The sequence below is a fragment of the Heterocephalus glaber genome, unplaced genomic scaffold (genome assembly GCF_053883595.1).
Source record: "Heterocephalus glaber isolate CG9 unplaced genomic scaffold, H.glaber_assembly_v1.0 deba00000937, whole genome shotgun sequence".
NCBI lineage: Eukaryota > Metazoa > Chordata > Mammalia > Rodentia > Bathyergidae > Heterocephalus > Heterocephalus glaber.
Window position 1 is genome coordinate 11,404,278 of NW_028258173.1, and position 144,179 is coordinate 11,548,456.

A 144,179-nucleotide genomic window follows, 5' to 3' on the forward strand; every position below is an offset into this window, starting at 1 on the left:
GAGAGAAAGAGGCCACGCTGACTTTAGAGGGAAGGCAAGGCTTTGTGATTTAGAAGACTACGGTGTAGGTGTGAAGGTTCTAGAACTCTTCAGGTGAACCTTACCTTAAGAAACACAGGAAAGACATTCATAATAACAGCATCCAGGCCTGTCATGGATGAGACTAATAGAATATTTTAAGCTGGGTAGAATTTGGAGACTCAGCATCTACACAGGAGTGGTCTAGAGAATCCTCTATACACATATCTCAGCCTTCAACTCGAAAATGAAAAAATAGGAATATTCGCAGTAAGGATTTAAGTTCCTAGTGTGATTGTAATGTCCCCTCAAATGATCTAAATTGATGTATCTGATCTGGCTGGAGTCTCCTGAGATGCCATGAGCAGAGATTCTTTGTTTTTGTTTTTGTTTTTGTTTTTATTCCCCAAGTATTTCCAGGCTTGCTTTACCTGCAGCCTGGTTTGATTTCAGATCATTAGTCCTAGGGAAAGTCCCTTTAAAGCAGTGAATACCTATAATTCTTCTGTAGAGAAGGAAGAAGATAAAGGACAGCCCACAGCAGGCCTGATCAATCCTTTAATGAAGGTCTCCCAGCCACCACCGGTACCTAGAGGGATTTATAGACCCGAAGCAATTCCTTTGTGTTTGTTTTACAGTAAAAGTGGCATTTTCTCAACTCCCCAGAAAAATAGGTTGCTTCCATAGTGACTGAGCCCATCAAATTTCATGTGCAAGTTGCAGTTAAACTGTACATCATTTTTTTCTTGCCAGCCTTGTTTTCTAGGCAATTGCTTCTGACATGTTGCTCACAGGGTCAGTTTGAGAACACATTCATTTTCACTCATGCAGAAGTCTGGAGATGCGTAATCCAGGGGTGCAGTTTCCCCTGTCTTTCCATTTCCCCCTATAGGAATTGTCCTTGATGTACCCTCTCACACCAGAGGTCAAATCTCAGGTCCAAATGAGGAGAACATGAACAGACAGTAATAGATTTGTGTCAGCTAAGTCAGCCCTGATCGAAGAGCTTTTTAAAAAAACCCTGTGCAGAGGTTCCTGCTGACACTATGTGGGTCGAAACAATGCCACTTCGCCTCACTTCACCCCCACTCACAGGGGAAATGGGGAGCACAGGTGAAATTTTTATTTTTTAAATTTGAGCACACTGCCGTCTGAGGAATTTGTTAAAAAGAACTGGACATTTGATGAAAAGGGAATTTGCAATACACATCTCATTGTCTTGTTGTGGGGACAAAGTGTATCTTGGCCAAACACCTAATAGCGCTTAGTGACTTGATGTTGCAGGGAAACAGTTTTCCCTTCACTCTGGGCTTATTCACTTCCCCATAGCCCTGTTCACAGCCCACAGCACACTGTGGAGCAAAGCCGTCATGCCACAATCTATATGCCATGTAATTCACTCCAGTGAATAATTTCATAATCACGGAGAAAATAGATGGCATAAGAGAAAAAATATTCTACTACATCCCATCCTCAATGGATCTTTTAAAACTAGAAATGTCCCTAGGCACACAGCCTTTGTGTAATGCTTACAGAAGCAACTAATTGTTATTTCAGATATAGCTCTTCTACAAGCTGTTAAAACCATAAAAATGGTTAACAATGCTGCCTGTGTTCTAAATATATGAGGCAGAGTTCTTCTTCTCAGCTAATAGGATTTACACTGCAGAGAATAAACGTATATGCACACACTTTTTGGATTAAGATCTTTATTATTAAGTAACTCATTGGGGGTTTCAAGGTATGTTATAAATTTATACCAGAAATTTAAAGATAAATACTCCACATGAATGCTAATTTTACACTCCGTTCCATATACAGGGATCTGCTTGTGGAGGCATGTAGCTCTATAGAATGCATTTAATTGGCTATCAATGCCTACATTCTTATGTGGTCAGGCCAGGTAACAGGGATAGACACCGGCCAGGAGGCAAAGCACAGTGAAATGAAACTAATGTGAGTTGAATAGACTAAAAAGCGGGATAAAACCCTTTTTAATTGTTGTGCTGGTGATTGTACGTTACACTGGAGACTGTAACTCTCATTTTCTCAACTGATTGCTGCTACAAAATCTAAATCTATAAAGTATGTGTGATTTAAAAATGGAATTTACATTACTGAAGCAAGACAGAAACAAAGTGCATTACTAGTATTCTAAAATTAAGGTTCTGGACAATTTTGCAACCCATGGCCTGAACAAACTTCTTATTCATAAAACAATAAAAAGGAGAGATTTGCACATGTTCCTTTAAAAATTAGCAGTACAGCTCTTCGGTAAAAGATAAAACGAAAAGAAAGAAAGTTGAAGGGAGGGAGGGAGGGAGAAGATAAAGAAGAAAATAAAAGAAAAGCAATTTACATACTTATGTGTACTTTACTTGGTAATCTTGGATTAGATCATTTTGTTCAGTTTATTTGTTTGGTTCAGTTGAGAAAGACAGAGGCGTGGGGAGAGGCTGGCTTTTACAAAAAAAGCAGAATTGTGTGTATGTGTATTTTAAATAAAATAAGCAAACAAAAACTGCAACATAAACTTATTGCCAGCTCAGTGACAGCAGAAAAGCACACAAAAAATTCCAAATCTAGCTAATAACTGCTATTTATAAAGCTTAAAGTAACTCTTCACTCATATGTGATTGGGTTTGTGCTTAAACATGGTCAAACATCTTGTAAGCTGGAAATAGAAAATAAAAATTTATCTCATGTCCTAAAATTAAGCACACCCATAGCATTCAAATTACTCATTTAATCACCTTAATTGTATCATATTTCACAAAACAATCCAATTGATCCAAGTTCAACAAGTTTCTTAAAATCTACAATTTGAGTCATTTATGTCTATATAAAGGGACGAAGAAAGGAGGCATAAATAACTGCTTCTGAGCATAAATAATTCCCTCCTTCTTCCCCAACCATTCTCAGGTAGAGTGCTCTAACCCTTATATAGCACACAGCATTGCAACCTTTTAGGACACAGGTAAACAATATTTCTTCTTCAGTGGGCTGAAGATGTTTCCAGTTGCTATCCATCCCCTCAACCCACGTGTATGATTCTGTCTTTGTACCATGTCCTTCAGAAAAGTGGGAGGTTGACACAGGAATTCAGAAAGGTCATGATCTTATTTCTGTTCCCCATTTGTTGGAGTCAAGGAAGATATTTAAGAGAAAAATATTGTAGTAAATAATGATGTTAATTTTTCTTCTGCCATGATTTAGCAAAAAGAAATGCTTCTAGCACTGACTAATCATTAATCATTACCAGAACAAATGGCAGTGGAAGAATTCTCTGAATTGGTGGGATTATCAATTTCACAACCACTATGCTTGTTAATAACAAGAAACTTTAAGAGGCAATATAGTGACTCACAACCTATTGGTGTCACAGCTTCATGTCTCAATGTTACAGTGATAAATGTATACTTTGCATGTCTTGATTAGATGCTTTTTATAAGAAATTACTATCTATTTTCAATTTTTATAGACTTTAAAACTTGTAATTTATCCTAGCTTACCAGTCTTCCTATTTTTTTTTAATTTCAGCATCTTGCCTTTACCTCTTACTACTGAATATCACATTTCTAATTGAAGACACCAGGATATAAGCGAATAAAAGATGAAGTTTAATCAACCAGACTTCTTAATAGCATTCCTAACACAAAATTTTCTAGCAAAAATTTTTAATAATAAAAAACTATGGAAAATGTAGATTATCCTTTACCAAGTTTATCCTATTCTACTTACTGCCATCATCATACAACATAGGCATATTACTTTTAAAAGGCATCGTTTCAACTACTTGCCTTAAGATGATTGGCTGGAAGGTAACTAGATCAAGTGCTAGCCCTCCTCGATCTGGGATTACATCTGGGATTCCATAGAAATTCTACGTAAAGTCAGGAAAGCTTTCTGATAAGGTGGATCCTTATACTCATCAGTGACAGAAGTGGCATTCTCCTCAGGGTTTTCACAGCTACTGACAATGGCAACTGCACTAAATGATCCATTGGTGTCTGATGTGCAGGATCCTCGGACTGGGGATGCTTTCTCCATATTGTGGAGCTGCTGGTCTTTCCAGTCCAATTGTTTGGCACTGCAAAAGGGGGCATACACTTCCACACTTCCCTCAAACTGTAAGCAGTTCACTTTGTAATACTTTCTCTTTACTTCCAAGATATCATTAAATCTGTGGCCCCAGAGGATCTCCCGGGGGACATAAGAACTTCTAGACTGGTGAGATGTCCCAGTAGAATCACCAGTATAGATAAATGTCACCAAAATCTCAAAATTATCTTTGGCCACTGCTTTTCGGTCAAGGGCATACAGAGGACTCTCACAGTCAATTTCATGAATGATAGTGACTGGTGTCACCAAAATGATCTGGTCATTGACTAATTTGAGGTCTTTAAATGCCATCGTCATTCGCCCTTCGCTGTCTTCTGTGTAGCGAAGAAGCTGAGCTCTAACTGTTCCTTCTACCACATGGTTTGGTCGGAAGTCACCAATGCGCCACATGAGACATAGCTTCCCGTCTCTCATGCCTATGAGTGCAAAGTAGCTAAAACGAATGGTCTGGGCTCTCTTCCGTGCAGTTGCCATTTTAGCCAAGGCTGCTCCAATGATGAAGGTGTTTATGATGCAACTGAGGATGGACTGAAGGATCACCATGAGCACTGCCATGGAGCACTCTTCAGTGACACAACGGTAGCCATATCCAATGGTGGTCTGGGTCTCAAGGGAGAATAGAAATGCTGCTGTGAAAGAATGCACGTTGTCCACACATGGTGTGATGTCTGGATCATTTAACAGGTCTCCGTGATGAAAGGCTATGAGCCAAAAGATGGAGCCAAAAATCAACCAGGAGAGAATATAAGATAAAGAAAATATCACAAACATATGGCGCCATTTGGTGTCCACAAGAGTGGTGAAAATGTCAACCACGTAGCTCCCCCATTCTCCAAAAATGTGCTTGAAGTATACATTACAGCTACCATCTTTGTGGAGCAGACGTCTTCTTGCTCTTCTCTTCTCACCTATCATGTTTTCTGGCGGATACCCTGGGTATTTGGCGTCCACATTCGCACTCCGATAACTGCTGCCGTAGTAGCTCATTCTTGCTTATGCTCTTAGGGCATTCAGGTGAGTTTTGTAGTAGTAATAGTGCTAGGTGTGGTATTATTTGTTAATTTGAGTTTTCAGTTAAAACCTAAAAATTAGAAGAAAGAATATGTAACACACGTTAGCTTTCAGTTTCTATCTTTGTAGCAGTTTACTAAATTTAGAGCAGTTTTATGCCATGTAAAGTAGCGAAGACTTCATTTGAACCATAGAGACATTCAGTATTGATTCCTCATTTGTTTAGAATTCAACTCAGTCATTACAGGAACAAAATATGCAATTAAGGAAAATAACATTTTTGATATGCACAAGGCTTGACTAAAAACTATGATTATCGCAAATGCTGTCTCCCTACCTTTTTTTTGACTGGACATAGAAAACATTTGCTTTATTTTTATAGATGCTTTTTCTATGAGAGCGTTTAGAAAGCAAAGTAACCCACAGTATACAAAGGCAAAATATAGTTCAGGTATTTGTCTAACAGCCCTATAAGCTTTCAGATTACCAACATCAAATGATTTTCCTTTAAAAAGGATGCAAAAAAGAGTCTCTACCTTTGTTCATAGTGGAACTTACACAGTGGTTCCTAAAATAAATAATCCCTTACCTGTGGCACCTGTTGCTTCTTCTGTCTTCTGCACAGGTTTTCTTCCTTGCGTATTTCCCAGGACAGAACAAAACTGGCAAGGGGCATCTACTTCTGATTAAACTCCTTTTTCCCTAACTCTACCTTAGTTGTGATTGGAAATAGAAAGTGTTCCTTAACCCCAGAGGAGTTAAAACCACTCCGAGGTAAGCTTTCAGTAAGGTGTAAAGTTGCTTCTGCCTTTGTCTAATAACATTCATCCTTTTTTTTTTTGGACACTGGCATCTCTTCTCTTTCTTTCTAAATAGAAGCCGAAAATTTGCCAAAGTTGCTAATCTCGTTTCCCTCTTAAAGGAAGCATACTACAATACAATCGGGTCCTTTTCTCCAGTTACTCAGTGCTTCTCTGATGTGTTCACAGTCACTGCTATGCAAAATGATTTTTCTCCCTCCAAATTCAGTCTTTAAAAGACCAAAATAGCACACATATATTGTTTGTTTGTTTTTACCAGTTTCAGAATCCAGTTACAGACCAGTGCACTGCCCAGCTTAAGTCTAGAAGTACACATTAAAATTCAAGGTCAAAATTGCCTTTTCTTTTCTTTTCTTTTTCTTTGGTACCAGGGATTGAACTCAGGACCTTGCACTTGCAAGGCAGGTGGCAAAACCACTGAGCTAAATCCCCAGCCCTAAAATTGCCTCTTCTTACTTTTTGTAAAAAAAAGAGAGAAGTAACAACAGCCCTTATAATGATTTGCTGTTTTAGAATATATGTTCTAGATAATCTACCTTTGCGAGAAGGGAGACAGAAAATGAAGGAAGAGACATTATACAAGAGGATCTTGCCTCAGAGAAAATGCAGCATGAATGAATACTGCTCCTGTCCTTGAGATCCCTTGAACCAACTGGGGAAACCAATCCCTGCTGGAAAACGGCAGAAAGAGTAAATGTCCCAGTGAAAAAGAATCATTTTTGTCTATCTCCAGGGATCAGGCCCACTTTACAATAAACTCTTTGTTTAACATATCATTTACAAAGCTAGACTCTGCCCACAGCCAGAAATCCTGCACAGCATGCATGGGCTTCTGTCTGCCCACCTGCCTGCCTGCTGGCTACTTCACCCACCCATCCACCCGATCTAGTCTGAGCAGTTACATCTTTCCTTCACCAGCAGTTCAACTGTGTTTTCAGGGAGACAGTTGTATAGTTTCAGGATATGACCCAGGCCTGCCAAATGCTTACTGGAAATTGCAATGTAAAATATTTTCACAAATTTTGTCCATGACACCCTCTATTCATTGGTCATTGGAAGTTCACTTTAAAAATCAAGGCAAACACCGCTATGGGATTCTCAGTCTGTCTTCTAACTGATCACAGAGGCATGAGAAGGGGGACTTATAATTAATGCACCATATGATTTCTAATGAAAGAACAGATTTAGTGATAGAATAATTTTCTTGTTAAATGCTTCCAACTCAATTCTTTTTACGGAACTGCACATATTGTGTCAGGCTGAGAGTTAGAAAATACAGTTCGTAAATCAGGAGCCACTGTGTGATTCTGATATTTTCTGCTGCCAAAAGAAAAAAGTTTTTATTTGAAATGGCATTCAGTTGGCAACATTGTGAATTCCAGTGGTGGCACCAACTACTATAAACAAGGCATTTTTAAAGAACCTTCTAAAATGTGCCAATCAAGGAATGAATTTTCAATTAAACAAGTTACAAGCAAGCAAAGTTGAGTTTGTAGAAAATTTGTTGCTGAACAATGTAACTGTTTCAGAGATTAAAAGTTAAGAATTATGAGAATTCTACTCAAACTCACATCTTCTGACCACATCTTCTGATGTGGTCCATTAGTATGGTAATTCATTTCAGTTTATCCAGGAATAACCATTCAGACTCTGCTGGGTTCACACAATTTATTGATCTATTCTCTGATTCTCCAACCATGTAAATAATGCATTTTTAGAGATAAATGTCTTTGAGCAAATGTCAGATCATAACCAAACTCATCATATTCTGTTTTACGTGTTTCTTGCTCTACACAATAAGTGAAGAAATTTATGGTGATCCTTTTGACAAAATGGCTAGATAAAAACAGCATTTATGAATGTCAATTTTAACATTTTTTCAACTGATAAACTCAATATTTCACATTTGTATTTTTTAGGATGAAAACTCAGCCTTTAAATTGTCCTAATGCCTTAATCATCTTGCATCCATCAAGTCCATTACAAAACATTCACAATCTTCCTACTTTTCTATTTACTTGGTTGCATGTTGCTCTCTAGAAATTGTCAGTGGTTATTATTTCTATTGAATTTAAAACTACTGTTTTTAAATTGAGAATGGAAAGACCATACATAATTACAAAATTGTGGAATACAAAGTCCAAAGGTAAATGCTGAATCAGATAAAGTCTATTTTACTAGGTAATTAATGGCAAAATTCGGGAAAAAATTATGATTCTTTGCATGGATTCTTTTTATAGACTGCAGTAAAGGACAAGGTCTAATCACAGGCTAATGCCCAGAATGTCATCAAGTTTTGTGTAAAATACAGACTTTTATAAAAGCCCTAAGAGGCACTGTCCGTGACTTACTTTATCCCTTGGGTAGAGTTGAAAGAGAAAAAGTCAGTAGGATCAGCCAATCCAATCCTTATCAGCACTTTTTTATATCCTCCCTCCTCTACTAAACTCCCACCTAAAAAGATGGTTCTTGGGCCGGGATTTAGCTCAGTGGTTCCACCGCCTGCCTCATAAATGGAAGGACCTGAGTTTGATCCCTGGTACCAAAAAAAAAAGATGCTTCTTAATCTACTTTGACTAGTAGAATATGCTTTTAGGCCTCAACTTTCTAGGTCTTTGTACAGGTTCAAGAAAACCCCACTAAGTCAGCACATTTTAAATTTGGCATAAACATTCAACAAAACAAATGAGCAACCCACATACTTGTCACTGTTTCTTGATGCACAAAATTGTCTCTGTCAGTCTTATACATTTTTAAGCATTTTCTCTGCCATTTTTCTCATTTTTTAAAATTTTTAATTTTTATTAGTAAATGTTTGCAGTACATAATGATTATATTCCTTGTCCCGGATTGCTACATGTACATAACACATCTCAATTCTATTTTTCCTCTTTCCATCCACCCACCCTTTAAATTTTTTTTGGACCAGCATTTGATCATTTACTTATTTACTTTGTATGTCCTTGTAAAGTTAATTATCATACATACAGATTAAATTAATGGCCAGCCTATGAGGCCAAAAAAATATAAAACACATAAGACAATTATATTAAATCAAGATCCATTTTTAGATACACTGTCCCTAATGGATTACAGTAACTTTTTCCTCTCTCTCTTGTGACTATTTTTTGGTTTTTATTTTGCACTGTATTTATGTATAGCGTTTCTCATGTAAGAGAAACCATAAAATATTTAAGCTTGTGAGTCTACTTTATTTCACTTAACATTACAGTGTCAAGGTGCAACCGTTTTCCTACGAATAACTGAAGATTATCCTTCTTTATGGCAGAGTAGTACTCCATTGTGTATAAATATTATATTTTCTTTATCCATTCATCTGTTGATGGGTAAATAGGTTGCTACCAAGATGTAGCTATTCTGAATTATGCTGCTATAAACATGGGTATGCATACATCACTGTGCTGTGATGTCTTTAACTCTTTTGGGAAGATACCTAGAAGGAGAATAACTGGGTCAGATGGAATTTTACTTTTTGTTTTTGAGGAATCTCAATACTGATTTGCGTAGTTGTTAAACCAGTTTATGCCTCACCAACAAGGAAAAAGTGTTCCTTTCTCCCAGCAGCCCTTCCCACAATTGTTTCTGTTTTATGGATTCCATTTGTTTCCTATGTTGGGATTCCATCATGTTCCTCAGTCCTCTCTAGATTAATTAGTCACGTCTTGCACTATAGGCACAATCTCTGCTGTTATAGGAGAAATTATTTCTGATTTCATTTTTTCCAGATCCTCTTTTGTTGCCAGTTCAGGGAGTCCAGGTGGTTGAGTATCAGAGTGTTCCATCTCACTTCCCTTTGGTGCTGCTGTAGGTGATCTGGAAGCCTGGTTTTGAGACTTGTTTACATGTCTTCTCATTTTGACTGCGGGGCGGGGGGGTTGCTGTTGGCACCTGGGTGGCTCACCTCCTCTGGGCTGGGAGCAGTGGAATGGTGGCCTGGAAGCCCCTACCTCTGGCCTGTTCTGTTGTTTAGCTCACAGTTTGTAGAGGTTTCAGTCCATAATTGGCTGACTCCAGGGCAGGGATGGCAAACAGGCATTACAGAGGAGAAAAAACATGTTGTGCACGAAGTAGAGAAAGCAACAAGAGGCCTTTCCCACAATTGTTATAGATTGATTTCTTGGTGATAGCCATTCTTTCTGGAATGAGATGAAATCTCCCTGCTGTATTAATTTGCATTTCTCCAATGGCCAGTGATGTTAAACATTTTTTTTCATGTATTTTTGACTGTTTGTACTTTTTCATCTGAGAAGTGTCTATTTATTTCAGATGCCTATGTTTAGATTAGGTCTTTAAATTTGAGGAGTCTAATTTTTTTGAGGGCTTTATATATTCTAGATATTAGTCTTTTACCTGAGGTGTAACTGGCAAAAAAATGTTCCCATTCTATAGGTTATCTCTTCACTCTATTGGTGGTTCCCTTTGCTGTACAGAAACTTTAATTTGATGTGATCCCATGTGTTGATTCTTGGTATTATTTCTTGTGCTACTGGGATTCTGTTTGAGAAAGGCTTTGCCTACGCTAGTGTCCTCAAGAGTTTTACCTATTTTGTCTTCTAGCAAATTAAATGTTTCTGTTTTAATATATAGATAATTGATCTGTTTTGATTTTAGTTTAGTGCATGTGAGACATACAGGTCTAGGTTCAATCTTTGGCATGTAGATAGCCAGTTTTCTCAGCACCATGTGTTAAAGATGCTGTTTTTCCTGCAGCAAAACTATTTGGATCCTTTGTCAAAGATAAGGTAGCTGAGTGTGCCTGGAGTTGTTTTTGTATCCTCTATTCTATTCCATTGATCCACCAATCTTTTTTATTGATGATATAGTGCTGTTTCTATCACTGTAGATTTGTGTTATAGCTTTAAGCCTGGGATTTTGATTCCTTCTGCCTGGCCCTTATTGCTCAGAATTGCTTTTGCTCTTCTAGGTCTCTCTTAGTTCCATATGAATTTTAGGATTGCTTTCTCTCACTCTATGAAGAATATTGTTGGTATTTTGATTGGGATTGTATTGTTAAATCTGTGTAACAGTTTTGGAAGTATGGCCATTTTGACTATATTCATTCTGCCTATCCAGGAACAGGGGATAACTTTTGTTTCCCTAATTTTTCTCTCAATGACTTTGTTATTGGTATATAGGAAGATCATTGATTTTTGATTGTTGACTTTGTATCCTGCTACACTACTGAATTTGGTTATTAATTCTAGGAATCTTTTGCTGGGTTTGGGAGGTCTTCTGTGTAGATCATGTCATCTGAAAATAATGATAATTTAATTCTTCCTTTCCTATCTATATCCCTTTTAATTCTTTCTCCTGTGTAACTACTCTGTCTAATGTTTCGAGAAGTATATTTAAAGCGAGTAGTGATACCAGACATCCTTGTTTTGTTTCTGATTTTATAGGGAAAGCTTTTAGCTTTTCTCCATTTAGTATGATGTTGGACATTGGTTTGTCATAGGTGGCTTTTCTCAGATTGAGATAAAAGCCTTCTTCTATACCTGTTTTCTTCAAGGTTTTTATTATGAATGGATGTTGAGTTTTGTCAAACGCCTTTTCTGTGTCTATTGAGTTGATCATATGATTATTGTTCTTGCTTCTGTTTATTTATTGGTTTGCATATGTTGAACCATCCCTGCATCTCTGGTATGAATCCTACTCAATCATTTATGTATAACCTTTTTGATGATTTCCTACATTCTATTTTCCAGTATCTTACTGAACATTTTCTCATCTATGTTCATTAAAGAGATTGGCCTTTCTCTAACAGCTTTTAAGATTTTGTCTGTGTGATGGACTTCTGATACTTTGAGTATAAAGTGAGGTAGAGAAGTTCTCTTTTGGTTATGGCTATTTGGAGTTCTGTATACCTCACTTATCTATCTGTTTATTTCTTTCCCATTATTTCGGAAGTTTTCTGTGATTATTTCTGCAAAAAGGTTTTGTTTTATTCCACTTATGTTCGCTTCTGAATCTTCAGTTATTCTTAGATTAGTCTTTTCTGTTGTCTAGCAGCTGTTGGATCCATGTTTCATGTGTTCTTGTTTTTAAAATGTCTTGGGTTGTTGGTCTTTGAAGACATCGGTTCTTCTATGAAGATATAGTTCTGACATTCTTTCCTTGCACTGGTCTCTTCTGCTGTCCATACTTTCAGTATAATTTTAATCTGATTTCTGACTGAAACCTTTCAATTGACTCCAATTCTTTCATAAATTGGCCGTTAATATTTTGTGTCATTTTGTTTAGCTTATCTATCTTTTTATTAGTGTCTTCTGGAAGCTCGTGCATCTTTTTGGTTATTATTTCCCTTATCTATGTAGTTACTATCTTATCTGATCCCACTGAGTGCCTCCTTCATCTGTTTTCTAACCTCCTCTGTTACCCTTCTGAGTAATTCAGGTGTGAGACTTATGCTATTCTGACCCTCGCTCTCCCCTGGATTGGCTTTGGGAGTGTTGGGAGTTTTGGGGAGGAATTTATTTGCCTTGTACTTTTATGTTTCTATTGTTTTGTTTTGTGTTCGTGTTTGTGGATACTTATAGTGTAAAGACTTTGTTACTAGTATAGAGACCTGTAGTTGTTTTACAGTGATCTAGTTTGGGAGTGGCTAACTATAACCCTTTCCCACAGCCCCAAGATCTGACCACCTTGGTTAATTTGGGAGAGAGAGGAGGATGCAATTTAATTACTCCGACAGCCAAATTTTATAGGAATTTACGCTAGTATTGCCAATGTCGTAAATGTAATCTGAGTATTGGTTTACAGAGAAATAGTGACATTTGTGTGGCCCAGATATTATCACATGTGTCAGCTACAGTAGTATTGTCCAAAACAAATTAGCTATTAACATACAATAAGAACTGATTATGTATCATCCTTAATCCTAACAAGAAATCCACAATTATGGTGTAAACCTTAAGACAACCCAACTATTGACTGACAGCTAATATGAACTAAATTCAACAGCTGTATCTTCACTAATAGTAGAAAAGAATTTAGTAATTTTAGAGTTAACTATCAAAATATTAACAAAGCTTTATAGTTATACTATTAAAGATATAGGGTTTGGAAGCAGGGGAATACAAGAAGAAAATTTTGAAACATTAAACTCTATCATATGAGAAGGAAAAGAAAAATTATACAAAGGACTTATTGAGGAATAGAAGGATCTTTATAGAATTAGGTAAAGGTAAGGAAAAAAACTGACTAGAATTAGAATATAAAAGAAGAAAGAATGAGGGAGAAAGACATTATATAGAGAGTTAAAATAAGGGAAAAAATTAAAGAGAGAAAAGAAAAAAATGAAGACAGGAAAAAAAAAAGAAGCGAGAAAAATAGATAAGAAACAAGGAAGAAGGGCCAAATAAAATTCTTCATGTCCCAGTAAACTGATGAAGAAGAAAGAAGGAAAGGAAAGAAGAGAAAGAAAAAAAAAAACTAAACTAAACTAAAACTATGCACACAGTCACAAAAACTAACAAAACAAAAACAAATTCTCTGTGATTTCAAATGTGCAGTTTTCTCCTGGAATCTACAATCTCGGAGCAGTGCCCAAGTCAAAATGTGCCCCAGCTCATGTCTGTGGCTGAGAACTCAGACCGCAGAGCCATGCCTGATGTGGTCAGGACCAGGCAGTAGGATTAGCATGAGGGCGCCAATGCTGCAACTTTCAAATCTAGAGCAATCTGGCAGTGGGGGCGGTTCCTGTGTCTTTTAGCTTAAAGTCCTCAGTGGGTCTCTTGCCAACATGACCTGACCTGCCTGTGTCCCAAGGCTATAACACACCCAGTCACGATGGGAATGAGATACTGGGAGCCCCGAATTCAAGTGGTCCCGCAGCTACTCTGAGTCCCAGGTTCAAACAATCAACCCCTCCAAGAATAGCATCCCACCAAGCACTCCCTCTCTGGGGGATGAGGAGGGTGCTTGGACTGGAGTCACTCACCAGCTGTTGCAGCCTACAGACTTGCTGCTCCGTTCCATAGCTCTGTTTCTCCCTGAAGCCCTCTGGAGTCCCCTGCTTTCATTTTGTCTCTACAGATTAGGTGTCCCTTTATCACAAGCCAGGAGCCAGGAGTCGGGGAGAAGATGCAGCGAGTTCCTTCCTTTTTCCCCCTTGTGTTCTGTCTCTTTCATTTCTCTGTAGGTTTTGATTTTCCTATGAGATCCTTCCTGATTCCTAGGGATCTACTCCCCTCTTTGTTTTTCTTCCCCAAGTTGTTATTTTCCAGTGTGTGGATTCCAAATCTCAGAGACACTGAGTTGTTGTTGCCTACCACTCCACCATTTTCCCGGAAATTCCCTCCTCATCTTTCCAAAGTTAGCTATTTACTAGGTAAATCTGCTCTTCCAGATAGTTCTTCAGAGGTAAGCAGCTTTTCATTAGCATGCTGAGTTTACAACACAATTGTTTAGACTGTATAAACTTGTGTCCCATTGATAATAAATTTGCATCTTGTTTCCAGCATTTACTTAACATGAATATGTTACTGTTAATCATCTATCTTGTATAAGTTGAGATTCCCACAAAAATGGTCCAAACTGTTTATGGTGATATTAATGTGTATGGCCTTTGAGATTAACAAGGACTATCTTCAGCACATAAAGAATCTAAGATAGTTAACACGTGAGTCATCAGTACTCAAGTTACTTTCTTGGCAACTATTAGATAAGGTTTGGTGGTAATGTGAGAGCTGATGGGCAGAAAATAGAAAAGATGGCCTCATTCTTCACATAGGTCACTGCTTTTGAAGACAGACTTGGGTGGAGCTCTGTGGAAGAAGTGGGTATAAGGAAGGGGTGTAGAGAACAGGGACAGTTAGAGAAGAGGCAATCAGGTGGCCCAGGGGCTGGGCTGTCTCTCCTTGATGAGGAGAAAAGAGAGATACTGCGTGAGGTCAAAACTAAAATGTGAGGGTATTTTTCTACTTTTTTCAAAACCTGTTCTACAACTTCTTGCATTGGAATTATGCGGGAGCCTCTTCTTGCCTGGAATTTTCATAAATATGCAGATGCCCTCGAAGCTCTCTGTTCACTGACAAACTTCTGTCTCAGCCAGAACCTGCTGGATATCAAACCTACTTTTCCAACCCACCCCCCACACCAACTCCCCAGGTTCAAACAGTTTCTCCTTTGTTAACAACTCTATCACATTCTCACATTTCCTTCTCAGCTGCTGTATTCCCTAGGGAAGGTCTTGGGAAGTCCTCCAGCTTTCCTTCCCTTTCTGTTCTGGTCTGTTCCCCCTCCCAGCCCTGCATTTTGACCCTCATCCAATGTCTCAGTGAGAATGGATCTTACCTCTTTCCTGATATAAGTTTAGAATTTCTTCTCCTGAATCAGCAGAGTTTTGAACCAGTATGTGATGAAAAGGGTGTTATATAAGTTATAAATAAATGCATAGCCCCAGACGTGGAACTGGGAGTAGAAACCCACCTTTAGAGTACTGCTAATGACATTAACCAGAGCTCTTGTTTCTAGCCCAGTTTTTTCTTCAATGACATGTATGTCCTAATTATAAGTTCTACCTCTCATGAAATGCTGCTCTGTTTATTAGCAAATAGAAGTTTGGAGATGGGGATTTCATTTTCCCAGGGCTTTGGAGGTCAAAAGTGTATCAAAATCAATTTTATCATTATGCATCATATAAGGTATTAAAATATCACACTATGTCACATAAATAGGTACAATTATTAAGTGTCAATTAAAGATAGAAACAAATTGTAGCAACATAATCCAAATTATAATTTGTGTTATTTCATGTAATGGAGCTTAAAAATAAAATTATGCTAATAAGAAATAGTCAAAAAGAAAATGGCCTCTTTCTTTCTTTCTTTCTTTTTCTTTCTTTCTTCCAATTTGAAGAGAAGCTCTGAATTAGAGAATAGACTCCAGCTCCAGACCTTTTCTCAATTACCTGAGCATCTTGTATATGCCATATTTCTCAGAGCCTCAAACTACTCATGCATGGTATAGGGACACAATACCTGCATCGCTGAGTGACTATGAGGTTTGAATGGCACAAGTACATGGTAGTTGTTCAATAATTATTGCATGAATATGAATCTTGTGTGGACTCAGTTTCCCCCTCTTTAAAATATCTGGGCATTTGTTTTAACCATTTCAAAAATCTTTCCATTGGTATGACATTATGGCACATAGAATATAGCTCCAAATAAATACTTCTATTTAAATCCAGGGATAATGTCTACCAGTAAGCCATTAGGACCACTTTTCTGTCCTCTTCCCATTCTCCAAAACTCCAGAGACTAGGTGATTTTCTTTTCTTTTTAATAACTGCCCAATAGGCATATTTCTCATTCCTCATTCTAAACACACACACACACACACAATTTAGTTTAAGATTCATATTGTTATTTATTTGGAGAACCAACCTAAAGGAAACAAGACTAACAACTTTGGCAAACAGGTGAAAAAAATCCACAAGGTGATTATCATGTTTAATCTTTGTCTTAAATTGTATGTACATATTTGACTAAGCTGCTTCTCTTGTTCTTATCTTGAAAACCAGCCTAACCCTCCCTGTTTTGACTGAATGTTGGCCTGAGCAGCCTCACTATACCTTGAGATGGACCTGGATTAACAGAGAAGTTAGATATGGTAGGATACTATGGTATGTCCTTTAAACAACATAATTCAAGATCCATCCATTACTAAGAAAAATATTTCAGATATAGAAGGTTAAATGTCACATGATTTTCTCTAGTATGAGAGACTCAAAATATAAATGCTTCAAAGAACTAAATAAAAGAGAGATGGCAAGAGACAAGGAGGTAGACTCTTTGGAGATGCAAAGAAGATCTAGGGAAAGAGGAAAATTGAGGGAGCAGGAGGAAAAAAAAAGATCAAAATCTCACATGTATATATACCAATCTTCCAAGATGAATTTAATAACTGTGTATTACAAGCATACCAATAAAATTTTTTTAAAGATACAATCTTTCTTTGTGTATAAAGAAAAAATTTCCCCAATGACCTCTAAACTGTCTATTGGATAATTTATTCCTAATTATTTTCATTTTGAGCCTGTGTGGTACTGAGGGTTGAACCCAGGGTCTTACCTATGCTAGGCAAGTACTCTACCACTGAGCTATATCCCCAGTTCTTTTTATTTATACTTTCCTCCTGAATTTTAAATCCTCCTCTATTTAAGGTCCTGAATGTGCCACCACGCCTGGCTCCCCCTCCATTTATTTATTTATTTATTTATTTATTTATTTATTTATTTATTTTTAACAACAGAATTCTCACCACATATCCACGCATTTCCAGGCCTTAGAATACAGACTCCCACCTTTGGTTGTGGAGTATGCATGTTAGAGTGGACATCAACAAACATGAAAACAAAAAATAATCTTTGAGAGTCATGACTACCACGGAGAAAGCCAAATGAAGTGCCAGTGTGGAGAAGGGAGGGGAGCAAGGAGAAAGGTTTCATGAGGCCATCAGAAAAGGTTTGGCCCAGGAGCCAACATTCAAGTGGAGCAAGCTCTTCATGCCTAGCCTCAGGGAAGAATGCTCCAGCTCAGACCTGGATCTCTAACCTATTTTGTTTGTTTAAGGCATAGTCACTGTCTAGTTGTTAAGGCTCTAACTGTTTATCAGTGTAATTTGGCTGCTGTCTCTTGTTCTCAGCTAATTTTAAGACCTCCTTCTCATAAGAATCTAGCATTACAGGAATTTCTCTGAGTTTTAGCACTGACTTCAGGTTGTACTAATCCATCAGCTGGTTTCACCTGGTTTACATAACAGCCTGCCTTCTACCCCATCTCTTGCCACTTTGATGTTGACTGATTGTTCTCAACTTGATATATTAACCTCCTGCCACTAAGGCATGCAGTCCAAGCTCCACAGCACAATCTAACAGGAGAGTTGATACAGGGCAGGAATGTGGAGAAAAAAGACTTGAATTTTGGTAACTGTTTTACCATAACTTAGTTGCATAATATCATCATCTTACAAATATCTTTAAGCCTCAATATATTTCTTCAGAACATGGGAAAAATAGTTGGTTTATTCACCAAAAAGTTTTTGCAAGGAATAAAAGATATTGCTTGAAACAGAAAAGTAGCTAGCACCTTGGAAACTCCCTGTTTTATAGTCCTCCTTTAATCTTTAACCAGAATAACTATCTCTTCTCTGATAGTTTATCATAATTGGTCCTTATCTAGTCCCAGAGATAGATATCACAACTGTTGGGAAAAATAAAATGGAAATGACTATTAAATAAAAGAGAAAGAAAAACTTTACTAGCAAGAGGAATAGGCATCTACCAAGGCTCTGTGACTCAAAGATGCAATAAGGCACGTTTTCAAAGAACTGAATGTGTGCAGGGTTGGGGGAAGGGAGAGTTGAGGCTAGGGATCAAGAGCATAAAAGACCTTATAGATAGCATTAAAGGTTTGAGTCTTTAAACTCCCAAGAACAGTACAAGCTATTGAACCACCTTCAGTGAGGCCATTGCTCAATAACTTTTGTGTAGGTCACTTTGGCTATCTGATAGAGAGGAGGTAAACTAGAGGGAGGTAAACTAGGAAGTGATTTCAATAATCAAATGGGTGAATAGGTGGTTAGAATTAGGATAGTGCCATCAGGTGTAGCAGATGCTATCTCTTACTATTGTATTTCTTTTCCCAGCAAGAGGAGCCTATACATATATATACACACATATATATGTGTATATATATATGTGTGTGTATATATGTATATACGTATATACACACATATATATACACACATATATATATATGTGTATATATATATGACTTAGGGGTGACTAATTAGAATTCCTCAATCAAGACTGGCTAGATCTTAAGGAAATGACACAAAGGTGTTAAATACTATTATTTCAGGATCTATAAGGAGTCAGGAGGAGTGTGTTGTTAGGTGATGCATACACCTAAGTGTTCAAGGAGATACAGGTCATAATTTCTTAGCAGACAGTCCTAAAGAATATATTTTCATTTTGCCTTGTGTTTCTTTTTACTCCAGAGTCAGGTTCTCTTTGTCCGTAATTCCTTCAGTGTTATAAGCCCTGTGATATGTTTTCAATATTTTCTTCTGTCATTGTGTTAACCAATGACATTATGCTTGCTTGAATAACAAAAATCAGTCAAAATCCAGTTTAATATATACATTTTAAATCTCTTCTATATGTAAGAGTATGGTCTCATTGATCTAATTTACTCCTATATCTTAAGTCATTTTCTTGTCCCTCACACACAAAACCTGACACCCCCAACTTAAAGGAGGAGAGTTTTATTCGGAGTCATAGTTTTAGAAGGTTTAGCCCATGGTTGGCAGACTCCAAACAGGAAACAGCATGGCGGAAGGACCTGTGGAAGAGGAAACGTGCTCACATCATGGCAGCCAGGAAGCAGAGAGAGAAGGGAGTGGCCTGAGCAGGAGATAACACTTCCAGGTCACACCCCAGTGACCTGCCTCTTTGGACTAGTGCCCATCCTAACGGGACATTTAGCCATAGCACCCCCATGGTGGAGAAACCCTTCAAAAGCACAGCCTTTGTGTGCATGAGTTCTTTGGGGGACATCTAGATATAAAGCATACCATACTATTATGCATTCTATCAGCGGGTCCCAATACATTGGGTCGTCATCAAAATAGGTACTTAACTGGCCCTTCCGGCTGTCAAAATTATCACATTTTCAATGGACCATGTCTTCAGTGCACCACATCAAAAGCTTCCTATCAAGTCTTCAATTTTTGCCCTTGTTTCACTTTATTCTATTTTTTAAAAATAAAAGCATTAAAACTCTCCAGTGTCAGGGCTAGGGGTATAGTTCAACTGTAGAGTGCTTGCCTAGCACACATAAGGTCATAGGTTGGATTCTAGCTCTGCAAAACAAACAAACCAAAAACCCTCCAGTGTCTTCCCATTAAAACTAAGTAATTGGTATTGCATACTCTGACTTCTGCCCTTCGGTTGAAAGTACCTCCTCCTACTCTCCTTGCTGTTCCATCTGAGAGAGCTCTGCACTGCATCTTCCTTTCACTAACACCAGGCTTGGAAAACTACAGCCTGAGGGCAAAAGCAGAGTCACTGATTGTTTCTGCAAATAAAGTTTTATTGGAACACAGTCAGGCCACTGCTTTTATAGTATTTGTAGCTACATAGTTCACTGGAGGAGTGCAGGAAATGCTACACCAAAATAGGCCACTTTGACATGCTATTTTGAACTGAGGGAACTTGGGGGACAGTGGGTACAGATGCCTTCTCTAGGTTCCCCTTATCTACCTATGGAGAGATCTTCCAAAAACTGTTAACTCAATTTGCCATTAACTCCTCCAGAGTTTCCTCAAGAGCAGCACATTAACTGGTATCAGAGGAAAAGAAATTGTAGGTCCAGACCATACCCAACAAACTTTGTCACAAATGGTCACCTATTCTTCTATGGGCTCATTCATTATTCCCCCAATCATTTACTTTCCCTTAAGATGCTCCCCATGCCTCTATGAACAGGGTGTATAAATATTTAAATCTCATTAGTTTTTAGTATTCATTCTTTCTTGTGATACCTGGTGGGCATAATGCATATATCCATATTTACATATAATTTTTCTTGATATCATCTATCATCTGTTTATTTTATGGACTTACTTATTGAACCCTCAACGGGTAAAGAGAAAGTCTTCCCTCTGCTACATCACACAAATCTACAGAGTTGAACAGTTCTAACAGAGACCACATGGTCCACATAGCCTAAAACATTTACCATCTTAAATATTATCTTACCTTCTTTGGTTCATTACAGAACAGTCAGCCAAAACCTGCCTTAATACACAAGATTGATGACTGATTGAAGGATTCATTGATTGCCTCATGGACTAGGTTGTAAACTCCATGAGAAAAGGGCCATAATTTTAATTTATCACTACACCCAAGGAGCGATTGCAATATGTGGCATTTAGGTGTTTACTAATTTTACTCTAAAGAAATGAACGAATAAATAGTTGAACACTACAAAGACAATATGTATTCTCAAGGAAATTTCAGTCCTAGTAAAAGAATCAGTACTCCATTAAGTCTGACAGTTCTTCAAATACCAGACATCAATTCCTTCTCTCCTGTCTTATAGTTGCCAGGTTATAGGCAGATTTTTTAAAAATCATCGATTTTTATTTATAAGCTTTCTTTCTTTCCTTAAATTCTTTTACTGGTACATTTTAGGTATACAATACATTTACATTTATCATTGGGTGCTTGTACCTGCACATGATATATCTCCATTCTTCTTTTTTTTCCCCATTACTTGTGTGCCCTTCACCCCCTCCATCCTTCCCTATTTACATAGATTTCATTTCTATTTTTTTCTTTTCTCATAATTTTTCCTTTCCCTTCTTTCCTTTCCCCTTCCCCTCCCACCACCCCTACACCTTTGGACCTTTTCTTCCTATTTCAAATTATCAATTATTCATTTTAATCATTTTAATTCTTATTTACACTTTCAGTTTCTCACACCAGAGAAACTATTCGGTATTTACACATGTGTGTCCTATTTATTTCACTTAACAGTATGGCCTCAATATGCATCCATTTAGCTATAAAGGTCTCTAGTTTCTCGTTCTTTATGGCTGAGTAGTACTCCATTTTATTAAAAAACCACATCTTCTTTATCCAGTTTCCAGTTGATGGGCACTTGGGCTGTTTCCAAGCTTTAGCTATTACAAACTGTGCCGTTATAAACATGGGTGCACATATATTGCTGTGGTATGATTCTTTTAATTCTTTGGGGAAAATACTCAGCAGGGTGGTAGCTGGGTGGAATGGGACCTCTAGTCCTAGTTCTTTGAGGTATTTCCATCCTGATTTCCACAGTGGATGCACCAGTCTGCACTCCCACCAACAATGGAGAAGGGTTCCTTTCTCCCCACACCCCCACCAGCATTTGTTATTGGTTGATTTATTGATAGCAGCCATTCTTTCTGTGATGTAAGCTTTCTTAGGAGTAACAACTTCATCCAACTAGGCTGCACAATTCTCTGGATAATCTCTAGTTGTAAAAACTTTGTGCCCAGAATTAAAAAGTGCATAATTAAAATTTTAAAATCTATAACTGAATTATTACCAAAGTGGCTCCTCTAGTTCTAATGCATATTATTAAATTGTCTTCTTAAAGATATTTCCAAACACATCTATCTATATATTTAATTTGAAGTATTTCTAAAGCTCAGTTAGCTGTGTGTGATAATATTCTGTGAATTTGGCATACATTTTTAATCCAGCAATTCCACATGTAAAAATTCATTCTAAAGAAACTACCATGAGTGAGCACAAAGGTTTGGCTTGATTACATTGGAGGTCTACTTGTAGTGGCAAAATTTGGCTATAAGCTAACCACCTAATACATGTGCAATTCATTTATAGTTAGTGCTACAATTTTATAAGTACTCTGTGACCATCAAAAGTGATGGAGTGGAATAATTATGGAAAGAAAGTTTAAAACCGATTGTTTAACGCAAATAAAAACAGAATTACAAAACAGCTTGAACATAATATGATTTTTAAAATTTAAACATTTAAACAGGGGCAAAGACACAGTGAAAGACAATAAAATATTAGCTGTGACCTTCTTGGTTTGGCATGATTAATTTTTTTCTTCTTTTCCCTCTATTTACATATTTATATTTCTAGAATTTCATAATAGGTACACATGTGTTTTGCAAAAAAAAAAAAGAAAACAGGTATTTTTAGTTTCTACTTTGAAGTGTACCAATTCTCGGGCTCTGTGAAGAGAAAACAAACCAATAGCAATCTAAAAGCATTTATTAGACCTTTTAAAAGGCAGCTATAAATAGCCTAAAGAGGCAGACAGTCTTACAGACATTAAAGTCAGACATTGATGCTGTAATTTTTGTTGGAACAATTCAGAGAAACAAATACAGTGACATTTAATTTGTCTTAAGTAAAACCAGATCTCATTTAAAACAAGGAGTTGGGGGGGAACAAAAGAGTCGAATCAGACTTGGCCACTGGAGACCAATTGGAGAAATCATGAAAGCAGCTGGTAACACGTCAGGGCTGCATAACTCCGCATTAGAACCACCAGGCATCAGAGAGGAGGCCCAGATTCAGTGTCCCCTTACCCCTTGCCCATTCCAGACCACACTGAGTTGCTAATACCTTTGATTTGGGGATTGGTGCAGCAAGGTCTGGTTTAGGAACCTTTCTTTTGTATTAATATGTTTCATATTAACTTTGGATAGGAAATTTTAAGAATTATGCTGTTATGGATCAGTATATATTTAAAGTATGTGTCGACAGATTTTAAACTCAAAGAAATGGCCCTTTAAATGTATGAATTCAGAGGAAGGCAATCATGGATTTAGGAGGTAAATTTGCTTAAATAGCTGACCCTAACCAATTCTTTGTGTGTGCTTGTGAGTGTGTATGTGTGTGTATGCATGGTGTGTGTGTGTGTGTGTGTGTGTGTGTGTGTGTGTGTGTATGGTACGGGGCATTGAACCCAGGCTCATCACACTGTATTACATCTCCAGGCCATTTTTATATTTTTCTTTGAGACAGGATCTCATTAAATCACCAAGTTGCCAGGCTGGGTTTGACCTTGCACTCCTCCTGCCTCAGCCTCCCAGGGTGCTAGGATTTTAGTGCCCCCATGCCTGGCTGCAGTTCTTAATAAATACATATTCACGAACTCTACCGTCCCAGATAAAGGCCCCATAAGCCATATAGCATGGCAGTGTTCTCAAAAATGTAGTCTTCTAACAACTTGCTTTCAAATCCCGGTGGGCTGACTGACCCTTGCAGAACCTTGGGACCCTGTCTCAGTCCTTCTAATTTGATAGCACCAGTGGATTCTCAAGCAAACTCCAGACTGAGATCTACTGATTTAAAATCGTTAAGAATTGAAAGTAGATTCTGGCAGACATGAGTTTGAGTTCATGTGCTTGCTCAATCAGTAATAGGACTGTGCATTTTTGCTCAAGTTAACCAACCCCTCTGGAGCTTAATGTTTGCTCTGCTGGAAGTGCAGATCACTGGACTGCAGATCACTTGTAGGAATAAAACAAAGCAATGATCCCAAACCTCCTCTCCCAGGATGTAGTATTTGGTAAGTACTTAATCATAATATGGCTTGTCCCTATGATCACATTCACAATGGAACCAAGTAATGACAGAATATGGAATCACCATATTCAGATCAATGCCATCCTTCAAATACAGATCCATATGAAGACAGAGTTAACTGCCGTGGTTGTTTTTCCTATCATGAATTGTAAGCTGGCTATTCCCCAGCCATTTTTAAGAATTTACTTTAACATCTCATTGCCTCGACCTTCATAACCTCCAGGAAGACATGAGAGCTGCCCTGAAGTGCTACATGTATCACTGAGAAGGCATCATGGGGGTCTCATCAGCCACTTCTCTACTTACAGCAGTGACAACCACATTCTTTGCAATGGTTCTAAATGTCATGTCAACTATGAGTGACCTGTAATAGTCCCCACGTAGTCTTGTTTGAGAGCAGCTTTATTTGATTCTGACTGTTCATTCTAAAAACACATGTAATTTATGGAAAGCATATGTGCCATGACCTTTAACCTTCTCGAAGTTTGGTATTTATGGTATTCCAACAGAAATCCAAATCCTATCTCTGCTGCTATTTTCCTATTTGTGAGAACTGCTTGAAAACTGTCCTTTTTGGCAGTTTCTAGAGAGTCTATTTATTAGTCTACTCTATCTGCCGGGAATCATTGAACTCACAGATGTGATTTGCTCGTAGACTAGGAACTCCCTGGATAGTGTCTACAACTTCTTTGACCTTTAAATGATTGTGTTTCTGTTTTAAGCTGTCAAAATGAAAACTTGAGGCATCTTTATTAGGGAGGAAAATAAAGCAAATGTTATTGGTTGTTGGCTCAATTCCCTTTCCCCCTGTGAATACAGATAAAATTGAGAAGGCCTTAAAGTAAAAGACAAAAGATCCTCTTAGGAAAATCCAGATGGATGGCTTCTTAAAACAGTACATTAAACTGCTGTTGCCTATCACACAAGATTAGCTTTTTATCAGTGGGTCCCTTCTTGAGGCCCCTTAGTGGGAAAGCATTGCCACTTGCTATAGATACTAGAAGATTTCAGTAGTTGATAGGTGAGAGTGTATTTGATAGACTCTTGGATTTCCATGCATCTAATTTTCTATTCTTTCTCCTCCACTTAGACTTTTGTTTCCAGTATGGTGGTGCAGAAAAAAAATAAATCATTCATTCCTGATTTGGATGATTTGAATTTCATTATCCATGAATGTTTTTACAAACACTGGTAACCCAAGTCAGTGAAAACTTCCTTATAAAGGGAAATGATATGTCCCAGCATTTGTCAGAGTGAAATATTCATTTGATGATCAAGGGGGATGGGTCTGGGGAGATGGGAGCACTTTTTCCTTAACCTCCCAATGAAATGTTTACACCATATTTGTAAGGGTCTCTGTATTATTTAGTCAAATATACCAGTGCCTATAAAGGATCATAGAAAGCACTTTTGTGTATTCCTTAATTCGATCAATATTTAACTATATCTGAGGGACCATGTCTAAGAACTATGGCGGCTATTACTGCCTTTAAGAAGCTCAATCTTGCCAAGTCCACCACAGATAGTCTCCCAAGACAGCCCCTTGGGAAGGGTGACTTCTCTGGTAGAATAGTTATCAAGGAGAAGATGATGCTACTGAATCCAAAGGAAAGATGGTTGGGTTAAAAAAAACTTTGCCAGAATCTAAATAGCAGTACTTCCTAGCACTTTACTTTTGTGGATAATTCTTATTTTCTAGGCTAATGAAAGAAGTTGGGGTCATAGATAAGGCATAAAAAGAAAGTAGTGATAAATCGAGTTCCAGTTAACTTAGAATAAATCATAGCCTCTTGAAAGAGCACCTCATTTATATACATTGCAGCTTATTCAAAATGATTTTCTATTTCTTGAATTCAAGCTATCAGATGAGAAAAATGTAATCAAGGGAAACATTCTGGGTAGTTGAGCAAAAGGTAGTTTAGGAGTTTGAACTTTAATTCCTGGAGCTAATTTATCCAGCAGCCGAGATAAATGTTTTCCTTGGTAATAAAATTACCTTTTGCTTCAATGTAATCAAAATGCCATCTCGGGTGATAGATATCTTTTATGAAAAATTCATTCAATTGATGAGTTTTGGGAGTACTGTAGAATGTTAAAATATCAATGGCAAGATTATGCTATGAATGAAAATTCTTTTTTACCCTTCCTAGAGCTTAGGACCAGAGAAAAAAACATTGGCTCTTTAGCTGAGAAGTATAAACTTTATTGGCATTTGAATTCCCAAATCTCATATAACTTGCTTATACAAAGGACAAACTAGATGCCCTCATTGAACAAAGTTAACAATCAATCATCAAAGACAGATTGTCAACAAGTTGTGAGTGTTCCCATGCCAGCTCCCATATCCACAAACTTTTAAGAGAGTAGACATAATAGGCTAAGGAAATATCTGTCCTGTTAGTCATTCACATTTGGCTAAATGCTACTAAAATCTCATAAAAACCACTGGAGTCCAAGGCCTATCCCATCACCCCTCAGCCCCTCAAAGCTTCTCCTAGGTTCTTGAGTTCTGGAGCCCAGGGTGAGCTCAGCATTGCAGCCCCATCGGCATGGTATGCCGGGCACCACCTTTTTCCCTGAACAGGGCTCTTTGTGACCTCTGTTCTCATTTGAATCAAAGAATGCTCTTGTATGGAAATGACACACTGGGAACCACAACCCTGGTGACATTTCGGCATTTTACCCTCACCCTTTGCTCCAAGGATATTTTACTCTGAGTTCGTAAGAACATCACTATCTCAAAATCTCAACTCTAAGTATCACTGGCCAGGGAATCAGCACCTATAGGGAAGTAACTGGTGTGGCACCACAGCCTTGAAGGGCAACCCATAAGCAACTGGTGAAGCAATCAAGATTTCTCTGGGTGCTTTCAGCTTTTGCCTTTCATGACAATGACCCCCCAAAACTGCCGGATCTCTTCTTTGAGGGGCTTAGTGTCAAATATTGTTAGCATACTAACAGCAATCCTAAAAACCAAGTTGTATTGTGTCTTTTATGGTCTAGAAATTAATAAGCTAAATTTTGGAGAAATTAAGGAGTTTACTACATGCCAGAGAGTTGTCTAAAGAGCTAGGATTGCAATCCAAGTCACTACAACTAAGTTATAAGTGGTACATGAGGGTTAATGCCATACCCATAGATGTGCATTTTTTTATGTGTGTATAAAGCTAGAGCCAGGTTTCTACATTGAAGGTTATATGCTATTCCTCCTTGCAGACACTAGGCTATAGGGAGGTATTTTAGCCTCAGAGGTGATGCTAAAGCTTTCCTAAGATATGTCTGCCCCACTCTACTTCAAATTTTTTCCCCTTAAATTATTTATTGGTACACTTTAGGTATACAATATGTTTACATTTCTCATTGGGAACTTGTACTTTTACATGATGTATCTTGGTTCTTATTTTTTCCCATTCCCTGCCCTCTCTTCACCACCACCACCACCCTTCCCTATTTGCAAAGACCTTTGTTTCCATTTTTCCCATTTCTCATCATTTTTCCTTTCCCTTCTTTCCTTTCCCCTACCCCTCCCACTTCCCCTACCCCTTTGGACCTTTTCTTCCTATTTCACATTATCAATTATTCATTTTAATCATTGGTCCATTTTAGGTATACAATACAATGACATTCATCATTGGAAATTTGCACCACCACATAATCTCTCTTGGTTCTTTTTTTTTCCCCCTTCCCCTGCCCTCCCTTCAACCCCTCCATCCCTCCCTATTTACAAAAACTTTGTTTACATTTTTCCATTTTCTGATATTAATTCCATTCCCTTCTTTCCTTTTCCCTACCCCTCCAACTTCCCCTTCCCCTTTGCTCCTTTTCTTCCCATTTCACACTATCCATTATACCTTTTAGTCCTTATTTTCACTTTCAGTTTCTCACACTAGAGAAATTATTCAGTATTTACACATGTGTGTCCTATTTCTTTCACTTAAGAGTATTGCCTCAATGTGCATCCATTTAGCTATAAATGTCTCTAAATTCTCATTCTTTATGGCTGAAAAGTACTCCATCTTATAAAAAAAACACACACACATTTTCTTTATCTAGTCTCCAGTTGATGGGCATCTGGGCCACTTCCATGTTTTAACTATTACAAATTGCGCTGCTATGAACATGGGGGCACATATATCACTGTGGTATGATTCTCCTAATTCTTTGGGGAAGATACCCAGCAGGGGAATAGCTGGGTCAAATGAGACTTCCAGTCCTAGTTCTTTGAGGTATCTCCATACTGATTTCCACAGTGGTTTCACCAGTCTACACTCCCACCAGCAGTGAAGGAGGGTTCCTCTCTCCCCACAACCCCACCAGCATTTGTTATTGGTTGATTTCATGATAGCAATGATAGCAGCCATTCTTTCTGGAGTGAGGTGAAATCTCAGCATTGTTTTCATTTGCATCTCTCAAATGACCAGTGATGTTGAACATTTTTTCATATATTTATTTGCTATTTCTACTTCTTTGTCTGAGAAAGGTACGTTCATTTCAGATGCCCATTTTTGGATTGGGTCTTTAAATGTGGGAGGTCTGATCTTTTTATTTTTAAGTTCTTTATAGGTTTGAGATAGTAGGCCTTTTTCTGAGGAAGAGCAGGTGACGATTTTTTCCCACATTGTGAGTTGTCTCTTCACACTGCTGGTGGTTTCTCTTGCTGTGCAGAAACCTTTTAATAAGAAGAGATCCCACTGGTTGATTGCTTGTGCTACTTCACAGGCAACTGAGGTTTTGTTCATAAACCCTTTTCCTACACCGATGTCTTCAAGAGTTCTACCTAACCTCTGTTTCAGCCGGTTCAGCATTTCCATTTTAACTTTTAGATCTTTAATTCATTTCAATTTTAGTTTAGTGCATGGCAAGAGATACATGTCTAGTTTCAATCTTTGGCAAGTTGAAACCCAATTTTTCCAGCACCATTTATTAAAGAGGCTATCTTTCCTCCAGTGAGGGTGTTTGTCTACTTCAAATTTCAACTCTTGATGTATATACGTCACTGTACAGAAGCACAAGAAGATGACCAGCAAATCCCAACCAGACAAAACCATTATGAATCCAAAGTAGTAGCAAAGAAGAGACCAAATGAAGCCCAGACCTGGGAGGCATGCTTTCTATGAGAGCTGATTGTGTGATGCCTTTTCAGGAGAAGAATATTTTCAGTTGTGAGATTACACAGACAGTAGACAAACTAGAGGAAAGGCTTCTAGTCTCTAGATGCCCTTTGGGATTAAGCCAAAACGTTCTAACATGAAGATAAACAAATCCATGTCACAGAGCATCCTGAGGAAAGCAGCAAGGATAAAGCTTCCTCCTGCATAGATCCAAAGTACACAGAAGCATCTTGGCGTGAATTCCTTCTGCAGTCAGAAGCTTTAATGTTAGGCAAGAATTAACTCTAATCATAGAAAAGAGGGTGTGTGGTGTGTGTGCATACAGGTGCAGGTGTGTAGGTCTTGTTCATGGTTAGTTAGGTGAAGACATTCAAATCTCTCCTCCAGGCAAGCTCTAGGTTGTTTGTGAATAGTTCAAGGTTATTTTTGCTGAGGAACAAAGAAAAGCAGCTTGCTCTTCCCAAGGACAGTTTTAAACTTTGACCAGAACTTGCCTTCAATTATTCTAACATTGATTATCGGTTCTGGGAAGGATGAGGATGGAGAATAAAGAACCTCACAAAAGGGCATTATGTCAGGGTCAGCTCAGCATCAATAAAATAAAAAGAAAATTCACACCAAAACTGTGAGCACAGAGGTCTGTTTAGTGGATAAAACCACAGATGAAAGAATACCCAAGTTGTTGCTGTTCAAACTGTGTAAGATTTGTGTCATATAGGAGAAATAAGTTCAAGAGATAGATTGCACAACATAGTTACTTTAGCTAACTGTTATAGTCTTGAAAATTGCTAAGAAAATAGATTTTAAGTGTTCTCACTATAAAGATATTAATGGTATATGAGGTAATGCCATTCTATAATGCATCCACATTGCAAAATAATTCATTACACATGATTCATATGTGTATTTTTACTTGTCAATTAAAAAGAAATAAATAAAACCTAAGATTTGTTTGCAACCTAAAGAGGCACATTTCCATCTTCAATTCCAAAGGAGTTCTACAAAGGTAAAGCATCTATTCCCACTGGTATCACTGGAGCCCAGAATTTTTCAGGTAGAAATAGTGTATTTTCTTTGGCAAGGTGTGTCTTCTAGCACTGAGTGGAAGACACCCAGCATTCTAGGTCTCCTAGCCTTGAAGATCATTGATGTTGCTGAACAAAAAGCTGGTTGTGAAAGACAGTTCTCATGGTACCTTGCTGGTAGGTCAAGGGACCAGAGAATATCTTCTGAGACCTGAGAATATTTATTTAGAAAGAATATAGTCTTTCCATTTTCTGATATCCTCTTCAATCTCCTTTTTCTGAGTACTGTAATTTTCCATGTAAAGAATTTTTACATGAACCAACATAGTGAAAATGGCCACACTCCCAAAATTGTTATACAGATTTAATGTAATTCCAATCAAAATACCAATAACATACCTCAAAGAGTTAGAGAAAATATTCCTAAAATTTATTAGAACCAGAAGAGACTTAAAATAGCAGAAACAATTTTGGGAAACCAAGGCAAAGCAGCAGGCATCACAACCTCTGATTTGAAATTATGCTACAAAGCTACTGTGATAAAAACAGCATGGTGCTGGCAAAAATAAACAAACAAACAAACAACAGCAAAAGAACAGACCCAAGGATCAATGGAATAGACTAGAAGATGCAGAAACAACTCCCAACACACTCAGCCACTTTATCTTGACAAAAGGGCCAAATACGCTCTCTGGAAGAAAGATAACCTCTTTAATAAATGGTGCTGGGAAAACTGGATTTCCACATGCCAAAAACTAAAACTAGACCCATATTTCTCACCATGCACTAAAATAAAATCAAAATGGATCAAAGATCTAAATATTAAAACGGAAACCCTAAATCCGCTTGAAGACATAAGTGTAGGCAAAGATCTTATGAACAAAACTGCAGTTGCACAGGAAATATTACAAAGAATCAATAACTGGAATCTCATCTGATTGTTTGCAGAGGAAAAGAAACCACCAACAGAGTGAAAAGACAACCCAAAGAATGGGAAATAATTTTTGCCAGCTGTTACTCAGATGAAAGACTAATCTTTAGAATATATAAAGAACTCAAAAAATCAGACCCCCCAAATTTAAAGGCAAAATTCAAAAATGGGCATCTGAAATGAACAGATACTTCTAAAAGGAAGAAGTAAAAATGCAAATAAATATATGAAAAGGTGCTGAACATCACTGGTCATTTGAGAGATGCAAATGTGAACAATGCTGAGATTCCATCTCACTCTACAAAGAATGACTATAAGAAATCAGCCAATTACAAATGCTGGAGGGACTGTGGGGTAAAAGAACCCCTTCTCTACTGTTGGTGGGAGTGCAGACTGCTGCAACCACTGAGGAAATCAGTGTGGAGATTCCTCAAAGAACTAGAGGTTCCATTCAACCCAGCTATCCCCCTTCTTGGTATCTTCCTGAAAGAATTAAAAGTATCATACCAGAGTGATATAAGTACACCCATGTTTATAGCAGCACAGTTGGAAACAGCCCAAATGCCCATCAAGTGATGAGTGGATAAAGAAAATGTAGTTTTTATACAATAGAGCACTACTCAGCCATAAAGAAGGATACACTTCTAAGGTAAATGGATGCATCTTGAGACCATACTCTTAAATGAAATAAATTGGACACACATGTATAAATATTGCATTGTTTCTCTGGTGTGAGAAACTGAAAGTGTAAATAAGGACCAAAATGTATAATCAATATTGTGCAATAGGAAGAGGATTTTCAAATGGAAAGGGGAATTAGGAAGGGGGAGGGCAAAAGGAAGGAAGGGAAAAGAAAAAATGAGTAAAGAAGGAAAAAATGTAAACATAGCTTTTGTAAATGAGGAAAGGAAGAGGGGTTGAAAGGAAGGCAGGAGAATGGGGAAAAAAAGAATCAAGATATATCATGTGCAGGTACAAGTTCCCTCAGATGAGCATGATCATTATGTATATCTAAAATGTACCAATAAACTCAATTTGAAAACAGCAAAAAAAAAAAAAAAGAAAGAAGATAGTCATGCCTGCCTAAGTATCAAATCTGTGGCATGTAGATTAATAGGTCACATGACAGTCACACTAACAAATTGTAAAGCCAAAAATTAAGGATGGCCCACTGGAGTGATATATTTGCCAGACCTGGGGAAGATCCAACTATGATTGTAAAAGGCCCATAATGCCAAGGAGCAGTTGGAGGCTAATATGTAGAGAAAAGAGTAGCAGAGATTTGTATACTCAACAGAAAAGGGATAAGAGGAATAGAAGGAAGAGATCATACAGAGTTGGCAATTACAGAGATGTGAGTACTGGTAATATGGAGATAATCAGGCAGGCATACATTAGCACATCAAAGAAATTTGGCAAAAATGACCAAGCCCCTGGGATGAATGCAGCTGGGGTTAAGGATCCCCAGAATATGAGTGTATGATGGCCAGCCACAATCCCTAGCCAGAGAAGAAGCCATTTTTAAGTTCCATGCTCTTAATATCTAGGAGTTTGTTTAACTCTCCCACTAAGCCTGAGGACCAAATATCAATATTATCCGCATTTTAAAAACAAAGAATTGTTCTCTAACTAGATCGATGGACTGCTTCAAGGTTACTCAGGTAATAAATATTGGGAGAAAGAGACCCTGAAAAGAATTTTTCAATCACTAAAGTTTTAAACCTTCATGAGTGAAAAATCTGTTGAAAGTAAAGACAGAATGAAGATGAGTCTTGGGATGTGAGCTCAGGAAAAAAAAAGTGGGGAGAAATCTAGTCCCTGGGACTGAGATTAACTGCAATAAATGCTGGTCAGGCCCTGAGTTGTTCATTAAAGCCACTTACTGAGGAGTTCTAAGCACTGACCTATATCAGAACCCAGGGAAGGAACTGTATGTGAGATCAAATGTCCTCAGTTCTAAGGTTTTGAGAAGTTACAAGCCGAGAAATTTGAGGAACTGATTCCACTAAAAGCTGATCCCATGTTTAGCCCAGAAGCCTAGCAAAGACAAACAATGAGACAGGAACAGTGGCAAATGAGGTGAAGAAAACATCTTTCCCAGAAAATCAAGGCAAAGACTCAACAAAAATAGGTTTTCATCCCCACAGAATTCCCAGTGAAAGTAATAAAAGTTTGTTTAATTGGAGATATTTCATATCTTCAGGGTAAGGCTGGATTCTGGGTATTTTATTTTTTGAAAGAATTCATTGTAATGTTGAAAAAACAAGGTAAGGAATAACAGAAAGTAGAATGTAAAAAGAAACTAAAAGAGATATACTTGTGCATTCAAAACTTTTATTGAGGGCCAGCTGTGTTCCCTATATTGTGTGATCTACATGACCCGAGATAATTAGGACATGACTCAGCTCCCGGTCCCTTATACTTTTTCATGTAGATGTACAACACTATATTTTCATTCAATAGATAGGGCCCTACTCTATCATGCCACAGGGGGTGGGCTAGGATTTGCTTAGAGAATTTGAGGGAATACTGAAAAATATTTTTACCATTAGTATCTCTAAAACTGGAAACAATCTATTGAAGACTAGCTTTATTTACCCAGAATGGGAAAATCAGTTTTAGGAATTTATGAATGTGTTTCCTGAACTTGTTAGGGGATTAAACCAGGTAACTCTGAAATTTCCTTTCAACATTAAGATGTTAAAAGATTTTATTTTATGCCATTTATCATTATCTAACTTGTAGATAGCATTTACTCCAATGTTATGTGACTGACAATGATAAAAATCTGTCTGAAAGAATTCGAAATAAACAGTATCAGAAAGATTTCATCTTCTCTTTAAAGACAAAATACTAGAATCTTTTAATTTTAAAAAAAATGATCAGTAGTATTTGTCATGCCATTGGGACAGATTCTTCCCCGTCGTGTTTCAGTGCTACATGTACCTTTGCTCATTCCACTCTCTTTATTTTGGTTGACTAGTTTTCCATAATCATTTTATAATCCCAAGTATAGGTCAAACTTAAAAACAAACAAGGAAAAACATCTCAGACTGGATATACATTTTTTGAGTGTCCATTAAGGAAAAGTCAGGATAAAGACACTGGGGAGCTTGCAAGGGCAGCGGATGGTTCTGCCTCAGTGACTCTTGGGTTCCACAGTGTCTCCACCCAGTGTGATTTTGGAGGTGCGCCTCTTAAAGGCTACTTGAATTCATGTTCCAATGGTCCACATCTTCTAACCACCTTAGCATGTTCTTATCACAACTTCCCACCCCAGATATGTTATTTATTTTTACTCAAACCAAATAATGCTTTTTGCTTAATCAGTTAGAGTTGATTCTTGAAGTCAGACTGATTTCTGTGTGAATCTCATCTCTGCCATTTACCGACGTGAGCTCAGACTTAGTTATTTTGCTCCTTTGTTCCCTATCCCTTCAAAAAGGGTCAGTATGAGAGTTAAATCAGGTAGCATCATAAAATAACCAATGTCCCTTCCATGTGCATAGTTTTTGCCTGGACCTTAACTACTCATGCAGTAATTTCTACTTTGACTGGTATAAGCAACCATGGTGACAGTACAGATGAGGCCACTGGGCAAAGCCACTCAAAAGCACATTTTGATGTAGCTGTACTTAAAAGATCAAAATGTGAACTGTTTTGTCTTTATTCTACCATGTAAGCATAGTAGAATGTCCCTGGCCCCAGATCTTCCTGACCCTCATTACCCTCATGTCAGCCCATCCCAACATTCTACCTCCGACCTCAGCCACCTCACTGATCCGCAGAGGTTGAGTTCATCTGGAGGGTGGGAGCAAGGTTGTGATGCCGATGTCTAAAAGCTAATAGTTAAGAGCATTCTTGGTCAGAAAACCATGTCAACAACAGATCAGGGATGATATAAGTCACCAGAACTATAACTTTGATATTGCAACTTTATTCTACTTTCCTCATTAAAAATTGCAATTGGCTTGCATTTTCCTAAACCTGAGCACAAAACATGTATTCCTTAGAATTTAGCAATTAGGGATGTCACTCTGGGTTTAGCTATTAAGCCACTTTCACTTCCTCTATCAGAATTTCCTCCTCTCTAAAACAGGGCTAATAAACAGTGTCTCTACTTAGCTTATACTCCCCATGTGCCAGGTACCATATTAAAAGACATTAAATAATCTCTATGAGATTGGTACTAGCCAAAGCTGTTGTAAAGGAGACGGAGAAGCTACTTAACTTGGGAAGGTCACCTTGCTGAAAATCAGGCAATTTGGGCTCTACCTGCTGCATTGTAAATTTTTGAGAACTTTGGGAATATTAGCCCTCTTGTCCTCTGATTTTTCAGAACTATTCTGAGGCTTTAAAAAGGAAAAGGCTACTATTTTTCATAAAATAACATTTATGGTTAAATCCTTGGTCATGCTTCTATTATAATCTTAGAATTTCCATGTAAACAGGCTGCAGTCTTTCGTTCCATCTGTATCATTTCTTCTAGTGAAGTGGAAACCAGCAGGCATGGGGTATGGCAGGTGTTATTTACTCCATAGTAACAGTCAAGATTACAAATTGGAAAGAAAAGAATGAGTAAAAAGAAAACATTAAAAATTAGAAAGCCCAGTGATTTTATACCTAATGAGACATCTATGGTCAAGGAGCTTGTGACTTATTAAAGTTACCTTTCAACTGCTGTTTTTATAGGCTGTTTTAATAGTGTTTCTCTCTGTACTTTTATTTGTGAGGATGTAATTAATTCCAAATTGATAGCAGCATATTTCCTTATACAGTTTCAAATTCTTAGTGCCTTTTTGTTGTCACATCTCCACAGTGGAAAAGTGACAAAGACATTCAACGAGGTGGTTTTATAAATGACTGTTGCCACAGGAAATTAAAGATTCACCTCTTCCACACTGTCCCACATCAACAAGTGATGTTCAGCTGCCTAACGCATCATCCTCTTAGTGTCTTTCTCTGAATGTTACCTCCCTTAATGGATCTATAAATGCCACTCTCATTCTTAATTTGTTTGGTTCAGCACTCCTCAGAGATGAACTGAGAGAAAGAAAGACCTCTCCTAGCCAAAGACCAAACCACAGTAAATAAAGCATTTGGGCCAGGGATTTAGTTCAGTGGTTTCGCCGCCTGCTGCGCAAGCGCAAGGACCCAAATTCAATCCCCAGTACCAATAAAGAAAGAAAGAAAGGAAGGAAGGAAGGAAGGAAGGAAGGAAGGAAGGAAGGAAGGAAGAAAAAGAAAGAAAGGAAGAAAGAAAGAAAGAAAGAAAGAAAGAAAGAAAGAAAGAAAGAAAGAAAGAAAGAAAGAAAGAGCGAGCAAGCATGACTACTGAGCCAGTGGGGGCATCACGAAGGTGCCTATCAGCAGCACGCACACACAGAGATTGAGATGGAGAGAGCAGAGGAACAGTGAGAGGTTTGGATCACATTGTAATCCACTACACAGTCTTACCTTCCTTACAGCTAAGGACGTTCAAATCCAAACCTAGTGTCCTCTTCATCCTGTAGGAGCACGGAAATGTAGGCATCTCAGGGTTCTTTTCTCGTTGCCCGTTCAGAGCACTCTCTGAAGCTGTCAGCACCTACCACCATGGAGATGAGAAATCCCGCAGCAGAATCTCCCTCTTTCCCTTTCCGGACACATTCACCACAGACAAAAGCCAGTGAATAATCTGCTGCACTCCAGTGAATGGACACTTTCTTTTCCTGGTTCCCATGCCTACTCATAGTGGATAATCTTGCCAGTGGTGGCTGAAAGAACACTAGAATCAAGGAGAAATACTTTCTCCATCCCTGTTTGCATGTCTGTCATTTGGTCACACCTCTATGATCTTCTTCAATGGTGATAACCTCCCCACATCACACAGTGGCCCCCACTTGCCCCTAAATTGGATTAACCGAGGAGGCTGGACCTTCTCTTACTAATGCTTCCAGGGTTTGTACAAGTTCATCCAAGTATGAGCTTCTTAAAGGTCCACGCTCCACTATTTGTCACAGTGAAGATTTTTTCTGTGCAAACACACACCCTGACTATGTAATCCTACACCTGAGATTAAATAACTTTTTTCCCAACATCATTTCATTTAGACTCCAAGAACATGTGTGATAACCTCAGTAGTGATCTTCAGGACAAAGTTAAGCTCTTCTCTGAGGACCTGGATTTGTTCAGGTTGTTGTTTTGCCTTCTCTGTTTATCAAGAGGAAATAAATTTCCTCAATGAGCATTTTTCATTCATTAGGAAGTCTTATAATGCAGAATGAACTAGTCATGAAAGTATTGACATTTTTAGGAAGCTGGGTGAATATTGGTGCTTTGTACTGGGATAATGGAATTGTAAAAAGTTTAGAAGTGGCTAATTCAATAGTTGATTTTTATTGTGATAAATTTGATACACTCTCTAATAACCAAATGAAGATGTCAAGCAGGTAACATATTACCCTGAAATTCAGGGGAGAGATCAAGAATGCAGGTATGAGACTGGAAGCTATCGTTACATACATGGTGTTAATAACATGAGCATGGATGAGTCCGCACAAGAAGCCATAGTAGTTAGAAAAGAGAGGGGTTCCAGCAACTACAGCCTGAGGAAACCCAATCTGAGTTTGAATAGATGAGGAGGATCCAACATAGGAGACAAAGATGGAGAATTGCTTGAAGTAAAAAGAAAACCATGAGATGTGACATAAAATGAAGAAAGTGTTACAAGAAAAAAAGGATTGGTTGTTGGTGTAATAGACCAATGATAGCTCAGGGTGAAAACTAAAAAGAATTGAAAACTGATTTGACAATATTATGTCACTGGTGATCTTGAAGAAAAATGCCAAAATACAATTTTGATGACAAATGCCTGGCTAGACTAAGAAAAACTGATAGAAAAATGTGATGTATGAGAAAGGATATAGGAATCCAGGGGAAGGTTTGGGTTTTGTTTCGTTTTTTGTCTGTTTGTTTTAATGTGAAAGATGTTACAACTTTGTCACATAATATGTTGCCACTTTTTTTGTTGTTGTTACTGGGCATTGAACTCGGGGTCTTGCACTTGCGAGGCAGGTTAGTGGCACCACTGAGCTAAATCCCTGGCCATATTGTCACATTTTTAAAATTAAGTAAATGTCTTACAATTGTGCCTGTGTGTCATTTCTATTAAAAATAATTACCTTTGGGGCCAGGGATTTAACTCAGTGGTTTCACCGCCTCCTGTGCAAGCTCAAGGACCCAAGTTCGATCCCTGGTACCCCCCCAAAAAAAAGTTACTTTTGGGAAATATGAGGAAGATATCATTTTTAATATCATGGTTCCTTCATAAAAGAACCATGAGGAGGGTATTCAATGCTATTATTGAAGCAGTTCCTGGATTCTCTTTGTGCCTGTGATACTACTGACCACTGATTTCAAATAATTGTGTAAAAAATGAATAATTCCATCATTTTTTCTGCTTTTCTCTTTTTTCCTATAATGTACAAAAGATTTTGCCTAATTTCTTCATAAATAAACTATTGTTTGCTTTTATAATGTATAAAACAACATAAACTATAGAAAATACAAAGCCCATAACTTTTCAATAAGCATTAATTAAAATAATCCTACTATGAATCCAAATCTTAAGCATAAACTATTCCTAAATTACTTATTCACCTAGAATACTGCCTGATATATATGGTTGATACTTGATATACATTTCTTGAGAAAAATGAACTGTGAATAATATAGCACTAAAAAGGTCTTCAATTATAATTATTTACCTTCAAGAAAATACTGCTTTTAGGACTAGATTATAGGTCTAAGTCCTTTGCAAATCACAAAATAAAATGGAACATTATATATATATTATGTATGTGTGTATATTGAGTCTACTTAATAAATAATAGATAGATGCTGTCATATTTACATGCAGATACATATATATATATATATGTTTTTCTTTCTTTTTTTTTTTTGAGAAGGGGTCTCACTGAGTTTTCCTGGCCAACTCTGAACAAAAATGCGATTCTCTTGCTTCAGACTCCCCTTCCTGATTGTTAGAATTATAGGCATGCACCACCACACTTTTAGATAGCTTTTGTAGCAGTATTGAAGAGGTACCTAAGTTGCCCTCAACAGAATAATTTTAAAGGTATGGTATATTTCAGGCCTGAGTTTCTCAATTATTATGTTTTGGGACAGATATTTCTCTATCATTTGAAACTATTTTGTGCTGAAAAGATGTTTACCAGTATCCCTAAACCCTTCCCAATGAATGCCAATATAACCCAAATCCCTGTTTTGATACCCCACCACATGTGATGAGACATATCCAAAGTCTTCTGAGAAGCAAAATCACCCCAAGTTAAGAAACACCATCATAGACTCAAAAAACCAGGTCAGTGAGTTTAATTCTTGGCAAGTGTAACGTATAATAGAATATGGATTTACAAATGAATAAATGTCATTTCTTTCATAAAGTGCAATAAAGTATATTCTTTAAAGAGTGTACATGTGTAAAGTATGTACCAAAAAACATTTATAATATTGACTTTACTAGGATTCTGTGGCACAGCTTATGAATCTGTATGTTATTAAGTAGAATCTGGATCTTAAAGAAAACAAGTAAGAACAAAGCGCACTTCCATAGAGGGAGTACTGCAAACACTAGCTTTTGTGTGACTCATTTTAAAATTGTTATGTGACAACTTTTGGTCATATTGTCTTTAAAATGAGAGGAGAAATCATGGTAAGGAGTTCGGCTATTATACCACTATATCGATTAGATACTTTATTTAATCACTCCTTACCTCAATCCTCTATTCTGTGGAAGGGATATAATAAAATACCTATTTCATACAGTTTAGTGAGAAGTAAATCTGTTAATACTTGTGAAGCATAACTCCAGACATACTCAGCTACCTCATCTTTGACAAAGGAGCCAACCATCCTCATTGGAAGAAAGATAGCCTATTTAATAAATGGAGTTGGAAAAACTGGATTTCAACATGCCAAAGATTAAAACTAGATCCATATCTATCACTATGCACTAAACTAAGATTGAAGTGGATTAAAGATCTAAATATTAAAACAGAAACACTAAACTTGCTGGAAGATAAGTTAGGTAGAACTCTTGAAGACATTCGCATAGGAAAAGACTTTATGAGCAAAACCTCAGTAGCACAGGAACTAGCACAAAGAATCAACAACTGGAATCTCATCTTATTAAAAAGCTTCTGCGCTGCAAGAGAAACCACCAACGGAGCTAAGAGACAACCTACAATGTGTGAAAAAAATTTTAGCAGCTGTACCTCAGACAAAGGACTACTATCTAGAATATATAAAGAACTGAAAAAAATCAGGCCACCCAAATTCAAAGACCCAATTCAAAAATGGGCATCCGAAATGAACAGGCATTTCTCAGACAAAGAAGTAAAAGGAGCAAATAAACATGAAAAAATATCCAACGTCACTGGTCATTCGAGAGATGCAGATGAAAACAACACTGAAATTCTACCTCACCCCAGAAAGAATGGCTGCTATCAAGAAATCATCCAATAACAAATGCTGGCAGGGTTGTGGGGAAAAAGGAACCCTGCTCCATTGTTGGTGGGAGTGCAGACTGGTGCAACCACTGTGGAAATCAGTATGGAGATACCTCAAAGAATTAGGATTAGAAGTCCCATTTTACCCAGCTATTCCTGTGCTGGGTACATTCCCAAAAGAATTAAAAGAATCATACCACAGTGATATATGCTCACCCATGTTTATAGTGGCAGTTTGTAATAGCTAAAACTCGGAAACAGCCCAATTGCCCATCAACTGGAGACTGGATAAAGAAGATGTGTTTTTTTTTTTTTTTTTTTGTAAAATGGAGTACTACTCAGCCATAAAGAATGAGAAACTAGAGATATTTAAGCTAAGTGGATGCACATTGAGGCCATATTCTTAAGTGAAATAAATAGGACACACACGTGTAAATACTGAATAGTTTCTCTGGTGTGAAAAACTGAAAGTGTAAATAAGGATCAAAATGTATAATTGATATTGTGTAATAGGAGGAAAAGGTCTAAAGGAGTAGGGGAAGTAGGAGGAGTAGGGGAAAGAATGAAGGGAAAAGAAAAATATGAGAAATGGAAAAAAATGGAAACAAAATCTTTGTAAATAAGGAAGGGTGGAGGGGGTGAAGGGAGGGCAGGGGAATGGGGAAAAAATAAGAACAAAGATACGTCATGTAAAAGTACAAGGTCACAATGATGAATGTAACTGTATTTTATACCTAAAATGTACCAATAAACTTAATGGGAAAAAATATTTTTAAACCATATAAAAGAGTAGTAGGTAAAATTAATGCCATCTAAGTATTTCTATTCTCATTGAGAAAATACAGAAAGAAATGGAGGCTGGTGAACGGGAGTGAAGTTTTCCAGGCAGTGAAAAGAAGTATGAAAATAAAATGGCAATTATTGAAGGGATTTGGAGGTGGAAGGAAGGACAGGTGTTAGGTAAGATCAAAGGCATAAATGAAACATCTTGGAGAAAAACTATACAAACCATTTTTGGATAATCAAATAGGCTAATTCAGTAGTTATCTTTAAATAGAGAAAAAAGAACTATCTGACTTCTATGCAGTACCATGTAGATACTAGGTAGTGGACAGAAGTTTTAATTTTGATCTAAATTTCCATAGCCCCCCAAATTGTTAAGTTGTAAAACAAAAATGAAACACTGTAAGCCTGGCATGGTGGTGCAAGCCTGTAATCCCATACTCTGGAGGCAGGAAGATAACAAGTTCAAGACCAGCCTGAGCTGCATAGGGAAATCCTTGCTCAGAAAAAAACACAAATAACCCCCCCCCAAAAAAAAACAATTCAGTTGTTCTGTTTTACCCTCATTCCCTGCTAAACTTATGCCTTCAGCTGGACCTACAGTAGCCTACTCCACAAGTGCCATTCCTTCTTGATACCTGAGGACTTCCTGTTATGCTATCTGCCTGGCTAACATAGGATATGGAGGAAATGTCTGAAGTCCTCACCAGTAAACAGTGTGTTCCCCCTGAAAGTCTCTCACACTACTCAGAATTTTAAAGTTACTTGAAACTTCCTGAGGTTGTCTCCTTTCTCTAGTGAAACTGTGCTCAAGTGAGGTTATCCTAATAGATACCAAAGTCTGAAATCAGTATTGAGTTGGCTAACATCTAGTTTCTCTAAAAGTAGATTTAATAGTGAAATATCATTACAATTTCTGTTTATATTTTTTCCTGCATTTGAACAAAACATTTCTTTCTCAGTGGTTTTTCTATCTGCTCCTCATTGTACACATTAGCAGGTGAACACTTCTGGGAATTGCCAAGATGACTGAGTGGAGTAATATCGTGAGAAGATTCAACTCATAACAGGCACCAGCAGCAGGGCATAAATACAGGAAGAATACCTTTCCAGGGTCCCTTTATAATGTCCTCTCAGAGTGGCTCAGACTCTGTTTGCTCATTTTCATTGGCTAGGACCTCCCTGATCCCCATGTGTGTGGTTCCTGTCTTATGATGACTTCACATAACCAAAGAGGAAGTCCTTCCTAAACTCAGATAAAAAATGTGTCTCCCTGTGGCTTTCCTAAGACTTTCCTGTTCTGGTACTGTCCCCAGAAGCTCTGCAAAACAAGTCTTGTACTACTTCCAGCTGTCAGCTCTTCAGATAAATAAAGATAAGAATCTTTATTTAAAGGTAAGAATCTTCTTACCCTCTAAGGCAGTCTTCACTATTTTCTGTAAAAAATCTCCAGTCTTCTGGAATTCCTAGTGTCCATCATTGAATCTGCCACGTGGATGGTGGAAAGGGTTAGGGGCAAATGTTATAATCCCACTTCAGCAGGACAACAAGTAAGAGGAGCAGTGCTGAACAGAATGTCCATGTATTTATGAGGGTGGTGTGCTGACACATTTTAACAATAGGCTCTCTTAGAATGACAATGGGACTGATTTGTAGAGTTTCCAATTTCTGCAGGATAAATATTCTAATCACGACTATTTCAAGTTACTGAACTGAGGATTCAGGATGCAGTGTTGGTCAGATGTGTATATGATTGGCTCTTGTGAGCTATACCACACTGCACTATAAATCATGTATCAGAATTTGCTCAAAGTATTGGCTTTTTCCAGATGCAATATATTCTAATTTATTATTATCAATGTGCTGCTTGAACCATCTAAAATCAGTCAAGACTTCACTCAAAATTCTACTTCAAAGCTACTATGAGTGGGGGAAGTACACAAAGGCACACTGAAAGCCCCTGCCTTCTAATTTTTGGGTCAGAAAAACATGCCCATTGGTGTCAGTGATAAAAGTAAAACTGGGCAAAGTCAATATACCAGTGAACATTCTCATTTAATCATATATTCCTCAGAGCAGTTTTTGATACCATGAGCAATCAATAATGGAAGCTTTTTTATTAATGGCAGGGAAAAGAAATCAGACTTAGCAAGAACTGTATTTAATAGCAAGAAGCTGTCATGTTAGGAGGGACACTGAAAAATGATTTATCTTAGAGCCTGAAAATGTTTTCTTATAATTTAGTAAACACTTAAGTCCCTCTGAATTAAGGAAACTACAAATATTTAACTTAAAAATCTACTAATGACTAAGCTTCTTTTCCTGTTTAGCCTTTCCCACTCTTGGGTAGGCTCCTAACTTCTTCAAAGCCATGGATATGTTTGCTTTTGTTCTCCAGTGAATCCATTCTCCAGTAGTTATTTGTTGAATCACATTTCCTCAAGGGTGCAATTTACATACTTTCTCCAGAAAACTGGTGGAGACAAATTGAGTTATTACAGCATAGGAGTTAGCAGGGAAAGTTTAAAAACAATATTCCCTTGGCTCATCCGAGAATCGAGATGAAGAGAAGTATGAGAGATAGCTAGAGTGGTGAGCAGTCCCTGGTAAATCACCATGAACACTTTACATTATTCTAAGGGAGCATAAAAGGCTTTGTCCAGGAAACTAACCACCATCTGATTGGCATGAGTGTAAAGTATTTCAGATCACATTGAAGTGTCTGATTCTGGTGGTGAGAATGAATTGGCCAGACAAGAGATAGGGAGGCCAGCAAGTAGTGTATTTATTTCATGACCGTGGGGAAGAAAGAAAAGGGAGGACATTTGAGAGATACTTGGGAATCAGGATCCACAATAATAAGAAATCTATAAGGAAGGAAACCTGGAAGGGAAAGGAGGGAGAAGATCTGAGTGGAAGATGGGAAAGAGTCAAGGACAATTCCAAGGAAAGAATGGTCCAGATCTAATAAACTCTCCAGACTGAGTGTCAAGAAGTTTGTGAAATTGTTTTCCTGTTACGTAGAAATGGATGATGAGTAGAGGACACAGTAGAATAGAGATTTAAAGAGAATGGAAAGTATTTGAAATAGTCATGGTAGAGGATGTTGACAAACATGTCCTATGAGGGCCTGCTCTTAGTAACGTTTCCTCAAGAATCTAACGGAATAAATGTGCTTTGAAAAATTGTTACAGGTGAGACTTTCTGCATCAGGATCTGCTCCTCTCATTTCTACTGAAACCCACCAGGCACAATAAACACTTTAGATTTTAAAAATTTAATAAGGTAACTCATTCCATTCTTGGTTTCCAGTTTGACCACTAAATGGCCTTTGGGACAAAAAACAGTGAAATTCCCACAAAATATTTGTTCCAAAAAAACGTTGGTAGGGACCTCCCGGTATAAATCCTTGACATCAGCAAGTAGACAGGAGCACACAAACAGCGTGATCAACGGTGTCCTTTGTGGGGAACTGCATAATTTAGTCAAGGAACAAACTCTCAGTGTGAGATCCTGTCTCATTACATGGCTAACTCTGTATTTGCGAACACATTAATAAAAATGCACATAAAATGACCAGAAAGTTTTCCTTTGTTTGATTCAGAAATTAAATTTGTGTACGTCATGTCTGCAAACTGAACATTTCACCATGTCAGAGGATTTAATTACAATGGAGTTCAAAAGCGAACAAAAAACATTTAATATGATAGAACATAGTACCTGTTCATTTGGCAGAGTCATGTACATTTTTATCTTATGGAATATTTTAAGTCCAGATTTATCTATATTCCAAAAAGTTTATATCTGAAAACCTTGACCAAGTTTCTGCCTATAACCTGCTCAATTAGTAGAAGCTATCAAAAACACAGAAGACAAAATATTCCTAATTGTCTGATATAAAATCATGCTAGTTCTGGAGGTTTGATTTCAGGACAGAGAGAAGTTACCACCCCCTGAATTAGAAGACAGTACATCAATTTTCTACATCACTTAAAACATATATCTTCTTTTTAGTAGTGCTTATATGATACCTAATAAAACCTGGAAATTATCATTTCCAGTAATCTCCAAATCTTACTTCTGAATGTTGTGTTGCCCCATCAAATGTACAAAATCTTGTCCATTTGGAAATAAAATGAAGCCCCTATTTAAGCACTCATTTAAGTATTTAAGTATATCAGAACTTTGAACTTTGGTAAGTTTATTTTACAGGAATTATCTGTTTTAATTCTTAAGTCATTCTATAAGTAGGTACTCAAGACTTTGTATTAATTTTTAGCTAAGCCAAATAAGACTTAAATATGTTAATATGCTATTTCAAAGTCACATGATGAATAACCATTATTGGTGGGATTTGAATTGATACATCATAAGAGATCATACAATTCTCAGTTAATAAACAGAAATTCTGAAAGAAATAGAGCCAAGTTGAACTAGGGTCAGGTGAATGTCATATTACTTCTTTTTTTTTTGGTACTGGGGATCGAACTCAGGTCCTTGCACTTAGGAGGCAGGCGGCAGAACCACTGAGCTAAATCCCGGCCCTCATATTACTTTTGAGGAGTCCTAGAGAAAAAAAACTCAACCACCCAAACTAGAGCATGCAGGAGAGTCACAGCATTGCCACCTTTGTGGATATGATCTAAAAAGAGGACAGAGTAAGATAAAAGGCAAAATATCAGATTGGAGCTAGCTCACAGGAAATCTGAACCAAGTTTCAACCAGTTCCAACCATTTTACCAGTTTTCCAAAATTCTTGTCACACTTGCTACTCAGTGGCTCTAAAGGATTTTTTTTTGTTTGGACAGGGCCAATTAGCCATATAATTGTTTCTGTGTAAGGCTGTGCAAATGAAAACAGGCAGGGCTTATTTATTCACAGCTTGGGGTAGCAATGGAAGTAGAGACCACTACTTTCATATGGCAGAGACTCAAAGGCAGGAAGTGTAGTGGGACAGCTTTGCAGTGGGAAAAAAGGAGCTCCTCAGGAATTCTCTGACCGGAAGCTGTCCTGGAAAGCTGGAGTTGGGTTAACTAGAAGCAGGGTATCCTACGTGGTTGTTTGGGGGAGCATGATTTCTCTCTGGTTGGTTCTGAGTTGGATCCAGGCAGTAAGATTTTGGGAAGCTAGTAGTCATTGACCACATTCTGACCATTTGGGGCACTTCCATTGTGGTTACACTTCCCAGGCTGTTTGCTGCAGAGGTTCTGGGTCAAAGTTGTACTGTTGTATACGATCTGGCCATTGTCTATTTCTCTATTCAGCCTCTTGAGTTAAACAGCAAAATACAATGCTGAATGAAGTATAGGACAGTAACTTCACACAAATATACTTCTTGAATCTGTAGTCTTCATACCAATAAGTACAAATTCAGTTATTTGTGAATAAAACTTAGAGCTAAAAAATTAAATTAAATTATTCAGAGAGTTCCATGTTAAGATGAGTCAAAAATATATATATATATTTTAATTTTTATTTTTCAGGGACCCTTAGTTTTTTTTAGAAATCTGAAGTTCTATTCATCAATATATTAAAGCTTGACTGATTTAATTATAATGGGATTATTCTGATCTTCAGTAACTTGTTGCCAGAAGTACTGGATGATGCTGGTTTTCTGTGGACAGAATCTATAGCCCTAAAATAAGAACCTATAGAACAGGCTGGGGATGCAGGAAGAAGAAGGAGGAGGAGGAGGAGGAGGAGGAAGAGGAGGAGGAAGAGGAGGAGGAAGAGGAGAAGGAGAGGAGGAGGAGAAACAGGAAGAGGAAGAAGAAGAAGAAGAAGAAGAAGAAGAAGAAGAAGAAGAAGAAGAAGAAGAACAACAACAACAACAACAACAACAACAACAACAACAACAATGGCTCCAGCCATGTTCCAGGAATGGAAGCCATATCAAGTCAGATGGACCATGTCTTCAAAATGTGGCTTGCTTACATTATGTGTGCTTTCAAGTGTGACTCTGTTACTGTCCAAAATTGTTTTAAACCTGTGAGAGCTAATAGTACAATAAATGGCATCCTTTCTAAATCTACTCACTCAAATTTGTTTTGACCCCCAAAAGTTAGGTAAATATATTTTATCATCCATCCACCTTTTCTAATGAATAAATAGGTGCAATAGATGGTAGTGTTACAATCTAGATGTGTTCCTGTATAAACAATATTTTCTTTTACTAGTTATTAGCTCCTCCACTTCTGTGAAATTTCTGACAATTTTTCAAATTTACAGATGCGACACTGACTAATCAATAGTCTTATCAGCATATTGATGCTTTCTCTCATATAAAGATTCCATTGATAGTCTCCCCTTTCCAACCTCCCCCAAGATTAACTGATTGAAAATATTACTACTGCTGCCATGAGAATAAGGACCAAAAGATAGCTTTGGCCAAAGTAGTGAGTCAGTTATTCCATGCAGATGTTCCTTGATGGTTACTTTTATTTTCATTTTGATTTTTTCCAAAGCCTTAAGTAAATGCAAATGTTAGTATTGTTATTTCTCTTTAGGGTGGAAAGTCTGGAAAATATAGAGGAAGCTTAGGAACACAAGTCTGTCTGGGGAATAAAAGAAGTTATGGATGAAAATCTGAGTCATGAGCTTTTACGTCAAAACCCAAATCCCAATTTTCTCTTGTTTATAAGATAACTTTTTTCATAATACTTCATGTCTCCCACCTTTCCCCATCCATGGTTAACTGTTCTTTTTACTTCTCCTTTTATTTGATCTTTCCCTTCCTCTTTGTGGAATGTGTCCTACGTTGTTTATTGTCAATACAAATATAGCTTACTGACACCTAACCAAATCCCACTAGTTATGACAAGTTATAGAACTGTCTGTGATACCTCTTCAAAAGAATGTATGATTCAAATACTATGTAGAAAAGTAAGTGCTTTTTCTAGTATTATCTTAATATATGACAACAGCAGAAATAAACTAAAAGCACAATAAAATAATTCATTAGAAAATGTTGTGGCTTGTGTCTAGATGTGTCCCCAAAGGTTCATGCAGTCTTTGTCAAAGGTAGCTACATCTGGAATGTGTGATGCTAGGATTAAGAGTGTGTGATTACTAAACCACTATTACGTGAGTGATTGGTTTGGCAATGCCAGTGATAGTCTGAATAAGGTGAATGGGGCAGAAAGACACTGTTAAGGGCCTTTGCTACTTTTCCCACCGTGTGGGTGTCATGAACTATTTCTCCTCTGCAATGCCTCTCCGCCATGTGCCACTCCACCTGGGAGCCAGCTGATTATGGACTGAAACCTCTACAAACTGTGAGCTGAATAAACCCCTTCCCCTTTAACTTTAAGTGTCAAATATTTTGTCTCAACAACGAGAGATAAGTAACTAAGACAGAAAATGAAAACAAAGTTATCCTTCATTTCTCTGCTTTTTCCACTTTTTTCTGAGGAAACCATGGAGTTTCTCATTTCTTTGCCATCAGCATCTATTATGGGTAGAATTGGATCCCCCAAAAGATATTAAGTCCTAATTCCTAGGATGCAGGAATATGACATTAATTGGAAGTAGTGAATGCAGATGGAATCAAGTAGAGATGAAGTCATTAGAATAGCCCCCAATCCAACAAATATTATTAGAAGAGGGAAATCTAGACATAGACACACAGAAAAGAATGGAGGCCATGAGAAAAATGGAGGTAGAGTTTGGATTGTTTCTGTCACAAGTCAAAAATTAAAATAAGATAAAATAAAATAAAAATGTCCAGTGCCACCAGAAACTAAAAGAGAGGTAAGGAAACTGTCTCCCTTAGAGGTTTCAAAGGGAGCATGGCCCTCTGCCAACACCTTGATCCATATTTTCAGTGTTCTGAACTGTCAGAAAATAAATTTCTGTTGTTTTAAGTCACCCAGGTCGCAGTATTTTGGTAAGGCAGCCTTAGGAAACTAATTTAACCTCCATAGCTGGATTTCAAAGGTTATTTTACATCTTTTAGATTTTCTTCCCTCTCTTCCTTTCTGAGGAATTTTTCTTTACTACTTTTCAATTTTTGCAAGTTGATGGATGTGATAGTTAATTTTTGTTTCAGCTGGATGGGGCTAACAGATGCTTGACTAGTAAAATATTTCTGGGAGTATATGTGAGGGTGATTGTAGAGGATATCAGCATTTGAATCAGTAGATTGAGTAAAGAAGATCATCCTCATCAATCTGAGTGGGCATCATAAAATGGGCTGAAGGTCCAGGTAGTGCCAAAAAAATGAAGCAAGAGGGCTAGGGGCTTAGCTCAGTGGCACCGCACCGCCTTGCAAGTGCAAGATCCTGAGTTTGATCCCCTGGACCAAAAAAAAAAAAAAAAAGAGCAAGGTAAAATAACTGTATTCCAACTCCTCTGGCCTTCAAACATCAGAGCTCCAGGCTCTCAGATCTTCAGACACAGTCTGAAAGTTATAACTTTGGCTTCCCTGGTTCTCAAGCCTTTGGAAACAGATTGAACTATGCCACTGGCTTTCCTGGTTCTCTAGCTAAAGATGGCACATTATGGGACTTCCATAAGTCTATCAGCCAATTCCTAATAAATATCTCCTAGCTATCTGTCTATCTGTCTATAAATCCATCACTTTGGTTTTGTTTCTCTGGAAATTTTAATGAATGCAATAAACTAGTATTTCAATGATTTCCAACTGTAAAACCAACTGCCTGATGACATAATCCATACACTCCGTCTGTTTTCTAGAAATCCCCTTATACCCCTGAAGCTTACTCACTTAGGTTGCCACATATCCCTTATTGAAAAGTCACAGAAAATTTAAAGTGTTGCTCATTGAAATCCCATAGTTTCTAAGATCCCTAGGTGCATACTTCCTAGAAGATATGTCTGAAAATATAGTCTATTTCAGAATATACAGGATAAAGACAGCAGGTACAGTTGAAAGATGTTATTTTGATCCTAAATGGAAACTTAAGACTCAAAAAATGATAAAATAAAAAGAAAAATTCACGGCTTGCTATGGCTCATCTCAATATGCTTTCAAACAGGTATTTTATTTATAATGCAGAACAAATTTCAGACATGTGGGTGTTGTGTAATATTTGTTTCCTTGGCCTATGAAATGGAGGTCAGCTTATGCAGTGGAAGTAATCAACCCTCCCACCTACCCAAAATTATCACTCTCACCCAGACTGCCTTAGTACGTCACATATTAACATGCATTCCTATAGACTGATGTAGCCAAAACTCTCAACCTAAATGTAAATAAAGCATAGCAGCCTGAAGACATTTAATAAATCTTTGCCTGGGCAATAGCATGATACTGAAGGCTTACCGAAAATTAGATCTTGCAACCAGTAGAATAGGTAAAATAAAAACATCAGAAAAATTTTGTGTGTGTTTGTGTCTGTGTGTGTATGCACACATGTATTGGAGGACAGGGTGAATGTTAAAAAGAATGAGGAATCAAAATAAATACTTCATATGTTTAACTTACTTGTAGCACATCCTACTGAGGAACAAATGTATATTTTACTCCTAAGGCTAATATTTATTCTCCTCTTTAACCTACCCTCAAATGAGTGTTCCTCTGCCTAAAATGTTCAAGGGGAGTAATTGGGTTTTAGCAAAGTTATGATTTATAACATATAATCCTAGCTCACAACAGGTTAGTAAGATATTTAAAAGACAAGATTAAAACAGGATCATTGAGTGGTTTTTATTTCATTTTTAATATTTCCCTTAACAGATCTTTCTGAAACAAATCACATCCTCTGGTGTCTTGTTGGTACTTGAGATAGTTTTTTTAAGTTATATCAAAAAATGTTGAAGTGCTTTTCAGTTTTGTTTTGGTTGAGTTCTACTGTATTTGAATATTATTATAGGTTTTTTTCTCTTGCATTGTTCTTCTTTGAATGGTTTTAATTTCTTATGTGTGTGTGTGTTTAATAATAAAGTTATTTTTAAATTTAAAAAAATGTTTCCCTTAACAGTCAGTGGGTGGGACAGGGCACAGATGATAGTGTAACGAACAGGAATAGAAGGAAGGCACACTCCATGTTGACTTCCTTCAGCTAGAAAGAAATCATGTAAAATACGAATTTGGCTATAACTTTGAAGGACAAGCTTAGATGGCAAAGATGAGGACTCACATTATCCAAGTGAGAGAAAAGAGCAAGGATTTTTGTAAAATGAGAAAGGTAGAGTCATGGAAGAGAAATAATGGCAAAGAAGGTCGAAATATTCAGTTAAACCCAAACAGGAAAAACTTTTTACTTGGCTGCCTAAGGACTTTGCATTTTTAAAATAGTCACTCATTCCCTAAAGAATATTTCTGAGAATGTGAAATATTATATTTCCAATAATTGAGCTAAAAACAAAACAAGACACGGACATTTTGCAGATGCTCTAACGCATGTAGGAAAAATATGCAATATTTAATATATCTATAGTCACCTGGGTAGATAAATCATAGAACACTGAAGAAAAACAATGCAGCTGGTAATTCAAAAGAAAGGCTATGGGCTTTAAATGGCTAGCATATGAACACACTAAATGTACCCAGTAAACTGGCAACATATCTGTAAGTGAGGCTGTGTGCCTGAATAAAGTCCATAATTAAGGCCAGTAAAGAAAAGAAATGAGAAAGAGGCAACACTTAAGGTTTAAGTGTTTTCATTGTCACTTTCATTGACAGTTACCCAAATAATGTATGCAATTTTATACAGCCAATGTGTAGCAAGGATGTTCTGTTTTCTGCTCTGAAAGTTTCTGAGATGGTGAACAATGTTTTCAGTTAGAGTTTTCCCCTTCTCACAGAGCTTTGAAACCTGTAGAATTTTCTTTAAAGGAGAAAAGGAAAAAACCCAGAACAATTACCCCATACAACTATAAAAATCACTGTCATTGACTTTTCTCCTACTACCCTATGGACAGAAGCAGAAACAGCAGGTTCTGCCCAGGTCTTATTTTACCAGCACAAATATTTTGGCAGGAAGATAAGTAAGTGATTAAATCTGAAGTAGAGTCTAAAAAATAAATGCTTCAGCAAATGACTGAACAGCATTCTTCAGGTGCAGTAAGACAGCTGAGGCTGGGCAGAAGTGGATTCTACCAGTTCCTTTGTCAAGCTCTCCTCCCTTAAAGTGTTCCTGCTGAATTTAGGGCTGGCTCTAGGGTGAGAGAAATAGCTATTTCAACCATGATCAAGTGTCAGAGCTATCACCTTCTGCCTCTTTCTTGAGTGTAGCACAAGTAGAGATTCTAAACAAAGTTAGTGAGAGCTGTGTGGTCACTGTAAATATTGGAGTAACTAGCTTTTAATCTTTTTATCTACATATAGATTTGATAAACACATTGGAAAATGTTACAAGTGATTTTGACCCTAGTTTATGGCTAAATATTTTCCCTCCTTCCTGGAGAGTTAAGCTCATTTAACAGTGTGCCCTGGGGCTGTACACCGGGACAACTAAGGAACCTTGTAGTTTTGGGTAGTTTTACATTTCTGGAACTTAGTATGCTGTTTTTCTCACTGTCTTCCCTAAGTCAGGAATCTCACTTTGGGAAACTATTAATACATAATTTTTAAATGAGGGGAGGTGGGGATTGGGTGTTGCTTCTCTTCCAATCTCAGGAATCAGAGCACCCTCAGAGTCAAACAAAAGCATGCACACTACTGTTCTCTTTGCTAGTAGTTACAACTAGTATATAAATTATACAAGGTATGTACTTTTAATATACATACTCTTAATGCAGTCTAAAAACAAAAACTTAGGTGGCTAATTGATGTACCTTAAGCCCTTCAATTCCTATTATAGAAAATTTCCCAAAATAGAGCTTCGTAAGTGAGAATAGGGTGACCCTGGCACACAGTTGGTATTTAACAGCTGCTCTCTGCCTGAAAGCCTTTGCAGGTACAGGAAGAAGACAAAAAAGTCAGAGGAGGAATTGGTTTGATTTGCTTGTTTATACCTCCATACTCCACCTAGCAACATGACCAAAGCAGCCGGTTACAGAATGAGAAAAGAGGAAAAAGAAAGAAAGAGAGAGAGGGAGGGAGAGACAGAGAGATAGAGAGAGAAAAATTTTATATGCTTTGGTAGAAAAAAGACTGAAAAAATTCCATTGAGTTTTTATGTGGAGTTTATGGATGTGTTAAACCAGGTCTTTTTAAATGACTGAGACATATTTAGGTGTATAAATTTGAAGTGATGGGACTAAAATTGAGCATTTGCCAAAACTATTTTAAAACAATGACCAGAATCACATAAATAAATAGTAAATAAGATAATGGTGGTGTAGAAATAGGTTATATACCACATCCACTCTTCTTTTTTTCTCCAAAACTTCCTAGATAGAAAAAAGAAATCACTTGCCTTCATTTGCCCCTCTCCTCCAATGGCAGCTGCTAATTACGTCACATATTGCTGGTGTGCCCTTAAATTACCCACAGGTTAGGACTAGCCATCTCTCCCAGACTCAGAAATAGTGCTACATCCAAGAAAAGTGACCATTTTGCTTTGCTTCCTCTAGGGGTCAAATGGAAAGAATGATTTTGAATTAAACCTTGCAGTAAATTTCCATCCCAAGAGGATGTTACCATTTCTGAAGTGGCTGCTACATGTTGCTTTATATTCATCATCCCAATCCTAAGAGCTCTGTATAGTGGCCATCACTCACCTCTCTTGCCAAAAAAAGCAGAAGTTATACAGCGGTAAAGTGCCTTACTCTACACCACTGGCTTTGAAATGCAAACGAACAACAGAATTGCCTGGAGGAGTTGTTTACATAGATGTACTGAACTCCATCCACAGAATTGCTGATCCACTAGGTGGGAGATTAAGAGTGCATTTCTCTCAAGGCCTTGGGAGATACGATGCTCCTAGTCCAGCCCACACATGGAGAACCACTAACGTAAATCATATAGCTAATAAATAGCAGGGCCCAGATTAAAACCAGGTCAGTTTGAATCTAAAGCGTGCATTGTTGCCACATAGAGAAACCACCTGTAATCCCTATAAGATTTCTCTACTGCAGAAGTAGACAAAGAAAGAAATCACTAAGGTAGTTGGATAGAATGAAAGATACCTGCGTGCTGGTTAAAGCCTAGAGCTGAAGTCCCCCTCTCTGTCACATATAAGCTTGTCACCAACTTTACCTCATCCTTGCTATTTTCCTCACTGTAAAAAGGAGTCTACCACTACATATTCTCACTACTCTCTCAAAGTGGCTTTGAAGATAAAATGTGACAATCAATGTAAAAGAATTTTCTAAGCTTCAAAGTACCACCACAAGTGTTTGTTATTTTCGTCAAGAAATCAAATCAGTAAAGGTGAACAAAACAAGAGGAAGAAAGAATATGCCAGTGTGATCTGATTTTCAGTTTAGAAGCCGAGTTACGTAAAAGGAAATGTCAAACACAACAAAGAAGTTTATTAGAACCTTCAAATGTCCAGTCATCTTTAAAATGAATGCACTAATGAATGTTTTCAGGGTAAAGAAACAACCAAATTTTTCCAGTAATATTTGTCTTCAACTTAAAAGGTAAACATCCTATTTTTTCAAGAGGCATTCCTTGTAATAAACATTAAAAAATAATGAGCAATTATTTGAATGTAATTATGTTTTGAACAATAAAAATTTAATGTTAATTGCTTTCTCTCTTAGGAACTATAGTTTCCTTTTGTTCACAGGTGACTGAAAATATTTCACTTTAAGATTTTCTTTTGCTCACTGTTAACTTCTGTCTGATGTTCGTTTTGAAAAACATGTTTTTAAGTTTATTAGTAATAAATGTTGTGAACCAATGAAATACAGATTTGTCTTACTAGAAATACCAAATGATGCTTTAGGAGATTTATATAAAGTCACTGTTACTCTTCAGTAACTAATTGTGATATAAAAGTAAAAATTGTTTGCTTTACTTTCTCATGAAAATTCTCTTTGGAAATATTTCTATCTGAGGTTGTTTCTACTTTCTTATGATAAATTCTTTGTAAATATTTCCATATCAAGAGCAGTAATTTCTAGCCAACTAATATTAACACACTATTAATATTATCTTAGATTAATAAAGAAAAGGGTGTTATTATAAAATAAGAAGCCCTGGAAGACTATTGAACTCTACTTTTATCAATACTTTCCCCCGAAAGCAAACAGTGCCCTAGTTCAATATTTGATATACCGTATAAGTCAACAGACAACCATGTATCATTAGGACTAACAAGAAGGGTTGCATTGTTCCCTATCAATAAAATATTATTTCCCTTAGATTAAATGTTGTACTTGTTCAATGAAGTGAAACCCTCATTTGTTTGTATTGTTGAAAACGTGTTTCTGTTTATTAATACTTGATAAAAATAAGAAATTCCTGTGCTAGTACATCTGGAGTTCTGCCCATTAAACAAAGTTCAGATACCTTATTTTCTTTCCAATCGACTTTTTATTATGTAAACTTCCTAGTAGAGAAAAGGCAGTTTAATTGTTGGTGTGCAAAATAGAATACTGAAACATAGTAACTAATTAGAAGGGTTTTATAGTTTGGGGGTCTAGAATGTCCCCCACAAGTCTCATGTGTTCAGAAGAGGGCCACCGTGTATCTCAGTGGATTAATTTACACAGCTCAGTGTGCTGTTGGAGGGTGGGTGTGGTTGGAAGAGGAGAGTCATGTGGGCATGACCTAGAAGGGTCTATAACTCTCCCTGGCCCCTCCCTTCCCTCTCTGCTTTATGGCTGCTGTGACATGAGCAGTTTTCCTCTACCTGGGCCCTTCCACCGTGCAGTTTCTGCCTAGGAGCCAACCCACCATGTACTGAAATTGGGAGCCAAAATAAACCTCTCTTGCTTTAAATTGTGGGTGTCAGTGTTTTGTCCCAGTGACAAGAAAGTGACTGAGACAAGCATGAGTATCTTCCAGGCTTTTACTTTGGGTTAAATAGAAAGGCTTCTTTGTTGGTGGGTGTACAGTCCAAACTAGGTGTTTGTGTAACATAGCATCCCTAATAATGACACAGATATGAATGAATGATTAAGCGACCGAAACACATACACTTTAGAGAAAGACTGCCTGGTCCCAACCCAGCTCTGACACTCTCTCTAACAGCTGTAGGACTTTCAGATATTATATGGCTGCTCTGTGCCTCAGTTTCCCTATCTGTAATAAAGATAAGGAAAGGAAACTAAAGCCTAATTTGAAGATTAAACGATTAAAAATTTTAAACACTTACAGTGGGGCACAGCATGTGTTTTTTACCTTGGTTTTTGAAATAAAAATGAAAAATAAATTGCAAATAAAATTTCTGCTATAAACCAGCCCATGTTCCTTTGTTATTGGTAGGTGAAAGTTTCATAGTTTCTCCATATAGTTTCACATTGTTTATGGAAGATTCAAAAATATATACTTTTCATGACTTGGGTGACAGAACATTTAAAATGTGGAAGCAAACCATTCAAGGGCATGTTCAGGTCATATATTGTGACACTATCGTAATGATATCAATAATACATGGTGTCTTTGAATTTCTCAGAATCTAACCAATACACTAGCAGTGAGGGAAGAGAAATTGAGGCAGATTAAGGTTAAAAAAAGAGAGTCAAATTCAATCTAATCAAAAAGAAAGAAAAATCTATAGAGGATGGTGTCATAAGCAAGTTATTTTCATAATGTAGGTTTGGCATATTTTGAAGGTCTGTTTCCTATCTTTAAGCCTTTTAAAAATTAAAGGCCATAGAATTTGGCTACTGTTTTTTACCTTATTTTTGCAAGAGGAACAGGTAATATGAAAAGCGGACAGACACCATGGATAAATCATTGGTAGTTTAGAAATGTGGGCATCGGCATTGTTACTTGCAGGAAAGGATCAGGGTTAGTGGAGGGACCTGGTTGCTATCCATTCAGCACCACTGCTCCACAGAGAGAAATCAAAGACCAGGGAATCTCACAGAATCCAAACTTACTAAAATATCCAGAATGAATTCATTTCCCGCGTTCCACATAAATAAGTAGAGTCAATCTAGCATTCAAAAGCCAAAAGGGGAGTCTCAAAAGTCATTACAGTTTTAACACTTCTGAACCAAATGTATTAATCTCAAGCAATCCTTATTAAAAAGAGTCAATATAGGTCTAATACAGCACATGTCAGGATGAACTCCAACACTGCTACCACTCAGTGGAACTCTGCTATCACTCCTTGGTGGTAGGGACTATGTGTCAATCATGCTTTGTCTTCTGACTTGGGGTGTCAGCAGTGGTATGTTTGGATCGCATCAGTTTAGCTAAAAGCAGGATTACATGCCCAAGAATTCCATTCTCATCATAGTTCAAAGTTACCATGAGCCATGAGAGACACTGTGCATGACTTATGTGAGGGAAGGGAACCAACACCCATATTCTTTCTGCATCAGACCATTGCCTGGGGACATATGGTGCTATGGCAACCAGAAGATTGTCACTGATCTGCTAATACATGTTGTTGGTGTGGCATCAGCAGGTGTGCTGCTGGTTCCTCTCACTCTTCCTTTTTTTCTGCAGTACCAGGGATTGAACCCAAGGGCTATCCACTGAGCTACATCCACCGATCTTTTAACATCTTCTTACAGTTTTCATTTTGAGACAAGATCTCAGTAAGCTGGTAATATGCTCAGGTTTGGCACAAACTGGCACATTCCTGCTTCAGCCTTCCTTCTGTTTCTGTGGCTCTAACTTCTGCAATACACTCGCATGATCAAGTCCAAGCCAGAAAACAACCTGGGCTCCATTTAATCTCAATGATGTCTAGTTAATTGAATAGGCTGTAATTTGTTGTCCTCCTCTATGTCACATCAACTGGTCCTTCCAACTTCAGCTTCCAGCACCAGATACAGAAAGAACAGGTTCACATAGGCTGTGTAACAAGTTGTGAAAAGTCAAATCCATATATATATGTAACTCCTCTGCTAGGGGTTCTATTTTAATCAAACACTGGTTGAGTGTATGAACTGTTCAGTGAAGGAAAGTATAAATGAACAAAGTAAATATCCCCATTGTAGTACATAAGGAAAGTGAAAACAGAGAATTACTTACTGTCAAATAATAACAAATGCATACTGACAAGAAGTTTGAAGACTTCTAATTTTTTTTTGGTATCAGGGATAGAACTTGGGACCTTGGGCTTGCGAGGCAGGTGGCAGAACCACTAAGCTAAATCCCTGGCCCTGAAGACTTCTAATTTTAAACCCAGTGTTCTTTCCCTTAAACCATGATGCCTCTTTTAGTCCATCTTACACATCCAACCAAGCCTTGGCAGGTGAATTCCTAATATTTTCTTTAGCACCCTATCTGGGTGTGAAAAGGTGCTCGCCACCTACTTCAAAAACAGAGTTAATATCCAAAATAGCTTAGGACAATAAAGCACAAAGAATGATCAACTTCAAAAGACAGACAAGCCCTGATAAACAATGATTATATTCTATTGTTAGAGTTAGTTCTAGTTCTTAAAACACCTACCTTGCAATTTTACGTGACTCCTTCATAAAATATGAAAACATCATGATTAATTAACTTCTCTGATCCCTTTTCTGTTCTCCCTGTTTCTTATTAATTTATCTTCCTTTCCCAGAATCAGTCACAAGTAAAAGTGAGACAATCTTAGAATTACAATCCCAAATGATGTGTGAGAGAGAGATGGACACTCTACTCCCCCAAGTTACCTACTGCCAGGTCATACTCAGCTCTACATTCCATTTTACCAATCTGCTTCCAGCCTCACATTAAGAATGCTATAATCTAGCCACACTGAACTTTTCACATTTTCCTAAACCTGTTAGCTTCTTCATGAACAGGCAGACATTTTTTTCCCTTCAAAGTAAATTGTCAGTATTGCTTCTACAAATCTTCATTTCTCAGGGTCTGGTGGTTTTTCTGCCAATGCCTTCATTTGTTGGACTCTCACTTTCTCTAAGGCAGGGAAATAATATATATTAATGTTTATGTGCCCACTGCCCAAAAGAATGAGTCAGTGCACATCCACTTAGCAAAAAGGAGATGCCACTTGTGAAACCAATGTGTAAAAAACAACATTCTGGGAGCGGAAATTTAGCTCACTGATGCTGCCGCCTGCCTCGCAAGTGCAAGGTTCTGAGTTCAATCCCCAGTACCAAAAAAAAAAAAAAAGAAAAGACAACTTTCTGCTTCTTAATGGCAAGATGGGTACTGAATGCTATTATTTTGATCTCTAATAGAACCAGGTTTGTAATATTCTAATCATGATATAGCAACTATTAGTTTATGCATGATTAATATAGACACTTATTTTATGCACACACACAAACACATAAGATTGAACAAGTAATTTGAACCTCAATTAATTTGGACCTAATTTGGTCCAGAACACAATTTTGGACCTCTCCTTCTCATGTACTAGTTCTCTTCACTCGGTATTTGTGTGCTTTTGTTTGTCAAGCTACCCTAAAGGGCCACAACAAAATTCTATGTGCACCTGGAGAAATATTGTCATTGTTCACATCAGCAAATAACAAGAATGAGATGATACAGTTGCACAGCAGGAGCACACAAAAACTCTTTGTTCTATAGTAACACAACACAGGGAAATAGTACCCTGATTTCCATTGCATTTACTGGGAGTGTAAAACTCACTGTATTTTTCTTATTTGGTCTTGTTTGGGTCTGTTCACTTATAATTTTACTGTGCTCATTTTCGTTTTACCGAATGCTTCTTTAGCATTTAAGCTCTTGGTGCAAATAGTGTAATCTTATTTTTAACTCAATATTGTTATCTAATACAATTAAATAAATTTTAGTCATGAGGAAGTGAAACCACCTCCTATTCTCATAAAGCCTACATTTAAATATGAGGAACTAATTAAATCTTGCATAATTTGTTCAAATTAACCACACTAATCTCTCCACCCAGAAGTTGGTTCAATTCTGACCCAGACAAAAGGCTAACTAAACATATAAATGGAGCAGGCTTTTTGATGTGAAAATCCTGATGTATAACTCATAGTCTCTAATATTCTGGCATCTTCTCAAATTTTAGTTGTAAGTCTATGAAAGATTTTACTGCACCATCTATAACTAGAACTCAGTAATACAATATAAGAGCAATAAAAGTTTGATTAACTACCTAATTTGCCCAGGAGGGATGACTATTCATGCCTTTTGGGTACTAGGCAGTGAGAACTATTAACCTCTTGTACAAGGAACCAATGTGTTGTACTGCTTTGGATAGTAAAATCTTGAATCAGAAATCTACTGAAAAATTTGTGTGGACCAGCCATTAGGCCAGGTGTCTTGTTTTGTGAGATTACTTTGGATTATTTCCCCAAAGTACAGACAGAATGTCTTGAATTACCCATTGTTTAGACCAGTCTCATATGAGACCAGAAAAGCACATAGTTGTGAAAAGACTGGCCAAATTTGTGGGTGAGTAGATATTTTTCTGGGGCAGATCCAACTAACTAATAAAGTAGTAACAAAAACCAAGAATCATGTCTTGTAAAACCATTCTGCAATAATGCTTCTCAGAATTTTCCATTAAAGAAAAGAAACTTAATAAAACAGACAAGAAGTGTGTACTTTATTTTTATTCCTACCCCAAATCTTGGGGAATTTCAGGGTCTAACAAAGGACTGGACCTAAACTCAAAATATTTCACAGTCTTATGACTTTCCCTTGAATGTAGTTTGGTCTTAAATTTTGTTATACATACTCAAACATTCATTACAAAGATAATTATTTAAACTGATTATCAATTAACTTACTTGATTTTCTTCACCCCATCCAAATCATTGAGTTAAATGAATGCTTCTAAATGATATGTGTTTATCCTGTGATTTCTAAGAGCTCCTCATATGCTATTACCACAGTGGATACAGTTATTCATTGGTAGGAATCATACACATAAAAAATAAACTAAATAAAAATAAAGGAGAGGGTGGTATGAAAATAAAATATGTGCTATAGATAGTGAGCTTGATAGAAGTGGATGAAGTGCCATTAGAAGCTATGCTATAGCTGTCTTTTAACGTAATTTGTTCTTCACCTCAATTAAAATAAGTATTTTTCTTTGATCAAGTTACATTATTGAAAATTTGTAGCACTGAACATACTGTATTAAATTAATAGAAGCCTTGGGCTGGGGATTTTTCTCAGTGGCACTGCACCTGCCTCTCAAGCACAATCTCCTGAGTTCAATTCCTGGTACTGAAAAAAAATTAATAGAATTCTCTATGTGCAAATGATGGTGTTTTTAGGAAGATTCATTTTATTGAGTTTAAATACATTGCAAAATCATAATATCTTCTTTTTTTTCTGTACCAGGGATCGAACTCAGGACCTTGTACTTCCCAAATAGGCCAAGGAGCTACTAAGCTAAATCCCCGGCCCTATAATGTCTTTTTCCAAAGCAGAAGCTTCACGCTAGACTTGGTGGCCCATACCTATAATTCTAGGACTCTGGGAAGCTAAAGCAGAAGGACGGCAAATTTGAGCTCAGCTTGGGCAACTTAATGAGATGCTATCTTAAAATAAAATTAAAAATTTTTAAAGGCTGGGTATATAGCTCAGTGCAAAGGCCCTTGATTCAAGGGCCAGTTCTGCAAATGAAAGACAGACAAAAAACATTGGAAGGAAGGAAGTAAATGAAGGAAGAAAGAAAAAAGAGAGAAAGAAGGAAAGAAGGAAAGACAGAAAAAAGAAAGAAAGACAGAAAAAAGAAAGAAAGAGAAAGAAAGAAAGAAAGAAAGAAAAAGAAAGAAAAAGAGAAAGAAAGCAAACAAAGAGAGAAAGAAAGGAACTGAAGATTCAAATCTATTATATCTCATAACTGCATGGGAAAATACAGACAGGTGAAAATGCCCTGTTTTCCTGAGATGTTTAATTTTGCGTATCACCTTGGCTAGGCTGTGGTGTCCAGTTGCTACTCAAACACCAGTCCTGATATTCTTATGAGGAGGTTGTTGGTAGACTTGTTCTCCATAATGTGGGTAGTCCTCCCCCAAGTCTTTGAAGGGCTCAAGAGCTAGGATGAGGCTCCCTGAAGAACCAGCAGCAATTCTCCCTTAACACTAAGACTGAGAAATCCTGCTTAAGTTTTCTGTCTGCTGGCCTGTCCTGTAAAGTCAGATTCGAGGCTGCAAGATCAGCTCTTACTGAAATGTCTATACTGCTAGCCTGCCTTACAGAATTCTGACTTGCCAGTCCCATAGCCATGTAAACTAGTTTACCCTTTCTCTCTTGTCTTTGTCCTCCTCCTCCCCTCCCCTGCCCCTCCACTTCCTCTTTCTTCTTTTCCTCTTTTTATATACCCTGTTACTTCTATTTCTCTAGAGAACTTTGATTAATTCAGTTATCAAACTATAGGGGGAAATAAACAAAAATTGTGCTCTTACAATCAGAGAACTGTGGGAGTGATTTACTGGCAATGAAAAATCTTGTAATAGAGTTCAGAGTGAAAATAGTATTTCAGCGTATGAAAGTTTTAAATTCTAAAAATATACTGAGGACCACACCAACATGCCAAACCTTGGTTATCATCATATTACTTTCCTGGAAGAGAAGTTCAACTTGTCATTGTACGAATCATACTTTTTGTTATCCTGGTACTAGATAATTGCATCACCTTAATTATTAACAGATCTGCCTTCTTCTGCCAGATTCATGGAAGGAACCAAGTCTTTATTATCTTGGTACCCAAATTATCTAGTATAGTGAGATTCAGTAAAGGATTACTGATTGCATGGGACTGTGGCTTTGATTTAAAATCAGATCCAATGAAAACTTAAAATTTGCCTGAATGATATGCTTTTTTCTTTGAGTATACTAGAACAGATGTTTACCTTTTAAAAAACTGAAAGCTTAATTTGAATTTAAAAGAAGAAAAAATCTTGTGGAATGTATTCTAACGCCATGTGATTATTTGGAAGTCTTTAAAATTATACTCATATAAGTAAAACGAAATTAGGAGTGAGGTGATATTTCTGTAATATGTTAAGGTAAAAATCACCCCTACAGAGAGCCGTTGGGTAAATATAATTTGGGGCTGTTTCTTACACTGATTGACTTTTTCATTTTTATTTGCACCTATAGACAGTCTCAAAACTGTTTTTGCAACAGAGTGAATGAATGTGAATGCGAATCCAAGGTAGCTGGAAAATGATGTTTAACAGTGAAATGCTTGCATTAAAATGCTGTATATTTGGCATCTGAATCATCAACTTTAGAATAAGAAATCCTGAAGAAAGAAAAGGAAAAATTTGATCCTATTTTTTCCACTTGAAAGCAACTATTTTGAACAGAGTGGCATCGATACAAAGCCCAATGTACACAGAATCTAAGGGATGATAATAGAAAGAATTCTCAGTCAGGTGCAGTGGTACATGTCTGTAGTCCCAGAACTCTGGAAGGCTGAGGCAGATTGGAAATTGGAGCCCAGCTTGGGCAACTTAGCAACTTGATGGGACCCTGTGTCAAAATAAAAAATTTAAAAAGAGCTGAGAGTGCAGCTCAGGATGAAGCTCTTGTGTTTAATCTCTAGTAAGAGGAGAGAGAGGGAGAGAGAGAGAGGGAGAGAGGGAGAGGGAGGGGGGAGAGGGAGGGAGGGAGAGAGAGAGAGAGAGAAGTTTTCAGAGCCCTGGCCATCTAAGCAAGAAGAATGCCACTGTCTCTGCACAGGAATCCTTCATACAGTGCATTTCAGGGTATAAACAAACCACTTATTTGCTGAAGGTGGGTGCCTGGCCCTAGAAACTAAAACCACCTATTTAAGCTTATTTTAACTTCAATAGACATCTCAGAAGGACTATTTCCTTGGATGTCTTATCAACTATTAACTATGTTGCTAATATATGAGAAAGGAACACACCCTGGTTTGGGAGAGGTATTTGGAGAAAGTCTTCTGTTTACTGCTCAGGCAATCTACCTTTACTTTGCAGTTGTCTGTGGGGAACATTTGGGAAGAGGCAGACAGGACCCAGTATCTGGGTTGAAGAGATGTGTGTGTCGAGACAAGGTTCATGGTGGTGACCATGTCGTCATCCTCTACAGAGTCTTGTTGTTCAGGCTCCTTTCACTTACCCCACTGGGCAAGCTACAGGAGCTAAGTCTTCATTTGTTGTAATGTGTGTTATAATTTGCCTCATTCTTGCTTCTGAATTTTGCCCCTTCATATCACCTGTCCGTCACCCACAGTACTCTTTCTTGTGCTCTCTACCTACTGAAATCAACATCTAGCATCTCAAGAATCTCTGACACACACACCTGGCATAATCTTCTCCATCTTGTAAGATAGCATGGCGCATCCATATGAATTCACCCACTGGGACTCTGACTCTTCAGTTTTGCACCAGCCACACTGGACTCCTTGCTTCTTCTTGAACACGCCCATGTCAAAGCTGTTTCATCAACTAGAGCTGTTCTTCTCTGTGGGTCCACCTTGCCAACCTGCTCATCACCTCCAGGTCTTCACTCATATGTCACCCTTCTTAGTGAAGCTTTCTTTGACAATATGACTTACAATGCCAACTTGTGGTAGGCAGCTTTGAAGATGGTGCCCAGTAATCCCTGTCTCCTGCTATTCACAGTCTTGTGTATTCCTTTCCCATTGAGTGTGATCTCCACTGACTCCCTTTTAATTAAAAGAATATTGTCAATATCGCCTCATTGTCAAAATGAGAGATCTCACATTAAGATTAGAGTAGTAAAGGACTTTGGCTCTGTCCCACCTCTCACTTGCTATCATAGAACCCAGCCTCTATGTTGTAGTTGTTTGAGGAGTGGCTTATTTGGCAAGGAGGTGGGGAAAGAGCTCTAGATAACAACCAGTGGAGAGCAGAGACACCCATCCAATTGCCCAAGAAGGAGCCATATCCTGCCTAATAACAAGTAAGAGGCCAGAAGGTGATCCCCCATCCAGAACCCAGGTGAAGCTAGAGACACCCACAGGCCCTGGGAACACTTCAATGGCAGCATGGAAGAGACTTTGACCCAAATGACCCAGATAAACCTGGATCCTGACCCACAAAAATGTGACAAAAAATGTTTTCTCTTCCAAGTCGCTGTTTTAAAATCATTCATCACACAGCAATGGATAACCAATCCAACTTTATCACTCTCCTGTCTCTTTCCACACAGTCCTTCCCCCTATTCTGTTTTTGTTTCTATTATTTGTTAACATTTGACATGCACTTTATTTTCTAACAGTAAACTTCTACTAAAATAGAAGACTCATAAAAGAAGGACTTCTTTCATGTTTTTCTTTTCTTTAGCATATCCTTGATATCTGTTCAATGCCTGGCACAAAGTAGACAATTTATAAGTATTTGCTCAATACATGAAATAGTATATTAGTCTAGGACAAATAATCTCATATTCCTCCTTCACTAGCTAAAAATTCCTCCAGAAAATAGTTTCATTGTAATAGACAACATACCACCAAGCTCTCTGGCTTTAAATACTTTTTGTCATTTAATAAATATTTTCTGAGAGAAGCAATCCATGAATAAATTAGTGAAAAATATGTGTTGTTAAGTGCAGTACCAACCAAATCAGGGAATGGTCCAGATAATCCACTCTCTTGATTTCAGGATCTTATAGTGATAAAGAACTTGGAAGTTCTATAATAAAAAAAATCAAAATGCCAGAGTTTCTGTTTACATAAGCAAAAAGTAGGTATTGCTCTTCATAATAGTAATAGTAACAACAATAACCTATTCGTTTCTCATTATTTTAGAAGCAGTACTAATGGACAAGCATAAAATCTCAATTCTGAAAAAATCACTTCTATTATGTGATATAATTGTTTATGTATACGCTTCGAAACAAAAAGACTGGTGGCAGTTGTATGGCACCTTAATGAAATGAATCAGGGTGGATTCTTGAGGCTTCGCCTTTGACTATGTTGACTGATCAAGTTTCCTACAATGTTGAAACAAATATCTGGAGAAAGCTTTGACGATACATCCAAGGGACAGAGGATTGGGGGTCCAACTGCATTCCCTGCATAAGGAGAGCAACAAGAGGTCTTTGTGGAGCCCTTCCTCTTTGCACTTTGTGTCAATATATTTCTGCTCAGGATCTGTGTATTAGAGTTCTGGTGTTGGTGGCAGTGGGAAGCAAACATGTGCATTCTGAAATTCAGCCAAAACTGAGCTTGAATTTTAGAGAAGTTATATGACCTTTTCTCAATTACACAGCCAGAAAGAGAACTTAAGCTTCATTTATAAAAACTTCTTTACAAAGAAGATTCAACAAATATAGAACTTAAGCATCCAGAACACAGCTAGCACTTGAATGCTTAAGCTCTTTAGAAATGCTTACAGTCCATGTGATGCCTGAAATAACAAAATTTCCTAAAATTAGATTTGAAGCCATATTTCCCTAGAACTAGGAAGTACCATGGAACACACTAGTATAAACTTCATACGGGACAAATCTGAACACTGTTCAAGTAATAAGCTCTACAATTTAAGAAGTAAAAAACATAGATTGTTTGGGTGCCCAATATTTACTTTAAAGGTCTTTTATATATCTATCACTTTTCCCTACAGTATACTTCTGCCAATTCCTAATTTTCAACTAATTTACATCCAAGTCTTAACTTATACTCACTACTCACCTACATAGAATGGAAGAAACATATTTTTTAATATCCTTGAAAATTCTTCTCTTCCAAGTCAAAATATTTATTTAGAAAAATGAACATAGCAGGTTGAAAGCCACTCCCACCTCAGTGTTTCAGTTTCAAATGTTGTTGTGGTCTTGTTTTGTATGAGACTAATGCTTCAGATGTACCACAATTTTCATATTCTAAAATTAAACAAGATTGCATTCATCAGTTACTCAAGGTCTCTCTCCTCTCTCCCCACATCCCACTGCTCTCTACTGATTTGAATTGAACTCTGGACTCTGTCCATTTTTAAACTTCTTTTTAGCTTAATTTCAGAAACTCCTTAAATACTTTCTATAAGGAACCATGAGAGATACTTTGTGCTATTTTATTGGTTAAAATCTAGCATAGAGAGAGGTTGGTCTACTTTTGCCACAGCACCTTAACACTGTTAATATATTCTTTTCTTTTTAGGAAGTTGTAAGGGTAAAATTGAGCAGAAATGCTATAGCTCTGTTTTCCTTAAGACCTTTCAGTCCACACAACTGGATAAGACTACAATGTACAAGATCAAAATTCATCTCTCTTATTTACCACTTAAAGCCACAATCAACAGAAACAATTTGATTGCATACGAGAGAATTCATTGTCTTCAGAGAGCTAAGATTTACAAGTCCATTACATTTCTGAATAAATTCCGCAGGACAAAAGTTCTTCTTTAAACAGAAAGTCTTTAGAGAAGCTAAGGGAAAAACAGCAGGAGAAAACTCCTTACTTCAATACATATTTAAAAAAGTCTCGAGAAATGGATGTTTTATTTTCTCTTATATTACTGCAGATGACTGTAAGAAAGAGTTAACTTATTTTTCTTTATGGGTATATAAATACATTTCAATGCTTGCAGTTATGTTCGTAAATGTAAATACACTCGTACACACAAATACACACATGCATACATATACACATATATGATCCAATATTCTGGTTTTGAAAGTGGTCATTGTATACTCCATATGCTATGAATATGACAAAGTCAGGTTGAGATATCTATGGATTTAACGGTACATAAAATCTGCTTAGTAGACCCTGTAAGCATCGTGAGACTTTTTGCCCAAAGCTTCAAAATAAATTAAGGAATATGACACCCTCTTTTATTCCTACATAAAGCACTTGGATAGAAAATTAAATTATTTTAATTACATTTAATTCAACATTGATGCTGAATTGCTGGACATAGAGGTTTCTCTGTTCCTCCACAGAGCCTAGCAAGAGCAAACCAGAGCAGGAATGACTGTGAATAGCAAAAACAGAGCAATACTTACCTTTACTCACTTTCCCCATAGAGAATCTATGAGCTGGGTGCTCTCAGCTGGGCAATGGCAAGAATGTTCTTTAGTTAATAATAAAGGAAAGAAAACCCCTGAACAACAAGAATCTGGGTTAACCATTGACACTGGTTTGTTCCTACAGTTCCACCCTGAGAATCTACATAGGTCACCCTGGCATCTCTTAAGCAGGACTTCGCCAGTCAGCTGAGACAGCAATGACCTCACTGGCTCTGCACTTTAGAAGGAGGTATACTGTGAAGGTCACTCAAGTGCATGCAGACTAAGTTTGCCCTTAGGGTAGAAAAGCGGAAGATTTCCTGGGCCAGAAGTATGCTCACCAATGCCAGTAAGTGACTCAGATATTTACAAACAGGATTGTTGGGAACCAAACTATGGAAACATTCATGCCCATTCGCAGACTTTATCTAACAAAGCAGAGACACCCTTTCACCAGAACTCTTTGTCTACTTGTTAGCAGGTGAGGGTTGGGCTTGCGTGCCAATGAAAACTGAGAAACTGCTCAGCTCCCATGCATTCCTTCCTCTCTTTAACATGGCTTTGATGAGTATTTAACCTGGGCAGGACAGTTGTTTAGCTGTGGTAAAGCAGAAAACAGCCTGGTGCTGGAAAGCTCTCCTTCCTCCAACATCAGGATGGGCGCTTGAGACTGAGATGCAAGGTAAATAAGATGCAGGCTGTGGTCCATGTCCTGAAGGTACAGTCCAACACTCTGATGGCTGTGGGCCCTAGTGGATTAAAAAACAAATGTTGAGTTGGTCACGTGGTCAGCCTAGCTTACCTGAAGGCAGAATGCTGAGTGATAAAGAAAGAGGTAGATTTATAATATGAGAGTCAAAAGCAAAATCCAGAAAACATGAAGGCAGCCAGGAGGAACTAAATCAACAACAATCCTGAGCTCTGCAGAACCCACAGGGAACTGTATCCAGGAAAGCTCTATGGGAGTATTTTGCTGAACAGGAATTACTATTTTCCTTTACCCCAAAGAGTATTTGCAGGCAGGGGATCTAGAGGAACATTGTTTTATTTAGCCCTCTGAATTTAAGGGGCATTTTCTAGATCTGACACTTTTTGTTGTTTTGGAGGTGGTTTGCTTTTGGTTTCCATTTTTATAGCATGGATCTTTAAGAAAGTAGGAATAGATTTCAATGTTGGTGTTGTCCTTTACTAGCTAAGTGACATTGGAACTGGCTTAACCTTTATGTATCCTGGTTTCCTCATCAGTAAAGTGGGGATGATATGATGACAAAAATAATAGCAACAACAGCATCAGTTGATAATAATCAGATGATGATAATAATAGCAACAATAGTACCTACATCAGGTAGATAATCAGTGTTCCAGGCTGTTACTATTGTTAAGGTTTTGACATTCTGATGGGATTACAGGTTTTGCAAACTGTTGGACAGAACAATCTAAACCTTTCAAAAGATTTAACTTTTCAGTCACCCGTAAATGTCAAGGAAGCAGTAGACCTTTGCTTTCACTGCAAAGAAATTCAAAGATGTGATACATATCTACATTGTCATACTAATAAACATCTCTCATTGTGAAGTGCCCATAATAAGTCAGGCTTGTTTGTTAAGTGACTATTATAATTATGCCGCTTGTCAGAAAGCTGGGATCCCTTTAGTAGTGGTCCATCCCCAAGGACTTTTAAGGAGCCCAAAGACGTACCTGTTTCCCGGCATGCTGGAGGGACAATTCAGGGTAGTTTGCTTTGTTTGTGTGAGCACTTGCGTTGCTCTGAGGCAGGAAACATCCACACACAACACGGAAAAGAGCAGAATGGAAGGCAAGATGGGGATCCTGGAGAGCTTCCCGACTCCAGCTGAGTCAGACCTTCACAGCATGGCTTCATTCCTTTGTGGGAAGTGAATTCTGGGAATATCAGGCACACCCGTGTGCAACAGGTAAGTAGAAAAAACACTTTCCAAAGCCAAATGGAAATGAAAACTGGCTTTCTGGATTGGCTTTTCTATTCCGTGTTCCATATACCCTCAATTTACCTTCAGTGAAAATTGACATTATTGAAGCTCAGCTTTTGTGACCTGCATTTTTCCCTGACACAGAAAGAGAAACTAAGGCCAACTGAAGGGGCGTGTTTGTGTGCAGAATTGTGAAATTATAAGATGATGAAAGAATTCATTACTTAAATGCCTGTCCCCTAATAATAAATAATTATTAAAATAAATGATTCTGTTTTTAAATAATCTGTTCTTTATTGCTGTCCAACAATTTCAGTAATGGTTTGGGAAATATCACGCTATACAAAAGAGCTGTCCACCATACAGAATTGACCTATTACTCTTCTGGTTCTAGCGTTAGCAGAATACAACTTGTTTCCAGTTTTTGAGAGAACTGAGCCAAGAATGGTTTTCACATTTTTAAGTAGTGAAGAGAATAAAATTAAAAGAAGAATATTTTTGACATGTGGAAATTATATGAAATTCAAATGTTAGTGTCAATAAATAAAGTCTATGGGAACACAGCCAGGCTATTTATTTTCACATCGTTAATGAAAGCTTTCACACTACGATGACAAAAATCAGGGGATCTCGAGGTCTCAACAGAGGCCATGGCCCTTAAGGCTTGAATATTTAGTATCCATCCCTTAACCAAAACTTTTTACCAATCTCCATGCCAGCTAAACTATAAAATTCACTATTCTCCAAAGGCAATGTTACTCTTGTCTGATTCATTATTTCTTCACTTGGTTAACTCCAAGTGCGTTTCTATAATTTACAAGCCTATTATTGTAGTTGGGATCTGAAATGTCCCGCAAAGGACCATATGTTACAGACATGGTCGCCAATCTGTGACACTATTGGAAGATGGTGGAACCTTTAGGAGGTGGGGTCTTGTTGAAAGAAATAGGTCACTCCTTGAAGGGGATATTGGGACCATGGTCCTCTCGCGCTCTCTCTCTCTCTCAGCTTCCTGGCCATCATTAGCTGAGCAGCTTTGCTCCACTATAAGCTCCCACCATGATATGCAGCCTCACCACAGGCCCAAAATCAACAGAGCCAACCAACTATGGACTGAAACTTTTGAAACTCTGAACCAAAGCAAATATTTTCCTCCCTTAAAGTTGACTTATTTTAGGTATTTATCACAATGATGGAAAACTGAATAATGTACCTACATTCCGTTCAAAATTTCTTTTGGTAACTTTTCCCTTATCTTCTATAACCATCAATCAATAATTTATTTAAAAGTTAATTTAAAAGAATAAAATATTTTAAGGTACTCTTTCTTTAAATCTACATGTTATAGTTCTTGGTTGCACTTCTTATTCCCTTCATCAAATTTTAAATACTGGTAGGAAGGAACTGTCTGAATGTTACCCATCTTTGAATACAACAAGATGTAAAGGAGAAAGGTAGGACTCCATAGCTAATAAGAATCAAATGCTCTTCTGAATTAGGCAAGCCTTTCATATCAAAGCCATGAAACTTTTATTAATTCCTGTGTTTATTTGTTTATTTATTCTCCTGGATTCTTCTTATTTCAGTCTCCAATAAGCTTCCATTACATTCGATGGCTGCCTCTCCCACCCCTCCAGAAGCACAAGGCGCTCTTGCTGCACCGTTACTCCACCCAACATGCCACTTAATAGCCATGCCTGACTTGACCTTTCTCCATCATCATCGCAGCAAACCTTGACATTTTCTTTCAGGGTGTCTCATTTCCACTGGAAGGACTGTGTGTGTTTTGCTATATTCCAAACCCTTAAAAAATAGATACCAAGAACCAAAGAGAAAATGAAAAGTGAGCCAACTTGAATTTTCTTCTTCCAAGTGCAATCCAGGTCAGCATTTTAATAAGATTATGCCTGATAGTTCAACAATGATTCCATCAAAGGAGGTAAAATTGGCTGTATCATTTGAAATAGTCTGATATACTGAATAATACTAACAGGTTAAAAGATAGATTATTCGGGTCAGGGAAGAGGGATGGAATGGAAAGATATCTTCAAAAATTATTCCTGGATTCTAAAATTATATAAGTATTTATTATAGATACTATAAATAAGAGTACAAAAAAGCTAATAAAAATTAAACCTAATCCTTCATTTGCTTTGGCACAATTATTTCCAATCTTTTCCCCAGTGCTTTCACATAAAATATTTTATTTGAATCTTGTTTTTTAACCTTTAAGGATCTCTTGTCGTAAGACAAAAGAATGCATTTGTAATCATGGCCTTCCTAACACTGAGGAGATGAGGGCCAAGCTGATCTTTTGGAACATACATCTTGGCTTGCCAGCAGTCTCCAATCATACTGTGCTTACTGATAGGATTTTCTTTCTTAATTTTTTTGATATTAGCCAAAACAAAGAAAGAACATTAGGCAAATTCTGCACGAAGTACTTGTGATTTGAAAAATGATCAGGCTCCTTAAGGAAGTGTGCCTTCCGCAGGAATGAGAACTGTACCAAAGACGATTGGCTTGATTTCAAAAGACACTCTCATTGTAAACACTAGTTTGCTTTTGTTAATTCTGTCTTTGTCTATCTAGAAGATCTCAGATCATTTCTTGGATATTTCATGTTCCAAACCCCTAACTGACTTCATTACCACAATGCTTGTTTCATTATGCAATATCTGAGGGAATTTATTTACCTGCATCATTTTCTCTATTAGTCCCTTTTCATGCAGACACATAATCCTTTCCTTCCCAACTAATAACCATCTTGTGCTAGTTCAAACTTTAGGAATGATTGTAAAAAGGAAAGCCGTCCGTTGCCTCACTCCCATCCAAGGCATTTTTTGTAATGCTTTCCTTCCCCCCAAAATAAGAATTAAAAGTGATATTTCTTTTGACAGCTCGTAACTAATCCCACTTTTGCAGGAAGGAGAACAGGAAGCCAGCAAAGGAATTTTCCATTCCTGTCTCTTTTAATTTTTTTCCACATCAGGTACTTTTCAAGATCTAGACATTTCCAGTTATTTTGTATATATTCTTGTTTTGTCTACCATAGTCACATGTTCTTTAACTTCTTCTGGGCAGATGAGAAACCTGACTGAGCCTCTGTTTGTATTTGGAGGAGAAAGAACTTGAGAACTTTTGAATTTCCAAAGGGACTCCAGCTGAAATGTGATGCCTGTGTTTGTGCAAACAGGCATTTTTTTTCCCTTTGAGAAGATAAAGTTCACACAGTTAGTCCATCTGACCACAAATCCAAATGTCTCACATGGTAACAAGAACTACATCTTTGATTCCTGCAATAAGTCTGTTCAAAAATTGTTTCCCTGCCTGATGGCCTTCCTCTATTCCCTCTCTCCCTACTTCCCATCTTTTCCTCCTTCTTTCTATTCTATTTAACTACTGAAGTGCTCTGTGTATTCCACTGTGCTTTCAGCCCTCCAAAATGTGTATAAGATCCAAAGGAGAAAAAAAAAAAAGAATTGAATCTGCTTGTGGAAGGACCACCCAGTGCCACCTTTTCATAAGACAATGTAAAATATTTCAACAAATAATTTTTAAAAGTGATGAAATTATAGTTTCCTAGAGCTGAGGGCTTGTACAAAATACGAATGAAAGACAGTCACATAAGTTGATCTTATTTCACATGAACAATTTATCTGAGATGATGTCTACAACAGCATTGCTATATTTTAACAGCCGAAAAGACTTTTCCTCAAAAATGAATCTGGCTCATACATAGGCCAAAGAGAGCAAGTAAGAAGAATCAAGTTAATGATGAATTTTTTTGCTAGAGAGTAAAGGAGGATTAGGCAGAAGCAAATGCAATAAAATGTCCCTTTATTTTTTCAAAGCTGATGAAATTAAGCAATGTGAGAGAAAAAGTTAAAGATAATTCTGGATGTTTGGAGAATTATTTTGAAGATTATTCATTTCTTCCTTTGAAGGAAATTCTTTATTAACATCACTAAGAAGAGGTAGCCAAGTACAGGGAGAACATCATGAGAAAAGAAAATCAGATTGTACTTCTGGACTGATAACTAATTTGAGCTGTCACCCTTGCCAAGACATTTTATTTCTTTGGATCATTGTCTTCTACTACACAAAATAAAAGACTTGAATGCACTCTTCTAAATGAACAATTTTATTTCTTTTGTCCATATTATAATGAAATGATACATAAAAAAGGATAGAAGTTGTGTTAGTTTCTCTTCTGCATTCTCTAAAAGTCAATCTACCATTGTAATACTTAGCATAAATCACAGGTTAGATTCATGTAGACATACTGCATGACACCAAAACTTTATAGCCACATCTATATACTCTTATAATAGTAGAAGTCATTTTTTACTGTTCACATAAAAATGTTCTCAGCAAATTCTGCTTCAAAATGGAAGACTTGGTTCCGTCTTCGTATAACTCTTACGCCCACTGTCCCCTTTATAGGTTGATAGTACTGCCCTGTGTACAATATAGATCTAGTCAACTGAAATGAAAGGAGTTCGGGTGCCACTGTACAAGCTCAGAAATCCTGCATTTCACCTTGGATCTGCCAAGTGATTTTTTGAGAAACAATATATATTAATTTTTTTTTTGGCTCTTAACAAATGTATTGGCTATATTTACATTTTTCAGCTACTTCAATATCTTGTTGACCACAACCCAATTTAGGGAAGTGACGCATCAACCCCTTGCTTCAATTGTCTATAGGGCAGAACAAAATGAACCCAAATTTAACAGAATTGTGGAAACAAACTATTGTATACAAATATTCTGGGATGTTTATTTTGCATTCATGGTTTTCTATTGTGATCTATGCATTTCAAAAACAGTTATATCTTGATACAAGTTTCAAAATGCATAATACATTCTCTCTCTCCCTCTCTCTCTTTCTCTCTCTCACACACACGCTCTCTCACACATACTCACATCACTAGTATTTTAGAATTCTACATACTAGAGATTGGTAGAAAAATCAGAGATTAGGTGTAAATACATTTAATTCACGTTAAAATCTCTAATAATGCGTTCTTATAATTCTACAACATCAGACTGGCAAGTTAACTGAAATATTTTAATATTACCTACATGTTACCAAATATCAGAATATTTAGGATGCTGCAAACAAAATGCTAGAATTAACGATTATTCATATTCAAAGAAAATGCTAGAACATCATATCAAATGGATTAAATGCTGTCTCCTTTCAATTCAAACTTATTGCTGTTTTCCTTTTCCAAGATTTTAAAATTGAATTGGATATTCAGAGTCTAACCTATGTTATAGACAATATAGCATATTTCAATAATATTTAAAACAGTCTTTTACTGTAAATTTAAGTAAAATTAAATCAAATATATAATTATATTATTTACCCACTCAATATTTCTAAAGTTCTGTGTTAGACACCATTATATTCTAAAAGTGAATTCAGAATGGTTTTTAAGTGTGTTCATTTTCTCCTTCTTATATAAATTTGTAACTTCATGGAGTAGGAGTTGATACAAGAGAAAAATGTCACACTATGTGCGTATGTGTGTGTGTGTGTGTTCTAACTAAAAAGCTAGGAAGCTAATGAACTAAGATTCCTCTTGGTTAAAGCACCAGAATGTTCTTAAGCAGGTGAAATGCTTGGGCCGTCCTGAATGTAACGTCAAGGGCTGTTAGTACTGCTGTTCAGATTCCTGAGCCTATCAATTATTTTTTGTCTGCCCAGAAAACAAAAAGGCAGACATTGTTCTAACAATTTTCTTATGCCCCTTGATCTAAATTTCACAAAATGGAATGCAATGAAAGAATATCCAAGGCTCCCCAAATGTGTATTGAAAAGGAATCCATTTTTCACTCATCAGATAACAACTCTTAATGACTTGGGCAACCCAACTTCACTTCCCTATGCCCCAATGAAAAGACCAGTTCATTTCATTAGGAAATCAGCAAGATGAATAGTAATGAAAAACCATGAAATTCTGCCAAGATTTAGCAAAGGCCATGAATAGCCCAGTTTAAAAGTTGAATTTCTTGTTTTCCTTCCTGTATGGCTCTCTTTGAAAAGGCAAGAAAAATGCTACATTTTGCTCTTTGGAAAACCCCTCACTGAGTATGGCGTGCTGCCAACTCCTTAGGTTCATCTTGGGTAAATGAAGCTGAAGAAGTAACAGGAATAAAATCACTGGAACGTAAATCTGAAAATAAACACGAAGTAATGTGCTTAGGCTTTTTTGCAACTGGAGTGAGAGTGTGATGAGAGCCTGTTTCATAGAAAATAGCACCTGCAGGGCTCAGAGTCCTGGCAGGCTACAGACTTTAGTGGCCCATACACCCATCACTAACATGTCCTCTATGGGGCCAGCACAATGACTACATTGGATTATGTTGTTCGCTGTGCTATGATATGACATTTGTGCTCCTAAAAATCACCATGCTCTTCATGATTTACAATACAAACCAAACAACTTCCAAGGCTAATACAGTTAGGGATGTGACGCTCACAAACATCATTAAAAATAAAAGTTTCACACATATTCAATGTTAAGGAATACATAAATACTACCACGACTGTGAGTAAATATAGCCGTCTGGTTTTACAAAATCTCAAACGTACTTGTGGAAGTGGGTACTGAAAAAGAGATTTGCAGCTTGTGAGTTATTCAACAGTAATAGAAGCAAGATTGTCTGAAATCTGATGGAAAATGGTAACAGCAGGTGTGATAAACTCATACCACACACAGTGAACTAAGGGGCTGGTGGATGCGTACGTTTTCTGTCATGTGTGTTTTGTGTATTCTTCCATTGTTCCGTGGAGCTGGGTGCCACTTTTTGCTTCATAGACAGAAGTCTCATGTGGGCAAACACAGGGTGTTCAAACTTCATGCCATGCTCAAGTTGACAACTTATGTTCAAATATTTCCCCCAGGGTATCAAGTGCATTGGAATTTATTTGCATTTTCAAAACAAGTCCTAGGGGAAAAAACTAACTATATATCTCAAATTATAACTACGTAATATGTTAACAGTCAAAAATGAAGACTTAAGATTTTTCTTAAACTTTGTACATATTTCCAAAGAACTGTTTGGAGTTACATAATTAGACATAGACTCTTACTGTAGGATTTTTCACAGTCCAAAATGATAATATTTATCTCTTCAAAGTAGAGAGCTATAAATATAGTAATTGAGCTTTTGTTCAGGAACTTTTCTTCTCATGTGATGCAGTATCTTATTGACTAGATTATGTTATCCTTCTAAAATATTTTCCATCTTCTATCATACGCTCCTGTTTTTAATTCTTCCATTTGCACCAGATCTTAATCACAGCATTCTACAGTATATCAACTTACCACTGTTAATGCTCCTGAAAATTTATCTAGCAAATATTTACCCTGGAAATGTTCTTTCCTTGTTGTTCAGTTTATTGTTATGCTTTGTAGGCTATTTTTATAGGTTTTTCTCAATTGTGTAGTACCAGTCTACTTACAAAAAATACTTCAAACAAATGCTTTTCAACATTTCATATCTGGTTTTCCAACAATGTGCAGAGTTCAGAATCTTCTCTGTCTAGGAATTTTACACACTCTTTAGAAAGGATTTTACAAGGATCCAATGTAAATAAGAAAAGGCAGGAACTTCCACACCATACTTGACCTCTTCTTCATCATGTTTTTAACCATAACCCAACAAAACAATCTATAAAACATGCACATGTATGTCCACTGCAGTTCTTGTAAACATCCCTTCCTTGATTAAATTGATTCCAGAGGAATTGGCCAAGGAAACCAGTACCAAAGGTCATTTTCTAAACTTCCTGTGCCCCTGAAAATGTTTTGTGTTAATAATACACATTAGTTTTATAGCAACTTGTGAATACTACTCTCACATCAAACCAGAAACAGAGCCAAGATAAAAAGAGGGGGAAATCCCACCACCTCTACAGAAGCAAATGAATATAGACTTCTTGAAATAAAAGAAATCTAGGTTTGGAAGAATTCTCTAAAAATACTAATCTTTTTGATATTGTGTCCCAAAGCCTACAGACAGAAAGCAACAGGAAGTTCTGCCATCTGGGGACAGAGGCTGTGGACTGATCTGGACAGGATGATAGATGAAGAACAGGAAAAAGAGCCAGGGCTAGGAACATTCAGACACACGCACGCGCACACACACACACACACACACACACACACACACACACACACAGAAAAGCAGAGGAAAGAGTTCTCAGAGCTAATGAACTTGCCAAACAAATCACTTTTCCATTTCTAAAAAGACTACAAAACTGTTTGAAGATTTTTTAAACTTCTTTACATTATTTAGAAAAATGTTTTCTTATTTTTCTTGAATATAGTAAGTAAATATCTATCAATCAACCAATCTCAGGCCCTTCCCAAGGAACTTTTCACCACCACATAAGCATACTACATAAGAGCAGTATTTGCTTTCTAGGATTAAAAGGAAATCAGTATATGTTTTATACAGGTGTACATGATTTCCTTGACCATATTAAACCCTCTTACTTATAGTTTACATTTCCATTTTCTTTATGAAACGGTGTACAGAAGTTCCTCAACTTACAGTGAAGTAAGGGCCTGATAAACCCATAATAAGTTGATAATATCACGTAGGTCTTAGTTACCTTCTCATGACTGAGACACAGTACCTGGCATCCATGACTTACAGAAGAGAGGTTTATTTAGCTTACAATTTGTAGAGGTTTTAGCTCATATTTGACTCACTCCAAGGCAGTTACTTGGCAAAAGAGAATTGCTCATGGCATGACAGGCAGGAAGGAGAGAGAGAGACAGAGAGAGAGAGAGAGAGAGAGAGAGAGATCAGGGGAGGAGGGAGGGAGATAGATTCTTCCAGGCCATGCCCCAAGTGACTCACCTCCTTTACCAGGTTTCACCACCCAATATCACAGTTAGCTATAAATTCATCAGTGGATTAACCCACAGATGACTATCAGGCCTCCCTGATCCAGTCATCTCCTAAAAGCTCCACCTATGACTGCATGAGGCTTTAGGGGGACATTTAGATATAAATCATAACAGTAAGTCAAAAAGTCATTTAAATCAGACACAGTGGTAGATGCTTAGAATCCTAGCCATGTGGGAGGCTGAGGCAAGAGGACCATGAATTCAAGGCCATCCTGGACAATTCAGTGGCTTAACAAGACCCCGTTTCAAAATAATAAAAAATACAATACAATAGCAAAAGCCTTGATTCAATCCTTAGTACTGAAAAAAAAAAAAATACAACTAACCTATTAGACAACATAGGGTAGCCTAACCTACCTGAAATGTGTTCAGAATACTTTTGGCCTACAGTTGAGCAAAGACATCTAACACAAAGCCTGCATTATAATAAACTGCCAAATGACTCGTGTAGTGTATTGAATGCAGTACTCTGTGGAGTACACTATGGGCTGATTCCCTTTGTGATCTTGTACCTGACTGAGATCTGTAGTTCACTGCTGCTGCCAGCATTATGACAGTACGTTCTTCCGTGTATCACTTGTGCAGGAAAAGATCAAAGTTCAGAAATGAAAGTATAGTTTCTACTGAATACGTATCACTTTCACACCAGTGAAGAGTCAGGAAATATAAATGGAACCATCATAAATCGGGGACCATCTGCATTTGGCTTTTTTACAGTAACATGATGCAGTGTCATGAACCATGCGCACCCAGGGAGCTACTTTTCTGGTTTACCTTGAAAAATCAGAGATTATCAAAGCCTGAAGATTGATTATTGTGTAACTGTCCCAACACTCCCAAAAGAGGTTTCTGACTTTTTAAACAGCAAAAGAAAATAAGTTTCAAAAAAATCAGATTTTTTTAAAAATGTGGGAACTCAAATTGCCAATGCCCTGCCCTTACTCGGTTACTGTTGTGACAGGCCACTTGAGAGACTGTCTTATATGACTGCCATTACCTACATAACCCAGCGATTAGAATAGGGTATCAGGGCCACCCTATAGTATTGCCTAAGGTGACTTGTTGGAACAAAAGACTACAGATAAGTGAAAGATCGGATTCCAGAGGCAAGGACTCTGGATTGTGTAGTATATTTAATTTGGCAGCTTCATCTCAAGCCCACTCGTTTGACCCAGCTCAGGTATCAGTAATTGGAGGAGAGTAGAGAACAGTGCAATCAGTTGAAACTACTGATTTCTGATCGGTTCTAAGCTGGTGACAGGTGATGTGCAGCACATAAGAAGAGCCTAGTTATGGGAAAAGCCAACTGAAGTTCGCAGGTACAAGTGCAAGATACTTGTATATAAAAGAAAACAAAATAACAAGAAATAACATACAACTATCAAAAATAATATATTCAGGAGTTCCTGTCATTTCTATTTTAATAGTTTTTATTTGTTTAGACAAGCAAAGTTTTTTTGCCAATGGCTAACTTTCCCATTGCCACTCAGCTTCAGTACTTATATCTCTAATCCTCAAGCTGTAGCTCAGCTCAATTCTTGGTTGGATGCTGTGATCTTGAATGATTTGGTTGCTACAGCTACCTAAACCCTACTGATCCCCCCCTTACTGGCTAATCTTCTGGGATTTCAACACTTGTCCACATAAAACTTGAATTTTCTTCCCCTTTTGGTCACTATATTTTGGGTCAGTGCCCCATTTTCAAAAAGGTCGACCCTGTTACCAGGTTAGCTCTTCAACCAAACCCAGTTCATCACTGATTTTTCCGTATCCACATAGGTTTATGAAAAGAAAATTCTAACATAACTAGGGGATAAAGTACTGAGTACTGGCATGCTGATACATAGCTAGTCCCTTAAATATATCAGAAAGTTGATGTGCTAATGAATTTATTTGGTGGACAAATTATTCAGTTATCTGAATGTGAAGACAAGACTTGTGTTTGTGATGACAAAAATCTCACGCATCATGGCAAGCTCCCCTTGAATTTTCAGGATTATACAAAATAGATTCCACTAATAACCATTTATTATTTTTTTGGCTTAAATTCTTTTATTGGTACATTTTAGGTACATAATACATTTACATTTATCATTGGGTGCTTGTACCTGTACATGATGTATCTTGGTTCTTATTTTTCCCATTACCTGTGCACCCTTCACCCCCTCCACCTTTCCCTATTTACATAGACTTTGTTTCCACTTTTTTCTTTTCTCATAATTTTTCCTTTCCCTTCTTATTTCTCAGGCAAACTTCTGTGAAGAAGATGGTATAAGGGAAACAAAATGGATCACCTCTAGGTCACATGACACTGATGAAGAGTCATTCTGCGTGAGTCAAGGAATGATTTTTCCATCATCTGATCTGTTGCTTTAGAATATATTTTCCAAAATTTAATAAACTTTTTTGCAAAATATAACTCTTTTGGGGAATAATTTTGAAATAAAAGTTTGCATTATTTCATTAAATCCCATCTACCAAAAGAAACATCTGTGTTTTGGAAGGTATGCATATAAGATGGTAGACATTAACTTGCTATGGAGAAATAGTCAGTGTTTACTAAATTCAATTCAATTAAATTGGATAATGTTAAAGAGAAGATGCACCCAACTACATGTTTCAAAACACACTGGTCTTAAAAACTGAGAGATCCAGTGTGTGGTCTCAACTTTGCCATCTACTAATGATGCAAAATTTAACACACCTTAGTCTCAATTTTTATCATAAACAAAAAAATCACTAAATTAAACCTAAGTATCCTTTCAGCATAGAAATTCCATGATTCTTAGATATGTCCTTGTTATATTCCTATAAAGTATTTTCATTTTTTGTCTGTGCAATTAACCTAGAACTTTAAATAATAGATCTTCCTTTACTTTCTTTTCAATGTACAAATTATCATTTTTTATTTGAGTGGATTTGAATTAAATAAGCCAATTACTTTACCTTTTAACAGGATTTATAAAATTCAATTCTAATAGTCAGTGACATTACTAGCCTGTGATATGCTAATCATTCTTGTCTCTGAAAACAGAGCTATACATCTGTACCTGCTTGCCTTAAAATTTTTCTCTTTGACCAATATTAAACTTATATAGAGAGATTATTATCTTATTTCCTCCCAAAATGAAATTGGATGGTGATGGTGGTGTTCTGAGCTATAAAAATTGTGTGCTTTTATAAAAATTGGAACAGATGCTGTCATAGAAACACACACATCCTGGCACTTTGAACACAATGATTTTTGTTCATAACCCTTTAGTAGTTGTTGAGTGGGTCAGTAGACTAGTGGAGGTTTTTTCAAAACAACCATATGGAAAATGAAAATGTTAGTGCAACCTAAGAATTTGAGCAAAGCTTCCCAATGCCCCAAGGGAAAGGTGCATAATCAGACTGTAGTTCCTCAAACTAAAGCAGCTGTAACCTATGTGTTTTATATATATATATATATATATATATATATATATATATATATATATATGTACAGTCTTCCATCCAACTGTGCGCAGACAACCTGCTCTGAACATGTAAAGAAGTGGTATCTCCATACCTCAAGCTAAGGCTCAGGGAACTGCAAATTTGAATAGGATACCACCACCAAACTACAGCGTTATCTTCAGCTCCTTTATTGCTAAAGCAGAGCATCCTCTCTGGGGAGGAGGGTATTTTCTCTACAGTGTAAGTCATAACAATTATGATAATTCTATGCTAATGATGCTCATTCTAACAATGAACATTCCTCAGGAAACCTAGTATATCAAAGAAAACAGTAATGTATCCTATCGTGATTCTTTTGATCTTTACATTAGTTAGATGACCATTCATAATGAACCATCTCATAATACCTTTGAGTTTCCTTGGTCATGAGTATTTTTTAAGGAAAACATGTGACACCTGAACAAAAAGCTAGGTTTGTTCTCTGTGTCCTTACTTTTCTCAAAATAGATGCAAAACCATTACAGCCATCTGGTTAAAAGAGAATCTGTGGAGGGGGAAAACCTACAAAGAAACAACCATCTAGAGCTGGTAATGGCAGCTGTACTCTGAGATGTAGCATTTGCTAAGGGTTAGGCAGCTAAATACTTTAAGTGTTTTACCTTATTTAATCCTTATAACATTGTGAGTCAACACAAAATTATCACTTCTACTTCACAAATAAAAATACAAACTTAAAGTTGAACTTGAAGGTCATGTAGCCAGTCCTTGTCTGCATGGGACAGACTAGAAATGACCTTCTCAGTCCCTTCAATGTGAGAAATTTCCTCCTGAATTAAAACTGATTTTTCCAGGTGTTCTATAAAGAGAAAAGTGAACATTAGCTGACCCCAGCTACTCCTTGAATGTTAATTGAGTGGGACATTAAATTTATCTTGAACCAACATAAGCCAAGTTTCCTATTAGGGGTCCTCTTCACCATGAGCGGGTCAGTGTGGTGTGTTCGTCATTTTTCTTTCTTCAGTTCTCACCATTTCATGAAAAACTTTTCTTTTCCTCTGAGTATTGGGGTAGGGTTTATGCTGTCACAGAAATGATTTGCAAGGTCATTATGCGAGAAGATGCCAAGCACTATTCAACCCGGCACACTTACTGGAGGTCAGACGGGGTGCTCCATTCATTTCCTGGAGTTACTCTGAGCCTTTGAAACTGATACTAATCTGGAAGTTCCTGGATGTTCTGAACACCCAAACCACAGTGTGATTGTGGAAAGAGAAAGTCACTAACTGGTTCTATGGGATTATCCTAATGGGATTTTCATATGACACTATAATGAGCAAGTTGAAATTTGAGAACTTGAGAAAATCTTGTAAAGTCAAGGAATTGTGGGGCTAAAAAGAACACAATCATCTTCACCTCAAAATCTATGGAAAGTACTGCTCCAATCTCATTCAATCCTTAGCTATATTTCAATATTTAACAATCCCTTATTATGAATCCCCCAGAGTCTTCCTTCTATTCAAACAATGTATTCCAAACAGCATTAAATTTTCTAAGTCACACTACTTTATGTTATTGTCCATGTGGGTAAAATGACCAAACTTTGTAGGGGAGAAAATCAGGATACATAGTCCAACAGCATGTTTCTGATTTATAAATTCACTTTCAAATAAAGCAAATTTAATTATTCCTCTAATGAATTGACTTATTGAAAAGCGTATAAGGGTATGTAAGTAAACTACCATGGAAAACCTGATTTCATGATTATGGGGCATTGTTCCTAAGCACAAAACAAAAATAATAGGCACTGTTCTGAAAAACCTTTAAGGCTTAACAAATTCAGTATGCCAACATGAAAGAAAGAAGCAAGGAAGGAAGGAAAGGAGGGAAAGAAGGGGTGAGGAAGGGAGAGAAAGAAAGAAAGAAAGAAAGAAAGAAAGAAAGAAGGAGAGAGAGAGAGAAAGAGGGAGGGAGGAGGGAAGGAAGGAAGGAAGGAACTATCACTTTGAAAGTAAGGAACACATTAGAAATTTAACATTTATTTTACAAGTCAAAGTAATTGCTGGAGTTCAGTAAGATATGATAGTGTTTTATCACTAACCTTTAGTTAGGAAATTTTTAAATCCATGCCTCAAGTTGGCTTTAAAATACAAAGAATTCTCATATATTAGCCCATTAATACATATAAGAGGCACTTAGAAATTAATTTCTTTGCAAATTCTGCTTAATGTAATCTATTACCCATTATTCAGAATCATCAGTGTGAAATATCAGAAAGCCAAAGTTAGAATTTTATCCCAGCTGCCAATGAGTAGGTGTACATCAGTTTTACTTTAAATGATTTTCAATTTTCTCCTCTATTTCCTTGCAGTCCTATGGCCAGTGACGTTCCAGGGAATGGGTTCTACACATCATCAAAAGCAATATAGATCTGAAGAAGGAAAAAGAGCCCAGAGGGTCAAGAGAACAGAATTTGCTCCCTGATAGAAAAATTGCCCTTCATCTTCCTTCTATGCAGTGATCTTTTCTAAACTTACCCTGGCTGGGGTCTAGTCAAGAGTGGAAACGACCCCCCCACACACACACACACAGAATAGTGGTCAATGGGGTGAGAATATCCACCCTTTCAATTTCAAAAGAAACAGGATAGAGGAACTCCCAGATGTAAAGGAAAGTTTTTTTGTTGAACTTGAAGAAGTTGTAGAGGGCAAGTTTGAATTCTTCTTCCTCTCCAATACACTGAATTAATTTACCTCCCCAGACATCTGAACTTATGAGACTCTTGAAGATTAGAGGTCTGTAGTCCTACCTACTGCTCTCTGGCTTGGTATTTCCAAAACTAGGCTCCTCTGCCCTATTCCTGATTCCATTAAAACAAAAGGCCATTCATAGGGAATAAGACACATATGTAATATGAAAATATTTGGCCAAAAACTGGGTGAGGTACTGTGTGTCTCTTGGTCATGCATTAGCTCTGTTTTATTGAGGAGAAGTAGAACAGCCAGATTTTCTGCACAAGTGACTTTGGAGGGGCACATATCTTGGGTGAGCCCCCTTTCTTCCCATGCAAAATGAGGTGTCCCTGGCATACTGTTGAAGTCTTCATTATCACATATTTATTGCAAATCCTGAGGATCTATTTGCACATCTCATTCCCCCCACCATCCTGTAAACTTCTCAACGCCCTGACTATCATCTTGGTTCTCACTACCCACCCTCTGTCACTCTCACTCTTTATGGAAAAGGAGAGGAAGCAGTCATTCACTATGTTTTTAAAAAATATATAAAGATGAATTAATAAAGTACCCCTGGTTATACTTCATGTGAATTAAAACCTATTCATAAAGAAAAACATGGCATATATTATTCTGTAATTCTATCCTTTTTCACAAAGTCGGTATGCCCTAAGAGATTTAATTGCTTCCCCAGTCCCACTCTATTAAATATTGCTTCTTTGACATGAAGGGAAAGCTGCGGGCTTCCTGTTTGCTGAAGACAAACCTGACTGCACTTGACTGTGTTTTGTAGCAGATCCTCATTTCCTCCCAGACTCCCTTCATATCATCACAGCTTCCTGCCTTGGCCTGGCTCCACTGCTTCAAGGCAATGCACATCTACCAGCCTATCCAGAGTGATCTCTCCACTGAGGCAGGAGCTAAGCAGTAGAGCATTTGCTCAGCAGGCAGGAGCCCCAGGGTTTGCTCCATGGCATTGCCAAAATATAAATAAATAAATGAAAAGAAAGATGACTTTTACACCTCTTTTGGCATCTTTCCTTTTTTAACTTTAATTTTGTATTGATCTTATTTAAAAAGAATGTGTTTTTAAGCCATATTCTGGGACAGAATAATAAAAGATAAGAAAAGAAAAAGAAAATGATATTTAAATTAAGTTATTCTTGGAGATCAGATACCTTCCAATTTTTTTTAATTACATGAAGGTTAAACTTTTTTTTCAATCCAGACTGAGACATCTACAATGAAGTTTCCCGCTGCAGCTATGATTTGTGGTAGGATTAAAATGATTAAATTAGGTAATGTGAATTTTTAAAACCAATCATTCTTGTTTGTTTAAAAATACTCAGGAAGGGAAATGCTGCAGAGGTTAGAGAGCTGATAAGAGAGGAAAGTCCACAAGTCCAATTCCAAGAATTCCTCCACTTTGAAGGTGATATCCAATCAGAGATCTGATCCTGGGGAAGAAAGATACTCCCGAAGAGTTGGCTGAAAAAGGAAAACAGGGCTCCAAAATGGAGTTGCCTTTGCCTTACAGAGACTTAAGTAATAGCTGAGGATTTTAAAGTATATTTGATGACATTAAGTGGTGGGATGCTGTGAAGCTACATTTTTAATTTTCTCCAAATTAAAAAATAATAATAATATAATGGCTGAATCATGAGTCAGGGCTGCAGTACCGCCAAAGGGCTACGGAAGTAATAAGAAAGAGTTAGCTTTTGCACATGACCCAGCAACTCCAGTAGTGAAAACTTAGAACACATCAATAAAACTCATAATAGCAGAAGAAATCAAGAAATCTGCCTCTGGCAGAGCACAGACAACCCGGCTGGTGCACTGTCTCCCTACTGCTGTGTCTCCTTTAAAAATGTTTCAAGGATTTGCCCTGGTAGGTAGTTTCCTAGACAGAAAGAAAGAGAGAGAGAAAGGATTTTAGTACTTATAACTCCAAAGATATTTTGAGAAATAAGGAAATCTTTTTAACAGTTAAAGAGAAGTGAATTACTTGACCTCTGCTTCTTACCAGCACAGCAATGTTACAAAGCCTTCTGCACTATTAGGAAGAAAATATATCAGGACAGCAGATATTATCTGAGAGGGTTTGGAGGAATCTCAGATTCCATAGTACAGAGGCATATAATGGCAAATTTACAAAGACAGAGACAAACAAAAATCTGCACAGACTTCGTGTACTCCGGTAGGTGTATTATCCTATGATCCCTTCAATGCAATCTATTCATTTCGTTTACATCTCTCTTGCAAAATTCATGCATATTAGAGAGGATAAAACTTCACATTGTGGCACTAATAGTTTCGAACTGAGGATGGTTACCTAGGCAAAATTTAACAAAATCATGGGAAGGTCCTCCTGAAGAACCAGAATTTGAATTTTTAATTTAAATAAATGTAGGTTATAAATGAAGAATAATTTGGTCCAACCTAGTGACACGTACTGTAATCCCAGCACTCTGGGACATTGAGGGGTAAGATCACAAGTTTAAACTCAGCCTGGGCGACTTAGTGACTCAGTGAGACCCTTGTTATGAAATTTTCATTAATTTTTTTATAAAATAAAAGTTATAAAGAATTAAAATAAAAAATAAAAAAGACCAAGGAAACAGCTCAGTGCAAAAGCCTTGAGATCAATCTCTAATACTAGAAAATAATATAATATATTATTAAGATATATAATAATATTATATATATTATTATTATTACCTCAGGTTCTGTTTTCTTAGGAAATCATCTAAGAGCTCTTATTTTCAAACACATCCCCCCTCCCTGGGTCTTTAACATATTGCTTTTGGGAACTATTATATTTGATCTATTCTTTATAGTTTCATACAGAGACCTGACTCTAATAATATGACTAATTAATTTCTCTTGGGAGGTAACTCTAAAAAATATTCAGATCAGGGAATAAACTCTGAAGTCCAGTAACATTGAAATGTTATTAGGTGGATACATGAAACAATCTTATATGCTAAAAAGATGCACCTTCCACTTTAGAACACGATGGAATTTGTTCTTTAAAACCATTAGAGAGTTCTAACATAGAAGAAGCACAAAAGTTGCCGCTTTGTCCACACAAGTCAAAAGCTGAACAAAATTAGAAATGAACTACTCTTAGATCTGTCAAAGATGAGGTCACAGAGCAAACCCCTGCTCCCCAAATTGGGCAGATTGACAAATTGGGCAGAAGTGACCATAGAGAACCATAACTCCACAAAGCAGAGGTCTTCAAGGTCACCATTTCCAAGTAGGGAAATCTGAACTGTAGTTGAAGAATTCCTAGAAGCTTCATGCAAACAATTCTGTGAGAGAAAAATTTCAAGGAAACCCAAGCATGAGGTGGGTGGTGTGGGAGGACTCCACACACTTGTGAATTTTGCCTCTAGAAGCTCCACGAGGTTCTCACAATGTATATTGGTTTAAAAATAATCCATCATGTTTGTGTCAGGGTGAAAGGCAAAGGAACCATGCTGAAATACAGATGGTCCCTTACTTACAATGGTTTGATGCTAAATTTTTCAAATTTATGATAATGCAAAGGTATACCCATATAATCATGTGCCTTTTTTCTTTCAGGACAATATTTAATAAATTACATGGGAAATCCAATATTTTATTAACAATCGGGCTTTTTGATCAATAATTTTCCCCAACTATAACCTAATACAAGTGTTCTGAGCATATTTAAGGTGGATAGATTAGGTATATTAAATGCATTTTTAACTTAATGATATCTCCATCTTACCAAGGGTTTGTCAGGACATAATCCTATGACAAGCTGAGGGACATCTGTACATAGGAGCATTCTGATCTTTTTAATAAGTTTTTTCTTCCAGAGAAACTAACTAGCCAGAGGTTAATCTCATAGGTTTTCATCAGACCCTAACTGAGCTGGAGAAAAGGAAATACTCAACTCCAGTCCTTTCTAACCATGCCATCTAAGGAGACTAAGAAGCATATGTGAAGTTTGCAGTCCAGTGGCTCAGGCTCACCAAAAGACTGAGATTTTTGGGTTATGGAATGCTTTACCTCCTCTAACATCTTACCACCCATTACTTATGACCAATTCACAGCACTGCATTTTGTTCAGTATATCATGTCCAGCTACCAAGACAAATGTAGAAAAATGGACTAAGGGGAAACACAGAGTTTGAAGAGACAGAGTAGACATCAGAACCAGACTCAGATATGGAAGGGATGTTGAAATTATCAAACCGAGGTTGAAAACAACTATGATTACTATCTGTGGTTTTTAAAGGATAAAGTGAGCAGTATGTAAGAATAGACAATGTAATTATAGAGATGGAAATTCTAGGAAATAACCAAAAAGAAATGCTGAAGATCAAAGCCACTATAATAGAAATGAAGAAAGCCTTTGATGGTATTGTTAGTAGAGTGGCCAGGACTGGAGAAATAATCTCTGAAGTGGGAGACACCTCAATGGGCAATTTTAAAATTGAAAAGCAGATAATTTTTTAAAACCCTCAGATATCCAGAAACTGCAGAATAGCTAACTACAAAATGTCTAACAAAGACAGAAAGGAACAGAAAAAAAAAATTTCAAACATAAATGAAGACTTGAGAATTCCTCCAAATGAATGTCAGGCACCAAATTACAGATTCAGGAAGCTATGAGAAACCAAAAAAGATATACTTAAATAAAAAATTAAAAACTACAGTAAGGTATATTATGTTCAAACAAAAATAAGATGAAAATGAAAAAAACCCTGAAAGAAGTCAGAGGGAAAAAAAAAAAAAACTTATACCACAGAGAACCAAAGATAAGAATTACATCTGACTTTTCCTTGGAAACCATGCAACCAAAAGCTGAGTATATGAAAATATTTAAAGTATTAAAAGGAAAAACAAACAAACCAGAAAGTTTATCCCTTTTGAAGATACTCTTCAAAACTGAAGGAGAAATAAAGCCCTTTTCAGTAAAATAACTAAAGAAACTTAGTTTAGTAGATTTGCCTTGTTGGAAATGCTAAAAGTTCTTTAGAAAGAAGGAAAATTATATAGATCAGAAACTCTGATCTACATAAGGAAAGGCAAAATGTTAGAGAATAAATAAATGAAACTGAAATAAAAACTTTCATCTTTCTTGCATTTTAATTGGCCTAATATGTAACATTTTCTTCAAAAATAATAACAGCATTGCATTTTTATACCATCTATGTGTATATATACTAACATGCTTATGTAAAGGTAAAATAGATAATAAAATGAATTACATATGGGATAAAGAGGACATTAGATAATAATGAAGGAGTCAGTCCCCCCTAAAAACATAATTCTTAATGCATATGCATCTAACAACAACACATAAAAACGTATCAGGCAAAAATGATAGAGCTCCAAGAGATATAGATAAACCAACTGTTACAGCTAGAGGCTTTAACACCTGTTTATTTGAAAGAGATAGATCCAACAGGCAGAGAATCAGAAAGCACATTCTACTGGTTAATTCTGGTTGTCTACTTGGCTGGATTGAGGGATGACTAGGGAATAGTAGAGCACACTTTAAGGTGTGCCAGAGAGTGTTCCTGATGATTGGCATATGGGTCAGTAAATTGAGGGAAGACTTTCCCTGAGTATAGGCAGCAGCATCTAATACCCTCAGGACCCAAATAGAATAAGAAAGCAGAAGAAAGGGGGGCATTTTTCTCTTGCTCACATTCTCTATTTCAAAGTGAGTGGAAGTTTCTGCAGATGATGTCCACAGATATCAGACTCCACCTTCCTCAGAATGCAAACTTGAGCTCATACTTGCATCAGCATCCTGCAGAGACTATTCATGACTTAAGTCTCAGAATGAGACTCTCCTGCTCTCTCTCTCTCTCTCTCTCTCTCTCTCTTTCTCTGTCTCTCTCTATCTCTCTCATTTTCACCTTATCTCTATCTTGCGTACACACTCTCATTTTGCTCTTACTCTTTTACTTAGCATTAGGTTGAATAAGTGTTGTCACTCCTGGCTGATGATCGACAACAGAGAAAAGTATTCACCAGATGTTGAAAAACAATTACTGTCATCTTGGCCATTCAAGAAGGGAACACATTTTTTCACATCCAAACTGTCAAATTAGAAATGCAGCTATGTATTAGCTTCCTCATCTCCGTCTCCAATCCCCATAAGTTAAAAGAAGAGAGGTTTAATCTGGCTCAGGGCTGGGGGGTTATTCAGTGCATGGTTGGCTGGCACCAGGGCAGAAGCATCATGGGAGAAGGATGAGGTGGTGCGTGATGCTTAGTTCTTGATGGTCCAGAAGCAGAGCAGGAGAGCAGTGGCAGAGGAAAAGGAGCAAGGAACCAGACAGAGGCCCCAAGTTCCAGCCTCCACGACACCCCCACACACCCCCAGAAGTGGGCCCCACCAATTTCCCAGTCAGATCTCAAAACAAACCAACTTAACAGTCGAACTGCCACAAGCTAAAATTCAGTGAATTCCAACACAGGATACCTAAATATCTATAAAATTCAGATATTTTATATAAAAATCAATATTATGCTGACTCACTGTTCAAAAAACTTTCTTCCCTTCATTCAAAACAGGAGACCACCCAATAGCTGAGGAGACATTCACGTGTGATGGAACCATTCATGACAAAGTCTCAATACATCCTGTCACATTATCATTGGCTCCCTCTAGAATTTCACACCTCTTAGGCAAGCATAGTTTGGCACACTTACGTAACTTGTTGAGAACCTTTATCTCATTCTGACCAGCTCCTTATGATACTCAGGCTGACTTGCAAGCTGATGTACATGGAATCTGCAGAATTCCAGATTCATGGACCATGTTTTTCATACCTTTGTGCCTCACTCATTCATATCCTATTATTATGCTCACTCCTACTTTACAATCTTACACTCTTGTCCTTCTTTTGGTACTTGGTTTCATCAGCATTTTTTCTGGAAGGCTTCTCCCCATAAATCATGTACCAACTGCTTCTTATGGTTTTTCATTTAACATCTTCTATATTGTAATGTAAGTAGATTTGTGCAAGTTTGTTTCTCCTCATAGACCAAAAGAACCTCTGTGATGATTTCATTTTTCTCTAAGTCCCTCATTAAACCCAGTAGAGTGTCAGGAATATAGACCATCCAGACAAAATAGTTTTTGAATTATTAAATGCATCTGAATGCTGATTATGGAATGGATCCCTCTACCTAGAAAAACTTTCAAAGGTAATGAGTTAATTTGCCCTTAGTGTCCCCAGGAAAGTAGTGTTGTCCACCCAATGCATATTTATTGAGCATCTGCTATGTACTATAAGCTCTTTTAAATTACATATCTCTTTTATGATATGTAAAAAATACAGATAAAATAATTTGGTCTTTGGAGAATTACATTTTAGTAGGGGAGAAACAAGCATCATAAGAAACACAAAGTGCAGTAGAAGGTGAGAAATATTATGAAAGAAGCAAGAAAGGAAAGTTCCAGATGTGGAGGGAATGGCAACCACTTTCAGGTGGTAAAGTGGACTGTACTGAGAAATAATAGTCATTGTAGAAATAATCATAGTAATAGTAATAAGAGAATGAGAATATTAAAGCAGCAATAGCAACAAATAACAACTAGCATTCTCTAGTGCATTTGTAATTGACAAAGCAATCTCACGTTAATGCAAATAATGCAGGTGAATTATGTCATTGGGTGTTAAAAGAATCATAAAGTCAAAATAATTTAAGTCAAATGATGAAGGAGCCAGAAGTTACCAGCAGATAAATTTAAGACGTTGGGTTTTCCATAAGCAGATCATAAAGCGTGTAGAAGAAAAGTAATTGATAATGATCACATCACAAACTAATGAATAAGGAACATGTTAGCCAATAAAAAGGGACATTTTTCAAACTAACCCACAGTTCAAAGAACATAGAGCTAAGAGTACAACTGCTCACCATGTGGATAATAATCATTTAAGTAAAGAAGGCATTGTGTCTTTGTTATCATTGTCATGGGTAGTACTTATAGAACTTTTACTATGAAGTAACAATGTGTTCTTTTCTTGTTTTTTTATTAGATTGTCAAAGGAACAACATGACGTAGATAGTCTCATAGACTTCATTTGAAAACTGTGGACATTGGAGCATAAGGAGTTGTTATGGCTTCAATGTGACATTAGCCCTCAAGTCATGGAGGTGTCTGATCTCCAAAGTCTCGTGCTAATGGTACTGAGAGGAGATACTTAGTTTATAATGTGGCATTTAGAGGGCCCTGGGAAGGGATGAACTAGACTAGGTAATTAGGATACAGCATCACCCTAATTATGTTAGGTTGGATGGCTGAATCCTGGTGGCTTTATAAGAAGGAGAGACCACAGAGAGTTACACAGGAAGTGTTATTGTGATTTGATGCAAGTGGAGGAGCCTGACTAGACTCTGTACTTACCGTTTGGATCTTCAGGCTCTGAAACTCGGAACCAAAATAAACCTTTCTTTCTTTATAAGATAGCCTGCCTCTGATGTTCTTACAGTAAGGAAGAATGGACTAATACAGCCGTTTCAGTATCTTGCCAAAATTCACATAGCTAGGAAACGTCACGATTGCATTACGAACCTGGACAGTCTGATCCTATAATCTGTGCTCTTAAATTTTTAATATCTCGAACATGTGTAATTACATAAAACTGGAGCAGAAAACAACCACAATGGTAAGAAAACAAGGACAGATGGCCCGAGATTTTTTAAAAACCAAAAATTTGAAATAGGAGTACAATAGGAGAAATGGTAAAAAAAATAATAATAAAGTTAAACCTCTGTAATGAATCACATACACAAATTTAATATACTGACATACTTAAAAAAAAAACCAGCAGAACACCTATGCAATTTGTGTGTGAGTGTGTGTGTGTGTGTGTGTGTGTGTGTTTGAATTTCCTTTGCAAATGGTCATACATAAAACTAGTAAGATCTTAGGGAGGGATCACTGAAGTGTTGCCAAACTGCTTTCCAGAAATGACACCAATTTACACTCCTGAGTGGCAAAAGAATAAGAAGCCTTAAAAATGTTTTTTAGGGGCCAGGGATTTAGCTCAGTGGTTCTACCACCTGCTTTGCAAGCTGAGGACCCGGGTTCAATCCCCAGTATCAAAAAAAGAAAAAAATTTTTTAGGGGCTGGGGATTTAGCTCAGTGGTTCCAGTGCTTGCCTCGCAAGCACAAGTTCCTGAGTTCGATCCCAGTACAAAAAAAAAAAAAAAAAAAAAAGTTTTTAGCTTTTGACCTGGAAATTTCACTCTAAGAATCTATTCTAACAGCAATTTTGAAAACGCAAAGTTTTAATCATAAAAGTATGTTTGTTGAATTTTTATTAGAATATGGAAATTATTGGAACTGTGCTCACTTCAGCAGCACATACACTAAAACTGGAAGTTATTGAAAAAATGTACACACCCAGCAGTAAGAAAAATGGAAGTATATTAAGGTATATGTGTGAGAGATTATTCTGCATGACACTCGAGCTATGGGTTAGCAAACTATGGATTGTGCTCCCAAATCTCACCCCTATGCATCTTACTTAGTTTTTCCTACTTCGGTGAATAACATTTCTTCGGAACGCAGCCCTATTCTTTCTTTACATATGGCCCATGGTTGCTTTCATAACGTAAGGGCAGAGTGAAGTGGTTGTCACACAGATTGAATGACATGAAAAGCCTAAATTATTCATTATCTGCACTTGAGAGAAAACTTCGCTGACCCCTTTTGCAGGCAGTCCATTAAACTGTGTTTGTAATCAGTGTTTAATGGGAAACTTAAATGTGAAATTTATAATATTAAATGAAACAGGAAAAGATATTTGCTCTGATCTATTAACATAATCATTGTTTACTAATTATGATGCCAATACTACCAAAAGATATAATACAAAAAAAGTGCCTTGATATTTCACATAGTCAATTTTTAAATGGAATAGATCTATATTATGATTTTAGACTCTTTCTTTTCTCTCTTTCTTTCTTTCTTTCTTTCCGTTCTCTTTGGCAAATTCTTTCCTAATAGTAGTAATTCCTACAATGTGCACCATATCTTTTGCTCTCTACACAAACAGTTCTGCACAAACTTTCATCTGTGGTAATTTATGGATCTTGAGCATCCAAATGACCAGAAACGCCACTGTCAATGATGATGTAATCCATCTCACTCATAAAGAGCAACTTTGCTCCCAGGTGACTTCCTGATCCAAAGACCAGACTTGTCATAGCACATGAAAATCTGAAATTAGCTGCCTGATCTCTTGTGTAACTGATGCCTGGAAAATCAGGTCACTGTACTACTATGTCTGTTTCTAGTGTTTTGAGAAATTGCAATGATGAATATAGACCCTCTCTAGCTCTCATCTTTAAAAACAAACAGTGCCTTCCAGTTAAGAAATCACCAGGAAGGAGCTGATAGGCCAGAGATCTGTGTTCACTTTTCTCAGTTGTTTTGGCTTGATTCAGAGATCATTAACACCTGATAGTGGTTTCAGTCCTTACCCAACGGGAAAGGCCAATTGTTATGTCAGGATTCTGTCTGAGAGAGACAATCTTTGCAGAGGGGAGGCAAGGAGACCTGCAAGCTTTCAGAATGCACTCCAGCCCCTTAATAGTAAGAATTTTTCTGTCAATGCAGATTTCATAGACAAATAATACCAAGGAGAAAAGTCGCCATGTCACTGAACAGGGCCAGAGGGGGTCCACCAAAGGGATGATAGGGACTTCTACTCCCCCCATGCATGGAAGAAGTTGTAGAGTCAAGTCGCACTGACTTATATCACAGAAAAGAATCTTGGCCACATCTCTGAGAAAAATAGAAAGATTTAGTTTGCAGGAAGAAGTACACACTCAGAAAGGAATGTGGGTGAGACATGTTATGGTGTGGAGTTGGGGGTTTTTATGTGGTCTTGGAGGTGTCCTCAAGATGGATGATCTAGAATGTATATTCGGACAGAACATCAGGCTTCAGACTTAGTGGGCTATGTTAGCATGCAAACCATATGGCTGCTGGAAGGCTGAGGCAGGGAGAGTAAAACTTTGATCCCAATGTGTGCAACTTAGTGACTTAGAGAGAACGTGACTCAAAATAAAATAATTAAAAGGAAGGGGGAAGCTGGAGATGTAGGTTAGTGTGTAGGCCCTGAGTTCAGTCCCCAACACTGCAGGAAAACAAAATTTGCTTGGGCTTCAAGTTTAGAAAGGTGCTACCCATTCAGTAGTGCTGGTTCCTTGAGATAGCAGTCTACCAGGGGGAAACACGGGCTCAATTTACAGATAAAAAGCAGGGGCCCAATTTTCAGACCTATTATATCTTTATAATTGTTAGGGACTTTCTGGAGTTTTCTGAAGGCAAGAAGGCATTGTAACCTTGGATAACCTTGTGTCTGGAAGCTGTTTTCTTAAAAGTACAATTTTAAAATTACAGTGTTCCTTGTCTCCTGTCTATCTACCTTTGTATCATTTATTTTACCTCAGGTAAGGCTTAGACTTTTTATTATGCTTCCATTAATTAATCTAGGAAATGGAAAATCAAAATTGACTGGATTTAAATACTATTCCTTTTTTTTAAAATGCAGCTATCATATTTGGAAATAGATGTTATATGCTTAGGTAATTGGTGTGTCTCAGTCATAGTTACTTTTTTAGCTGCAGTATGGACAACACTCAATGTTTAATTCATGCTGTTATTATGAATTATTTATTTGGCTTTTAAAATACTTCCAATCTACCTTTCCCGTAAAGGATTTTTGCATACTTAATATGCAAATATACTTAATATATTCCAAGTATTCTGATATGATTGGTGAATACAGAGAATACGAAATGACGATCTCATTCATCAGGAAATTCAAAGTCAGAGAGAGAACATAGTGGAAGAGCAGGAAGCTGAGGAGAGTGGGTGACAGCTAAAGAGAGATGTGCAGAAATGTCACCCAGGTTCCTGAATTCAAAGGAGAGGTCCTTGTGTAAGTAGGATGAGGGAGGTCATTTCGGGTACAGGAAATCCATGCCCCAAAGCATAAAATACATGTGTGAAATAGTTCCAACTAACTGCATTCTTTTGGGACTGTGAAAAAGAGAGTACAAAGAAAACCTTGAGCAACACGGGACCTCTGATCACAGAACTCTGTACGCTGAGATAAGGAGATTGAATTTATCCTCCAGGTCATAGAAAGCCAATTAAAAAAGTTTTTTCCCCCTAGTGTTTTAGGAGTTATCAATCAGGCAGCAGTAGAAAGGAAGTTTTGAAACTTCAGAGGAGAATCAGGGACAGAGGGCAGTAGAATGCCATGGCAGTAATAGAGAAAGAGATGGCAAAGGCCTTAAATGTGGCAAGCGTTAGAGCAATACTGTATAAGAAATGTGTTGGAACTGTATTGTCCAATAGAATTGAAATGAGATTCACATAGATAAGTATATTAATCAGCTTTTTCACCTCTGGGACAAAATACCTGACATGCACTGCTTAAGGGAGAAGTTTATTTGGCTCATGGAGGACTTAGTCCATGGTTGGCTGGCTCCAAGGCAGAAATGGCATGGTAGAAGCCCTGATGGAGGAAAGCTGCTCTCCCCATGACAGCCAAAAACCAGAGAGAAAGGAAGGAGACAGGGGCAACAACACAGCTCTGCAGATTGTCTTTCCAGTGTGACCCACCCCCTCCACCTAGGCCCATCTCCCATGAGCACACGGGGACATGCCCATGAACAATCACTTCCTAAAAGCCCCACCACTGATGTATAAGACTTTTGGGGGATATTTTAAATCTAAATGATACCAATGGGTTTACGTTTCCTAGTGGCCAGATTTAAAAAGTAAAATGTGTGAAATTAATTTTAATAATGTATGTACTTAACCCAATATATGAAAAATGTTATTATTTCAGCATGTAATTTTTAAAAATTATTAGGGACCAGGGATTTAGCTCAGTGGCAATGCACTGGTACCGCACTGGCCCCACAAGTGCACGGTCCTGTGTTCCATCCCTAGTACCAAAAATATATATATGTATAATTATCAGTGAGATATGTTACATTCTTTTAGGTACTATAGTGTTTATTTTAAAATTACAGCACATCTTAATTTTGGCTACCCATGTTTCCAGTGCTCAGTCACCATATGTATTAGTGTCTGACATTTTAAATGAGGCAGATTTAGAAAAAATAATACAGATGACACAATGGTCAATTGGATAAATAATAACAAGGGAACAGAGCTACCCTTTATTGAGTACTAAATATGAGGCAGGGGTGATAACCACATATTTTCTCATTTATACTTACAGTGTCCCATGAGGTAGGATTTTTTTTTTTTTTTTGGACACAATAATAGGCTTGGAGGTGTTAACCATCCTGACTACAACAGAACTAGTAGTGACAAAATAGGGACCAAATAGATTTTTAACCACCAGAGAATATTGCCTTTGAAATGGGAAAGAGGAATTCAGGTTGAACTTGATCATTCTAACCTTAAAAGCAGATTGATGGATAGCCATTTGTGGCTCTTGCAGTTAAAGGACAAATCACATGGAGGGGGAGATAACAAACTAGTTTTAAAGTTATTTACTGAAAAATACCATTTCTCTCTACTATTCATTGTTATTATTTATATTAAACTAGGGTATAAAATTCCTGACCAAAGATATTTTATCTGTTTTGCTGTTGCCTAGATCAAAGTCTGGCAGATACTCCATAAATATTGGATGGATGGAGGATGGATGGATGGATGGATGTAAGATGCCATGAATGAAACAATCTGGTAAAAATCTCAGGCACAATATAAAGATTTACAAAAGTGACCCTATTTAGGAGATAAGCATGTGATATTAATTGAAAATCCTCATGAAAGATATTTATACTGAGAAAAAAAAGGAAACCAAAGAGGTAAGTAATTCATGTGGGTTTTTGCTTTTGTTTTTCTTTTTATTTTGGTACCGGGGATTGAACTCGGGTCTTTGCACTTGCGCAGCAGGCTGCGAAACCACTGAGCTGAATCCCAGGCCTTCATGTGGGTTTTTGAAGAAAGAGACTATGAAGAAGAGAAAAAAATCAGAAGGGAGTACAAAAAAAATTAAATGATTATATTGAGAAATTTTAAAAGAGGTGAACATTTTAGAAGGGACTATGCCTTAATATCTAATAAAGAATTGATATCAATAATATACTAATTATGGTGAATCCATTGGGTTTGGCAAGATGGAGTTCACTGATTACCTTCATAAGAGTAATTCTGATAGAATACAAAAAACAAAAGCCAGGTTGGACTAGGATGAAAAACTGAGGTCACCAATTGAGATAATGAAAGAAGATGCCTGACTATACATTACTTATAATAATGGCCAATTGAAGGCAAAACAAATTTCAAAAGGCAGAGATTGGTTAAATAAATGAAGGTATACCCTCTAAATAATGCAACCGCCATTCTTATAAGCCACTGCACAGGTATACAAAGGAATCACTTTAATTTCTCCACTTAATTTTTTTTCCTCTTTCAAAGAGAAAGTAACTCATTGAGGAAATTCTCCTTCCTCACCCCACAGTCATTTTTAACTTTTTGTATAGTTGGCTGAAATGAGATGGAAGGGAAAGGAAAGGGTGAAGAGGAAGGCAATTGATTATTGGTTGGCATCTCTGGGTATTATAATAACCTACATGTGCATTATTTGGCCTTACTTTTTGTAATGGTCATTCCTAACTCTTCATCTATTTACTGGGATGTCTGTTTGCTGCTCTTCTCCTAGATATGGCCACTCATGAAAACTTCCTATCTAGGTTTCCTTGGCTCAAGTTACCTTCAGTTTAGCCTATACTAGATTACTCTTCTAGCACAATGTATTTTACTTTTTTTTTTTTTTGGTGCCGGGGATCGAACTTGGGTCCTTGAGCTTGCGAAGCAGGTGGTGGAACCACTGAGCTAAATCCCCAGCCCTAGCACAATGTATTTTATAAGAGCACAGATAAGTCTAACCCTTCTCTCAAATTGGTCTGCAACCACAGAAGCCTTGGTGGACTACACCAGTCTCTTTCTTCCTTGTTTCCATTTCTACTCAACTTGTATTTATTACAGTGGCCTTGGAAAATTGGAACACAAAGGCTAATTCCTCTTGAGATGATTTAGGAATTCTCTATCTTCCCTACCATTGAGTTCAATTCAAGAGGGACAAAACATGAGCATGGCGACTTCCCATTCTCACCCTTTGTGTATGAGGATTCTAGATACAGCATAAGCTTTTCAAATCTATGTTCCTGCAAGACTCATGAAGCTGAAATTTCTTTTCTATTATCTCTAGTGCTTCTTTCTTAAGTTCGAAGGTTTCTTTTAAAAATTCTTTCAGCACTTCTGCAATAACAAACCCAGGTTAAGAATATTAATGCTGGCATGCACAGAATCCTGTTGGGAGAGAAACTGAGAGAAAACTGGAAAGCAGATATAAGGGTAGTAACAATGCCAATAAGGATGTGCTCAGGGGAAACACATTCGTTAATACTTCAAGATATTATCTAGCTATTTCACTCACCGAATACTAACCAGCACTCCAAGATGGCACTGTAGTTTAAATGCAATGTAATTGAATATACTCTTTAAGACATATGATATTAAAAGCAAGACATCCATATCATAAAACAGTGTGAACAACACTGATTCATTTTTATGCTTCTAAAGCATTAATGAATAGAAATGTATTAGAATTACATAAAATTTGTTAATAATCATCGGTAGTTATTAATATTATCATTCTACCTTCTCTGTTACTATCACTATTCCTGTATCACTCTTCTATGACTATGCTGTTTTCTGATTTTATATAATGACCATGGATTTCTTTTTGTAATATAAGCTCGCTTAGATTTTATTATTTTCAAAGCTCCAGAAGGCAGAAGAGTGATAGGCAGTAGCTACCAAAAAAGGTGCAAGGTCAAAGGAGTGTTTGTTTGGAATGGAAGAAATTTTTTATGTTCATAACTGGAAGGAAGAAGCCAGTACTGGAGGAAAGCCTAAAGATATGAGAGGAAGGGGTCATCAGTGGGGCAAGGTCTTAGAAGAGAAAGCAGAGGGCATGGAATCTAGGAACAAAGGTACATTTGGAAGGGCTGCCATGATCCCAGAAAGAAATGCTTTTCTATTTAGGAAGAAAAACATATATGTATCTCTAGACATTATGGGCAAGCAGAGATAAATCCAGAGGGAGGATGGGGAGGCCAAATGGGAGCTCATTTTCCTGGGGATGGAGGTGGATCCCTGCAGAGGGCTTGAGAAATAGGTAACCATTGCTGCTATGAGAATAGATGAACTAATAGAAACAAGGAAAAACAATGCTGGAAAGCACTGACCGCCCAGTGAGGGTAAAGGCTTTGTATTTTAGAAGCATTATGCCACATATTTGAATAATTTTCTCTGTGCTCAGAGACCTGAGTAGAGAAGTAGAGAGAGATTCAGGCTCCAAATTTTCAAGGTAAAGATAGCGAGAGGAATGGGGGCAAAGGGTTTGAGTTTATCCAGATTCCTCGTAACTTCAGTAAATACCAAATAATATATGTGAGGCCTTTGCAGAATGAAAAGTCAAGAGACAGCTCAAAAATACTTCTGTCTCCTCTTTCAATCAGTGGGGTCTCCTGGAAATGAACCATACATGACCAGCTCATTTTCCTATGTGTTCATCTCTGAGTAGCACAAAATAAGATTCTTGCTATTCGAAGAAAACAACCGTACTTTTTAGAAATTTTAGACATTGAAGTGATCCGTAAAGTAGTGATTGTGATACATTGGATTCTCATTAGTTTCAGTATTTTTTCCCTCTGCAGCAAAATAAAACCTGTCAGATGAGGATATGACCTTTCCAGTAAGAATAAGCAATGTTTTCCTTTACAGAGGATGCCTGGCGTCTTCCACCACACTTTCCTGGGCCTATTATAATTCATACATATCCTAATCTCTCAATAAAACTGCCTTTCTAGTGAGCATTTCCATTTTACCTTCTCAGAGAGAAAAACAAAATCTAGGCAATATCTAATTACTTAGCTTTAAGTACTTCTTTTTCAGTCTTGGAGGCATTCCAAAAATGAGCTTGAGTCAAAAGGAATATTTATACCCAGCATCCTACAACATTATTAAGGAAAAACATACACAGTGGGATATGGCAGTTCCTTCAGCTCGCAGATGGGATCCTGATGAAAGCACAGTGCCATAAAGATATGAACAGGTGAGCCAGGTTCAAATTCAAGAGCAGTCTGCTTTCTCTCATCCATGGCAAGTTCTACTGAAAGATTAATTTTTCTGAAACTATTTTTATTATTGGTATACCTTTGCAATACACAATAATTACATTCATCTTGAAGAATTGGTATATATATATATATATATATATATATAGTAAAAATGATTGAGATGCGATATATATATATCACATCTCAATCATTTTTACTCCCACTTACACCTATCTTACCCTCCCTTCTTCCCTAAAATCAGATCCCCTTGCTGTCTCCACAAAGTCTATCTCTGTTATTGCCCTTTTACTCTTTAAAGCATTTTTGGGCTTCTCGTATAAGAGAAACTGAAGGAAATCAAGGAGAGAGAGAGAGGAGAGAGAGAGAGAGACTAGGTGAGGTTTATAAAGGGCTGTGTGGCGGGAGAGCATCGTGGGGATTGAGGATTGGTTGCATTGGTGGGGCAGGTGACAGAGTTTAAACTTATTGGTGGATGAGTAGCAGGCCGGGGTGGCGAGTTCATTTCCACTTTCCTGGAGAGGAAATGACCCATATAGGAGAAGTGGGCGCCATTTTGAGTAACAGAACTCCCTGCGGCCATTTTGTCTAAGAGAAATCATGCAATTTCCTGTGTCTGATTTATTTCACTTAGAATTTTCCCCCAAATGATTCAAATTTATCCTACTTTTTTGCTAAACAATACTCCACCATGCATATATACCACATTTTATTCATCTGTTTGTCTACTGATGGTTATATAGGCTTCTTCCAAGATTTAGCTATTGTGAACTGTGCTGCTGTAAACATGAGTATGCATGTATCACTGTAATAATATCATTTTAATTCTTTTGAGAAGACACCCAAAAGAGGAATGGCTAGGTCAAATGGAATAGTATTTCTCAATATCCATTTTCAGTTTTTGAGGAATCTCCATACTGATTTCCATAGCAGTTGTACTACTTCACATTTCCACCAGCAGTGTATAAAGGTTTGTTTGGGGTTGTTTTAGCAACCTGGATTCTACTCCATGTTTACTTTTGTGCCAGTACTATGTTGTGTTTTTTTTTTTAATTGTAGCTTTGTAGTATAACTCAGAATCCAGAATTGGAATGTTTTCTGCTTTGCTATTCTTGCTCAGGGTGGCTTTGGAGTATTGGCTGTAATGCCAGTAAAATTCAGTGGTGAATCCATCAGGTTCTGAGCTTTCCTTAGTTGGTAAGGTTTTTGTTACTGCCTCTATTTCACTGCTGTTGTTGTTCTGTTCAGGGTTTTTATATCTTCTTGGTTCCACTTTGGTAATTTGCATATGTCCAGGAATTTATCCATTTCTTCCAGATTCTCCAATTTATTGGAGTATAAGTTTTAAAATAGCTTCTTATAATCCTTTCAATTTTGGCAATTCCATTGTGATTTTTTTTTTTCAGAAAAAATCACTATGCTATGTAGTTCAGATTGCTGTGTAGTTCAGATTGGCCTTGAACTCACTACATAGTCCAGGCTGGCTTCAAACTCCTGGAAATTCTCCTGACTCATCCTCCTGAGTGCTGGGATTACAGCTGTGTGCCACTATGCCTCTCAAACTTTTTCATTTCTAATGATGGGAGACATTTCTTTCCTTCTTTTAGTGAGTTTAATTAAGAGTTTACAATCTTGTTTATCCTTTCAAAGAATCATCTATTTGACTCATTGATCTATTGTATTGTGTTTATTTGGGGATGGGTCTCAATTTATTAAATTCTGCTCTGATCTTTCCAATTTCTTCCCTTGTAGAAGATTTGTGTTTGAATTTCTCTTGTTTATCTAGCACCTTGAGATGTATCATTACAATATTTATTTGAGATCATTCTATTTCTTAAAGTAGGTTTTCTAGTTAATTCAGATCTGACCCCAATAGGAGCCAAGATCTTACTTCAATTCTTTTTATATTCATTTAAGTGTGCTCTATGGCTTAAGATATGGTCTATTTTGAAGAAAATTCTGTGAACTGCTGAGAAAAATATGTGTTCCGTTGTTGTTGTATGAAACTCTGTACATATTTGTTAAATCCACTTGTTTGATGATGTGTTTCAATTCTAAATAGTATTGTAGATGGCTAAGTTAATTAGATATCTTGTAGGCAGTTAGACAGGGTCGACCCTCCAGGAGTCAGTATGAAAACAATCAAGATGTATTCACTGAAGATCAGCAATATAAAAAGAGAAAAAGTACTACACTCACACACTTCTCCTAGAGATGAAAAGCACTGATTGACATTTTAAATAGGCATCAATCTTAGCCCATTTCCTTTCCAGAAATTCTTTGTTCATTCTAGGTACACTCACTACATGACTTGTTTTCCCATTTGATTCACATTTAATTAATATTACCTGGGTGACTGTACTTGTAATCTTATTGACTGATCGTTGTTTTGTCCCACCTTATGCCCACCTTGTGATTTCCCATTGAATCTTATTAGTTGACTATAGTTTTGTCCCACTTTGTACCTGCCTCACCTTGTGGCTTTGCTCTTTAAAAACCTTTCTTGGTGTCCCCGCTTCTCCTCTCAGGCAGGAACTGAGTCTACCTCAATAAATTTTTCCTACTCTTAACCTCTATTGTTCCTAGAATTTATTCTTCAAATTTAGGGAACAAAAACTCACATTTCAAATATCTGAAGGTTGGGAATTATAATATATCCATTGTTTGAATTATTTTGCTTATTTGGGTTACTTGATGCTCTATATCAATGGTTGATTTTTTAAAATCTGGTTGATCTATTTGTGAGAATGGAGTATTGAACCCTCCCCCATAAACACTTGGATTGTATTGGTGTCTATCTTTCCTTTTACATCCAGTAGTTTTTATTTTATGAAATCTGGTACAGTGGTATTTGATGCATTTATACAACTGTTTTCTCTTCATGCTGAATTATTACCTTTACTGGTATGCAGTGACTTTCTTTCTCTCTTTTGATCAGTTTTGGCTTGGAGCGGCACTTTGTTTGGAAACAGAATAGCGACTCCTGCTTTTGGGTTCTGGTCACATGGAGTAAAATTTCCCCCTCCTTTCACTTTCACTGTATGTATTTCTTTATGGATTAACCATGCTGCAGTGATATATAGTGAATTCTGTCATTGCACTATTTTTCCTGTGCTAATTGTGCTTTTGTTTTCCTCCTTTTGCTTAACTGTACTTCCAGTTAGATGTATTCATTCCTCTGGGCTCTTTGTTGATATTGGCCTCACTGTCGCTAAGATTCCCCTCAGTACTTTTTGCAATTCTGCTTTAGAGGTCATGAATTTCCTTAAGTTCTCTTGGTTAAGGACAGTATTTCTCCATTAATTTTGAAGGATAGTTTTCCTTGAGATAGTAATCTTGGTTGGCAACTGTTATCTTTTAGGGATTAAAAAATGTTATTCCAAGCTCTTATAGCCTTTAAAGTCTGTGCTTAGAAATCTGTTGTTATTCTGCTATGCTTGCTTAGTAAGTCACTTGGTGTTTTTTCTATAACAGATTTTAGCATTCTTTCTTGATGCTGAATGGGGTTCTTTTCTGTTCATGACTTATTAGGGTTCTATATGTCTCATTTATCTGGACTTTAAACTGGTCTCACAATTTGGAAATGTTTATCCTATGGCTTTGGTGAATCAATTTTTTATACTGTTGGTGTCATCTTCTGACCTTTCTCTAACTCCTGTAATTCTAACATTGATATTTTTTGTGAGTCTTCTAGTTTCTGTTGGACCTAGCTTCTGTGGTGTCTGGCTGTGTGTAGGGTATCATTGATAGGGCATCACATGATCTAGCACATCAACCTTGTCTGAAAGCTCTGACAATCTCCCCTCATGTTGTTCAATCCTGTTGTTATATATTGAATTAAATTTTTCATATCTAGGATTTCTGTTTGGTTCTTTTTCATATTCATTTTCAATTCTTTACAAAAGTGGTCATTCTTTTCTTGCATTGCCTTCTTTAATTCAATCAACTTTTGTGTCTTCTTTAAGCTTATAGGCATTTAATTAATCACATCCTTTATCTCACCAAACATCTTCCGGATTTGCTTATTAGTTTCTTTTTTGATCTCTTCAAACACTTGAACTATTTGGTTTTTGAGTTATTTGCCTGACATTTACTTTACTTCAATGCACATGAGATCAGCTTTGGGGGAGATAAGAGCTTTTGGAGACATCTCGTTGCCTTGTTTTCTCATGTTTCTGTTGTTTTTTTGTGCTGAGGGTTGAAATTCAATTATAATTAAAAACTCTATTGGTATTTTGGAGTTTATTTATTTAGTGTATGTCTCTCTGTAATGTGTCCTTAATTTTAGTTATTTTTGGTGATCATATGACTAATCAATGTATTCACCTTAACAGGATTACTCCAAGTCACTGCATTACAAGAAGAAAAAAACCTACCAGTTATGACAGCATCTACAGAACCAACTATGTATCAGTCATATAGTGTAAAACACACTTTAACAATTCCACATTTTTTCAATAACCTATGAAAATGATGAAATAGTATTGATGGTCAGGTTAGGATGAAGAAAATGAAAGAAGGAAAAATGAAGAAGAAAAGGAAGAAAGCAATTCATAAAGAAAAAAAGGAAAACGATAACAGTAAATGATAGAAAGAAGCGAGATAAGACTGATGATATTATTTTTGTGTAGCATGGAGAATGGGGGGTTGAGAGGTTATTTGCAAGGGTAAGGAAAAGAAAAAAAGGAAGGAAGTATAACTGGAGGAAGCGCTAAGAAGCTCAGAACCAATTAATATTCTAGTAAAAAGGTGGGTTTGACCCCCTCCATACACAATTTTTGGTGAGGGTTTAAGGGTTAATCAAATATGAAAATGAAAGATACTACACAAAGTACCAATTAATTCCTACTCTCTGTTTTTCACTACAAACACTGTATCTGTATCTATATCTCAGAAGAGAGGAGAAGAAAAAAGCCATGCATATACAAAGACACAAAAGTAAAGAGTCATCCAAGTTCTATTTATATTTCATTCTAAATTCAACCGATTTGCTCCCCCCACAAACACACACACCTTTAGTTCATAAATAGAGAGACCCTGTCTTGTAGGAGTCGTGAGGCCTGAGCTCCAGGCTTCTGTGGCTGTGGCTAGGAGACTAGTGCTTAAGCTGGTTTCCCTCCTAGGATTTGTCTTTTGCCTACCAGGGAGTGAAGGGGCTAGAGGTCCAGGAGGACCAATGAGCCTGCTTCTTGCTCCCTTTACAGCCAGAGCTCTAGCAGGTTTCAGCGGTCCTCCTGTGGGCGGGACTACCTAGAGGTTTTTGTTGCGGTCTTATCATTAGGTGCCTTCCATTGCATTTTATGGGAGAGGGTACAGTCTTCTGCTGATTCCTGGAGGGGCTTTCTAGATCTCCGTGTTCTTCCCTACAACGGTCTTTGCAGTTGCTTATGTCTACTCTTTCTAAACTTCTCTTGATGACTGTAACACCCAATACTTTCTGACCCCACTGCTTTTCTCCAGCTTTTTGCCAAACTCTGTCTCTCAAATAATCTCCATCAGACCATGGATTCAGTGTCATTTAGGGCACTGCAGAGAGGAGGCTCCTTTCATTTGCAATTCCACAGGGGTTGGAAGCTAATAGGAGGGAGCTGCATTGAGCACCACACTCATCCCAGGAGCAGTGGGATCCCACATGGGTGTCAACCTCTCAGTGTCTGGAGGACGGGCAGTGGTTGGGATATCACACAGCAAGGAGCTTGGTTGTGCGTGGAAGGGCCGTGGGCGATTGCCCATCCTGGCACTGCTCCAGTTTCTTTTCTCCATCCCAGATCACAGCAGACACAGCCAGAGCACACCCCTGTGACTCACTGCCCCACAGGGCACTCAGTACCAGGTCCTGCACCCCTACCTACGACAGCACCCTTCCTTGTTTCTGTCCCTAGGGCTGGCTCATCCTAATTCAGCCTCTGCCCTATGAGCGATTCCCTGCCCCACACCTTGCTTAGTGCTGTAATCTGAAGAAGCCCTCTCCTGGGATGTCTTCCTTGTTGGGCTCCATCTCCCCATAGGAAGAGAGCTGGAACAGCTGGGCACCCGGTGGTCACCCCAAATGCAGCAGCCTGGCCCTCACTGCTGTACTCGGCTTCTTTCCTCAGAGGGTCAGATATTTTCCTAATACGGCCTGCTTGCCAGACCTAGGCTCTAAGCAGTGCTGGGATTGGCTGAAGACTCTGCCTCTTTCTCTGAACAGCCCGATACTGGAATTCATCTGGTGAGATATTCCTTCAAGTTTCCTGTGTTTGTGTTTTTTGTTAGCCTGATGCGCATCTTCTGAGGAGCTCACAAGCTCTGCTGCCTGCCTCCAGCTCACCATGATGGAAAAGTCCTCTTATGCTTTTTATATCACTGGTGACTTGTACCACTTCCCCCTAAATGTTGAATTATTTTCTATTGCTCATCCCTACCACTCAAACTAGATAGTATGCCTTCAGCATGTGCATTATCGTGCCCCGCCACGCCCCCCGGCCCCACCTCCAAAAGCTACTATGTTACAAACTCTTCATATCAACATTCGGCTCTACTTACTCGTTATTCCTCCTACCGACCACAAGACCCTTTGCTCAGGTAGATCTGCTCTCCCCAACCCCTCTCTACTTACTCTCCAGCCCCAGCACAATAGTCCATTCTGGGTGCACCTCTGCAATCATCTCCGAGATTACTGCCTTCTCTGTACAACTGGAGCTCAGAAGGTTGTGGGGCTCTGTTCAGATTAAACTATGCATGTCCACATGGTGGTTATCTGGGGCTGGGGAAGGTAAATTAGATGTTGGTCCAAGGACACAAAATTTCAGTTTGATAGGATGAAGCTATTGTGGAACATGGTAACCATAGTGAATATAGTTAATAATTTGTTATTGAATTTGCTCAGACTAGATATTGTCTACCTCCAATATGATAACTATGTTAATCAGCTCAATTTAGCCATCCTACAATGTGTACCTATTTCAAAACAATTTGCTTACATAATAAATATGAGCCTTTGTCAATTAGAACAAATGAATTAAGAAAATAAACAAGGAAAAAACTCTAAACTATTTATCATTACACTAAAAAAATGCATATCACACCTGAGGCATCGGAGTCGGAGTCCAGAGAAGTGTTCCTCGACATTAACATGCATATGAATCATCCAGAAAAACTACCAAATATTCAGGTTCCACTTCAGTAGGTCTAGATGGGTCTAGGCTGCAGCTAACAATCTTATATTTTTAACATTTCAAGGTAAAGATATTTCAAGGTATTCTATATTTCGAGGTAAAGTTGATCCTGGGAGTAAAACAGTAGTAAGGGGATAGTTAGGCTATGGTAGTAGTACTGTTATTTATTTGCTGAACAGTTTTGATGCAGCTGGCCCAGGAATGATGACTTGATGTGCATTTGAGAACTGCCACTCACTACTCTTCCAACTGCTAGCATGTGGCCTTCTGTTTTGTTGTAGTTATTTATCTAGCTATAGATTTAGCTTGTATCTTCCACTGACCTGTAAATTATTAAAAAGTACAATGATATCCAAAATATACCTTTATAACTCTCCATCTGGCAATGGGTTCTGCGGAATCAACATCCAAGGAATGCACGTAGATGAAACAAAATAAATGCTACTGCCACTCTAATAGTAAATTGCCATAAAAAATGATTTCAGGGCTGCTGCTGCTCTAACACAGAGTGGAAATGGAGTGATTTTAATTTTGGAGATTTTATTTTAATTTTAACACTTAATTTTCAGTAAGTGTGACAGGATGCACTTGAAAATCCACAGCTTGGCATCTCCACTGGCACTTCCCCTTGGCTGTATTATTCAGCCCGCCTTGGATTTTTGTTAATGACCAGGTATCTTGTTTTCTTCTGTTCACACCTGATGCCAGGATGCTGAGGTCAAATGCTCTGCTTTTCCAGTTTCCTATGTCACACTGTACCCTGTTATGAACACCTGAAATGTGTAAAACCTAAGGTTCATGTGGATTTTATGTTGTCCTTTGGGGAAGGAAAATATAAAACCGGAGCTCCAGAAATGAATGGCATATTTCCTTTTTTATTGGTCGTAAAGCTTTTGTGGTGGGAGCAGGTGGCACAAACAGAGACACAGAATTAACTAAGCCCTAGCAAGTCTCTTTTCCAGAGGAGGGCTCGACCCACATTCTATACCAAAACCATATTAGAGCACCTGCATAGAAAGCCTGCTGCACTGCTCCCAGTGCTCAGTTCAGTGGCTTTCAGTAAATGTACATAGTTGTGAATCTGCAATTATTAACCAAACACAGACATTTTGATCGTGATAAGAAGACCCCTCAAGCTCCTTTCCACTTAATTCCTGCTCCCCCTCTAGCCTAATCACTAATCTATTTTGTTTCTCTTTTTTGTCTTCATATAAGTTAAATCACCTACTGTAACGTATTAAGGTTCCTCCGTGTTATCCCCTATATAAAGTACTTTATCTCATTTTTTCCAAATAGTATTCCATTGTATGGAAACACTCTTACTTATCTTTTTACTAGTTGGTAAATATTTTATTTGTTTTTACTTTGGGCTATACAGTGCTATAATGAACATGCTTCTCTATATCTGCACATATCTCTCTATATATACACATATATTTATTTCGCTTGAGTGGAGGCCTACAGGTGAGAATTCGAGGTTGCATGGCAAATTTACATTTACCTTATTTAGAAACTACCAAAATAATTTCTAACTTGACCATACCAGTTTATGTTTCCACTAGCAATTTATGAGAGTTCCTTTTTACTTTACATATTCAACAGTTGTTATTGTGTATTTTTTCATTATCACTATATCATCATGCATGTCAGAGAATATCTCACTGTGACTTAAACTTGCATTTTCTTAATGATTAACGATATTAAACATTGTGGTTCCTGTATCTTTCATGTTTCAATTCAGCTCATTTCTTTATAATGTAAAATTCTCACAATATTTTTTTCTACAAACTGATCTCACTTATATGTGGTAACAATATAAAATTCCCAAAGACCAACCATTCTGCAAATATAAAAGGACATAATAATATTAATAGGAGATGTAGCAATTAATACATTTTAGGAAATATATGCTTCATTTTATAGAGCCCAATAAAATGTTTTACTAACCTGAAGATTTTCCATTACTTAATGTAAATTTCTATTGGGATAGTTTAGTTTTTTATTTTTCATTATATTTTTTGCTTTCTGCTAACCCATCTTCCCACCCCCATAATCCTAAACTCCATAGCAGCCTATTATGGCATTGAGAACAGATGGTAAAGTTTTCTATAAAAGAGAAAGAAAAAGACTTGCCTGAAATGAGGTAAGTAAACAGAGCCCTTGAATGGTGGGAACTGAAATGAAGTGTTAAGTACAAATTAAAAATAGCAAATATGACTACTAAACTTGTTTTGGGGAAAAAAAAGTCTCTTAAGAATATGGCCGATAAAAAGTGTGTATAAACCAAATATTATTTTTATTTACTCCTGGAACATAGCCATGGAAAATTATTAGGGACAATAGGGAAAACTCAAGAACAGTAAGATTGCTTATAAGAGATTATCTAGATAATTTAGTAACAATCTAGAATTTTATATGAGCATGCCTTGTGTTCTGTTTATGAAAATGAAAAATGACTGTTTACATAATCAAAACAAGAAAATCATTATTCTCCTCTCCAATTTCTCTTTGTACTTATGGTCACAACTGTCAAAAGAAAGCCAAATGATGGCCAGTGTTTTCTTCTCCTATGCATTCCTTCTATTAAGAAGAAAAGACTATGGAATAGTTACCATTGCTATCTACATACAGGTTATTGCCTTGTATGGAGCCAGAAGGCTTCTCATTTGTTCGCTGCTATTGTTATTGTTTTGACTTTGTTTCTTGCTTTTCTGATTTAATATCCATATTTAAAAAAAAATAAATAAATATTTAAGATTTACTTAAGTTCTCATTTCCTATTCATGAATTATCAAGGAAAACATTGGGCCGGGGAGTTAGCCCAGTGGTTCCGTCGCCTGCCTTGCAAGCGCAAGGACCCGAGTTCGATCCCGGGTACCAAAAAAAAAAAAAAAAGAAAGAAAAACATCAACTTTTCACTTTGTGATGGAAGGGAATTTTAAAATACCTTTTTAATGCATTAATTTGTGCAGGGCCTCAAAGTGGCTCTACCTGCGTGGTTGGCGGTAATTACTCATGATGAGTATGACATCGATGCGCAGGCAGGGAGAGGTAGACCAGGAACCTTGCACATGTGTCTGCATTGTCTACACCATATTTCACACATCATCAGAAACGCACAAATATTGGATGACTGATTATACAACTAAATGAGAATTAGACAAAGATAAAATATTCTTGAAATTTTTTTAAATTAACTTTATTGGCACAGTTTAGCTATACATCATGATCACATTCATCATAGGGAATTTGTACCTGTACATGATATATCTTGATTCTTCTTTTTCCCCATTCCCCTCCCCTGCTTTCAACCCTTCTTTGTTTACAAAAGCTTTCTTTCCATTTTTTCCTTATTCTCTTTTTTCTTTTCTTTTTCTTTCTTCTCCCTCCTTCTTCTTTCTTCTCCCTCCTTCTTCCCTTGATTCCTTTCCTATTTGAAGATTTTCTTCCTATTTCCAAATTTTACCCTTTCCATTTCTTGCACCAGAGAAACAATGCAATGCTTAAATATATATGTCCAATTTATTTCACTTAAGAGTATGCTCTCAAGGTGCATCCGTTTACCTAGAAATGTTTAAAGCTTATCCTTCTTTATGGCAAAGTAGTACACCATTCTGTAAACAAAGCACATCTTTATCCATTCATCATTGCTTGATGGACACTTAGGCTGTTTCCAAGATTTAGCAATTACAAAATGTGCTGCCATAAATATGGATGTACATATATCACTGTGATATGATCCTTTTAATTCTTTTGGGAAAATACCAAGAAGAGGAATGGCTGGGTCAAATGAAACCTCTAGTTTTAGTTTTTTGAGGAATCTCCACATTGATTTCCACAGTGGTTACACCAGTCTACACTCCTACCAACAGTGGAGAAGGGTTTCCTTTTCCCCATGGCCCCGCCAGCATTTGTTATTGGTTGATTTCTTGATAGCAGCCATTCTTTCTGGGGTGAGGTGGAATCTCAGTGTTGTTTTCACCTGCATCTCTCGAATGACCAGTGATGTTGAACATGTTTTCATGTTTATTTGCTGCTTTTGCTTTCTTGTCTGAGAAATGTCTGTTCATTTCAGATGCCCATTTTTGAATTGGATCTTTATATTTTGGGGGTCTGATTTTTTGAGTTCTTTATATATTCTAGATAGTAGTCTTTCATCTGAGTAATGGCTGGCAAAATTTTTCCCCACTCTATAGGTTGTCTCTTCACTCTGTTGGTGATTTCTTTTGCTGTGAAAAAGGTTTTTAATACAATGAGATGGAGGTTGTTGATTCTTTGTAATATTTCCTGTGCAATTAGGGTTTTGTTTTTAAAGTCTTTTTTTGTTACAATTAGCTGTGTTGTTTGTTATTAATTTTATTGGTACGATTTAGATATCCATCATGATCACATCCATCATAGGGAATTTGTACCTGTACATGATCTAGCTTGATTCCTCTTTCTTCCCATTCCCCTCCTCTCCCTTCAATGCCTCTTCTCCTCCTTATTTACAAAGCTTTGTTTTCACTTTTTCCTTCTTCTCTCATTTTTTTTTGTTCCCTTCCTTCCTTTCCCCCTTCCCCCTCCCTGGTTCCCCTTTCCTTTTGAACAATTTCTTCCTATTTCACATTATCTATTTTATAGCTTGGTCCTTATTTACACTTGTCTTTACCTATATCTGTGTCTTTAAGAGTTCTACCTGTTCTATCTTCCAGCAGATTTAGTATTTATGTTTTAATATTTAGATCTTTCATCGATTTCCATTTGAGTTTTAGGTGTGATGAGAGATATGGATCTAGGTTTAATCTTTGGCATGTGGAAAGCCAGTTTTCCCAGCTCCATTTATTAAAGAGGCTGTCTTGCAGTGAAAGTGGAAGTTTGGCCTCTTTTCAAAGATAAGGCAGCTGAGGGTGTTGGGAGTTATTTCTGCATCTTCTAATCTGTTCACACTTTTTATTGGAAGGACACTAATGTTTTTAAAAATAAACTAAGAGGAAAAACAGAAAATACCTCTTGAATTTGAAATTTTAACCAGAAGGCAGCCAATCTGTTGAATGGAGTCCATACCTGTGCTGTAGTAATGCAGGGCCCTTAATATTATTGGGCAAACTTCATTAGATAGCAGTTCTGCCAAAATTGACACATCTTCACCTCTCTCCTCCATTTCCACATCCCACAAATTTGATGATTCACAACAGTTGATGTGTATATAATGTGAGCTGAAAAGAAACCAGGCACAAACAACATGCCTGCCTTTTAAAAATCATCTCATCTGCCAAAATCTACCCCTGCCTAAAATGTCAATTATCAGTATATACACAGAAAGATAATTATGGAAGTTTATGGATTACATTGTCCACTGTCAAGTAATACATAATGACATATTAATCATTTAAATAACTCAATGATTATAACATATCTGTTACTCTGCTAAGTTTGAGTTTCTAAAGCTTAGATTGTGTAGCCAGGTACTGACAGGTGTCTGATACTCATTCATATAGCTCAGCATTTAACTGCATTAAGAGTGGCAAGAAGTAGTGACTAATTCATAGGACAAACAATTTTTTTAAATGTCAATTTGACCTTGCATTCACTTCCAGAAATATTTTTGAACCTAGAAAAACTCCCCAACTATTCAATTAGGCTAGTGTTAAGAAGACTATATTTGATGTAAAAAAAAAAAAAAGATAAAAAATATGATAAAAGAGTGATAGAAACTGACTTGATTTTAGAATTGTTCTCTTACTCACTAAGTCAGATGACCCCAGGCTTTGTGGAATAGCTATATATACACACCATCTATGGATGATATTAAACAATGGCTACTGTTACACCTACCTTACAACCTTCTCAATGTACAATTTTCTCATCTACATTATCTCATGTAATAATACAAACTTTGCAGTACAATTATCATAGTTATTATACCTATTTACAGATTAGAAAATTGAGACTCACAGAAGTAAAGTAATCAAAAAAATGCAATAAATGAGAGTCAAAGCTTAAAATGGGTTTTATCTGATTCCAAGTGGAACACACTTTTGAGTTGTATCTTTTGATTCACAAGTAGAATTATTAAGAGGCTTTAGAAACATAAATCAATATGAACCAGTCATTTTAACAATTTATATTTCCATAAAACAAACAATTACATTTCTGAAAGGTAAAACTGGAGAGTTGTTAGATTTTTTTTGAGTAAAATATTTTGGTTAGCAGAAAATTTTGAAACTAACAGTCTAAAAAGCAGAGAATGATACATCTCAAAACTCAACATGCTTTACTCCAGTTCCTTTGTCTGTAACATGTTATTTCCCTCTGGTAACACATAAATTCAAAGTAGCTAGCAGGCTCCAGGAAACTGGGTGAATAGCTTCAAAATTCCACATCTTGACTTATTTTTGTCATACTGGAGATGGATCCCTCGGTCCCATTTTTGACCATACCACTTTCAGCTAGGAAGTTTGAGCCACATGAACGGAGGCCCCTCAGGACAAGCTAAAGTTGTTCAGTGGAAGTCATTGTCACTATAGTCTGCAAGGGCCAACTCTAGCTAATCAATGTAGGCATTTCCCCCTGCCAGCCAACAGAGTAAGTAAGGATTCACAGCCAGGACTGGAAACAACTTGAAATTATTCAGGTTGGCTCTATGATATGCATCTGAGGTCAACTTTCCTAAAGTTCACCCACCCAAATTTCAAGTAAGATACTGGAGGATCGACTTCATCTCTTGAACCATGGAACATGCTGATGGGAGAATGGCAGAGTAGGAGGACATTATGCATATAATATACACAATTAATATTTAATATGAACATTCGGAGTATGGTCCAGAAATCTAATCAAGGCCAGCATAGAAACATGATCTACTCCCTGCCTTTATACTTCATCTTCCTACCACTCATTGCTTCTGTCCCAGCACCTTGCATTCTCTCGGAAGATGACAGTCATTAGAACAGCAATTTGAAGACTTGTCTGTCTATAAAATTATGTTGTAATTTATCCACATGAATTTTCTTTCACTTAATCCACTTCAGATCTTAGATCATACAACATCTCCTCAGCACAATGTGTCTGAACATGCATTTAAAATAGGAATTCCTGACTTCATTGGCAGTGCATTATGCCTCTCCTTATTCCATGTTCCCCAAAGGATTTATAAAGACTTATTACACATTTATAATATTTAGATTAGATGTTTATCAGTCCATTTGTTTGTTTTCTGTCTCCATCTCTATCCTCTCTGCGTTACTTTAACATTCCAGGACTGAAAAAGAACACCATCTTTCTAAATTCTCTGCCTGTAGACCCCAGAATAACGTTTCGCACATAGTAGGCACTCAGTGCATATTTGTTAAGTGCACAAAAAAATAAATACTCACTTAATTTCAGACCCAAAGCTAGGAAAAGCGTACATTTTAACAAGATTAAACCATGCAATGCAATGAACTTAAGTGAATGTCATACATGTAATGCACACTATAAAACTTACGTGAAAGCAATTTCATGAAGTTGGACAAATACAAGGGACTTCAGTACCTTATAAATGGCCTTGAATCCCTAGTTTAAAACTAGCATTGTGTTTCCTTCTGGAGGGCTTCCTGTGTGGTTACCAGCTTCCATGTTATCAGCCCATAGGAGTCTACACCTTTTTCCTTTGAGTCACTTCCTGTGAGCTGGGCGCTAATTGCGGTAATTAAAGAAAACATCTTCCTATGTGAAAGGTGTGAAAGAACAATCAGAAAAGTAAAATGGTGAGAACATTTCTCTGAGAAAAAGTAATTTCCCCTTTCAAAGAGCTCACCTATTGTGATCTCTATGGAGGGATCTACTTAGAGTTTATTATTTCTCTACAATGAAAAATAAACTCATCACAAGGAGCTAAAATGAGAGGGTAAGTCACAAGGATCACATTTTCAGCCTTTGCCAATCAAAACTCATGGAGTACAATGTCACTAAAATAATCTTGGAACAGTAACTTCCGAGTTCCAGTAAGGTTCTTTGGGAAGAAGGCTGTTCTCCCTCCACCCTTTATTGTGTTACATTAACAGCACAACTTACAACTAGATGTCCCAGTGTTCTTATTCTATGTCTTTGTGGAACTTAGCTTACAAAACCACAAGGATCCTACATCCAGTATCTCCAGAAACTTATGCGATATCCAAATGTTTCTTTATTCTCAGAATCATAGTCCATTTGTTGAAAATTTTGAGGTTTCATTATGTGCATGACATTGCATGCTGTTGCATTTTGAGTATGTTGCTCTAAATTATAAATTATTTTTGAGAACCTTTGCATACAAATCACTGTGTAAAGTGCAACTGGAGAAACATAATCAAGGTATGTTTTTCAATTTAAAGGGAACCGAACATAAGATACCTGGACCATTAAAACATGTCATTTAGATAGGAAGAAAGGGTAATGATACACCAGCCAGTAGGTGATTAAAGTTAATGAATCTCCTTGAGCAAATGGATTAAAAAAATTAAAAAGTGGAGGACATGTGTCTTAGTCACATTCTCATCACTGAGACACAATACCCAACACCCACAGCTCTAAGGAAGAAAGGTACATTTTAGTTCACAGTTTGAAGAGATTTTAGTCTGTAGTTTCCTGGCTCCAAACCATGGTGGCATGGCAGAGGGGCATGGCAGAGGATAAACAACTCATGGCATGGTGGCAGGAAGCAAAGAGATATCAAGGGAGGAGGGAGATAGATATACTCTTCCAGGCCACATCCCCAGTGACGAGTCTCCTTCTATCAGGCTTCATCTCCCAACATCACATTTATCTATATACTCAACAGTGGACTAACCCACTGATGAGTATTACACTCCCATGATCCAATCACTTCCCAAAAGTCTCACCTATGGGCGCATGAGGCTTTGAGGAGACGTCTAGATATAAACCATACCAATATGTCACTTCAGATTTTGGTAGCTAAGTAGTTTATCTTGGTCACCAAATTTTTCAAAATGCCTTTTACTCTTTGATCTCACTCAGCCCACAGTGGCATAAACCATAAACTCCTTAGCTACTATTTCTAGAGAGCTTTCTCACCTGACCATCTATTTTTTGTGGCATACAAATGATGCGACTTAACAGCAGACAACATGTGTGATGAATTCATTTTACAAAGTTTTGTAAGATAAGATTCAGTTGTTCTCAGTCTTTGTGACCCATCAATAAATAAAATGTCTATAAATGAGATGTGTTACTGGAATGTGATGGAACCAATCTTTGGGCTTAGTAAGCATTGACTTTTCACTCTGCTCAAAGAGTTAAATACTGAAAGTACTTCAAGAGACAATAACCCCAAAACATGTCTATATCCCCATTCTGGTGTATGAGAGGGGTGCATCCATTTTACTTTGTATCTTGATGAGAGACCAGGGATATAAAAATCTGACTTCTCAACATCATTTTTAACACAGGAGGAAAATGCTATCACAGGCAAGGCACATGTAGCTTTTCTCTAAACCTGGATACATTTTATACTAATGGAGGTATGATTAATCAGTATGTCTGCACACAGGCTTAACTCAGACTATGCCAACAAACCAAGACTTATGATCACTCAGATGGTAGGGTGAAGTGGAATAGCACTTCCTACTATAAATCAAAAGGAGTAATACATATATCCTCCCTGTTCTGCTTCATAGCTAGACCCTGGTCATATTGCCTAACTCAGTTAATCAGTTTCTGTATTTGAAAATCAAGAAGGAAAAAAATAGTAGTTGAAAGTGCAGATATAGAGTGAGAAATTCCTCACTGTGATGTGGAGATTTTAGTGGCCTAGCAGTGAATGTTCAGACAGTGGCATCTGGCAACAGCTGCTATTCAGGGGTAAAAGTACCAGTAACAGCAATAATGAAGCTCTTCTGATGAAAAGGGATACCTTGAAGTGTATAGGGGATGTTATGGCTTGTATCTACATGTCTCTCCAAAGCCTCATACACTCTTAGGAGGGGCTTTCAGGAGTGGATGGATCATGGGTGACAGTTTTAGCATAATTTTGGGTGTGCATAATGGGAAGGTCCACCTTGGAAGTGCATGACACCAACCAAAAGACTTGTAGCCTGAATGGAATAAAAGGGAAAGGGAAATGGAAGCTTGCTCCTGCTTCACTGCCTTCTGTCTCTCCTGCCATGGACTGTTTCTCCTCTGCCATGTCCCGCTGCCGTGCCATGCTGCCTTGGAGCCAGCCAAGTATGGACTGAAACCTCTACAAACTGTGAGCTAAAATAAACATTCCCTGCTTTAACTTCTGGATGTCTGGTATATTGTCCCAGTAACGAGGAGGTAACTAAGACAAGGGCCATCTTAGGTGCAATTTTTCTTACTTGATTTGTACTTAAGCCTTGCCCCCAATTTGAATCTGACAGCACATAGAAATCCTATGAGTTATCACTTTTCTGCTTCAGTTAGCCAGAGTTGGTTTGTTGGTTTCTGTTTCAACTAAGAATTCTAACTGGAAGTAGGTACAATGTTAAATTCCTTAAATGATGATTCTGTTGACCATTTTAGTTTGAGTACTTCAGTTATCAACTGAAAATAATATGATTTTTAAAAGCTGTAATCACAGCTTTTGATTTTAGAATCTTTTTCTAAAAATAGCCAAGAATTTTCTAACACAAATCCTTTCCCTGCCTAATCTCTAAAAAGAATCAATAGGGGCATTCATATAAATTCTATAAAGATAGAAGGATATTTTAAGAAGTCACATACTGCTCAGTTGAAAGAAAATATTCAAGGCTTTTGAAGTTCTTGTCAAATTATTTACCTTCATTTTTAGATGTGGCAGTTGAAGTATTAAAATAAACAATCTTCATTTGGAAGATTACAGATGGTGAATATTAATTATGCATACATCAACTCATAGAGGAGCATTGTAATTATATTTAATGGATTTTATAATTGCTAGAGGCATAGGAAAGGGAAGAAATGTAAAGAATGTTATGAAGCCAAGAAAGATAAGTCTTTATTGGATTGGAGATGTACAAAGCACTCATTAAAGTTTTCTAATTTGAGAGAGCATAAAAAGAAAGCACCCTGTCCCTGACCATGAATTGCAGATAACATAACAATCAAACCAAAGTCACAACCCCAAACTAGAATGCACCTTCCAGAATACATCGGTTGACTACTAAGAATCAGAACTAACTTATATTAATCTAGTTTATGTGACAATATATTATTGAGATACTGCTGAAAAGATACAATGGACTCTGAAACAGAATGAAAGTCCTCTTTTATAAAAGTGATGAGCAAAAGCATTACGGAGCCCTGGACTTGGGAGAAATCTAAAGTGTAAATAAATTAAAGAGAAAAATAAAAAATTGATAAAAAGAAACAGGGGGATGGATCTTTTACACACGAGAAGGTGACCTACACATGGGGGGGGGGGGGAGAAGAGTCAAGGGAGAGAAAATGAATCCAGGTGTGTCACGTACATATACCAACTAACCACAATATTACTGTAATACCTAAGGTAACCATTATGTATTACAAACAGGTACTAATAAAAATTTAAAAATGATACATCCTGCTTATTCATATGACAATGTGGGACTCAATTCAACCCCTGTGAATGGCTACTAAAGATGGTGAACCAGCAGCTGCCAAGCCATGATCCAAGGCTAATTGTGGAGCATTCTTTCCATTATGTATCATGCCCAGCTCATGAGGAAAAGCCTAAACTATAAGACAATATTGCTCTGGCACCAAGGGTGGGAAAGTAGGATGCAATGAACATTGGGAACCACTTGTTCCTTCCTAATGCATTGAAGCTACATAAATAGGCCTTTTTTAAAAAAAGAGACTGATGTCAAGGGTGCTGATGTTAAGCGTGGCCCATTGGGGTGAGTTAAGGAGTGAAAAAATTATTTCCTCTAACAAATTTCTCTAGTTAATCTCCATCTGAAACAAAAACTCAGTGGTTAGTAACTTATCACATATATTTCAGAACATAATTAATAGTGGTAAAATTTATATATCTCACTTCCTATCTTCTCAGAAAATAAGAGGCAATGTATTTTGGGGGAAGACTGTGTGATTATAAAAAAGACCACTGTGTTCTTGTTCTGCTTGGCCTCATATATCCAGGTACCTTGGGTAACTTCCTTCCTTCTCTAGCCCTAGTCTCCACATTTATAAAATAAAGGATTTATTTTTTTCAAATTAACTCCCAGTGATCTGTGTTCTGTGTCTCGTGAAGGAAGACAGCAGATTCTTCCCATATGTTTAATTTTATTTGCATATTTTCACTAGATTATGACCTCCTGAAATCAAAAATTATGTCTATTTTCTTCGTACCAGATTCAGTAAATTTAATCTATTATATAGGAGGCACTCAATTTTATTAAATAAGTGCATTAAAAAAGAAGTACATTCTAAATAAAATATATGTGTGTGCTGTGGTGGATTAACTAATAGTCAGTTTGGAATGCCCAGGGGAACTGAATCAGTATGGTTCTGGGTGTGGAAGACCCACCTGAGAATTGTTGCCAATGGCATCAAAAGAGAACTTCAGGGGAAGATCTTGACTGTTGACCTTCTTGGAGAAGCTTACTGCAACTGGTTTTCCTGATGCAAACTTGGCTGTTCTTTTCACTGGAGGAGCTCAGGTCCTCCCTGTCGCTGGGAATGGCTGCTGTTCTCCTCAGGAGAGCTCTAATCTTCGCCCCGAGTGTCACTTCCTGGCTCCAGTGTAGATCCCTCAGCCTGGTGATACAAATCCTTCAGCCTACTGGCAAAGGCTATCTAGCTTCCACCGCTGGCCTTTGGGCCTTCCCAGTGCAGATCCTGGATACAGACTTGCAAGAAATATGGCTGTGGGCTCTAGGCCTCTGGTTGAACTCATGGAGGACATTCCCTTGGACTTTAGGCCTTTACCTGGACTTGCGTGGGACACTGATGTGGGATCCAGGCCCTTGGCTGGATTCTTCGAGTCTCTAGTATGTAGACAGATCTCTTGCATTCCTCTGCACTTGACTTTTTGGGTGAATATTATAAAATAATCCTGTAAATTATGTGTCCTGTATTAAATCTATTCTTTAAAACATACCTCATCAATAATTTGTCATGCTTGGGTTCTTCCAGCTATGACTCTGGTACATGGATATGAGTTTCATGAACTAGAACTAAACACAATGTTAAATTCCTTTGATGAAGACGATGATTCCAGGAAGCGCAGGGAGTGCCCAAATGAGATGGGAAAGAAGCTAGCGGAGTGTTATCAAGGCCACTACCACTGTGGGTAACTGGAGTTTGACTCAGCTAGGTGTATGTAAAAACATTCAGTAATAACGCCTGAGTCATTGGTTGAAGGACAAGTGACCTGGGTGACTAGAGAAAACCCCCATGGATAAAGAGATGAGGATGCTGGTAGTTGGAAGCCAGGCCACCATGCAGTGACATGATAAAGGCCAAGGAGTTTACCTTAATGATGTCCACTACAGCCCCAGCATATTATTATCTCTCATACGTTCCTATGAGGCCAGCCATGGCAAGTATTATCCTATGTTCAATTTTCCCATTTACAAGCTTTATCCTTCACTGATCTATAATCTCCCTGAAGGTAAACAACATACTTTGCCCAATGCTGGACCCTCAAGACCTAGCATAACATCTAATACATTTTTTGTGGGGGGAAAATGATGAATCTATAACAAGGTCATATGTTAAAAGGTTGTAAAATCATCAAATCAGATAGTGTAGATAAAAGTACTCTCTATGAGTAGATTTTTCTTTAATTATAGTAAAATACCTGAAACGCGCTTACTTTACATTAAAAAAAAAAGAGGTTGATTAAGCTCACAGCTTTGGAGGCTGAATGTGCTGGATTGGACAGCTCCATTTATTTGGCCACTGGTGAGGGCATCATCTCAGATGGCATCACGGCAGGAGTGCATATAAGAGCGAGAGATCAAAGTGCAAAGCAGGAAGCCAGAGGGCAGTTGAGGGGTTGGGTTCGCTCTTGTAAGAAATAACTCAGGGTCCTATGAGAGCTACTTTATTTCTTTCCAGGGGCAGCATCCCAATGTCCCAATGATCTCCCACTGGTCCCCTCCACATAAAGGTTCCAGCACCTCTTACTTGAATTGAGGATCAAGTTCCCAACATATGAACCCTTGAGGGAGAACCCACATTCAAACCAAATACCAAAGTAACTGCTATTGATCATCATAGATAAAGTAGAGAAAACTCAACACCCTACCTAAACTAAACAATGCAATATGAGACTTCTATCTCAAATAATACAAAGATATTGGATGTATTTGTCTTTAACATATTCAAAGTACCGGAGAATGCAAGACAAGGGAAATCATGACCAAGATGTGGCCAGATACCAGCATGCTCAAGGAAAGAAGCCAAACAGTAAAGAAATATTTGAAAGCTTTGGCTTGTTGAGGTCTTTCTGATTGGAAAATGTATGGAAATTTGCAACCAGTACAATAACATTTTCTACCTAACACTGGAGGGTGAACTGGGTCAGAGGGTGAGGAGAAGAGAAAAGGATAGTGCTGTTTAGGGGAACTTCCCCTAAACAACCAAGTCTCAATTTTAAAATGGCAAGAATAAAATAAACTATGACGCTTGGGAAGGTACGGCTCAGATGCTGTTCTGATCTTTAACGAGTTTAGTTATGAAACCGAAGACCAAAAACCAAGGCAAGTGTTTTCCTCGGTGATATTAAAAAAAAAAAAAATACAAAAAAACATTTCCCAGTTGTTTTTTCCCACCCAGAATTGAATTCTTTCCATTTCCCACATGAGATTTAAGAAAACCTCCCCATCTCCCTTACCATTCCAACAAGCTAGAACAGATTGCAAATGCTTTAGTAGCGGGGAACGTTCTGACACATGATAAGATTCTGGAGTAACAATTTGTTGTACCAAGCTGAGAATTGGCTTGGGAAAATTATGGATGGAGTCTGATGCAGTCCACAAAGAATCCCTGACATCTGACTCTCTTAGATCAAGAGTCAGTATTCTTCATTTGATTCTTGTGTGCTTAGGACAAATACTAAGTTATGAATGCACTTCTGAGTATGTCTGAGCTTCCAGTGGCAACTCTTTAGTGTAAAATAGCCCCTTCAATTTTCTCTCATACCATTTGGCACTGCCTTAGGGGAAAAAAGTCTAGTAGCAAGTAGGCTGATTCGAGGCCATGTGCCTGACTATGTTTGGACCCAAAGTTGATGGTGCTCTGGCAACTACCTACCCCTCTGGGATAGGGTGTGGCATTTGTAGAGTTTCCCAGTTTCTGTGGTAAGAATTCTCCTAGCCATGAACTACTCCAAGCTACCAGTGTAAAGCCACTGAATATACAATGGGAAGAGATGGAGCATAACCTTTAGGAGTCAACATGATCCAAGTTCAAGGAACAAAATCCATCATCAACACCCAGTCTCATTATAGCGATCAACTTCAACAATTTTATCTTTTCTTGTTGATTGACATTTTGATCCCAGAATCACTTTAACTTTTTTTTTTTTTTTTTTACAATAAGCATTAATCAAGACCACTCATAGTCTAATCTGGCTAGTTTTACTCACTGGAAATCTGAGATACAATTTAAGTCTTCTATCCTTTTGTTTCCAGGATACCCCTTTGTTTCATTTCTCATATAAATTTTCCATTGATCGCCACCTAAAATATGCATACACATGCACAGACATGTATTTTCATAATAACAAATGTTATAATTATTACCAAAATTAATGATAGGTTTTGAGATGAGAGAAGATACTAAATCTTCGAAAAGTTATATAATTTTTCACAATTATATAGCCCATATGTGGAGAAGATAGAATTCAAATACAACATAGGAATATTTTAAGTCCATGGTCTTTCTACTAATTAGAGTGGCTTTTGTTCCTTGGAAGTTTTTAAACAGGAAATGTTTTAATCTCTAAAAGAGTTTAGATGCATATTAACTGAATTAGAATAAGAAATGGGTCGGTGTAGGGGTGGCAGGAGGGGAAGGGGAAAGGGAAAAATGGAAAGGAAAAATTATGAGGAAAAAAAATGGAAACAAAGTCTATGTAAATAGGAAAGGGTGGAGGGGGTGAAGGATGCACAGGTAATGGGGAAAAACATAAGAACTAAGATACATCATGTTCAGGTACAAACACCCAATGGTAAATGTAAATGTATTGTATACCTAAAATGTACCAGTAAAGATATAAATTTTAAAAAGATAAAAAAAAGAAATGGGCCAAATAAATTTCAGTCACTTCATTCTTAACATGATTTTATTACTCAACTGAGTATTCATTTACTGATTTTTGAAATAGGAAGTTCTATTACCTTTGTACCCTCTATAATCATCCTCCAGATATTTATAAGCAAATCATTTAATCTCATTTGAAATTTACAGGTTTTAGTCATGCCTGAAATGATTTTTCTATAGCAAATACCACACATGAAGCCCAACATGCTAAAAGAGTATCCATTGAAAATAAAAATTGCAACACAGATTAATCTGAGCTGCATTATAAAACCTGATTTACTACAGATGGAGATATACTCTCCAGATAGTGCAGAATAATTAATGCTTCAGACAACTTTGAAGACTCTTACAAGGAATCTCAAACTTCCTTTTTAAATTTATAAGATGTTCTTTATGTAGCATAAAGTAAAACAGATTATTTTTTTCTCACACGAAAGAGAATATAACTAAAACAAGACAGAGTGCCTGTTTTGTTTTCTGCAATTACACTATTCTCTGCTTACAAATTGGAAATCCAATTGAAAGGTGCAATTCTACAAAGGGCATTTAAAGGATTTATTACTGTCTTCCAAAGGCAATGAGTTAGGCAGATGATGCTGGAAATCCCTGAGTGTTTCTAAATCTGCTCAGCTTGGGGTCAAGTGGATGGTAAGGGCCATGCTTTCAGAAAACTGGTTATTTCTGCCAAGAATTACATGTCTTGTCTGGCTTTCTTTCTTGGAGACAATTAGCAGACTGGTAAGTTTTTGAGTGATGCTGAATTGGTAAGTAGTATTGCAGCATGTAAAAATCTATTGCCATCTCAGGTTAAAGGGATGACAGTTTATATTGAATAAATTCAATACACAGTAGCCCTACATTTTATACATTATTAGCCTGAAGGGACATAACAAAGTCATATCATTCAAAACAAACACCCTTTTCTCTTAAAGTAACTTGAAAATGATCCCTAAACATGTTGTTTGAGAATATAAATCAGCTTGGAGAGTTATAAATTGGGTTGATCCAGATTGCTCTGGAAATCTTTGGAAATCATCATTGCCCTGCCTCTTTATTCTTCATGTGAGGAAACCAGTAGCAAGTAGGTGGACCGCCCTGTCCGAAGCAAAAAAGTAAATCCAAACTGCAGTCACACTATGCTGTATCCACATGACTGTAAGCAAAATTCAAATGTGACAAAAGGTAGAATTAAAGGGAAAGAGTGAAATTTCATGCATTTGTGTTGCACAAACAAATTATTTTTCTCACTTTGCACACTGTGTAGAATTTCTTAACAAATGCAACTGCCATGAGCTTTGTGCTAATTTCCTCCATTCTCTCATTCAGAGGTAAGGAACACAGAGGACATGGTTCTTCAATTCAGTTTTGCAAGTAGACATGTAGTAAAGAAAATGGAACTTGCATAATACAGTCAGGATAGTACTAAGCTCTCTGGCAGGAATCCTTGCAGATTGTACACTAAATGCCATTTTAAGAATTTTAAAATATGACCATAGATTAAAGAAACGTGTTGTATGAGAAAAATATTCTTCTGGGAGGTGTTATTAGAAAGACAAGTTCTCAAGAAGCTGCTCCAAAAAGCATCAGATTCAAGAAGTGGAGATTCAAATATATCTGCAGGAGAGGATTATTATTATCTATCCTAACGGCAGGAGAAACACGTGGTGACTTCAACTCAGCCTAGGGTTATGGTTTTCTAGGAAAATCATAATTAAATTGTAAAGCATTTAATTTTAAAACCTGATGGGCAAATTTGATGTGAGGAAATTAATTCAAAGCTCGGTTAAAGTCAAGAGAGATCACATGCATCTGATGGCCTCCCGCGACAATGTCTGTCAGTCAGTCGCAGAAGATTAGAATCAAGCCGCTACAGTAATTTAGAACTGGCCGAGATGCAGTTTATTCAGTGCAAAGAGATGAGGGAAATGTCACATCTGTCAATGGAGCTGCTGTTGAGCAGGGCTTGGGAATCACCACACTAAGTTAGGGAACAAGGCAACTTTATAAAACAGAATTAATTATGCCATGATTCATAGTCACTGGCTGTACTATAAAAACTTTTATGGAAGTGTTTTTCTTTTCCTTTTTCTTTTTCTTTTTTTTTTTGTTTTTCCAGAAAGTCTGCGTGGATGCACATTACTTCCAGGACTCACATAATTGCACCTAAAATCACAGAAGGTTAGAACCGGAGGAATTCTTAGAGTGTGCCCAAGAGCCTTCCCCAGCATTTTGCAAATGAGGACACTGGAGTTCAGAAAGATTAAAGAACCTTGTGCAGGTCATGGAATCAGTGCCTGGCAGGCTGTGGGCTGAATCTCTGAATCTCAGAAAAGAACACATTCCACCACACCTTGTCATTTTCCAGTGTGGGCAAGGAAAGTGCCCTGGATAGAGCTCTGTTTCCTACAATCAGACCTCAGCCTCGAAGCTACAAGTAGCAGGAGAACCTGAAGAATTCTTCTTCCCAAGTTCATGGGCATTTCTCACCGTTGCTTTAATGAGAAGGTATTTTTAGCTCATCTCCTTTTCCAACTCATTTTCAGCCCTGCCAGACTTCAGGAAAGAATAACTTTTATTTTTCTTTTATTTAAGAAAATCATTTCAATGATCCTTTAGTGAATGCTTTCAATGCATTATGCATTGAATGATGTGTTTTGTGACTACAGATATGAAGTGAAATTCCTCTTTCAAAGTGACTTACAGGCTATTATAAAATGGAGGGTGATGACCTTCCTCAAAATGGTATTAGAAACAGTGGGGAACAAGAAAAATGAGACATCAGCATCACACAGTATTAAAAATCTGAAAGGTTTAGGTTCAAACTGTTGCTCAGTCATTTTATTAGCTAAGGGAAAATAAATAATTTAGTGTTCTGTGCTTCAGTGTCTTCTTCAACAAAGTTTGGTACATAATACCTATCCCCTAGGTCAGTGATAGCAAACCTTTTAGAGCTTTGAATGATAACAAATAGTTCACTGAGGCATGCATGCCATAGATTCACCACCACTGCTAGGCTGTCATGTAGATTAAATGAGATAATGCATAAAAAGTAGTTGCATAGGGTATATGGTAAAATGTAGTGAAGGGTTATTTATTATGATGATAATTATTATTACTATCACTATTTATTTATTTGAACACATCTAGAATGCAAAATTAGCTATGAAAGGTACATACTGGGCACAGGACAGTACCTGCAGAAGTTGACTAACTTGGGAAGGCTCAATAGATGAGGTGAACTTTAATGATGGTTAGGATCTCAGTAGGTAGAGATGTAGGAGAAAGACATTTCAAACTGACTCAGTACCACCAGGCCAGCCCTGAGTCATAACTAGAGTAGATACCTAGATTTCAGGACATGAGAACAAGAACAGAAAGAAAGGAGACTGGAAAGAGAGACTGAAGTTAGAACCTAAAGCTATAGAAGGGCTTTGTGTATCAAGGAACTTCTGCATATTTATCAAATTATATGTTTTAAGGCTGGGGATGGAGCTAAGCTGTAGAACACTTGTCTTGTATGCTCAAGGCCCTGGGTTCAACCCTTAGCACCACACAAAAAATTATATACTTCATTGTTTCAACATCTCACAGAATCCTAATTATCCAAGATTCTCCTTAAATACATAGAGAGCAAAGCCTTGGCCCCTTCTTCCTCATAAAAATCATTAGTCCTACGATCTGGGATATCTTAAGGCTTACCTCAGTGCCTATTGAGTTAGGGTCCATAAATAAAATGAGTGATATAAGGATGAGGCTATAGCTCAGTAACAGTATGCTTGCCTAGCATGTACAAGACTATGGGTTTGATCCTCAGCATCCCGAATTTTAAAAATGAAATAAAGAGATGCTACAGTCATAGCCAAGACTTGCCTAAACATGACAACTAATATGCTGGATGGGATCCTGGAACTTAAAAGGACATTAGGGGAAAACCAAAAATATCAGAATAAGAGACTTCAGTTAACAATAAATTATAAATATTGATTCACTAATTATGCAAATGTAACATACTAATATAAGATGGTAAGAATAGGAGTAACTGCATGCAGGATAGAAGGGAGCTTTTTGTAGTGCTTTTAAAACTTTTCTGTAAATCTAAACTTATTCAAAAATAATACATTTATTTTTCTCCATGTAACATTTGAAAGGAAAAATAATATTCCTGAACAGACGTATCTTCATTTCTAGTCTGGTATATATTTACCAGGTTGGGTTTTTTTTTTGTTACTGGGGATTGAACTCAGGACCTTGCGCTTGCGAGGCAGGCAATGGAACCACTGAGCTAAATCCCTGGCCCTGGTATATATTTACTGAAGGCAACAAAAGTATACAAAATATTTTGAAACATCCCCCATTGAAGAAAATGATTTGAGTATTCTCTGTACTTTTATTCAGAAGCTTCTTTTCTTTAACAGTTTTTAATTACAACCACTTGCTTTGTCCATGTCAAGTCGCTTTTAATTGCACTTCTAACAATTAACAGTGAAAGATCTTGGTTAGTTGAGGTCACCAGTATGGAGATGTAAGTCAGGGAGATGAATAGTTATTTCCATGAGGTAACAAAACAGTTGTAGGGGTCAAGAGTTGTAAGTTGGGGCCAGAGAGGAAATGGAAGCAGGAAAGAACTCAACCCTATTCGGGCTGTTGTTCTCAGTCAGGGACACTTGACCATCCTCTGGGAATATTTGGCATTTTCTGGAGCTATTTTTGGTTATCATTTTGGGGAGTCAAAGAAGGGAAAATCATTCCTGGCAATTAGTAGACAGCATCCAGACATAGCTGGTGATCATTCTATAGTGCAGAAGGAGGCTCACCACACAGGTAGAATTCCTTGTCTGACCCAAAATGTAAAGACCATCTATGCCAAATACCCCCAGAAGAAGGAAAATAGTGGAACAACCTCCATTTCCTCTACCCCAAGGAAAATTATTTTCTGACTTTATAAGTAATTTATATTTTTTGAATGTCATTGAAGTATGGCTATTGTTATGACTAACCCACTGTTACAAAACTGTTTGAGGAAGTTTGATCTTGGGCCAGACCTCACATCCTCTTCCCCCCTCTTTTCCTATGGTCTCAGGCAGCCAGCTAAGGCGGTAAAATTTGACAGCCTCTCACTTCAACTACAGTGCCTGACTTTCACTTTCAGTCCTCTCTCATACGCACATAGTTGGAAGATTACAGAAACGTTCCTAGCACTCACCCCTATGCACCTTGGGAGCTCAAAGAAATCAGTGCCCCGTGGATCAACACTGGGATAATGGAAGTTCGAAGCCAGTGAATAAATCCATTCCTCTTCCACTTCTAAACTTGTCCTGGAGGCTTACTTAGGGCTGTGTGGATCTGCAATGGAGCTTTTCAACCCAGTGGGAATAGCCATGTTCCTATTAATTGGCTTTCTCTCCATTTTTATGTCACTTTGATATAGGGGAAATAATGTAACTCCTAAACCTGCTAGATATCCAAAACCCGAGTTCATGTTCTCTAAAATCGAACAATGAATTCTAGGAACAATGGAAGTTAAAAGTAGGAAAAATTTATTGAGAGAAAGATAGCTCCTGTCTAACAGAGACAGAAAGGGGACCAGAATGTGGGTTGTCTGCCCATCCTGTTTCTCAAAGGTGTTTTATGAGACAAAGCCATGAGATAAAATGGGTACAAAGCGGGACAAAACTATAGTCAACTAGGAAGATTATAAATACAGTCGCTTAGGTAATATTGGTCCAATGAGAAATCACAAGGTGGACATGAAGTGGGACAAAACTATGAACAACCACTAATATTACAAGCATAGTTGCTTAGGTAATATTGATTAAATGGGGATCAAATAGGGAAGCAAGTCCCATAGCAAGCATACAAGAAATGAATAAGGATTTTTGGTAATGTATGGGTCAGGGACTTTTCCTGGAAGGAATGGGTTAAGGTCTTGGTCCCCCACTCAGGTGATTGATACCTATTTAGAATATCAATGATTACTATCATCCCTAGAGGAAGTACAATGGTGTAGTACTTTTTTCTTTTTATAATGCTGATCATTGAATGTGCCTCAATTGTTTTTCTATGCGAGGGCCCAGCTTTGTCTAACTACCTTATAATAATTTGTAACTAACTTAGCTATCTGCAATAATTTCCCTCAGTTCACTCCTCACATCTGAAATTACTTCTGCAAATAAATTATCCACACACAATCCTTGTCCTAGGCCTTATTTTTTGAGGAAGGTAACTAAGCTAAGAACCTGTTCATTGAAGACTTTGACCAAAGATTTTCCCCCTGTGAATAGATATGGATTATTATTGAAATAACTAACATCTTACAAACCAAGTCTGTTGTCTCATGAAGCAGAAGAATGAAATTGCAGACAGAAAGGAGGATAAAAAGAAAATGGTTATTGGGAATCTAAGAAGAAAAAAGATTTCTGGTAGCTGGGAGAGGTCCCAGAAGTGGTGTACCATGTAGCCCCTTGGTGCAGAACTTCTTATGGCTAAGCGGTACATGGGAATTTGCTCAATTGTTTAGTGGCCACCCATCACAGGTAGCTCTGCGGGCTTAAAGTCAGCAGTTGGAATTCAGGCTCTCTAATTCAGTTACTCACCATGCAGAGTTTAAATGTAAGCAAGTTTAAAGAACACCAGTTATTGTTCATTATTAAATTCCTCAAAGTTCAGCCCTGAATGTAAGGAGGTGTTATATTCTATTTCATCTTAGGAATTCCTTTCAAATCAAAATCCCAGCTTTATTGACTATGTGTTTTTATTTTACTTCCTATCAATTTAGCTAACTATTCCAATTGCACTTTGGTCTCTCCCTTGCTGGCTAACTATCCACAAGCTGAATGGCTAAATTATGGGTTGCCCACAGTTTCTCAGTTCTGGTTGTAAGTAATCACAATCATCATAATGAATATTTGTAATATTCAACAGTTATTTGTGGTAGTCTTCCTTACAGAAAAGGACGCAGAGTTTCAGAGATTGACACTTGCCCTAGCACAAAGTTGAGATCTTGGTTTGCCTGAGCTCGAATTTCTCACCATACACAATGGTTACAAATTCTCTTAGAAGCAGTAAAGTGTTTGGGTAAAATGTCTAAGAGCAAAATATTTTATTTGGAAAAAAAGGAAAGAAACCTTATTAGCATATTCTAACCTACTGAATATAATGCAAAGCCTACTGGAACAAGGTATTTACCAGTGTATTGAAATTTCCAGTGTAGCACATCTATGTATATTTAACTATCAAATATGAATTATCTACAACTACTATAGGGTATCAAATATGTTTTACAGCTCTGTGTGTGTGTGTGTGTGTGTGTGTGTGTGAAAGAGAGAGAATGAATTTTGAGCCTCAAACCCTGAAGCCAAAAGCCAATCTGTAATTAGTTTTTGTAGCTCATTGTTTTATATTTTCAAAACTGTCAAACTTCTTTTATTTGAACACTAAAGAGTTTCCTCCAGCTGCTGATTCCAAGCCAGCTTCACCACGAGTGACAGTTTGCAGAAAGGGATATAGCTTTGCTTTTATGAAACAACGACTTTACCTTCTAGCAGATTACAATGGCAGTAGTTTAGTGATACTGTTTTTTTTTTTCTTTTTTTCCTTGATTTTGTTTTTCACTTAAATAACTGGTTTGAAGTTGCCAGGGCACCAATTTTTGAATCAGAAAAACTCAGTTTAAGTATTCTTAACTGCTTAATGTAGCTCCAAATAATAGCAAAAGGGGCATTACTTGTGACAATGTTGATAGTAACAGCAAAAATTATAATAAACAAATGTTAATTGATTCTATTATATGACAGTCATTCTACTAAATGCATTTTATGCATTACCTCACCTTGACTTCCTTCATAATACTTATGTGCTAAATGCTATTATGACCATTTTTTATTAGGTGATGTGTTAACGAAGGGTAGAAAAGTTAACTCATTCAAAGGGACATGGCCATAGGATACTCAGATATAGTTATATCTCTAACTTTTATTCTGCAGTCAGAGAAAGCTCTCTGAGCCTGAGCTTCCTTGCTTATAGAATCCAGCTGGAAAACTTTCTGCCCACAGGTATCATTGTAGGGGTATTTATTTTATGGAGGGTAAGAAGGGGAGAAGTGATATTGGGGCAGAAGATTAGGGCATGGTAAACCAGTTGAGCAAGTGGGTATGGCCTCCCGTTTACGGAGAGGCAGGAAATGCACAGAAAAACAGTTCCCAAAACCCTGATCCTGGGACCAAAATACTATCTTTGATTCTCACAAGAATCCAGGCCTAAACCTGACATTAGCCCAAAGAGTGGAAGGTAAAGAAGATGGCCACCATTAAGCTCTTGGCCACAGAGCTCTCCCTTTGTCAGTGGCCCTCTCTCCCCCTATGGAGTGTACTTCTTTCCCTATTTTTAATTGATCCATACTCACTCTGCAGAGCATGTTTCTTTTCCTACCTTTACTGAATGTAAAATCTTCCTACCTTTTGTACTTATCTCGACCATTTCTTTGCTCAGGACAAAAGAACCCAGAAAAAAGAAAAGGTCTAAAGGAGTCGAGGAAGTGGGAAGGGTAGGGGAAAGAAAAGAAGGGAAAATTAAAGATAGGAGAGAAGGAAAAAAATGTAGACAAAGTCTTTGTTAATAGGGAAGGGTGGAGGGGGTGAAGGGAGGGCAGGGGAATGGGGAAAAATGAGAACCAAGATACATCATGTAATGGTACAAGATCCCAGTGATGAATGTAACTGTACTGTATACCTCAAATGTACCAATAAACTTAATGGAAAAAGAAAAAGAAAAACAAAAAAGAACCTGGAAAATACCTCTAGTAGGACACCCAGAACCCTGGAACCTGGTACCAATATTGTCACCAGACAGGGTCTGAGGAGATTCCTGAAGCTGAAAAGGGAACCTAACCTACCACTACCCATAGAAGAGGTTTGCTGACTCCCAGTGTCTGTCATAAGGAAAGGAAGTGTTTACTGGGCAGAAATTTAAGAAGTATGCCAAGAAACAGAGTGTGGGCCTTCAAGAGAGAAAGACACCCTACAGTTTGGAGCTGGCAATATGTATGTGTCATTGGAGGTAGAAATCGGTGAAATTTGTTGAGATCTATTGTCCTGGTCTTTATTTGAGGTGTAGGGAAGGATGGCCCACCCACAGAAAAATAATGGTCCATTCAAAAGGGAAGACCCATTTTACAGGTGAAAATGTAGTCTATTCACAAGTGAAGGAGGATAATCTGTATGTCAAAAGGGAATAGCCAAACCCCTTTGCTGGTGAAGGGGAATTGCCCAGGTTTATTGTGTTGCCAGAGAAGACAAAAACAAAAACAAAAACAAAAACAAAGCAAAACAAAAAAGTTAACTGGGCTTGGGTTCTGAAGCTACAGTTTTCATTTTTAAAGTTGATTTTCCTTGTACCTCTTTTTATTTTTTGTTTTCCTTTCTATTTTTTTTTTCTATCCTACTTTGGCTCCATATCCTTTCTTGGACAATATTCCTAGGAATCTACAAGCCAGATTGGCATCTTGTAATGTCATTTTTCAACAGATAAAAATGTTAACCTAAGACACTGATGAAGCATGGCAGGCTTTATACTCATATTAATAACCTTCTATTATACTTCGGAAAATTTACTCCTGGAGACAAACTACAAGTCCTTTATGTTCTGGCTTCTGCTCATCTCTCAACATCATTTCCTATCACACTCCTCTTCCTTCACTCCATCCAGACTGATTGGCTTTTCTGAGTTTTCCAAAATATCCCAATGTGTGTCACACCCCATGAGCTTCACTTTCAGAGCTGCTGGTATTTTGCCCCAAAGAAAAGAGAAAGGGAAGTCTTTCAGGAAGATTAGACTAGTTGAAAATAATGACATGGAATTTGATCTGGTGGCCCCTTCTGATGACCAGGACTGGTCAAATTGTATGCATTACTTACCCCACAAACACTCATGAGTCTGGTTCATTACCATATTAGACCCAAGCAACAGGGGCTCCTGCCCTGACCCTAACAATGTAGAAAGTCTTATTCTTTCCTTCCTTCAGTTTCACTCCACTCCATAGGGATAGAATGCCATAAGGTTAAAGGAACATATCCTACTAGAGTCCACATTTTTTCCCTCTAGACCTCATTACAAATACTCAGATCTCTAGCATTCTTTTCTGAAGTGTTCCTGAATGTGCTTCCAGGGACTTCTCACTGTTCTCCAGGTGATGATGGGGGATGACACCACAGATGATGCACCTGCTATGCCCAAGAGTAGGCTAAAAATAGAGAGTTTAGATTATGGAATAGGGTAGGGTGTATACATGACCACAAGAAGCTCCTCACACAATAAAATTGAGCATTAGAATAAGGTGTGCCAAAGTTGGCTGGGGAAGTAGGCTTGACCTGTTAATTAGAAAATCGCAGGACACATGCGCAGAACAGTTCCCAAATCCCTGCCCATGGATTTCCCACAAGAACTCAAGCAGGTTTTCAATAGGATGGCCTGGACCTGACACCATCCTGAGGAGTGAGTGAAACAAAGAGGATTGTCCTCACTGTGCTCTCTGCTACTGTGTTCTCACAGTAGCCTGCTTGCATCAAGTGGAGTGTACTTCTTTTCCTACTTTTGCTTGGCCCTAACTCACTCTGCAGAGCCCGTTTCTTTTCTACCTTTAATAAATATAAAGGTTATTTGCTGTTCATGCTTGTTGTGACCAAGTATTTGCACAGGACAGAAAGGACCCAGAAACCACCTCTAGAAGTAGACTCCAGCACCCCAAAATCAAGTTAACAGGATGGACCCAAGGATGAGAAGTGTATTAGTCAGCTTTCCCATGGCTGAAACCAAATACCTATCACCTACTACTTAGAGGAGAAATTTAATTTGACTCACAGTTTCCAGGGAATCAGTTCATGGTCGGCTGGCTCCAAGTTAGAAAAAGCATGTCAGAAGGGCATAGCAATGGAAAGTTCCTCAACTTTGCCATGGCAGCAGGAAGCAGAGAGTGAACAGAGGTACTAGAGACAAGAATAAACCCTTCCAGGTCATGTCCCCAGTGACCTGCTCCCTCCAACCAGTCCCCATTTCTGAATGAGGGACTTTAAGGGACATTTTAGATGTAAACCCTAATAGGAAGTTAAGTTAAGGGGGCCAAACCTGTGGATGATGTTGGTTCTCCTCATGCTTCCAAGGAATCCAAAAATTCTAAATTCAAAGTAGGCTATCCAGGTTTTTACAAAGGTTTGTGAAGGCGGGAGGATAGGAAATATTGATCAATAGTTCCTGAGCTTGATTTGTAACTTTTAAATATTTAGATAGTTGGTATATGGACCACCATTGGTACTTTCCTGGAACCTGGAAATGTTAATGGAGGGTTGGATCCTGTTTACTTACTGTTAATGCTATTTCTCAGTCTTCAAAACCAAGTTTCATTTTTGTTTCTTTTTTTTTTTTTTGGTACCGGGGATCGAACCCAAGTTTCATTTTTGTTCTTCAAATGATCACATATCTTCTTAGAAAGGCTGTCTCTAACCACTTTGTTCTCAGCAATTTTTTCAATAAAAGTTAACCACTCCCTATTTTCTATATTTTATCCAGGGCACTTATATAATTTGGGGTTTTTTTCTATTTACTGCATCTCCATGCCAGAATCTATGTTCCTTAAAAACAAAGATTTGAATTCCCTTCTTCATGTTGTGCTTCAGTGCCTAAAATATAAAATAAATTTTCAATACATGCTAGTTTGTTGAAAGAATAATGGAATGTTGAATAAATTGATGAATAAATAAAATATATTTATTTTATGTATTTGTCTCTTGAATACTAATAGGAAAAAGTAGTATTTTGTATGGTTATGGTATAATGTCAGTGAACATTCCTTTCATATTCCTTTAGGACCTATGGTAGGCAGCTAAGTATACAGCTACACAATCCAACTATTATTGTGAAAATGGAACAGGATGAAAAGGACATAGGTACAAGATTCATGCGTCATATAATGTTAAACAAAATGGTAATACCATATTATCCCATGTTCCTTGTACCTTCTCCTGAAACTATGGCAAAGAAGTCAAACATGTTTTATTCTTGGCTTTATATAAACATGGTGCATTGTTACATTTGCTATAAGTTTTGCACGTGCCCATTTTTCTTCTAAGACTAGTGAAAGTAATAGCGATGTGTACTTCATTAAAGGTATACTTAAGGTATAGAATTTCTTATATTAATAATTTGAAACTCATCCTCTAAGAATATATATATATATAAAATATATATATAAATATATATATATGTTTATTATTTCAAATTACTTTTATTTTGGTACCGGAGATTGAACTTGGGACCTTGCGCTTGTGCGGCAGGCGGCAGCACCACTGAGCTAAATCCCCGGCTGTTCAAAGTGCTTTATATATGTTGATCACTCTATAACTACTAAAATATTATTAATTTTTGTGGTGCTAGAAATTGAACCCAGAATCTCATGCATGCTAGGTACATACTCTACTACTGAGCTACATTCTCAGCCTTTGAACTATTTAAATACCAATAGTTAATATTTGTAATACTTAATATTTCTACAAATTTTATTTGCATAAAGAAGTATTTGGAAGGAAAGAAATTCAGTAGGAGTGGACACTTAATCTTTTTTCTTTGGTAATCCCTAATACGGCAAAAAAAACCTTTTTTAAATGGAAATAAAGTAAAACTGGTACACAATAGCTACACCTTCAGTTCTTATAAAGGACAGCTCTGAATATATACTCATTTTCTTCTTATAGAAAATGAGAGTGAGATTCAAGAAAGACTGCTTCACCTTCAACAGGTTTTATTATCCTTCTAAATGCAGGAGGGTATACATGTTCCCTCCTTTCCTACTACCCTTTCTCTCCCCTTTTCTCTCCTTTTGAACTGCTGAACTAAGTTAGTAGCCAAACATAATAATACAGCGTTTGATCCCCTGGAAACCCATAAAATTACAAACCAGCAACCACCAGGGTGTTGGCAGAATTTCCATGGACAGCAACCAGCATGGTGTTTTTTTCCTTTTAAATGAAGCAGTACATTGCAATTGTTGCTAGGTTAGTAGGGAAACTAACACCTTCTCTCATACTCCAACCCCCACTTTTCTAACTACTTGCGGTGGGAGAAAAAAATTCATATATTTAAATACTCATGACTTCTCTCTTTTAACTTTTACTATTTAAAGCTGCCTCCTCATCTTCATTTTAAAATTCAATCTACCAATTATTATTAAATACTAATTTTAAAGTTCTCTACTAAGTACAGCAAAGGATAAACATATACATAAAACTCAGCTCTAGTAACCAGGCATAGTGGCACACACCTGCAATCCCAGCAATCTGGGGGCTGAGGCTGAAAGATGGCAAGTTGGAGCCCAGCTGAAGTGATTTAGTGTGACCCTTGTCTCAAATTTTTAAAATTTAGACAGGACTGGAAATATAGCTCCGTGCAGAGACCCTGAGTTAAATCCCCAGCACTGCCAAAAACAAAAAATAAATAATCAAGTCCTACCTGTCTTCAAAAATGAATTCTACATCTCTCCCTGCGCTTCCCCAGGACTAGTCACAGTGACTGGTACATTTGGGGCTCAGGATTCCAAAGGAAGCTTCTAGGCACAGTGAACCAGTGCTTCCAGCTGTGGGTCCCACACAAGCGACCAGTGCCTGGGACTTTATCAGGCAGCCTTGCATGAGCACCACAGGGTCAGGTGCTCTGTCTTGCATTAAAGGCACAGGGTCGCTGCCTGGCTGTGTCCCTCGCCAAATCTGCCTGAGATCTAGGGGGCTCAGGGCAAGAACCTGACACTCCCATGTGAGTGAAGTGTGTAGAGCCAGGCTCACAGCGAATGTGCACCCAAGGGAGGTGTGTGTCAAGGTGTGCTGGGCTTTCAGGGCAGGAAGCAGCATGCTGTGTAACTTGCTTGCAGCCCTTGTGCACCCAGCAGCAGCATCTTCCCCAGCCCTGGTGCTGCCCCTCTGACCAGAACCTTTATGTGTGGCTTTACCCTGAGTGGAGCTCAGTGGCTTTTCCCTGGCCCAGGGGTCTCCTTACCATGCGACCCGGTGCTAAATGACCATCCCCTGCCTTTTGGTGACCAACTGGCCCATCCCTGGACCCCCGAGGCATCTCATGGTGACTCCCAGTCCTCAGCGTGGTGTTCACTCTTCCTCCCGGACAGGTGATATCCTGTGAACTTGTGGCATGTGGGGAGTTTGAAATAAAGTACATTGATTTAGAAAAAAAAAAAATGAATTCTAATAAAATCTGCAATATAATGTAAACTTTAAATGGGAAATAGGGACTGTCTTCTCACTGTAATAGGAATATTTCATTAATAATATAGCTGAGCCCAAATAAATAAAAGGAAATTCCCAGCTTCCAGAAATAGACTTACAAATAAATGCTCCGGAAACTCCATAAAAAATTAGATGACAGCTAGACTGTAGAGACTAGGACCTGATATTTTAATTCATTTACATGACAGAAGATATCACATGGAGCTGGCAGTCTATTGAGAATTAGAAGTAAGACCTTCACATCAGGCTGGGATTAGTCTAGCTCTGAGCCTCTCAAAAGGTGTGCTAGATAAATCCTATTGAACAGTCTGTAAATGTGTCAGTGAGAATGCGCATCTCTACCTGAGCTCCTCTTAACAGCTTAACAGGGACAATAAAATCTCCTTTCAGAGATGCAGCCTCTCAGGCCAATACCTCATATTGGTATGGAGCAAGGTACATGTTACCCGCTTGTGTCCCCAGCTGGAGAAACCCACATTAAAATAGGTCACAAGCCCCTGAAAGTCTGCAAATAAGCTACAGAACAAACTGAGGAAAATATCAACCATTGTTGAAGGTACCCTAAAAATAAAAAATGGTAAATGTGCAAAGAAATAGTCTATGAGGTTTGGGGAATAAATAGGTGGATTTTAATACACAGTTTAAAATAGTGGTGTGATCATTCATCTTGGTTGTCACCTTGATTGCCTGGTCCCTGGCCTTTCGAGTCTGGTTCTTCCCCCCTGCTTTCTGCTTCTAGGATACCACGAGCTGAGCACTTTTCCGCCATGATGTTTCTGTGTTGGAGCCATCTGACCATGGACTAACATCTGAAACCATAAACAAAGATAAACCTTTTCTCCTCCTTCAAGTTGTTTATTTCAGGTATTTTGTCCTAGCAAAGGATAGTTATGTGAAGACTATAATATAGATATGTATCAAATAATTAAGGATATAAAATGAGGAATTTAAGCATGAAGGGAAAGATAGATTTGGGAAATAAGGAGGAATTCCAGAATTAAAATATGTAATCAAAGAAAGGAAAAAGAAGACTGGAAAAATAGATTGCTGCTGATATGAGAATTAGTAATCTGGAAAATGGAATTTAAGAAGACAGAAAAACAAGATCAACTAAAATACAAGGTAAGTAGAAGGTACAAAATAATAAATGTAAGTGTAGAAATCAATGCAATAGGGGGGGAAAATCCCAGACAATTGACAAAGACAAAACTTGAGTCTTTAAAAAATGTTATAAAATTAATAAACTTCTGGCCAACTGTATAGCTACTTAAAAATTGAGTTTCTGATTAAAAACATGGCCATAAAGAAATCCTGACATCAGTTTTTCCCCCCTGTGGTACTGAGGATTAAATTCAGGATCTTTGCATTGAGCTAAATTCCCAGTCCTTTGTAAAAGACGGGGCGGGGGGAGAGAAGAGAAGAGAAGAGAAGGGAAGGGAAGGGAAGGGAAGGGAAGGGAAGGGAAGGGAAGGGAAGGGAGGGGAGGGGAAGGGAGGGGAAGGGAGGGGAGGGGGAAGGGAGGGGAGGGGAGGGGAGGGGAGGGGAGGGGAGAAGAGAAGAGAAGAGAAGAGAAGAGAAGAGAAGAGAAGAGAAGAGAAGAGAAGAGAAGAGAAGAGAAAAAAGAAAAGAGAAGATTTTTTTCCTTTGAGACAGGATCTTGCTAAATTGCTAAGTTGCCCAGGCTGGGCTCAAACTTGGGTTTCTCCTGCCTTAGTCCTCTTACTTATTAATTCTGAATAGAAACTTAGTCCATGTTCATGTATGAGAAAATTCAACATTAAAATGTAAATTTTGTGTCTAATCTATTCATAGATTTCAATGAAGTCTCAATATAAATCGCAGTAGATTCTTCTAAGAAATTAAAACAATGATTCTGAAATTTATATGGGCATTAGAAGAACCTAAGGTAGCCAGGAAAAGCCTGAAAACAAAACAAAGAAACATAAACACTTAAAAAAGAAGCTCAAAGATTTAAATTATCAGATTTTCTTTTATTGAAAAGCAACATCCATTCTGGTAATATAATATTTGCATAAGGACAGAAAAATAGATCCACACACCAAAACCGAGTCCAAACAATAGATCTATAAATATGATAACTTGATTTTCTACAAAGGAGTCAAGATAACAGATTGGCAGTAAAGACTGAAGATCTTTCCCACATACTGTACTAGAACAACTAGCTCTCTGCAAAAATAAATAAATCTCAAGCCTTCCGTCATGTCTTACACAAAAATAACTCACAATGGATGAGAGAATTAAATATAAAGAAATCAAGTTGTAAAACTTCTAGAATAACTGTTAAATCTCTGTCAGATCCAGAGCTGCATGATACACATTTGTTTAATCTTTCTGAATATTACAGTGTTGAATTACATAATTTAACTTTTAAAAATTTCTTATTTTCTTCCTTAACTTCTGAACTGATTTTTGATATGCCTTGTTGATTTCTCTGTTAAAGAATATATTCCTCAGGCTTCAACTTTTCTGTCTTGTTTCAAAAGTGTTTTTCCTAAAGATCACAGTTTCCAGGTCTTTGCCTCTCTCCACTTGGTGACAACTTCCCTGTATAATTCAGAAATTACCAGCCCTAACCTCCAGATTCATTTTGTCAACCAGCAACCAAGTATCTCCCCCTGGTGCCACAGGGACAAATAAGACTCTTCATACTCCAGTTTAACTAAAAACCACGCTCACTTTTATCTGCTTAATTTCTCTTAATAGCAGTGTAAGCCTCTTAGCTAATCTGAACCGAAGAGATTTCCAGACTTTTCTCCTTTGTCACAACATTCAAAGAATCAAATTATGTTGATTTCAAATTAAAGGACTTATGCAATCTTGTACCTCCACCATTTCTGCAGAAATAAGTATTTTTTAATTGCACCTTGAAAATATATCATATAGGTTCTGGTGGAACCATGTGACCTGGTAATCTGTCTTCCACACTACCATTAGAGCTATTATTTGTCACAACTGGATGACAACATACTATTCAGGACACTTTTCATTTCATGTCTAACACTCTAGTTTTTGAAAAACTGCATAATTGGCCACTAAATATGCACTTCCTACCCCAATGTGCTGTTCTCTGTTCTTAATAAAAATTTCCTTTCCTTCACTACCTACCAAAGACCAATTCATCTTTTAAGTTTCCTGCTGAAATTTTCCTTGCTTCCTTGGGCAGAGCCACTTCCTTTTCTATTCCTATAGCACTTCAAGTGAGCATTTCCAGTTAGCACTCACTATTCACACTGTATCTCCAACAGTGTGGTTTAAAGATGATTCTCCATCTTTCTTTTCAGATGGAATTTGAGCTTATCACAGACAAAATCTACCTCTCCCTTAAAGAGACAACCCTTCCATAGTGCCTGGGGCATAATCAGTACTCAAAATGTTTGATACATTTATTTAAAAGAATGAATTTAAAAACAGAAGTCCTTTTATTATTCTTCTAGAGGCACCTCTATTTCAGAGTTTAAAATGTTTCTTTGCCATTAGCATTGAAAATCAAACTCGTGGAGATAATTTCCCAGATAGTCATCTTTAGAACCTGAGCAAGGAAAAGACAAAGAAATTAAAATTTATTTTACCTTTTATAGGCAACCATTATGCCAGATAACTTACATGCATAATCTTATATAATTCTCATAGTAGCTTTTAAAATAGTGATAGTTTCAGAGTCATTAACTGAATTAAGCAGGTCAGGTTTGCCCATGAGTAACAGAAAATAGAACAGCGGTTTAAACAGTCAGTACAGACCCGGGGTATTCAAACGTGCTACCCTTTCATTCTCTACACCAACATCCAATCAGATATCTGAAGCTCCCTAAGAAAGAAGAAAAGGAGGAAGAGCATATCCCCTTCTTCTAGGAAGTTACATCACACTTTCACTTAAATACCACTGGTTGGAACATTGGTA

At 37.3% G+C, this 144,179-nt stretch overlaps 1 protein-coding gene across 5 annotated transcripts; it reads right to left on the reverse strand.

The window, feature by feature from the left end:
• Positions 1-2,340: 2,340 nt before the first annotated feature.
• Positions 2,341-68,572, reverse strand: Kcnj16 (potassium inwardly rectifying channel subfamily J member 16). 5 transcript variants are annotated; one of them, XM_004860558.4, is made up of 3 exons: positions 68,349-68,457; positions 67,146-67,226; positions 2,341-5,221 (listed from the first exon to the last, which is right to left on the reverse strand). In XM_004860558.4, exon 3 carries the CDS (start codon positions 5,125-5,127, stop codon positions 3,877-3,879), a length of 1,251 nt encoding a protein of 416 aa, XP_004860615.2. In that variant the 5' UTR covers positions 5,128-5,221; positions 67,146-67,226; positions 68,349-68,457; the 3' UTR covers positions 2,341-3,876. The 5 variants fall into 5 exon arrangements, with proteins under 5 accessions (XP_004860615.2, XP_087064690.1, XP_004860614.2 ...); XM_087208564.1 differs by having other exon boundaries at positions 67,036-67,226; XM_004860557.4 differs by lacking the exon at positions 67,146-67,226 and adding an exon at positions 36,639-36,688 and having other exon boundaries at positions 68,349-68,413.
• Between the last annotated feature and the right edge of the window lie 75,607 nt (positions 68,573-144,179).

What these genes read in the sequence shown, in the direction of transcription:
- Kcnj16 (XM_004860555.4), bottom strand. Translation starts at nt 5,127, where the DNA reads ATGAGCTACTACGGCAGCAGTTATCGGAGTGCGAATGTGGACGCCAAA.